Here is a 127738-nt window from a genome sequence, read left to right as displayed (position 1 = left end):
TGTATACCTGGGAAGTCAAATCCATATAACATTGAATGTTACACAGCAGGCCTTTCACATAGGCTTCCCAAGGGGCTCAGCTGGTAAATCTGCCTGCAATTCAGGAGACCCGGGTTTGATCCCCAGGTCGGGAAGATCCCCTGGAGAAGGAAATGGCAACCCAATCCAGTATTCTTGTCTGGAGAATTCCATGGCCAGAGAAGCCAGGAAGGCTACAGTCCATGGGGTCACAAAGAGTCAGACACGACTGTGACTAACTTTCACTTTCATATCTTTCACACAGTTTATGTCACTGAGTTTCATCAGACACTTGAAAAAGCTAGTGTTTGAAATGTATATCCTTGCAGTTTGGTAAATAAGCACAGTTCTTAAACTGCTAACTTACTGAGTTGTATTTTCATAAACAAACAATCTTTAGAGGTGTAGCATTTAAAAGTAGGTTAAATATGGATGTGAGAATTGTTACAAAAGGTTTTGGATGATCGAATCACTAGTGTCAGCCCTACCGATTACTGAAGACACTGGTTATCCAGCTGCCCCCAAGCAGCAAAGGCTTGGACAAGGCTGTCAGAGCGGCTGAGACAAAAGAGGTCTCTGTTAGTAGTAGATGAGCAGCCAAGATGTACAGGAACTGTACGGAGGGTGGGAGAGTCCAAGGGAGGTTCTGCCAAGTATGGCCTGACAGTTCTTTTTTTAAACTTGCCAATACAGGACATGCTAAGTTAAAACATCTTAACTGTTGCTTAGTTACTGCAACACAGAAAAATCCCAAGTGCTAAACTTAATGGATACCTGGATCCCTTCTTGAATGCCCAAAGAAATCTTTACAAAAAAAGACCAAACTACAGGACTAACGATCAGGACTGAATCTTGGGCTGTTGATAGAAGGGGAATGAAGACGATTGACCTGAACTAAGAAAAGCCTATTTACAAACTTCACAAAACTTCTCATCTGAAAGGTGGTAGTAAGTCTTCACTTCTGGTGAGTCTAATAGAAATCTGATCAAATTCTAGAATGCAGCTGTTCATGATTCAGTGAGCAACACAATTGCTGGGGATTCATGCACAGAGCTTTTAGCCTTGAGCTCAGCCTGGCAGTGTGATTTGGTGCAATTGACTAGCTTCCTGTGCTGATTTACCTTATCTGTAATACAGATGATAATGCTCAAAGTACCCAAAGTACCACGAGGGAAAAATGGAACATTCTTCCCTCTAGCCAAATGATTCTATTTAGTGTATTAGCATAACTAAAAGATTATACATCTAATAATATATAGTATCTGTATAAATGCTTTTTTTAAAAGGTCAGATTGTCAGGACTTCTCCGGTAGTTCAATGGCTAAGACTCTGCTCCCATGCAGAGGGCTTGGGTTCGATCCCTGGTCAGGGAATTAGGTCTCACATGCCATAACTAAGAAAAAATAGAATTAAAAGTCGCTTAGTCATGTCTGACTCTTTGCGACCCCATGGACTATAGCCTACTAGGCTCCTCCGTCCATGGGATTTTCGAGGCAAGAATGCTGGAGTGGGTTGCCATTTCCTTCTTGAGGGGATGTTTCCGACCCAGGGATTGAACCCAGGTCTCCTGCATTGTAGGCAGATGCTTTACCGTCTGAGCCACCAGGGAAGTCAGGGAAATTAAAAGACCTTGGTAAAATCAGAATCAGTCAAGCTTGAAGGCTAAAATATACACAGTGTGATGGTATGTTTATTAAACACAAAGGATGCATTATAAGTGATCATACATGCCAGTTTGCCTGAGACAACTCTGGTTTATGTTGCCCAGGTGTAATTATTAATAGCACACTCCTTGCATTCTCAAAAGGGTCTGGATTTAAGGATAAATTATATAGTTATCTTGACTAATGGAATGCAAATGGAGATTTTCCATATTTGTTTCCTAAGATAAAAAATCATCCTAAAAAAAAACATGTTTCAGCATAGAATTAACCTTTCCTTCACATATATTATCTACAGTGCCACTTACACTGCATCTTATTAAAGTGAAGAACAATATCTCAGTCACTTAATTGCAGCCACAATTGTCTTCAAAAAATTCCCAACAAAAAGAGCACATTCTGATCCTAGACCAGGAAGCTGTGCCTTTTTAAAATAGAGATGCTAGATATTAAGAAGGAGAGATGGGAATAGGCTTCCTACTTTTCTGGGCATCTGTCCAAAGATTTCTGCCTCATAGCCTCAAATGTCTTCCCCCCCCACCGCCCCACCGCCCCGTTCTGGAAGCAATTTCCCTTAAAGCTCCAAGTTCTTTCCTAACTTAATCCTGTCACAAACTGGGTGACGCTGAAAACTATGTCCAGTTTCGGGGCTCTTTGCTGCATACAAACATCACCAAATCTCTGGCAGAATTGCATTTCATCTCCAGGCCTGGGCTGATATGAGTGCTTCTAATTCACAATGATAGTGGAGGGGACGGGACAGTGAAATTATTATCATAGGATACATTAATGGCAGGAAATAAATGATGAAAACTTGTTAAACCACTTTAGAAATATCTGAAGTAATAGTAACAGTTGGCAGGAGTAATAGTTTTCCATTTTTTGCTATTTGAGGCACATTGAATACCAAAACTGGTGGCTCTCCTGTAAGGATTCAGTGCTTCTCTTCATCAAGCTGTTAGTAGAATGTCTGCTGCCACAACCAAGTTCTCAAGTCTTCTCACATGGTTACATGGCAAAGTTCTTGGAGTTGAGGAAACCATTTCTCCTTGGTGGTGATGTACTGGTACACCAGCGGTGTGAATACTGATCTTCACCACCTGCAGCATCTCCCTAGCTTAGCATTCTGACAGCATTGTCATAAAAGCACATGTCCCCCGCTGTGGAAAAAATAAATTTTTCACATTGACCACAGTTTAGTTGACACATCTGTGCTTGGTGCATTATTCTGCCACAGTGGTGATGAAGTTAGAACTGGAAACAGCTCACTGAAAACATCTGTTTGAATAGAAAGTGAAACCTCAAAATACTTCAAGTTTGAATATCCATTTGCTGCTAGTACCTTTCATAACAAAGTACTTGGGGGTCACATCTGACTTATTGGTTAGAAAATTACTGCTCTCAAGCAACTCATACTCTGTATAATGAAAAGCATATTAGCATTTACCAGGGGGAGGGTTGGAAGGAGAGGCAATTGAGATGTGTACATGAAGGACTTGATAGAGTCTGATACTGTTCTATTGATAGGGGTGATGGCTATACATGAGCATTCATTCTATTTTATTTGGCTCCAAAGATACGTAATACTCTTTGGGATGTACAATTTATATGCTAAAGCATATGGAGCCTGAGCACCTAATACGGAAAGGAAACCCCAGTTTCACACAGACTGTCTTTGAGAAAGGTAGAAAGGCCAGAATTCAGATAATGTAACAGTAGCATATGGTCATACTTAGTGTCAATGTTTTATTTTTTCCTAATAACAAAATCTCAGTTGCTTTAGGAAACGGATGGTTGTCATTAAGAACACAAAAGCACAGGAATTCCCTGGTGGTCCAGTGGTTAGGTCGCTACTTTTCCATTGCAGAGGGCACAGGTTCGATCCCTGGTCGAGGAACTAAGATCCTGCATGCTGTAGTGTGGCAAAAAACCCTGCAAAAGCATAAAGAGTCTGTCCAGTGGTCCAGTCCAGTGAAAGTATAACAGGTACTTAAACCCAGCGTGAGGCAAGTGGAGAAGTGATTGTAAAGCATCTGATTATATAAGGCATTGGGTTAGGATAGTACAAAGAGAATCCTAGAATAAAGACAGTCCCCAAACACAGGAGGAGATGATTGGGAGGATATGTTCCATGGTGGTGGTAGGATAAATGGAGAAAAGTGAGGAAAACATAATTAGAGTGAGGATGAGGTGGTATTCGTACAGTGTAAAGAGCACAGGTTCTGGAACCTGACCAGTAATATACACCACTTACTGGTGGCTCAGTGGTAAAGTGGTAAAGAATCTGCCTGCCAGTGCAGGAGATGCAGGAGACCCAGGTTCAATTCTTGGGTCAGGAAGATCCCCTGAGGAAGGAAATGGCAACCCACTCCAGTATTCTTACCTGGGAAATCCCATGGACAGGGGAGCCTCAGTCAGTTCAGTTCAGTTGTTCAGTCGTGTCTGACTCTTTGCAGCCCCCTGGACTGCATCACGCCAGTGATGGAGTCACTTGTCCATCACCAACTCCCAGAACTCACTCAAACTCATGTCCATTGAGTCAGTGATGCCATCCAAGCATCTTATCCCCTGTCGACCCCTTCTCCTCCTGCCTTCAATCTTTCCCAGCATCAGGATCTTTTCCAAGGAGTCAGTTCTTCACATGAGGTGGCCAAAGTATTGGAGTTTCAGCTTCAGCATCAGTCCTTCTAATGAACATTCAGGACTGATTTCCTTTAGGATTGACTAGTTCGCTCTCCTTGCAGTCGAAGGGATTCTCTAGAGTCTACTCCAGCACCGCAGTTCAAAAGCATCAATTCTTCAGCACTCAAGCTTTATAGTCCAATTCTCACATCCATACATGACCACTGGAAAAACCATAGCTTTGACCAGACAGACCTTTGTCGGCAAAATAATGTCTCTGCTTTTTAATATGCTGTCTAGAGGAGCCTGGGGGGCTACAGTCCACAGGGTTGCAAAACAGTTGGACACAATTTAGTGACTACAACAAGATATATCACATTGGATGATAATAATTCCTGCCTCCACAGGGTTTTAAGAATTAAATGAAGTAATCCAGGTAAAGAACTTACTGCTTGATGTCATAGGCACTCAACAAATACGAACCTATCATGGAACCTGGAAGGCACTTCTTCTACGTGTTACAGTCTAGCAGAGGAAAGAGAAAAGTAAACAGGCCATTTTCATCCAGTGTGATGTTCCAGAAGCAGGAGGTGCAGATGACTCTGAGAAGACCCAGGGAGCACCTAAGAGGTAAACAGCTACCATATTTTGAGCACTACAGTCTCCTAAGGGCTTGAATTGCATTATCCCATTGAGTCCCAGGGTAAAATTCAGCTCTGTGAGTGCCCTCGGCTGCATTCTTTACCCTCTGTGATGCAGGTCTCCATTAGTGGTTCGAGGCATCTGGCACTTCAGGAAAAGGCCTGGCACATTCCTTGCTAGTTGAGAATGTGCCTTCCCATGCAGGGGATGCAGGTTCCATCCCTGGTGGGGAACTAGATCCCATGTGCCACGGGGCAATAAGCCATCTCAAGGCAACTGGAGAGGCCGACGCCCTGCAACCTGACTGAGCCTGTGCTCTACAACAAGAGAAATCCTACACACCACAGTGAAGACCCAGTGCAGCGAAAAAAAAAAAAAAAAATACAAGAGGGAGACAGTCCTTACCTCCAGCTCCTTTGTTCCAGCCACGTTTTCCTAATCACACCCATGTAAATATGTGGTCGTTGCTCAGTTGTGTCCGACTCTTTGAAATCCCATGAACTGTAGCCCGCCAGGCTCCTCTGTCCATGGGATTTCCCAGGCAAGAATACTGGAGTGAGTTGCTATTTCATTCTTCAGGGGATCTTCCCTAGCCAGGGGTTGAACCCAGGTCTCCCGCATTGCAAGCAGATTCTTTACTGTCTTTACTCAGTTTTAAAGCAGCCGACTTTGGGGTGGGCTAAGGAGTGTACGAGTGAGTTTCCGGTGGAATGAGAGGCAGGCAAGTACTCTGAGAGGAAGTGACTGAAACAGATTGAGTGTAGCTATTCTCCCACTGAGGAGCCTGTGTTCCCTACATTCCAGAGAATGGCCAGCCCCACCCTGGAACAGCTTTCCCAGCGTTACTCCCAGTGACGGCAGCAGCATACCTAGGAACACAGCTCACTTCATGGCTGCCCACAGCCACACCGTTCCTTCTTGCTGGGCTTTGAGAGTACACAAGACCTATTCATTACAGAGTCTTGGGCCACTCGGAACTCTGAACACCTCATTTTTAAACGGAGAACCCTGCTTTTCCAAGGCTCCTTTGCTCCAAATTACATGAGAGATTTTAGCCCATATACAGTGATGTCAACTACTACTTGGATCAGGGAATAGATAATAGGGTCATTTCTTGGAATGTGTGTGAGAGGATCTGAGCCTTGGATAAAGGGAATTGAAAAGACTTTGACCTAAGACGGAGGAAGACAGAACAGCCCTAACTTAAATGAGCAAAAATATATCAGCACCAAGAGTTTTTCATTCAACTGGTATTTTTTTTCATTCAACTGGTATTTTTATTAACCCCTGACTCTGCCAAGTGTTAGTAATTCAACAGTGAACTAGTCGGTTTCTGCTCTCACACAGCTCACAAGTTAGTGGAAGAGACAACTACTAAATAATATTAATTGCACTTGTGATAGGGGCTTCCCTTGTGGCTCAGCTGGTAAAGAATCCACCTGCAATGTGGGAGACTGGGTTCTATCCCTGGGCTGGGAATACCCCCTGGAGAAGGGAAAGGCTATCCACCCCAGTATTCTGGCCTGGAGAATTCCATGGACTGTATAGTCCATGGGTTCACAAAGAGTCAGACACAACTGAGCGACTTTCACTTTCACACTTGTGATAAATGATGGGGAGGAAAGTGTAACTTAATATGTCGAAGTCAAGTAAAGCTTGCCAGAGGAAACAACATTTGAACTGCCATCTGAAGGATAAGCAGGACTTTGGCAGAAGACAAATTGGGAGAAGGGTGACAGGAAGACAATGTAAGAGGGCCAAGTAGGGAACCCTTGTGTGCAGAAGGGAGGGCCAGGAGTGGGGGTACTTGCCTCCATGTGGATGGTGAAAGTGAAAGTTGCTCAGTCGTGTCCAACTCTTTGCGACCCCATGGACTACACAGTCCATGGAATTCTCCAGGCCAGAATACTGGAGTGGGTAGCCTTTCCCTTCTCCAGGGGATTTTCCCAACCCAGGAATTGAACCAGGGTCTCCTGCATTGCAGGTGGATTCTTTACCACCTGAGCTATGAGACAAGCCCCCATGTGGTAGAGGATGTGAAACGGAGCACACACAACATGGTGGAAGATGTGATTGCCTCTACTTCCTGCCCCCTGTTTTGTCTACTAGATTAAGTCAGCTGTGTTCCCACTGACAAATGCAGAGACTCCAATAAACTCAGTTTCAATTCTTTAGACTCTCTTGACCATCCAGGGTAACCATATCAGGGAGATCCTTTTCATAGAGATCTGGGTGTTCTGAGGTCCCATTAAACTAATATTTCCCCAGCCTGGTGTAAGAGGCAGTCTTCTTTTTATAATCTTAACATACTTCAAAGCGCCTGACTTTGCCACACTTGATAAGCCATTTAGTGGAAGAATCATTGCCGGCACTGTGCTGACTGGGGAATGGGCTGTCCATCCCTGGGTTTATTCCAGAGGAAAAATTAGAGAAATCCTTGATTGCATAATTTGGTCAGCTCACTTGGGAGCAACCCCAATTTTCCTATCTTGCCATAGATTTCTTTCTAACCCATTTCTCATACTATGCTTTACATTGACTATTTAATAAACTTTGTAATCCAAGCATTTCAGTTTGGTGTGTGATCTTTTACATTCCATTAATTCTGGGACAGCTTGTCTGGTAGTGTATTTAGAGGCTGTTATTAGATGAAGATAATTTTCCACATAACAGAGTGACATACACACACAGATTTTTTAAATTAGCTGATCTAATCAATGACATTGATAAACCTAGGCTAGACTGGGCTTCCTTGGTGACTCAGACAGTAAAGACCTGTGATGCAGAAGACCCAGGTTTGATCCCTGGGTTGAGAAGATCCCCTGGAGAAGGGAATGGCAACCCACTCCAGTATTCTTGCCTAGAGAATCTCGTGGACAGAGGAGCCTGGAGGGCTACCGTCCATGAAATCACAAAAAGTTGGACATGACTGAGTGACTAACACTTTCACTTTCAGGCTGGATTGATCAGGGGGAGGAAAAAGGAGATACAAATTACCAGTATCAGGAATGAGAGATGACATTTCTACACACTCTGCAGATTCCAAAAGAAGAATAAGGAAATATTAACAACTTTATGCCAGTAAGCGCTTCCCTCATAGTTCAGTTGGTAAAGAATCTGCCTGCAATGCAGGAGACCCTGGTTCAATCCCTGGGTCGGGAAGATCCACTGGAGAAGGGATAGGCTACCCACTCCAGTACTCTTGGGCTTCCCTTGTGGCTCAGCTGGTAAAGAATCCGCTCACAATGCGGGAGACCTGGGTTCGATCCCTGGGTTGGGAAGATCCCCTAGAGAAGGGAAAGGCCACCCACTCCATTATTCTAGCCTGGAGAGTTCCATGGACTGCACAGTCTGGGGTCACAAAGAGTCACACATGACTGAGCGACTTTCACTTTCACATGCCAATAAATTCAACAACTTAGATGAAAGTGACAAATTCCTTGGAAAACATAAAACTATCAATCCTCACTCAAGAAGAAATAATCCAAATAGCACTATCTTTTAAGGAAATTGAAGTTGTAATTTAAAACCTTCTCATTATGCGATTTCCCTGGTGGTCCAGGGGTTAAGAATCCACCTGCCAATGCAGGGGACACGGGTTTGATCCCTGGTCTGGGAGGATCCCACATGCCGAGGGGCAACCAGGCCCATGGTGTCACAACTACTGAAGCCCATGCACCTAGGGCCTGTGCTGAACAACAGAGGCTACGGCAATGAGGAGCCCACGCACCACAACTAGAGAGTGGCCCCCCACCCACAGCGGCTAGAGAAAGCCCGCACACAGCAAAGACCCCGCACAGCCAGAAATATAAAAACAACAACAGTAAAACCTTTCCATTATGGTACAGCCGCTTTGGAAAACAGCCTGGCAATTTCTTCAAAGGTTAAACACAGAGTCGCTATATGATCCAGTAATCCTATTCCTTAGGTATATACTCAAGAAAAATGAAAACATGTTCATACAAACACTCGTACACAAATGTTCATAGCAGCATTATTCATGATAGCCAAAATGTGGAAACAATCCAAATTCATCAACTGATAAACAGAATGTGGTATATGCATACCATAAAATATTCAGACCTAAAAAGGAATGAAATATTGACATACGCTATAACATAGATAAACCTTGAAAACATGCTAAATCAAGAAGCCAGTCACAAAAGACCACAATGAGTATGATTCCATTTATACGAAATGTCCAGAATTAGCAAAACCACAGCAGTAGACAGGTGATTGCCAGGGCCTGGGGACAGTGGGGAAAATTAGGGTGATTCCTAGTAGGTACAGAGTTTCTCTCTGGGGGAATGAAAATGTTATGGAATTTTGATTGTGGTAATGGATGCACAACTCTATAAATACAGTAAAATCCACAGAATTGTACCTTCTAAAAGGGTGAACTTTATGCTCTATGAATTATATCTTAGTAAAGCTATTATATATATATATATATATCAATCTATATAATTCACCATATTAAGGACTATAAAAGAAAAAGTCTAAATTGTATCAATAGATGCAGAAAATCACCTGGCAAAACCCAACATCAATTCTTGGTTAAAAGAAGAAAAAAAAACCTCCTAGCAGAGTAGGAATAGAAGGGAACTTCCTCAATCTGTTTTAGGGCATCTACAGATAACATCATACTAAATGATAAGAGACTGAAGGTTTTCCCTCTAATATCAGGAATAAGGGAAAGATGTCTGCTTTCATCACTTCTATTTAACACTGTTCTGGTTCAAGCCAGTATAATAAGGCAAGAAAAAGAAACAGAACACAATCAGATTGAAAAGGAAGTAGTAAAACTGTCTGTTCAGAGAGGACGTGGTTGTCAATGAAGAAAATCCTATGGAGTCTACAAAAATAGCTTCTAAAGTAATAATTGAGTTAGCATGACTGCTGGATACAAGTTACATATATAAAAAATCAACCAAATTTCATTATATTAGCAAACAATTGAAAACTGAAATAAAAAACATACCATTTTGGAACTTTTCTGGCAGTCCAATGCTAGGACCCAGCACTTTCATTGCCATATGCCTGAATTGAATCCCTGGTCAGGGAACTAAGATCCTGCAGCATGGCAAAAAAAAAAAAAAAAATCGTACCATTTATTCTAGTTCCAAAAATGTCAAATATATAGCAATGAAACTGACAGAAGTACAAGTCCTGCACACAGAAGACGATCAATACAAAACACAGCTAAGAAAAATTAAAGGAGACCTCAGCAAATGCATAGATACTCTACGGTCCAGAGGACAGCATTGCTAAGATGCCAGTTCTTCTTGAATTTACATATAAAGCTAGTCTACTCAAAATCCCAGCAGGTTTTTGTGTAAAAATTGACAAACTTATTCTAAATTTTATTTGAAAATGAAGAAGACCTAGAATAGCTAAAGGACTTTGGAAAAGACACAGTAATCAAGACAGTATAGTGTTGGCATGAAGATAGATCACTGGGGGAAAAATAGAGTGTGGAAATAGACTACACATATATGGTAAATTGATTTTTCAACAAACACTAAAGTGATTTAGTAGAGAAAGGACTATCTTAAGAGTGCTGAAATATTGGCTACCCAAGGGGGATAAATCTACTCTGATTTAAGTCTCACACCATGTACAAAAGTTAGCTTAACATTTACAGACTTAAACGTAAAACTATAAAACTTCTAGAAGAAAGTATAGGAGAAAATCTTTGTGACCATGGATTAGAATATCAAAAGCATGATCCTTAAAATAAAAAAAAAACTAATAAATTGTATTTCTTTAAATTAAGAATTTTAAAGTCTCAAAACTCAAAAATAAGAAAACAAAAACCCCATTGAAACAGTGCAAATACCAAGTCTCCTGTAAATGTGTTATCATACTTTCATGATTTAAAAAAGAAAGAGAATTAAAAACTAAAAAATTTTAAAAATTGAGCAAATAATTTGAACAGATAATTCATCAAAAAGATACATGGATGGCAAAAAAAAAAAGCATACTTTAAAACTCTCAACATCATTAGTCATTAGGGAAATCAAAGTTAAAATCACAAAGAGATACCCCTACACACCTATTAGAATATCCAAAATTAAAAAGACTGATCATACCAACTGTTGTCAATGATGCAGAGCAATTGAACCTCTCATATGCTACTGAGGAGAACGCAAAATGGTACAAACACTTGGAAAATAATTTGGCAACTTCTTTAAAAAAAATTAATATTTACCTACATTATGATCTATCCATTCTACTCCCAGGAGAAATGTAAGTAAATGTAAGACTGATAAACAAATGTTCACAGAAGCTTTATTTCTAATATTTCAAAACCAGAAACAATCCAAATGTCCATCAGGAGGTAAATACATAAAAAAATTGTGGTATATCTACTTAGCCTTTGATAAATTCAACAGAGGAGAATTACTGAGCAACTGATACACTCAAGAGCCTGGATGAAATTCAAAATAATGCTGAGTGAAAGAAGCCAAAAGAATAGTGCACACTGTATGATTCCAGTTATATACAGTTCTAAGGAATGGAAGCTAATCCATAGAGAAAGAGAGCAGTGATTGCCTGAGGACAAATAAATGGATTACAAAAAGATATAAGGAAAGGCCTTCCATCAGCAAGAAGATGACAATTTGTTGAAGGCTCAGATGAAAGTTAGCATTTTTTAGCAATAAAGTATTTTAAATTATAAAAAGATATAAGGAAACTTTGGGAGATTATGGATGTATTATTTGTTAACTTGATTATGGTATCATAGGTGTGTACATGTTAAAACTTATAACGTTACATACTTTAAATATATACAGTGTATGTTACCTCTCAATTACTTCAATAAAACTGTTTAAAAAGATCAGAGAATAGAGTTTGCCAAAATAAATGTAATACCTATTAAAAAAATAACAGCCAACATTTATTGAACATTTTGGACTTTCCTGTTGGCTCAGATGGTAAAGCATCTGCCTACAATGTGGGAGACCTGGGTTCAATCCCTGGGTTGGGAAGATCTCCTGGAGAAGGAAATGGCAACCCACTCCAGTATTCTTGCCTGGAAAATCCCATGGATGGAGGAACCTGGTAGGCTATAGTCCATGGGGTCACTAAGAGTCGGATATGACTGATCGACTTCACTTTCACTTCTCAATGAACATTTCAGAATGGTAAACATTATGCTAATTAAGAGTTACTAGTTCCCAGGAACTTTATCAAGGGAGGCAGTATTATTTCCATTAAGTAACTCACTCAAATTACATAAACCAGTGAGATGCTAAGCCAGAATTCAAACCCTTGACTTCACTACCTATAATCATACCCTCTGGATACCATGATTCCAATAGGCCTTCAAGGAATTTGCAGCCCAGTGGGAGGCAGATGGGCTTCCCAGGTGGCTCAGTGGTAAAGAATCCACCTGCCAATGCAGGAGATACAGGTTCAATCCCTGGGTTGGAAAGATTCCCCTGGAGGAGGAAATGGCAACCCACTCCAGTGTTCGTGCCTGGAAAATCCCATGGATGGAGGAACCTGGTAGGCTATAGTCCATGGGGTCACTAAGAGTCGGACATGACTGAGTGACTTCACTTTCACTTTTCATTGAACATTTCAGAATGGTAAACATTACACTAATTAAGAGTTACTAGTTCCCAGTAACTTTATAACTTCTCCAGGAGATTCCTACCTGGAGTATTCCATGGATAGAGGAGCCTGGCAGCCTACAGTCCATGAGGTCAGAGTTGGACACAACTGAGTGACTAAGCACGCACTTACAGAGAGAAAGATGCTACCACAGATACCAGCTCCCAACTACAACAGAGTCACCGACGGGGAAAGAAAGAGAAATTTTAGTAAAGCTGAAACTAAGCTCTTCCAAGGTTCCAAGCCAGACCACTGGCCCAATAACATGGGCAAGGCTCCAGATACAGAGTCCTGGTGCTTTTATAGGGCCACGGGAGAAGGGAGGGGCTGGTGGGAAGGGATGGGGAGCCTCTATGTAGACCAAAGGAGATTGGACCATACATACTTAGTTCAGTCAGGGCTCCTTCAGTTCTGCCCAAGTTAAAGTTAATCAGAAGCAACTGATCAAACATTGCCTTTTCCCATTTCAGGAATATTAAGATAGGTTTTTAATTAAAAGACCTAAGATTAGAACCTTGGGCGAATCCTTTCACTGCTTAGTATTCCCACTGCCTTATCTCTAAAGTGGGGAAGTTGAACCAGGTATTGCTGTGGTTCCTTCTAGGTCTCCCGTGCGCTGTCCCAGCCTGTTATTATGGTTTTCCCAGAGTATGAAGGTTCTGCTGGCCATCCAGGAAGTGTCTAGTAGGGTGACTTTACTTCTCTCGGCAGCTCTGCTGACTACAGGGAAATGTACAGAGATCACAAAGCAGCACCATAAATGACTAAAAAGGAAAATCATTAACTATAGATGCCTTTATAGTAATAGTCACTTTTCTGATTAAATAATAGAGGTTAATCATAGACATTTAAGCAAATACAGACTGCGAGGAAAGAGTTAACTCAGCAGGTCTGGTTGTCTACTCACTACCTGTCTTCAAGGGACCCATGATTAACCCTTACCCAACCACTGGGAATGTGGCCTTAGAGTGTTCCTTCTGTTAGTGATTGATGGGTGTGTTATATACACCTGGAGCAATGGACCATATCATTACCTGCTTGTCAGGTTGCTTTGCACAAACATAAAAATCGACGGTCTGCACCTGGTTTCATTGTTAGGGTCCTGAGTTTGCCTTGTCACGGTTGGTTGCATAACAGGATATACCTATGTGACCAGCTCCCCATAAAAACTTTGGACTCTGAGACTCACAAGGTTTCTAGGGGCAAAGACAGTTCACAGATGAGTCCATAGTCAACAGTGAGAGAAAGAGCACTCCTGTGTGACCTCAGACAATGAAGGACATTGGAAGCCTGGGTTAACTCTCTCCTGATCCCATTAATGCATATCTTCCTCCTGCTGCTTTTGCTCTGAACCTTTGCTATCATAAATCTCAGTGAGTATAACCTGCTACTAGGTCTCATGGGTCCTTCTGATGAATCACTGAAGGAAACACAATATATATATATATATATATATATATATATATATATATATATATATATAAATCAAAATCTCTCCACCTAAATATAACCATTGGGCTAACTTTAAAAACAGGTCTTACCAGTCAGAATGGCCATCATCAAAAAATCTACAAATTTTGGAGAGGGTGTGGAGAAAAGGGAATCCTCTTGCACTGTTGTGGGAATGTAAACTGATACAGCCACTATGGGGAACAGTATGGTGAGTCCTTAAAAACTAGAATTAAAACTACCATATGACTCAGCAATCCCACTAACTGGGCATAAACCCTGAGAAAACCATAACTGGAAAAGACACTTGTACATCAGTGTTCATGGCAGCACTACTTACAATAGCTAGGACATGGAGGCAACTTAGATGTCTATCGACAGATGAATGGATAAAGAAGCTGTGCACATATATGCAATGGAACATTACTCAGCCATAAAAAGGAACACATTTGAGTCAGTTTTATTTTTATTTATTTTTTTTTAAATTTTTTCTAATTTCCCCAGTTTATTTGAGAACAATTTTGTCTGACATACATTCATATGAATTTTAGATCAGTTATTTCAAAGTGCGCACAAATTATGTATATTTCCCTATAACCAGGCACTGACAAAAGAATACTTAATATATCAATATTTAAGTATTCCAACATAAAAGGACTTTTTCCAACTTAATACTTTTTCCCACACAAGGTGATCTATAATTGACATTCAGGCAATTATATGCATGTAGAAGCAGACACAGTCCCCAAACTGACCATCAGATAAACCAGCACACACTTCTCCTGGATATAATTACATTTCCAGAGGCAAAGGGGTTCAAATGGGAACAAATAAGTTGACTTCCTTATGAAATAAGCTACACAGACACAAACTAAGAAGGAGTGAAGGTGCTAAAGGTGAATCCCACAAATCTCCCTCCTTCCTGTCTTGAAAATGCACGCGTGGGCACTGTGAGTGTGTGACACTCGACCAGCGTCGCTGGATGCCAGGCCCTGGCATCGAGAGGTAGTGCAGGCAGGGGCCCGTCCGGAGGGAGAGGTAGTGCGGGTTCCTGGAGGGACGTCTTATTCACTTCATCATGTTCTACTGTGCTGCTCCACTATTTCCACTTTTCCACTGATTTTGTAACTGGGGCAAAGTGGGAGGTTTGTAACGGGCAAAGTCTAAGGAACTCTTACCCCATAAACTATCTGAGTCAAAGACTTTATTTACTCTTTTGCTAAACACAAAGACTGATTTCTATCTACAATTATTTTGTCAGGTGAGAAACAGCGAGTAAGCTGAAGGGAGGGCTGCGGCCTTGGCTCGGAAGGGACACTGTTGAGAGTTGACACATGGCCTCGGGGGACGAGCCTGGGCCACAGCGGGACGGCTTGGTCAGCGGACCTTCTCCAGGAAGGCCTGCAGCACCGCACGCGCTGCTGGTAGACGGTCTCAAAGTCCTCGTCGTTGCCATAATAGGGATCTTCAATGATAAGTTGTTTTTGTGGATCATAGCTCCCGAGTAGTTCGATTTTCGCTCTGCAGTTTTTAACTTGATTACTTTTTCTATTCAAATCTCTCAGATTGCTCTCATCCATACATAGTATATAATCAAAAGTGGCAAAGTCTTCTTTGGTAACCTGCCGGGCAACATGACTCATGCGGATACCATGCTTCTTCATGCAAGCCTGCCCCCGATAATCAGGAGGGTTTCCTAGTTCATACGTGGATGTTGCTGCACTGTCTATCCTCCAATTATCTGAAATGTTTTGATCAGTTACAAGTTTCCTGAAAACCGCTTCTGCGATGGGTGATCGACAGATGTTACCCAGACACACGAACAGCACCGACTTGGTCACCTCTCAGCCATCTTCCCCTTGAGTCAGTTTTAATGAGGTGGATGAATTACAGCCTGTTATACAGAGTGAAGTAAATCAGAAAGAGAAAAACAAGTATCATACATTAATGAATATATATGGAATCTATAAAAATGGTACTGATGAACCTCTTTGCAGGGCAGCAATAGAGATGCTGCAGATGGTGACTGCAGCCATGAAATTAAAAGATGCCTACTCCTTGGGAGAAAAGCTATGACCAACTTAGACAGCATATTAAAAAGCAGAGACATGACTTTGCCGACAAAGGTCTGTCTAGTCAAAGCTATGGTTTCTCCAGTAGTCGTGTGTGGATGTGAGAGTTGGACTATACAGAAAGCTGAGCGCCAAAGAATTGATGCTTTTGAACTGTGGTATTGGAGAAGACTCTTGAGAGTGCCTTGGACTGCAAGGAGATCCAAACGGTCCATCCTAAAGGAAATCAGTCCTGGGTGTTCATTGGAAGAACTGATGTTGAAGCTGAAACTCCAATACTTTGGCCATTGTATGTGCAGAACTGACCCATTTGAAAAGACCCTGATGCTGAGAAAGATTGAAGGCAGGAGAATGGGACAACAGAGGATGAGATGGTTGGATGGCATCACCAACTCCGATGGACATGAGTTTGAGTACGCTCTGGGAGTTGGTGATGGACAGGGAAGCCTGGCGTGCTGCAGTCCATGGGGCTGCAAAGAATCGGACACGACTGAGTGACTGACTGAACTGAATAGAGACGCAGACATAGAGAACAGACTTGTGGACACAGTGGGTGAAGTAGAGGGTGGGATGAATTGAGAGAGTAGCCAGTGGGAATTTGCTATATGGTGCAGTGAGCTCAAACTTGGTGCTCTGTGACAACTTAGCGGGTGGGAGGTGGGAGAGAGGTTCAAGAGGTAAGGGACATATGTATACCTATGGTGATTCATGTTGATGTATATCAGAAATCAACACAACATTGTAAAGCAATTATCCTCCAATTAAAAAACAAAACCAAACAGATTTTGACTGCTCGAAGATGACGCTGAGGGCAAGGAAGCAAGCCCCTCTTGCTCCAAAGCCAAAGCCAAAGCAAGGACTTTGAAGGCTAAGAAAGCAGTGTTGAAAGGTGCCCACAGCCACAAAAAAAATATCTGGACATAATCTACCTTCCTAAGGCCCAAAACACTGAAGCTCAGGAGAGAGTCCAAATATCCTTGGAAGAGCACCCCTAGGAGAAACAAGCTTGACCACTATGTCATCATCAAGTTCCCCCTCACCACCAAATCAACTGTGAAGAAAATAGGAGACAGCAACTCACTGGTGTTCACTGTGGATGTCAAGGTCAACAAGCACCACATGAAACAGGATGTGAAGTTGCTCTACGAAACTGACATGGCTAAGGTTAACACCTTGGTCAGGCCTAATGGAGAGAAGAAAGCATATGTTTGGCTCCTATGATGCTTTGGATGTAGCCTGCAAAACTGGGATCATCTAAACTGAGTCCAGCTGGCTAATTCCAAGTATAAAAGTTTTCAATATTAAAAAAAAAAAAACAGATTTTGACCAATTAAATAATCTTGTGAAAGTTTTTCTAAATTGTCAGAAGGCACAACTGTTAATTGATGATAAGTTGTATTATGAAGATTAAACTTTATGGAAGCCTCATGTTAAGATTTAAAAGAATAGCTTCGCTGTTTCAAATAATTACCAAGATTTATTGAACTTACTTTTGTGACATAATAATGGTTTCATCTTCACTGGTGGCTCAGACAGTAAACAATCTGCCTACAGTGTAGGAGACCCTTGGAGAAGATCCCTTGGAGAAGAAAATGGCAACCCACTCCAGTACTTTTGCTTGGAGAATTCCAAGGACGGAGGAGCCTAGAGGGTACAGGTGTGAGGTTGCAAAAAATCAGACATGACTGAGCAACTAACACTTTCACTTTTCAAACTCCACATTATTCAAGGGTCAACTGTACACACATATACACACATAGTTTTATTTTAAGGATTTGGCTCTGACAAGTCTGGAATTTGTAGGGCAGGCTGAAAATTCAGGGAAGTTTTGATGTTGTAGTATTGAATTTAAAATCTGTAGACTAGAAACACAGAGTTTCTCTGTTGTGGTCATGAAGCAGAATTTCTTTGGAAAACCTCAGTATTTGCTCTTCAGGATAAAGGCCCACCCGCATTATGAAGGTAGAAAAGTACCAATTTCAATGTTAACCACACATAAAATCAACTTTCATAGTTGTGATCTTTCCTTTTTGAAGAGGAAAGGGAGGGTGGATTCCCAAATGTGATCCACTATTACAAGACTAACCCTGAGATGTGCCTGCTCCCAAGTGGACGACCAGCCCCCGCACCCCAGTCACAAGCGTCTCCCCTTAGCCACAGCCATGCAAGTCTGGCTTTGGCCAGAAGAGGGCACTGCCACCTACTTGTGTGACTATCTGCTTGGGAACCAATAGGATGGAAGAGGTTTTGACATGACTTTCAATTAATTATTATTTTTTACAGTCCCTGAGTTAGCATAGCACAACCTTGATAGAATAAATGCCTGTAAACTTTTAGTTTCACTGTGAGACCAAAGCACCTCCCTGTCATCACTCAAACTTGAGGTTCAATAATGCAAGAGGATGTAGAATGTACATGTCCTTTGGCTTCCCTGGTGCCTTAGAACTGGTTCAGTTAGGCAGAGCCATACTAAACAGTGTTTTCAGATCAAGAAAACCCAGGCTGATGCAGAGAAAAGGAGGAAGCTAAGGCTTTTGGGGACTGAAAGGAAGAACTGGGAAGACCCCATGACTTAGTTGGTAAAGAATCCACCTGCACTGCAGGAGACCCAGATTCGATTTGATCCCCTGGTGGGGAAGACCCCCTGGAGAAGGAAATAGCAGCCCACTCCAGTATTCTTGCCTGGAGAATTCAATGAACAGAGGAGACTGGTGGGCTACAGTCCATGGGGTCGCAAAGAGTTAGACACGACTTAGCAACTAAACCATTGGGCCTCCAAGCAGGTAAGGAATCTTCTGGTAAGATACAGAGGAGGAAGCCTTGGGAGGTTACTCTCTGTGTCTGGGTTTGAGAGAATAATACTACAGGCCCCTCTGGCAAAACCACTCGGCCTAGCAGAGCAGTTAATCTAATCTCTGGATTTTTAATTGGAAATGAAAATTCACATAAGTATAGTTGTTCTTTAGTTCTTGTTAATAATTAAAAGCCTCCTTCCCCTGCTTCCATGCTAATGACAGCTTCCATCCATGCAACTTGAGAGTTTGCAGAGAGGGCTTTCCCACCCACAGCAAGGAACAGAGCAGGTACTGATTATTCCCACTTTACAGCTGAGGAAACACAGAGGGTGAATGGTTTGCTCTGGCTCCCCTATAATTTAAGCCTGGGAGGGGCCCCCTGCCTGGGGCCTGATCTTGGTCCTGTGCTCTGTCCCCTATCAAAAATACATTCCTAACCCTCAGCACTGCTGTTTCCAAGGTCTATTAAAAGCTGAATGTATGCAAACCCCATGACCCAGCAATTCCACTTGTAGGAATGCATACAGCAGAAACGCATGCACACAGGCACTGAAAGTATGTGCAATGCTGTTCATCGCAGAATAACGTCAACTGGCCCCAAGAGAAACTGACCCCAAGTCCAACCAACACAGAATGGGTAAGTAGACTATGGTATATTTCTATCGTGAATTCCACATGGTAATGAGAATACATGAACGAGATTTATGCAAAATGTAAAAAACTTCACAAATTATATAAAGTTCAAAACAGCAAAATTAATGTAAACTTCGAAAGGTTGGGGCTTCCCTGTTAGCTCAGATGGTAAAGAATCTTCCTGCAATGCAGGAGACCTGGGTTTGATTCCATGGACAGAGGAGCCTGGTGGGCTACAGTCCACGGGGTTGCAAAGAGTCGGACACATTAGTGGTTATACCACTACTAGTAACTGGGATGGGGACACAGGGGTCTACTGGGGTGCCGATAATGTTCTACTTCTGGGCCCAGGTAGTAGTTATCTGAGTGGGACAGGTGTGTCAATTTGCACAAATTCACCAAGCTTTATATAAAAAGTTAAATAACTTTTCCAGGAGCAACTTTACTACTGCTCAAATGTGGCTCATCCCTGATTAAAGCAGACTTGCTTGTTGCTCTATTCCAACAGTGACCACATCACCATTCCCCAGAGAGTTCTCGAAGAGTTGAGAGAGCAGGTCAACATCTGCCTTTGCGTTTGTGCGTGCAAAAATACATTTCAGGAGGGCTGCCACACAGGAAGTTCATCCCCAGCCTCCACTACTACAAACATATGTTCATTCTGGGTGTCCAGAAAGTAAAAAAAGAAGGAGACACGCAAGCAGAGTAAGTCAAACACAGCAAACGTCTCCAAGTGGCAAAGCTTCCTTGCCTGTCTCAGTTCTAACACTAGCACTACCTTGCAGGAAAAACAAAACAAGAAATCTAACCCCTGCACCCCAAAGATGCAGATGGCACCTCTAGACAAGAGAGTCTCAAAACACAAAACACAGGGCAGCAAACTGAAGCTGTTCAAAATTCCATGGCAGGGCCTGGTGAAGTCATAAATGGAACCAGATTTCCTGTTTCCCAGAGTACAGCCTGCTTCTCATCAGCCCTTATTGCTTCTAACAGGATGAGGGGGCTTGAAAATCTTAAAGGACAAAAGTACAACAACATGTTAGATCATGGATTGGTTACCTTCATCCATGGGCCATGGACATTTGGTCTAGGGCTACACACACACCCTGGGTCTAGGAACACACACACACACACACACACACCCTGGCTCCCTCTGCTGCTTTGGAGAGTTTCTCATACCACTTCAGCTGCTTCTGTCTCCTACATCAGTGATTTACTGCTGTTCTGGACTCTCACTCCATCCCGGAATGTAAGAGTGGAAATCTTAAAAACCACTTTGATACCTCCTCCAGCTTGATTGCCTTTGGAGAAGCTGGCCTTCTTTTTCCCTCCCAATGGTCAGAGGGACACTAGCTGTACTTTTTGCACCTTTCCATGATGTGGTGGGCCTCCCTGGTGGCTTAGATGGTAAAGAATCCACCTGCAACACGGCAGACCCAGGTTCGATCCCCGGGTCGGGAAGATCCCCTGGAGAAGGGAATGGCAACCCACTCCAGTACTCTTATCTGGCAACTTCCATGAACAGAGGAGCCTGGTGGGCTACAGTTCATGGGGTCGCAAAGAGTTGGACACAACTGACCGACCAACACTTGCACTTTGATGAGGTGGGGTTTTCAGGACTCTGGAAGTTGGGCCATAAGGTGTCCTGCGACTACAACAGCAAAACAATAGGGCGAGAGCAGAGGTCAGGACTGAGCCTGGTGGTGCTCCTCCAGGGTCTAAATGAGTCCCAGAGGAGCAGAGATACCCCAGGGTATGAATAGTTGGAGCCAGGAGTTTTCTGGCAGTGGCAACACTCAAAGTCAGTACATGGCACAACAACATGGACCTAAAGGAATTCACTGCAGCATTGTCGTCACAGAGAAAAATGAGAAGCAAGCAAAGCATCCAATGGCACAATGTGTTAAATTATGCTATCGTTACATACAATGGGTTATCATGCAGCCATGAAAAAGAACGAGGCAGCTCTATGTTAACTAACACAGAAAATGGTCTACACTCTAATGTTAAATGATAAAGGCAAGCTGGAGACAACTACATAAAGCATGATTCCATTTATATATTTTAAAAATCCTGTATGCTCACCCACACAGTCTCCCACATGCTAGTATTGGTAAATGATCTAGAAGAATGCACGTTTACCAGGTTACATCTAGGAAAGGGAATTGAAGTAGGTGAGGGGGAGCTTTCCAAATTTGGCATTTCTGTTTTTATTATTCATGCTTACCAGTAGCTCTTTAGGGGCTTCCCTGGTGGCTCAGAGGTCAAAGCATCTGCCTGCAACGTGGGAGACCCCGGTTCAATCCCTGGGTCAGGAAGATCCCCTGGAGAAGGAAATGGCAACCCACTCCAGTATTCTTACCTGGAGAATCCCATGGACGGAGGAGCCTGGTAGGCTACAGTCCACGGGGTCGCAAAGAGTTGGACACACGACTTCATTCACTCACTTACTCAATAGCTCTTTAGTGATTAAAAATAATAATAATCTAGAAAGCCAGGGCGGGGACTTCCTTGGTGGTCCAGTGGTGAAGAATCTGCCTTGCAATGCAGGGCACATGGGTTCGATCCCTGGTCAGAAAACTAAGATCCTACATGCCACAGAGCAGCTAAGCCTGTGTGCCACATCTAGAGATTCTGTGCCCCAAAGAGAAAGATCCTGCATGACAACGAAGATTCCGTGTGATGCAACTAAGATCCCATGCAGCCAAATAAAAAATAAATACATAGCATCAATTTTAAAAAAATAATAAAGCCAAGGCTATAGGGGTGGGGTATGAAGGAGGCACATCTGGTGGGCGTGGTCAGCACAGTCAGGGCTTCTATGAGTCAGGATCAAGGACTGGGGAGTAGATTCACCCAGAATTTTGGCAGAGACTCCAAGCTCCTGGATATGCATACAGATTTTTCTCCTGTTTTTTCTCTTTGGGGTCATGTGCTTTTGGTTCTCTTTGGGTCACTTCCAGCCCAAGGCAGCCAGAGGAGAAGGGCCCCTCCCTAGGAAGTGCCCATTTGGCCTGAGGCCTTAGCAGAGAGGCCTCTTTTATTTAGTGCATATTTCCTCGGGGTTCTTTTACTGGGCCTTTGCCATCAGAGCACAAGCTCTCCAGGGGCCAAAGAAAAGGGACTCAGCACTTGGCCAACTTTTAGTCAAGACTACTGCTGTTCTCTTGGGGAGGTTTTCTTAAAATATAAGCCTCAAATGTAGACACACAAATTGAAATAAAGAATAAATGCTTTGTTACATTTACAAGTGGCCCATGCTGGGTAAAATGGAAATTTTCATCCATTTTGGAATGAGTGCAAATTGGTTAAGAGCCTTTCAAAGAGCAATTGGGCAATATCAAGAGTCTAAAATATTTTCACACTATTTTTTCCAGTAATAAAACTTCTGGGATTTCTTCTAATGAAATACAAAATGCCTCAAATAGAAAAATGCATAGGAAGATTGCTTTCATCATGTTTCCTTTATGTAATAGTTAAAACTTGGAAACAAACTAAATGGTCAACAATGGCAAGTGATTGGTAAAACATGTGTGCTCCATGGAACACTGCACAACAATCAAAATTTATAACAAAAATTTGCAATAATAAATTCAAATGTACTAGTGATGGCCTCGTAGCTTTTTTTTTTGGTACAAAAGTACTTTAGCACTTAAATAAAAGCTCATCATAAGAAAGAATAAACATGTTCTCACTCAGTCGTTTTGGGCTCTTTGTGACCCCATGGCCTATAAGGTCCATGGAATTCCCTAGGCCAGAATACTGGAGTGGGTAGCCTTTCCCTTCTCCAGGGGGTCTTCCCAACCCAGGGATCAAACCCAGGTTTCCCACATTGCAAGCAGATTCTTTACCAGCTGAGCCACAAGAGAAGCCCAAGAGTACTGGAGTGGGTAGCCTATCCCTTCTCCAGAGGATCTTCCTGACCCAGGAATTGAACCGGGGTCTCCAGCATTGCAGGGGGATTCTCTACCAACTGAGCTATATCCCAATCTAACTAAATCAGAAGCTCAGGAGATGGGGCCTGGACATAAGAATTTTAAGTTTTCCCAGATGACTCTACTTGAAGCCAAGGCTGACAGAGAACCACTGACTTTGGATCAAAATGAAACTGCCCACTTCAGTTGTGGCCCAGTCCAGCTCATCTGGTTAGAGTTCTACATGGGGTCCTGAATGGCCTATGTTTCCCAGGCCTTGTCCTGCATATAATGACTAGTAGGTTGGGTAGTGGCCCCAATAAGAGGCTAATCATAAATTTGAGATGAGGGCCAAATCACTTTCCATCTTACCAGAACCAGCAGCAGGTAGACTCATTAGGAAGCAGAGAATTAAGATCATCTCAGTAAGACACATGAGAGCTTGAATGAGGTCAGGTCAGCACTGGTAGGCATAGCAGATGTAGACCCTACACAGCTAGGCACCTGAGCAAAAGAGTTGGAACCAAGTTCCAGAATGTATGTCACCTGACGAGAAGGGGATACAGCCCTACAGAGCCACTGGCTGCCTGCCTGTTGGTGTCAACCTCCACAGTACTGCTAGCAGGGATAAAAGCAGAAAGCTTTAGAAGTTTTACCACTAGGAGATTCTGGTGTCTACAGGGCCACTTAGAAGAAGCTGTAACAGACAGTTTGCTGATGGGCCAAAAGAATCAAATAAAAATTGGATAGGAGAGAAAATTCAAGAAAGATAAGCAGCAAAAGGGGTCCATCAGCAGAATATAATGACCCCTTTATGCTATCCAGGCTCTTTGTTGCCTATAATTCCACTATAAGATTACTTCCACTTGAGTTATTAAGCATTTGCCCCTTCACTGTTGTCCTCTCCAAAAAATGCAGACTCCTAAAAGGAATGATACTTTGATTTAGCAACAACTTTAATGGAATTAGCTCGTGATTTATTCAGCCAATCTGAATTCCTATTCTGTGCTTCGTACTACACTGGGAACTGGGATACATTGGAAAGAAGACCTCACTAAGTGAGTTAGGGAAATTAAAATGGAGGTAGTCTTGTTCAGGTTTCAGAAGTAGAGGAGCAGGCCTCTGACCAACTTCTGACCTTGCCTGGACTACATGCCTGTCTGCAAGCACACCAATTGTTACCAACAAGTCAGGTGACACTTTAGATAAGAAAGGGAGTAGGTCTTGGAATTCTTAAGCCCCTGGAAGCATGGCCAGCCCCCTGGGGTCTAAGAAGTCTTATAATTCACAAGGTTAAATAAATAGCATTGTAACAGTTAACATTTTTGCACACAAACTGATGATGATATCAGTTTGCAGCCTGAGATTATAAGTGGCAGCCCCCAAAGTGGCAATCTGTAGTTTCACCCATGGGGTAGACACACTCCCTGGGACCCTTTCCCAACTGGGACTCCAGACTGCTGTTACTCAGTGCTACTCAAGTTTGGATGTAGGTGTCAGCTCAATCTGGTGATGTATACACTATTGCCTCTCTATTGTTTCTATTTATTTTCTTTTAATGACTGTATACTGAAATTAAGTCAAACAATCCCTTGTTAAATATTGAAATTGCTTATTGTGTGTGTAACAAGTGGTTTCTTTTGTTAACAAATCCTTCAAACCTAAAATGAAAGTAAAACTTTCAACAGAACACTAAGAAGACTCAGTTCAATACAGAAGTATCTACTAACCACGTCCTGTCACCTGACCAGGAGCTGGTGCTGAGGCAAGAGGAAACAGAAAACTGCACAACACTGTCATCTCCCTCAAGAAGCTTCTAGCCTTGCTTGGGGAAATCCAAGCACACAAAAATCCAAACAAGCAACTGCTTATTAAACTGCTAATATAATCAAGGGCCAACATGAAGGGTGGAGCTAAGTACCTTCATGTGAAAGAGCCTTTTCAGAAGCCCTCATGATTGTATCACACTAACTCTTTTCATTAGGGAGCCTGGAAAATGAACTATTACAGCCTCACTGTTTCCTTAACATTAATACGAGTGTGACTTTCTGGTTCTGGGGCCTCACCTTAGTTTCCGCCCTACACACTATAGATCTGGCTAGGCTGAGTACTACTGAAAGGGAGTTATTCATTACACATTTACAGGGTGCACAGGGTCCATCCACCTTCTCTGACTATGCCCCTGACTCTGGCCAGTTGCCATGTCTTAGTGGTGGGCTGAGTGGTTTCACATTTACTAAACACCCACAAGATACATGGTTTCTGTCTATCACAGTCATGCTCACAAGGTACCCTTGTGAGAAAAGCCTCACCAGCTGTTGGCTCTGGCTGTCACTGTGAAGGGAGAACTGTGACTGTCACCCAACCGGAATAAGGAAGCAAGATTTAGGAACAGAGGAATAGGTGTGCCTCAGAATCCAAGCATTGAGCAGGATCAGACAGGGAGATGTTGCCAAGTGTGAGGTGTGGAGCCTTTTACTGAAACTATCATTCATTAATTGTATTGTCCTGGAAACACATTCCAGGCCAGACATCCCTTGGAGCTAGGTCAAAAATCCAGAAGGAATGAGGAATATAAATTAGTGCAGGAACTGAATCAGCATCTACTCCACAGAAGGGGCATATTCATTGGCACCAAGAAATTGAAAAAGACTAGAGGAGGAACCGGAAATCAAATCTGGGATTGCTAAGGAAGAGCAGATACGAGAACCTCTCAGTCCAGGCACTGAGGTGACACGAGACTCAGAGGGGAGAAGAGCACAAGATGAAGACAGGGGCTGAAAACCAAGAAGCTGATGTCTTCAGACTAAGCAAAATACAGGAACACTTGCTGCCTCAGGTGGTGGGAGGACTAATTGGGAAGAAACTCGACGGAACTTTCTGAGAACATACAGAGATGAATGTACCATTATTGAAAGAAGTGTGGGTTCCATGGGCATACCTATTTGTCAAAAGCTGTTGAACTGCATACTTAGGATTTGTTCATTTCAGTGTATGTAACTTTTACCTAAAAAATTGTAAACAAATCAAACCCTAATTAGGTTTACTTCTAGCAGTGCTAGGAATTAGCAATTCTAAAACTACAACCTGTATATTCTTGGGCAAGAGGTAAATGGGAGACAGACTTCCAGCTTTGGGGGAAAGAAATTACAGATACAGAAAAGGCGTTTTTTGCATTGGAATTGGAGATATCAGTATAACTATATATCTATGTCTAATATCTCTCTGTATATACATATATATACACACACTATATTTCTAATATATATCTATGCCTCTATGTGTGTATATATAGGTAATAAAATCTATTTCTGTCTGCTAAAAGGGACTAAAAGAAATGATACAGTAGGAACAAGTAATTTAACTCCCAGATTTTGATTTCTAAATATCATTCCCCAATGAAGGAACCAGGGATCCTTGAGAATGACTTACTCCAGGGTTGAGGACAGGAAGAGTAAAGGATGAACCTGGAACTGAGCCAAAAAGTAAAGAAATACTCAAAGAATCATGTCAAAAGGATCAGAAGGCAACTGAATGGGGCTCCCATTGGCCCAATCTGATATAATCTCACATTGGAATAAATAATATTAAGGGACTTCCCTGGTAGTCCAGTGGTTAAGAACATGCCTTTCAATGCAGGGGATACAGGTTTGATAAATAAATAAATGGGGATTTCCCTGGTGGTCCAGTGGTTAAGAATCCACCCTGCAATGCAGGGACTGTGTGTCTGATCCTTGATCAGAGAACTAATCCCACATGCCATGGAGCAAACAAGTCCAGGCGCCACAACTAGATAGTCCATTCCCTCAATGAAAGATCCCAAGTGACATGACAAAGATCCCACGTGTAACAACTAAGACCAGCCAAACAAACAAACAAATAAAATAATAAATAAGTAAACAAACAAATAAATAAATGGAGGTAAAGGGAAACACTTCACCATAGCAGAACGCCAACATGACAAAGGTAAGGTAGCCAACAAGCATGATTGCTCAGTCGTGTCCAACTCTCTGTGACCCCATGGACTGCAGTGTGTCAGTCTCCTCTGTCCATGGAATTCTCCAGGCAAGAATACTGGAGTGGACTGCCATTCCCTCCTCCAGGGGATCTTCCCGACCCAGGGATCACACCTGCATCTCCTGTGTTTCCTGTATTGGCAGACAGATTCTTTACCACTGAGCCATATGGGAAGCCCCAAAGAAATACTCAAAGAGTCATGTTGAAAGGACTGAGAAGCCTGCTTAATGGGGCTCTCATTGAGGTAGAAAACTAATAGGTAAAAGTTTGACAAAAAGACAGAGTAATTTACAGAGTTGCAAAGTACGCTCCTCAATTACTTACTGATTACAAAGAGAAAAAAATAATAACTCCACAGGTCAGGTCAGTTCAGTTCAGTTCAGTTCAGTTTAGTTCAGTCGCTCAGTCATGTCCGACTCTTTGCGACCCCATGAATCGCAGCACACGCCAGGCCTCCCTGTCCATCACCAACTCCTGGAATTCACTCAAACTCATGCCCATCGAGTCGGTGATGTCATCCAGCCATCTCATCCTCTGTCGTCCCCTTCTCCTCCTGCCCCCAATCCCCCCCCAGCATCAGGGTCTTTTCCAATGAGTCAACTCTTCGAATGAGGTGGCCAAAGTACTGGAGTTTCAGCTTCAGCATCAGTCCTTCCAATGAACACCCAGGACTTATCTCCTTTAGGATGGACTGGTTGGATCTCCTTGCAGTCCAAGGGACTCTCAAGAGTCTTCCCCAACACCACAATTCAAAAGCATCAATTTTTCGGCACTCAGCTTTCTTCACAGTCCAACTCTTATATCCATGCATGACCACTGGAAAAACCATAGCCTTGACCAGACGGACCTTTGTTGGCAAAGGAATGTCTCTGCTTTTTAATATGCTATCTAGGTTGATCATAACTTTCCTTCCAAGGAGTAAGCATCTTTTAATTTCATGGCTGCAATCACCATCCACAGTGATTTTGGAGCCCAAAAAAATGAAGTCAGCCACTGTTTCCACTGTCTCCCCATCTATTTCCCATGAGGTGATGGGACCAGATGCCATGATCTTACTTTTCTGAATGTTAAGCTTTAAGCCAACTTTTTCACTCTCCTCTTTCACTTTCATCAAGAGGCTTTTTAGTTCCTCTTGACTTTCTGCCATAAGAGTGGTGTCATCTGCATATCTGAGGTTATTGATATTTCTCCCGGCAATCTTGATTCCAGCTTGTGCTTCTTCCAGCCCAGCGTTTCTCATGATGTACTCTGTAAATCAGAAACCAATTCTGTAATGCAGAAACCAACTCAGGTCATTAAACCATAACATTGCTATATTGGTATAAACCAATATTTAATATCATGTATCTGGGATTGGAATGCTGGGAGAAGGACACACCACTAATTCTGAGATATTCTTGTCAAAAATGTATAACCTGAATCTAATCATGAGGAAATATGAAACAAACCCAGATTGAAAGATGTTCTACAAAATAACTGGCTCATATTCTTTTTTAAAATGTTAAGGTCAAGACACAAAAAGAAAAGCTGAAGTAATGTTCCAGAATAAAGGAAAATAAATAGATTGACAACTAAATTTTGTACATTATCTTGGATGTAATCCTGGACTCAGGGGAGAAAAAAAAAAGTAAGGATATTTTGGGAACAATTGATGAAATAGATAATAGCGCTGCTGCTGCTGCTGATGCTAAGTCACTTCAGTCGTGTCTGACTCTGTGCGACCCCATAGACCGCAGCCCACCAGGCTCCTCCATCTCTGGGATTCTCCAGACAAGAACACTGGAGTGGGTTGCCATTTCCTTCTCCAGTGCACGCATGCATGCTAAGTTGCTGTAGTCGTGTCTGACTCTGTGTGACCCCATGGACAGCAGCCCACCAGCTTCCTCTGTCCTCAGGATTCTCCAAGGCAAGAATAGTGGAGTGGGTTGCCATTTCCTTCTCCAATAGTAGTACTGTTAGTGCTTAATTTCCTGATTGTATTCACTGAACTGTGCTCAGTAGGAGAATGTCTTGCTGGAAAATGCACACTGCAGTATTTAGGAGTAAAGGGACACCACGTCTCCAACTTGCTTTTTTAAATGGGGGGAGAGACAGCAAGAGAGAACATGAACTAGAGTGTAAATAAGACAAAATTGCAAACAAATGATCAAAGATTGTAGCTCCTGTACTCTTCTTGCAATTTTTCTGTAAAACTGGAATTTTATCAAAACAAAAATATCCTCTTAAGCAAGTGGTGCTGGGAAATTTGGACAGGTGCATGTAAATCAATGAAGCTAGAACACAATCTCATGCCATATACAAAAATAAATTCCAAATGGCTTAAAGACTTAAATACAAGACACCATAAAATGCCTAGAAGAGAACATAGGCAAAACATTCTCTGACATAAATCATACCAATGTTTTCTTAGGTCAGTCTCCCAAGGCAACAGAAATAAAAGCAAAAAAAAAAAAAAACCCAAAAAAAACCCCAAATGGGATCTAATTAAGCTTATAAGTTTTTGCACATCAAAGGAAACCATAAACAAAATGGAAAGACAACCTATGGAATGGGAGAAACTATTTGCAAATCATGCTGCTGATAAGGGTCTAATTTCCAAAATATAAAAACAGCTCATATAATTCAATAACAACAACAAAAAACAACCCAATCAAAAAATGGGCAGAAGACCTAAATAGAAATTTCTCCAAAAAAGACAGACAGATGACTAACAGGCACAGGAAAAGATGCTCATCATTGCTAATTATTAGAGAAAGGCAAATCAAAACTATGATGAGGTACCAGCTCACACTGGTCAGAATAGCCATCATTAAAAAGTCTGCAAATAATCAATTCTGAAGAGGATGTGGAGAAAAGAGAACCTTTTTACACCATTGGTGAGAAGGAAAATTGGTGCAGCCACTATGGAAAACACTATGCAGGTTCCTAAAAAAACTAAAAATAGAATTGCCATATGATCCAGCAGCTAGTGGAGGTGATGGAATTCCAGCTGAGCTATTTCAAATCATAAAAACTGATGCTGTTAAAGTGCTGAACTCAAGATGCCAACAAATCTGGAAAACTAAGCAGTGACCACAGGACTGGAAAATGTCAGTTTTCATTCCAGTCTCAAAGAAGGGCAATGCCAAAGAATGTTCAAATTACTACACAACTGCACTCATTTCACATGATAGCAAAGTAATGCTCAAAATTCTTCAAGCCAGGCTTCAACAGTATGCGAACTGAGAACTTCCAGATGTTCAAGCTGGATTTAGAAAAAGGCAGAGGAACCAGAGATCAAATTGCCAACATCTGTTGGATTATAAGGAGATCCAACCAGTCCATCCTAAAGGAGATCAGTCCTGGGTGTTCATTGGAAGGATTGATGCTGAAGCTGAAACTCCAGTACTTTGGCCACCTCATGCGAAGAGTTGACTCGTTGGAAAAGACCGTGATGCTGGGAGGGATTGGGGGCAGGAGGAGAAGGGGACGACAGAGGATGAGATGGCTAGATGGCATCACCGACTCGATGGACATGTGTTTGAGTAAACTCCGGGAGTTTGTGATGGACAAGGAGGCCTGGCGTGCTGCGATTCACGGGGTCGCAAAGAGTCGGATACGACTGAGCGACTGAACTGACTGACTGACTGACTGTTGGATCATAGAAAAAGCATGAGTATTCCAGAAAAAACATCTACTCTGCTTCATTGACTTTGCTAAAACCTCTGACTCTGCAGTTCACAACAAACTGAAAAATTCTTAGAGATGAGAATACCAGACCACTTTATCTGCCTCCTGAGAAATCTGTATGCAGGTCAAGAAGAAACAGTTAGAACAGGACATGGAACAACAGACTGGTTCCAAATGGCGAAAGGAGTACGTCAAGGCTGTATATTGTCACCCTGCTTATTTAACTTATATGCAGAGTACATCATGCAAAATGCCGGGCTGGATGAAGCACAAGCTTGAATCAAGATTGCAGTGAAAAATATCAATAACCTCAGATATGCAGATGACACACCTCTTATTGGCAGAAAGCGAAGAGGAACTAAAGAGCTTCCTTGATGAAAGAGAAAGAGGAGAGTGAAAAAGCTGGCTTAAAATGCAACATTCAAAAAACTAAGATCATGGCATCCGGTCCCATACTTACGACAAATAGATGGGGAAACAATGAAATGCTTTATTTTCTTGGGCTCCAAAATCACTGCAGATGGTGACTGCAGCCATGAAATTAAAAGACGCTTGCTCCTTGGAAGAAAAGCTATGACCAACCTAGATAGCGGAGAGGGAGGTGGGAGGGATTTCAGGATGTGGGACACATGTACACCCACGCTGGTTCATGTCAATATATGGTAAAACCCACTACAATATCGTAAAGTAAGTAGCCTCCAATTAAAATAAATAATTAAAAAAATTTTAAACAAAACAAAGGCAGAGACATTATTTTGCTGAGAAAGGTCTGTATAGTCAAAGGTATGTTTTTTTCAGTAGTCATGTACGGATGTGAGAGTTGGACCATAAATAAGGCTGAGGGCCAAAGAATTGACGCTTTTGAATTGTGGTGCTGGAGAAGACTCTTGAGAGTCCCTTGGACAGCAAGGAGATCAACCAGTCAATTCTAAAGGAAATCAACCCTGAATATTTATTGGAAGGACTGATGCTGAAGCTGACATTCCTATACTTTGGCCACTTGATGTGAAGAGCTGGCTCACTGGAAAAGACCCTGATGCTGGGAAAGACTGAAGGCAAAAGGAGAAGAGGGCAGCAGAGGATGAGATGGTTGAATGGCATCACTGGTTCAATGGATGTGAACTCGGGCAAACTCTGGGAGATGGTGAAGGACAGGGAGACCTGGCGTGCTATAGTCCATGGGGTCGCAAAGAAATGGACACAACTGGGCGAATGAACAACAATAACAGACTCACTTTCTGATGTATAGCAGAAATTAACACAGCAGAGCTTCCCTAGTGGCTCAGTGGTAAAGCATACACCTGTCAATGTAGTAGACACAGGTTCAATCCCTGGTCCAGGAAGATTCCATATGTCACAGAGCAACTAACCCTGTACACCACAACCACCGAGCCAGTGCCCTAGAGCCTGTGCTCTGCAACAAGAGAAGTCACTGTAATGAGAAGCCTGCGCACTACAACTAGAGAGTAGCCCTCACTCTCCACAACTAGAGAAAAGCCCACACAACAACGAAGACCCAGCACATCCAAAAATAAATAAATAATTTTTTAAAGTTTTTTAAAGAAATTAACTCAACATTGTAAATCAACACTATACTTCAATGAAAATTTTAAAATAAATAAATTAAATTTAAAAATCCTCCCCCAATTAAATGAAAGCAAACAAATCTATGGGTGTAGTCAGGAACCAGGCAACACTCTGGCACCAGGGGCCAGGAGACCTGTGTTTCCTGCTGGGACAGGAGCCAGCCCAAGGTATGGCCAGTCCAGGGCCTTCAGGAGGGGAAGGGTAGCCACCCTGTGGGGTAGGATTAGTTGGCTGAAACTCGTATTACGTAAATTCTGTCTGTGACTTGACCACAAACTAGGGTGCAGTTCCTGACAGAGCCCACCACGTCCTTCCAGCAGCCTACCAACTGTTTTTTTTTTTTTTTTTCTACCAACTGTTTTGTGTCAGATAATTCATAGATAACATGCAGCAAACAGAAAAATCATTGGTAAATGTATGAACTGTGCTCAGATTTCATCTCTTTTCATAAAACTATTTTCAAGCCTTCTGCTTTTGTTACAGCCCATCCAGAGACAGAAATGTGTTTGCATTTTTGCAAGGAGGGCTGAATTTTTAAAAATCTGATAAAAAGAGTTTAAAATTAAAAGAATTTAAGGTAAAATCAGTTAAGATTTTCCCATTTAGTAGGAGTAGTAATTAAGGCATAAACTTTCCCTAAGCAATTCCTTTCCAAAGAGAGGCATATGTTTAAACTGAATTCATTCATCTCTTTTCTGTGGCCATTATCCTGTCTGGCCTTCTGCCACAGCTCTAGAGCACAGTGATGTCTTTCTCTCTGTCATCTCTTTCTTTTTCTGGACAGAGATTCTGAGCATCTTTGAGATGCTAATTATATGATTTTCTCTGGTTTGCCCTCAAAAGCTTAACAGTCAGATTTTTTTCCCCACAAATTAATGCCCCACAAATCAAAGACAAATTAGCTGAAAATAAGATAGGCTTCTTCACACAAATCCTAGGTGGATATCAACTGCCTGTCCCATAGTAAGAGGTGGCCACTATGCAAATAGCCACAAATTCATTTCTTTTTATGGCTGAGTAATGCAGGTGACACCACACTTATGGCAGAAAGTGAAGAGTAACTAAAAAGCCTCTTGATGAAAGTGAAAGAGGAGAGTGAAAAAGTTGGCTTAAAGCTCAACATTCAGAAAACTAAGATCATGGCATCCGGTCCCATCACTTCATGGCAAATAGACGGGGAAACAGTAGAAACAGTGGCAGGCTTTATTTTTGGGGGCTCCAAAATCACTGCAGATCGCAACTGCAGCCATGAAATTAAAAGACGCTTACTCCTTGGAAGGAAAGTTATGAAAACCTAGACAGCATATTAAAAAGCAGAGACATTACTTTGCCAACAAAGGTCCATCTAGTCAAGGCTACGGTTTTCCCAGTAGTCATGTATGGATGAGAGAGTTGGACTATAAAGAAAGCTGAGCGACAAAAAATTGATGCTTTTGAACTGTGGTGTTGGAAAAGACTCTTGAGAGTCCCTTGGACTTCAAGGAGATCCAACCAGTCCATCCTAAAGGAGATTAGTCCTGGGTGTTCATTGGAAGGACTGATGTTGAAGCTGAAACTCCAATACTTTGGCCACCTGATGCAAAGAGCTGACTCATTTGAAAAGATCCTGATGCTGGGAAAGATTGAAGGTGGGAGAAGGGGATGACAGAGAATGAGATGATTGGATGGCATCACTGACTCACTGGACATGAGTTTGAATCAACTCCGGGAGCTGGTGATGGACAGGGTGGCCTGGGGTGCTGCCGTCCATGGGGTCACAAAGAGTCAGACACGACTGAGCAACTGAACTAAACTGAATATTCCATCATGTATACGTGCTCTGTCTTCTCTATCCATCCTCTGCTGATGGACATTTAGGTTGCTTCCATGTTCTGGCTATTGTAAATATTGCTGCAAAGAACACTGGGGTACATGTATCTTTTTGAATTATCATTTTCTCCGGGTATTTGCCCAGGTGGGAGATTTCTGGGTCATATGGTGGGTCTACTTTTAGTTTTTTGAGGAGTCTCCATAGACCTAGAGACTGTCACAGAGAGTGAAGTAAGCCAGAAAGAGAAAAATAAATATTGTACAATATCACTTATATGTGGAATTCAGAAAAATGATACAGACAAACTTAACTGCAAAGCAGAAATAGAGACACAGATGTAGAGAATGAACTTATGGATAGTAAGGGAGAAGGGGGCTATGATAAACTGGAAGATTGGGATTGACATACACACTACTATGTATTAGACAGATAACTAATGACAACCTACTGGATGGCACAGGGAACTCTACTCAGTGCTCTGTGGTGACCTAAATGGGGAGGAAATCTAAAAAAGAGGGGGTATATGTATATGTATGACTGATTCAATTTGCTGTACCACAGAAACTAACACAACACCACAAAGCAATAAGAATTGATTTAAAAGAAAAGAGAGAAAAATAGCCCTCTGCCAGCCCCCTTCAAAATGCATCTCACAACAAAAGTTCTTCCTAACCCTTAACTTGCACCTCCCAGGCTGTGCTGGGGAAGGGCCAAGAGTGGCTTCAGTGATGGGGAGTGGAACAAACTGGAATTCACCTTCCCTTTCCCTCTGCCCACCTGTGGCAAGTGTTTCTGACTCCCACCCCAGCTCAGGCAGGGCGCTGGCGGCCTGGGCAGCACCTGGCCTTCATTAGAGGAGGTGCTGGCCCACGAAGTCCTGGAACACACCGCTCATTAGACGGAGGCTGACTCATGGGGTGTGGAGGCTGTTGGGTCACATTCTTGCAACATAACAAGCAAACAGAGAACTGGCAGAGAAAATCTAGACTGGAGTCTGTAAAACTTTTTCAAGGCCAGTTCACAAAACACCCACAGGTCTGTGAGAATGAAGTAAAAGGTGAGCAGAGTCTGTCAGAACTGTAAAACATCAGATTAGCCCATGGCTGACCTGAAAGAAGAGGCTTCTAGAAAGACAAATACCTTTTGGGATATGAAGGCTCGGGCAGAGGAAGGGCCTGAAACCTTACTTATAAAAAGAGCAAAAGATCGAGAAGCGACCTCTCTTGGGGAAGACTTGGTAAATCTCTTACCAGCCTGTGGCCTCCAACTGTAACCACTTTTGGTCTTGAACCCCAACCTGGACAGAGTTTTCCAAAGCAGAATGTAGCCCTTCACGCCCCAAGTACCTGGCAGAGAGGAACGCTTTGAAACCGAGATTTGCTTCCAAAGCATACTTAGTTCAGACCTCTGAAACCGGAAGATGAAAATCCAGTACATCTGAGAAGCGGGTCTGCTGGAACCTGAAGGTTCACATAGATAAACTGAGGCAGACCTAATTTGTTTTCTTCATAGCTTAAAACCATTTCTTTCTGGCAATGACCTGAAGGGGGGACACATGGCCCTAACACCAGACTTGAGTGTTCATCCTTCCAAGGAAATATTTCTGATAGATGAAAGGGTAGGAGCAGATAGGCCTAGAATGCTGAGGTTAACACATTGATGTGATGGCCACACCCATCTCTCATGTGGACACCGCCTCCTCAATGGGACATTTTGAACCTGGCATTTAATAAGCTATGAGAAACATGAAACACATTTTCATTCTCATGATCAAAGGATGAGAGATGCTTTCTGACTTCTTTTTTTTTTTTTGGTCACTCCATGAGACTCGTGGGGTCTTAGTTCCTAGATCAGGGATTGAACCCAGGCCCTTGGCTATGAACGTGCTGAGTCCTAACCACTGGACCACCAGGAAATTCCTGCTTTCTGCCTCTTTGCCTTTGGCTAGTTTTCTCTCACTTTCCAAGCTGGGCTGAGGAAAAAGAAAGGTGAGGTCACTAGTTATTTGAATTTGATTTGAATTTCACTTTCTAGCTATATTTGATTTAAAATTTGTATTTAAATATACTTGGATTTCATTTTTAACATATATTTAAAGCCATTTTTAAAACTATAATTAAAAACACAAACATGCAGCCATGTTAGCTGCTGCTGCTGCTGCTGCTAAGTCACTTCAGTCGTGTCCGACTCTGTGTGACCCCAAAGACGGCAGCCCACCAGGCTCCCCCGTCCCTGGGATTCTCCAGGCAAGAACACTGGAGTGGGTTGCCATTTCCTTCTCCAGTGCATGAAAGTGAAAAGTGAAAGTGAAGTCGCTCAGTCTTGTCCGACTCTTAGCGAGCCCATGGACTGCAGCCTACCAGGCTCCTCTGTCCTTGGGATTTTCCAGCCAAGAGTACTGGAGTGGGGTGCCATTGCCTTCTCTGGCCATGTTAGCTACCAGATCCTAACCCAATGGAAAGCAATTTTGCTTACAGGTTTTTGAACAAATCTTGGGACAGTTTCTTGGGCCCTCCCTGCTTCTCTCTCCCTTCTCCCGCTCTCCTTCAGCTAACAAGGCTTTGCAGTATAATGTCAGGTCAGGTCAGGTCAGTCGCTCAGTCGTGTCCGACTCTTTGCAACCCCATGAATCGCAGCACGCCAGGCCTCCCTGTCCATCACAAACTCCCGGAGTTTAATCAAGTTCATGCCCATTGAGTCGGTGATGCCATCCAGTCATCTCATCCTCTGTCGTCCCCTTCTCCTCCTACCCTCTATCCCTCCCAGCATCAGGGTCTTTTCCAACGAGTCAACACTTTGCATGAGGTGGCCAAAGTATTGGAGTTTCATCTTCAGCATCAGTCCTTCCAATGAACACCCAGGACTGATCTCCTTTAGGATGGACTGGTTGGATCTCCTGGCAGTCCAAGGGACTCTCAAGAGTCTTCCCCAACACCACAGTTCAAAAGCATCAATTTACCGGCGCTCAGCTTTCTTCACAGTCCAACTCTCACAGCCATACATGACCACTGGAAAAACCATAGTCTTGACCACATGGACCTTTGTTGGCAAAGTAATGTCTCTGCTTTTTAATATGCTATCTAGGTTGGTCATAACTTTCCTTCCAAGAAGTAAGCGTCTTTTAATTTCATGGCTGCAATCACCATCTGCAGTGATTTTGGAGCCCAAAAAAATAAAGTCTGACACTGTTTCCACTGTCTCCCCATCTATTTCCCATGAGGTGATGGGACCAGATGCCATGATCTTACTTTTCTGAATGTTAAGCTTTAAGCCAACTTTTTCACTCTCCTCTTTCACTTTCATCAAGAGGCTTTTTAGTTCCTCTTGACTTTCTGCCATAAGAGTGGTGTCATCTGCATATCTGAGGTTATTGATATTTCTCCTGGCAATCTTGATTCCAGCTTGTGCTTCTTCCAGCCCAGCGTTTCTCATGATGTACTCTGCATATAAGTTAAATAAGCAGGGTGACAATATACAGCCTGGACGTACTCCTTTTCCTATTTGGAACCAGTCTGTTGTTCCATGTCCAGTTCTAACTGTTGCTTCCTGACCTGCATACAGGTTTCTCAAGAGGCAGGTCAGGTGGTCTGGTATTCCCATGTCTTTCAGAATTTTCCACAGTTTATTGTGATCCACACAGTCGAAGGCTTTGGCGTAGTCAATAAAGCAGAAATAGAGGTGTTTTTCTGGAACTCTCTTGCTTTTTCGATGATCCAGCGGATATTGGCAATTTGATCTCTGGTTCCTCTGCCTTTTCTAAAACCAGCTTGAACATCTGGAAGTTCTCGGTTCACGTATTGCTGAAGCCTGGCGTGGAGAATTTTGAGCATTATCTTACTAGCGTGTGAGATGAGTGCAATTGTGCGGTAGTTTGAGCATTCTTTGGCATTGCCTTTCTTTGGGACTGGAATGAAAACTGACCTTTTCCAGTCCTGTGGCCACTGCTGAGTTTTCCAAATTTGCTGGCACATTGAGTGCAGCACTTTCACAGCATCATCTTTCAGGATTTGAAATAGCTCAACTGGAATTCCATCACATCCACCAGCTTTGTTCGTAGTGATGCTTTCTAAGGCCCACTTGACTTCACATTCCAGGATATCTGGCTTTAGGTGAGTGATCACACCATTGTGATTATCTGGGTCATGAAGATCTTTTTTGTACAGTTCTTCTGTGTATTCTTGCCACCTCTTCTTAATATCTTCTGCTTCTGTTAGGTGCATACCATTTCTGTTCTTTATCGAACTCATTTTGCATGAAATGTTCCCTTGGTATCTCTAATTTTCTTGAAGAGATCTCTAGTCTTTCCCATTCTGTTGTTTTCCTCTATTTCTTTGCATTGATCACTGAGGAAGGCTTTCTTATCTCTCCTGGCTATTCTTTGGAACTCTGCATTCAAATGGGAATATCCTTCCTTTTCTCCTTTGCTTTTCACTTCTCTTCATTTCACAGCTATTTGTAAGGCCTCCTCAGACAACCATTTTGCCTTTTTGCATTTCTTTTCCATGGGGATGGTCTTGATCCCTGTCTCCTGTACAATGTCATGAACCTCCGTCTATAGTTCATCAGGCTGTCTATCAGATCTAGTCCCTTAAATCTATTTCTCACTTCCACTGTATAGTCATAAGGGATTTGATTTAGGTCATACCTGAATGGTCTAGTGGTTTTCCCTACTTTCTTCAGTTTATGTCTGAATTTGGCAATAAGGAGTTCATGATCTGAGCCACAATCAGCTCCCAGTCTTGTTTTTACTAACTGTATAGAGCTTCTCCATCTTTGGCTGCAAAGAATATAATCAATCTGATTTCGGTGTTGACCATCTGGTGATGTCCATGTGTAGAGTCTTCTCTTGTGTTGTTGGAAGAGGGTGTTTGCTATGACCAGTGCATACTGTTGACAAAACTCTATTAGCCTTTGCCCTGCTTCATTCCGTACTCCAAGACCAAATTTGCCTGTTACTCCAGGTGTTTCTTGACTTCCTACTTTTGTATTCCAGTCCCCTATAATGAAAAGGACATCTCTTTGGGTGTTAATTCTAAAAGGTCTTGTAGGTCTTCATAGAACTGTTCAACTTCAGCTTCTTCAGCATTACTGATTGGGGCATAGGCTTGGATTACCGTGATATTGAATGGTTTGCCTTGGAAACGAACAGAGATCATTCTGTCATTTTTGAGACTGCATCCAAGTACTGCATATTGGACTGTTTTGTTGACTATGAGGGCTACTCCATTTCTTCTAAGGGATTCCTGCCCACAGTAATAGATATAATGGTCATCTGAGTTAAATTCACCCATTCCAGTCCATTTTAGTTTGCTGATTCCTAGAATGTTGACATTCACTCATGCCATCTCCTGTTTGACCACTTCCAATTTGCCTTGATTCATGGAGCTAACATTCCAGGTTCCTATGCAATATTGCTCTTTACAGCATCGGACCTTGCTTCTATCACCAGTCCCATCCACAACTGGGTATTGTTTTTGCTTTGGCTCCATCCCTTCATTCTTTCTGGAGTTATTTCTCCACTGATCTCCAGCAGCATATTGGGCACCTACCGACCTGGGGAGTTCCTCTTTCAGTATCCTATCATTTTGCCTTCTCATACTGTTCATGGGGTTCTCAAGGCAAGAATACTGAAGTGGTTTGCCATTCCCTTCTCCAGTGGACCACATTCTGTCAGACCTCTCCACCATGACCTGACCGTCTTGGGTGGCCCCACACGGCATGGCTTAGTTTCATTGAGTTAGACAAGACTATGGTCCTGTGATTAGATTGGCTTGTTTTCTGTGATTATGCTTTTAGTGTGTCTGCCCTCTGATGCCCTCTCGCAACACCTACCATCTTAACTTGGGTTTCTCTTACCTTGGACGTGGGGTATCTCTCCAGCAAAGCACAGCCGCTGCTCCTTACCTTGGAAGAGTGGTATCTTTTCATGGCTGCCTCTCCTGACCTTGAACGTGGAGTAGCTTCGCGCAGTATAATGTACCTACAGTCAAATGCACAATTCTTAAGTATTTAGCTCATACTCCATATAATCACCACCCATCTCAAGATATAGACAACATCCAGCACTCTAGAATCCCTTTATGCCCTTTCTTTTTATTTTACTAATTAATTACTTTTGTTGTTGTTGAGATGGGTCTTCATTGCTGCACGTGGGCTTTCTCTAGTTGCAGCAAGCGGGGGCTACTCTCCAGTTTCGGTGTGCGAGCTTCTCACTGCAGTGGCTTCTCTTGTTGCGGAGCATGGGTTCTAGTTGCACGGGCTTCAGTAGTTGCATCAGGAGAGATCAATAATTGAGATGCACAGACTTAGTTGCTCTGTGAATGTGCAATCCTCCCGGACCAGGGATTGAACCCATGTCCCCTGCATTGGCAGGTGGATTACGATTCACTGCACCACCAGGGAAGTCCCCATGTATGCCCTTTCAGGTCACTGGCACCCTTCTCCCATCACTATCTGACTCTATCACCATGGATTAGTTAGTCGTGTGCCATCAATTAGGAAAGTAATGGATCTGCACGGGCCTTTTACTGTTCCTGTGATGCAGTTCTCCAAAACACAGCATGCAGTCACACCAGGCTCTGAAGCACCTATTTATTTGGTCCATGTTCTTGTCAGGCCTCAGGAGGCTTTCACAAGTGAATGTGCAACCTGCCATGTGGCTCTACTGCTTATAAAAGATGTTGGGTAGTTCATGTCTGACTTTTGCATCCAAAACAAGAAATTCAATAGTATTAATTATGGTTATGTGGAAATTTTTAAGTGTTCTGGTATTCCATTTTTCAAACTTCTGGATCAGTTTAAAGAACAGACAGGTGACTAGGCAAGCTGGTGTGTGTGTGTGTGTGTGTGTGTGTTTAGTATTTTATTTATTTGGTTGTGTTGGGTGTTAGTTTTGGCACATGGGCTACTCTAAGGCATGTGGGATCTCAGATCCATGACCAGGGATCGAACCCATGTCCCCTGGATTGCAAGGCAGATTTTAAACCACTGGACCATCAGGGAAGTCCCTTATTTTGTTTTTTTAAAAAAATATTTGTTTACTCTTTGTGACTAAAATAATATAAAAGTAAGTTAAATGCACAGAGGATTGCAATGGTTGTACCTAAATTAATTGTTCCAAATTTGGAATTCATCAAGATAGTCATTTTTCCTCATAGATTAACTTTATAAGAAGTGAATGCTAAATAAGTTTTAACTTAAAATGCATATAAAAATTATTTAAACATTTTTTTAATTAGAGTTTATATAAGATTTGTATGAAAAAGTTTTAATACTAAAAAGTTTGCAACCAGCATCCTAGGACATAATTTGTCTGGACATAGAGACTGAGCTGTTAAAGCAGCTGAATTTTCCTTTTTTTTTTTTAATAATTATTTTTATTTGGCTGCGCTGGGTCTGTGTTGCAGTATGTGGGATCTAGTTCCCTGGCCAGGGATCAAACCTGGGCCCCCTGCATTGGGAGCACAGAGACCCAGCCACCGGACCACAAGAGAAATCCCTGAATTTTCCTTCTTGACATGCAGTTTATCTCAGGTTTAGATTCTTCTGGACTGCCTTATTCTTTTCCTCTCCAGTTTGAAGCAATTTCGCTATCTGTGGTAGCAATGGAAACAAGGTAGTTAATGTTCTACTGCCTTCACCAGGAGAGCCCACAGTCCCTTTCCCTATAAACCTGGTTTTTAAAAGTTTGTTTGGAGACAGTGTGTACGTGTGTGTGCACATGCACGCACTCATGTGTGTGCCTATGTGTCCATGTGTGTTACTAACAGCATTAGAGATTGTTGTTCTTATTCTCTGTATGTATTTTTCTATTGTTAAAAAAATGAGGGGGACCTCCCTGATGGTCTAGTGGCTAAGACTCTATGCTGCCAACACAGGGGGCCTGGGTTCGATCCCTGGTCAGGGAACTAGATCCCACATGCTACCACTAAGAGCTGGCGCAGCTAAACCAATTTACAAGGAGAGAAGGGGGAGAGATCATTCTCAAAAGTCATTTCCTGAAATAAAGAGGGGAGGGAAGGCACGAGTGTGAGGGCAGTGAGTCATCAGAAGGCAGCCTGGAGGGAGCACGAGGCTACGGGCGTGAGCTGGGGGAGCCTTGCTCAGTCTTCCACAGGCCTCTCGGATCAGTGAGCTGAGCAGGGTATCGAGCCCTTCATATGTGAGAAGAGGGCATTGTGAGAGGTCCAGAGTGTACTCATGTACAGGGTGGTGGACAGTTGGAGGTTCAGGGGGTAGGCAGACAGACTGGTCCCAGGATTTTGGCTGGGGCCACTTCAGTTCAGTTCAGTTCAGTTCAGTCACTCAGTCGTGTACAACTCTTTGCGACCCCATGGACTGCAGCACGCCAGGCCTCCCTGTCCATCACCAACTCCTGAAGTTTATTCAAACTCATGTCCATTGAGTCAGTGATACCATCCAAGCATCTCATTCTCTGTCGTCCTCTTCTCCTCCCACCTTCAATCCTTCCCAGCATAAGGGTCTTTTCCTTCCAATGAGTCAGTTCTTTGCATCAGGTAGCCAAAGTATTGGAGTTTCAGTTTCAACATCAATCCTTTCAATGAATACTCAGGACTGATTTCCTTTAGGATGAATTGGTTGGATCTCCTTGCAGTCCATGGGACTTTCAAAAGTCTTCTCCAACACCACAGTTCAAAAGCATCAGTTCTTTGGCACTCAGCTTTCTTTATAGTCCAACTCTCACATCCATACATGACTACTGGAAAAACCATAGCCTTGACTAGATGGACCTTTGTTGGTAAAGTAATGTCTCTGCTTTTTAATATGTTGTCTAGGTTGGTCATAACGTTTCTTCCAAGGAGTAAAATGAGGCTCACAGGGTTTCTTGGACTGTGTGAATGTGGACTTAGGATAGACAGGGCCTTACCACTTGGTCAGATAACACACACCTCAGGCACCCTGCATAGGGATGTGAACTGGATTGTTGGAAAAGGCAGGACTTCCAAGAAGGGCAGTGGAAGAGGGCAGAAGGAGCAGAAGGGGGCAACTCTACAATCAGTGTAGCGGCCCCAGGCCCTGAGAAGAATCACAGGGCTCCCAACCTGGACCTGACTCAAGCAATTGCAGAGAAGGTGGTCAAGGGGCAACTAGGAGGCCCTATCCAGAAGGAAGACTGAGAAGAAGGTTTGGAAAGTGGTTGCAATGTCCATGGCCAGGCAACTAGGGCAAACCAATTCCACCCCCAGCTTAAACTGGAAATCATGACTCTAGCAGCTGACTCTGTGGGTAGTGGGTGAGTGGGAGGATGATATTCTAGATAAAGCCTAGACTGACAAGTCCCACTAGAGCTTTGAAGAAGAATTAGGAAAGCGGAACCACAAGATGCCTGGTTCCTCTTGTATAAAATTTAAAGTCTCACATCACTACTGACTTATTTTAAGTCTTACTGTGGTTAACTGCCCCATTATTTGCTCCCTTTGTTGTTTTCTATTTCTCAAGAATTAGGAATGCATTGCAAGGATGAAGACTGGTCAAGAAATCAGACTGCCTGCTTTCATTACTGTAGTTTCGTCACTTATTATCTGTGTGGTAGGGCAAGCTTTTAAAAGTCCCTGAGTTCCTACTCCTTCATCTGTAAAGTTGAACTACTGACAGAAAGAACACATAATATGATTAAATGAAATCATGCATTTAGGGACTTCCCTGGTGGTCCAGTGGTTAAAGACTCCACTCTTCAAATGCAGGGGTGGTGGGTTTGATCCCTGGTCAGGGAATTAGGATCCCACAGGCTGCATGGCAGGGCCCCCCAAAAGTATCAAGCATGTAAAGCCGCTGGCACAGGGTAAGGGTTCAATAAACATTTGCCAGTTGTGATGGTAAAGCTAGAAATAATAGTAGCACTAGGAATAATGATAGTGACAAACCAAGTGGCGGTCAGGTACATGTTCCAGGGATGGAAAAGTAGAAGTTGGGAATGCTGCCCTATAGGATTGGTGTCCGGAGAAATCAGAGAGGCAGAGCTTCCTACCGTGATTAATCTCTGGGCACCAGCCTAGGTTGGTTCCCTTAAGCCTGCCCACAGCTCTGGAAATCCTCCCTTCCTTCAGTCTCTACACTGAAACCGTGTTAGTGGATTCCCTCCCCTGCTGGGGCCCTGGCTGATCCAGTACTGATGGTGGTTGTGTATCTTTCATCAGTCTTTGGTGCTGGTCCTCAAACCAGCCCCTTCTTCCAACTTGCTCCCCAAGGGGCTTTGGGCACCAGCACTTTTCCAAGCACTCAAGTGTGACTTTCAATCATCTCTGGCTGGTTCTTCCCTCTCCCTGAGTCCCCACAATCCAATGTCCTGAGACTCTACATTCCTACCCCACAGAACACCTCATGTCCTCCCCCTCATCTCCTTTCCCATGGCTTCTCCTTTCCATTCAGATTCTCCTCACTGCCCACTTGGGCTAGGGAGAGAGCACCCTAACTAGACTCCTAGGCTCCAGGTTCCTCCTCCGCATCCTTCATTCAGCCTATGATTTGCTGTCAGATTAATCTTCCTAACTCTGGGGCTTTCAAAATTTTTTGGCCATGACTCACAGTAGGAAACATATTTTACTTTACTACCCAGTACACACATACAGAACACAAAAAGCACCATTGCACTCTGCTATTTTTTTTTTATCATGAGACTCATGGAATTGACTTTGTGACCCACTAACGGATCATATCCCACAGTTTGAAAGTACTGCCCCCACAACAGATTTAATCACATCACTACCCCAGTGAAAGCTGTCAACAGTCCCCATCATTGACTGAAGTTAGTACAAGTTGTTTAACCTGGCATTTAAAGGCTTCGATAGAATGACCGTGATTTGTCGGCCTAAGCATTTATGTCATTTTTACCTCTCTGAGCTTTAGTGATCTAATATAGAGAAGAGGAACAACAATATTTCCCCAGCATGAAGGCCAGAGGTAGACCAGATGATATGTTCAGTTTCCTCTTTAAGGGCTATGATTCTGGGAGTGTATGTGCCCACTATCCAGTCACCGAACATATCTCCTCTCTGGTCTTTGCACACTTCCTATACCTGTGTCATCATTTCCCATTGCTCCATTTAGCCATCTTCCTCCATCTCTCTCTATCCTATGTTGAAATCCTATCAAAGTTCAGCAAAGGCAAAGGACACGGGAATAAAAGGTTAGAAAATACTTAAGCAATTCAATTAGTATACTGAGGATGAAGCCACTAAGGCTGGTATGTTACACAGAGATGGAAAGATGAAACTATAGAGGTAGGGTAGGTGAGATCAGGCCAAACCAAGACCCTCAGGCTGAGATTTCATCTTAATTTAGAGGTCACGGGAGCCACTGAGAGTTTCTGAACAGGTGTGATATAGCTAAAGGTGAGGTTTAAGAAAACTGATCTACCTGGAGCTGGGGCAACAGAGGTTATTTCAGTAGTAAAACTGACATAGCCCAGATGAAGTTGGTCTCATGACAGGCCAGGTCATGGATGGGTCCTGTAAATTCAGGCAGGCAGCACCATGGAGGTTCAGCTATGGCTACAGATAAGCATTCTGGAGAGCAGATGGAATATGGTGACAAGTTATAAGAAGCAGACTCGAACAGAGGGACAAGAAGGTGCCTGGCTCCTGCCAACTCCGGCAACACAGTGCAGGGGCCCAGCCAGGGATGAGGACTCAGGGCTAGGGGGCTGGTCCTTGACAGGGCTGCTGAGAGCACTGCTTAGGAACCATACCCCTTACTCAGACCCTGTATAAGACAGTTTCTCTGCCAAGCAGTGTTGCATATTGGTCTATCTGACTCCCAAGCCTGAAGTCTGAATGACACCCAACTGCTTCCAAGGTCTCTGAAGACAAGAAGCAGATTCTCTCTCCTCCTGAGACCTGGCATAGTGCTTATTCAGAGTAAGCCTAGATAAATATTTGTTGAATCAAATTGAAAAGAGATTATCACTCCTATCACCCCACAGATAATCACTGCCTGTTTGTCTGCACTGGTGATTCTTGGTGTCCTGGCCCTTATACTGTTTAACTGAAAGAGCTCAAATACTAAAGCTCAGTGACTGATTATACTGATACTCTGAGTTCATTAATCTGGGCTTCCCTGGTGGCTCAGATGGTAAAGAATCTGCCTGCAATGAGGGAGACCAGGTTTGATTCCTGGGTCAAAAAGATTCCCTGGAAAAGGGAATGGCAACCCACTCCACTATTACTGCCTGGAGAATTCCATGGACAGAGGGTGAAGTCCATGGGGTTGTAATTTCCGAATGAGCTTTCCAGGTGGCTCAGTGGTAAAGAATCCACCTGCCAGTGCCGGAGATGCAGGAGACACAGGTTCAATTCCTGGGTAGGGAAGACCCCCTGGAAGAGGAAATGACAACCCACCCCAGTATTCTTGCCTGGGAAATCCCACAGACAGAGGAACCCCAACAGTCCATGGGATTGCAAAAGAGTCAGACATGACTTGGCAATTAAACAACACATTTCTAGATGAAAGGCTTCAGGTGTGGCTTCCACGACTGATGATGTGTGAACAGCCAATGGAGAAATGAGCATTAGTGTTGTCTTTCATCCCAAGGCATTGGGGTGGGCTGGGGGTGGGGTGGTCAGAGAGCGCTCAGCTCTACAGCAAAACCTGAACTGGACATCATTGTGAGATTTGTTTCCCCTCAGGCAGGGGAGAAACCTGTCTCCCTTCATGTGCCCTTTTCCAGATGTATCTTGCTCGACCCACTGCCCGAGGTGTTTAGGAGATGAGAGGAGCCACTCAAGGAGCAGCCGGGATTGGAGAAAGCTGAGGATGTGTGGGTACTGAGGGCTCTGTGTGGGCCCTGCGGGTCCTGTGTGGGGCCCCCAGCAGTTCTAGCAACCCTGGTGCAGGTGGGAGCAGCTAGCTGCGGTCCCTTGGGAGCAGCACACTCCTGTGGGTGAACAGGGGACACCGACGGCCAGGAAAAGGGTGTAGAATTGTTTTTCTTGGTAAACTCTCCATAAGCATGTATTGTTCATACTCCCTGGCTCCAAGTTATTCAGTCAATACATATTTTGGGATTTCCCTGGTGGTCCAGTGGCTAAGACTCCGACCTGGGTTGGGGAACTAGATCCCACACACTGCAACTAAGACCCTGCACAGCCAAATAAATTTACTCACTAAAAAATACTTATTTACTAAATGCCCCTCTGCCAACAGGAAAGCAGAGGGAAGTCAGGTTTATTCCACTTTTGAGGCTCCTGTGCTGTGCTGTGCTTAGTCGCTCAGTCGTGTCCAACTCTTTGCAACTCCGTGGTCTTGTAGCCCACCAGGCTCCTCTGTCCATGGGGATTCTCCAGGCAAGAATACTGGAATGAGTTGCCAAGCCCTCCTCCAGCAGATCTTCCCCAACTCAGGGATCAAACCCAGGTCTCCCACGTGGCAGGCGGATTCTTTACCAGCTGAGCTACCAGGGAAGCCCCTTTGAGGCTCCTATTTAAAAAATAAACAAATGGCTAAGGAAAATTTCAGAACCATACCATATCTTAATGTGTTTTTGAAATTAAAATTATATGATGAATACTATCTTTTTTCCTTCCTGTAACTACAATTTTGTGTCTGAATTCATAACCTCATTTGTAGGTAGGGCAGAAGTCCAAATTTGAGGCTCTTTATGAATATGAGCCCCTTTTTTTTTTGGGGGGGGGCAAGAATACTGGAGTGGGTTGCCATTCCCTTCGCCAGGAGATCTTCCCGCCCCAGGGATAGAACCCGAGTCTCCTGCATTGTAGGCAGAGGCTTTACCGTCTGAGCCACCAGGGAAGTTGGGCTCAAATGGTAAAACATCTGAGCATCTGCCTGCATTGGAGGTGACCCAGGTTCAATCCCTGGGTCAGGAAGATCCCCTGGAGAAGGGAATGGCAACCCACTCCAGTACTCTTGCCTGGAAAATCCCATGGATGGAGGAGCCTGGTGGGCTATAGTCCATGGGGCTGCAAAGAGTCGGACACGACTGAGCGATTTCACTTTCTTTCTTTCTATGAATATGAGGGCTTGATCTTTTGTCCCTAACTCCCCAGGCCTCCCCCTTTGTTCCCTACCAGGTCCTGATGCATAGAGGACTGAACCACAGCTCATTATTGCTTTGACTAACATCAGACTCTCCACTGCTTCCATTCGATGCAGAGGCTTCCTTTGATTCAAGTCCAGCCTGGAGCTTTGAGCTGTCCTGCGGGGCTCCACCCAGATGTAAGGCTCGGTCCTTGTCTGAAGCTGGTCTCCTGGGTCGTGAGAACCTTTACTGCCAACTCACCCAATAAACCATGCTACTTGGCTTGAGTTCTATCTATTATTTCCTCACAAGCACTGAAACTGTGAGGACGCCCTATTTCTAAATGCTTGGACACAATCATCTGCAGCAACAGGAAAAGCAGGGATTCTCCAGAGACTCTTTTGCTTGGACACATGACACATGCCTCTAAACCCACTTAGCCAGGAATAGGAGGTACCCTGGTGTCTAAACACAGAAGCACATGACTTGATGCCATTGTGATCAAATAAGGAAACACCAGCACCCTCTTTTTTAAAAAGCCAAAGGAACCTAACCCAAAACATTAACATGTCTACCCTGTAAGATTTTGGCGTTAGAGAACGATGGTCAGAAGGACTCATTTCTTTGGGATGACTGAGTCTGCCTCTTCTCCAGCTGTGCAAAACCCACCCTGGGGGCTCCTACAAGGCCAACTGACCTCCGAGTCAAAACTTTGTTGGATTTTCCTTGCTCCGATCTAAGAATCTCATATCTGTTTAGAGAGAATTAAGGAGCTGGCAATCAACCGGTAGAGTCCCCATATAAATGGGTTCTGTCTCTTCAAGAAGTGGGACGTGGAGCAACACGGTTAGAGAGAGCTGTCTAAAGTTCTCAGTAACCTGGAAATCATTGATATGTAAAAGTGCCTACCCTTCAGAAAAATCAGATAAGCAGATGAGAAAGAGCAGAAGGAATAACCCAGACTCTATAGTATCATTAAAGGAATAAAAGTATTTTTTCAAGCCCCATCTTAATTATAAAGAGGTACAAATATGATCATGTAGCTACCAGAACTGTGTTTTTTGGCAAACAGCTATGTAATTTTTGTTTCCTCACAGGCTATGGCAAAGGGAAAACATTTTTTTAAACTTTTTTTTTAGTTCCCAAGGGGGAAAAAAAAGACAAGTGGAAGAAACACTTTTCCCTATACTCGATCATACTTACATTTGTAAAACTAGTGTACTTCCATTTATTTTAGAAAGCTTCTGCACATTAGTGAAAGGCTAGAAGACAGAGCTGGTTACTGTGTGTCTTGGGTGTTATCTCTTGAAAGAAAAGTATAAAGGAAGTACCATATCCATTATTAATCACTGAGCTCTAGAAACCCTTAGTCACATGACTTTTAGTGTGTGTTTCGAAAAGAAATATTGACTGTTGCCTTCGTTTCTTTGACTTTAAGAGGGAAAATTCTGTATAGTTTTTATAGGAATTCTGGTGGATTTACCGTAACTAGCCCACCACTTCTCTGCCCACACCTTCACTCTTCACCACCTGCTTTTTATTTATTTGGCTGTGTCGGGTCTTAGTTGCGACAAAGGAGCTTTGATCTTCATTGCGACATGCAGGATCTTTTGGTAGTGGCATGCAAACTCTTAGTTGCTGTGTGTGGGATCTAGCTCCCTGATCCAGGTCCCCTGCATTGGGAGCGCAGAGTCTTAGTCCCTGGACCACCAGGGAAGTCCCTTCACCACCTTTATCATCAGTTAAAAATTATTTTCTCCACCCACTGCTATAAAAAACATTAGTCCTAATTACTCCTTCCTTCATGTCTAAGAAAAGGGGATGCCATTCAACCATTTAATCACTTTATTCAACATGTGTTCATTCAGTGCCTGGTGTTTTCCTGGTGACCTCATGAGTTGTAGCCTGCCAGCCTCCTCTGTTCGTGGAATTTTCCAGGCAAGAATACTGGAGTGGGTTGCCGTTTCCTCTTCCAGGGGATCTTACTGACCCAGGATCAAACCCGTATCTCTTGCATCTCCTGCATTGACAAGCAGATTCTTTACCACCGCGCCAGCGCCACCTAGAAAGCCTACAGAGGTAAATTACATTCTGTGATAATGAGATAACACTTTTCAAGTGTTATAGCCATGCTTTCTGGGAAACAAACTCACTCAGAAGGACAATGCAGATAGTGGAGTGCAGTTTATTACACCGGCGGGCCCAAGGCAGAGTCTCCTCTTAGCCAAGGACCCCGACCAGCATTTGTGAAAATCTTTTATACCCCATGTGTACGTGTCCAAACCCACCACCCCAAATCCCTTGAGGCTTACAAAGGAAGGGTAAATACAATCACAATAACCCCATCATTCACGTGTTATGTGTTCAAACAGTTAATAATCAATAAGCCCATGGTTACATTCCAACCAGTTAATAACTGATAAGCCTGTGGTTACATTTTGATAGATACTGTCCGGAGGCAGGGGTGATTAGTGTCTGTTTTCTCTTCTTCAAGATTCCCCTGCCCAGAGGGGGGTCTTATCCTCCCATTGTCATTCCCACAGGCGCTAAGCACAGAGTTCAAAGTCCACTGGAGACGTGGCCGTGCACGACCAGCACGGACAGGCCTGAGATGGAGTCCAGGCCCTATGAATTCCTTCTTCACAAGAAGACATCCTCCTTGATCTTATTTTGTCCCTTTTGCCTCCTTGTATCCCAGCTGCTTTCCTTTCTCCAACATCAATCTCATCCTGTTCACCTCCTTTCCTGTCAGCAACATGCTGTGATTCTTCCCTTTAACCTTGCCTCTAAGAGTCTTGACAGAATAGTTCTATATTCTTCACCTTCTTTTCAGCTGCCAAACCATGTAAGTTGGTTCCTGCTCACCCCACACTACTGAACTATCCTCTCAAGATTGGCAGTGAGGATTCCCCTCATTACGAATCCTTATGGCAGCTTCACTGTGGCCCTCAGCCTCTCCCAGTACCTAACACACCTGACTGTCTCCACCTGGCAACGTTCTTCCCTACGACAGTGCTCTCTCCTTACACGGCTGAGTGACTGGTGTTCCCAGGGTTCCATCCTCTGCCTTCTCTGTCTCCTGTCCAAGCTGGGAGATGCCATTCACTTTCCAGGCCTCTGTTTTCCATTGAATTCCAACCTAGAATATCTATACCAACAGGGACGACTAGCAGCTTTCATCTAAGGTACTGACTCTAACCAATTAGCAGTCGGTGCCTGGAGCACTGCTGTCTTGAGAAGGATGCTGAGGTAGCATGTGACCTCACCAAGAAAAAGTACAGTGATCAGTCATCAGCTCTGCTTCAGGTGGTGGTACACGTGCCAGGTATTTGCCATCCAGCTCCAAACCTTCCTGGATGAGATAATGAGATAACCTTTTCCTGTTCCCATTACCCCTGCTCTGGATAGTCCTGTGGGTCGCCTCCTTTCAGTCGCTCTCTTCTTCATCAGTCATCCAGCCCTTGTTTTATCCCCCCAAAGCAAACATCTATGTCTGCTTATTTATTATTTATTCATGCCTGTTTAGAAAGGCTCCCCCATCCTAGGATAAAACATATGGCATTACAGGCCATTTAGAATCTGACTATAGCACACCTACCACCATGAGCCCAGTACCTCCCAGATCAGACAGTATAGCATTGTGGTTCACTGCATAGACTTGAGACCAACCTGCCCTGGTTTCACACTTCAATTCTGCCATGGTTGTGTGACCCGGAGCTATTTGACTCTGTGTTTTTTGACTCTGTGTATCAGCAAAATGGGGAGAACAATCCTACCTAGCTCTTGGCACGTAATAAACCCATTAAACCTTGACTCCTATCATTGCTACCATGCCTGGCACACCTACCCTCAGTGACTTTGGTCGAGCCGTCTCCATTGACCCTGCTCCACCTTTTCCCACTCCCAGGAAGCATACATTGTTCCTTGCTCTGCCCTCCCCTAGAATATGTCATACTCCTCTACTCCAGCTGTTATCACGGTGTATAGGACTTAGTTGGGGTTTTTTGTTTGGCTGAGCACAGAGTGTAAGACCTTAGTTCCCCAGCCAGGGATGGAACCCGTGTGCTGTGCAGTGGGAGTGCAGAGTCTTAACCACCACGGGAGTCCCTGTATTTAGTTTATTATGTGTGTGCCTGACCCAGCGGTTGCGGGCTCCTGACCCAGTTGGGGGCTTCCCTTAAACAGGAAAGGTTCATGCGAGAAAGTTTAGAACTGGATGGGAGGCTGTCTTACTTACTTTCATTTTCCTCTTCTACCATGGTGTCTGGAAAATAGTAGACATGATTATGTATGAATGACAACATGATGAATGAAGGAAGAAATGAATTGGCAGAGGCCGAATGAGTACCAGATGGACTTCCCTGGTGGCTCAGACGGTAAAGCATCTGCCTACAATGTGGGAGAGCTGGGTTTCATCCCTGGGTCGGGAAGATCCCCTGGAGGAGGAAATGGCAACCCACTCCAGTACCCTTGCCTGGAAAATCCCATGGATGGAGGAGCCTGGTAGGCTACAGTTCATGGGGTCGCAAAGAGTCGGACACAACTGAGCGACTTCATTTTCTTTCTTTTCTAGTGATAATGATGACAGTGGAATCTGTGGTTCTCTACAAGGGAGATAATAAATAACAGTTAATCTACTGGAATCTTATACCAGTGCAGGTACATTTGACAGCTAATGATAACAAGAGGTTTGGAGAGCTCTGACTTACAACCTGGATTAGAAAGAAAAAGGCCTCCTCTGAAAAGTACTTATCACTTATCCCTGCCTCACACGCTGGGTATGATTCAGAATGTACTTTTCTAGGCAATAGATTTCCACGGTTTATAGTAAACAGCCTCTCAACTTACCTGTGTGCCTCTCAGCTTCTCTGTGAGATTTATGATCTTGGTTCTGCCCTTGTGGTTTCAGAGCACATGGCATGCCCTTCAAATGTGCCAAGAGGGGAATCTTCCTCCATATTCTATTTCCTACACAAAACAGATCTCCCAGTTCATTCCGTGGAGATCTTTACGCTTGCTGACCAGCAGATGCGACGAGAATGTGCACAGCATGGTGCCTGTGTGCAGACTGGACTGATCTCCTGCTGGGAGTCGGTCAGTCCTGTTCCACCCCACCCTGCCTCGGGGCTGGCAGTGTCCAGAGCTCTGCACCGAGAGAGCAGTAGCTCTGTGGAGGCGATGCTTATCTGAGGCGATGCTTATCTGGAGCTTTGACGTGCTTTCCAGCTGGTTTCCTCCTCTCCACTTCTCCTAACCTAACAGACCAGCAGGTTGGAGAAGGGAGTGTTTCAACTGCTCCAGTGTTAGCAACAGGCTGAGGGAAATCCATGTAAAGCAAACCTATGTGATTCTGCAGTGTGGGGAGAGGGGTTTGCATGATTTGGGTGTGTGTGTGTATGATTTGGGGAGGAAGAAGAGGATAGAATCCACCGAGGAGCACATCAGGAGCAGAATGACAGTCCTGGAGAATGCAGCAAGGTGGAGGCCAGTACTCATGAGTGATTGTTGGGGACAAAGATCAGAAAATTGTGGTTCTAAGGAAGCCTGGGCTGACAGTGGACAGGCCACCTAGTAGAGAAGGTATTACCCAATGCCAAGTTCCCAGAAAAGACTTCTGAAGAGCGGGATGTCTCCCAGGCCTCTGAGTTGTGGATGGGCAGTGTTAAGATTCAGTGTAGAAATCCTGGAACATGAGTAGCAGTAGCTATGGCAACAAAACTGAAAGCCAGCTTTCTCGGATTCAAGTTATTCTTTATTCTTTTTTTCAGGCCGTGCTACGTGGCTTGCAAGATCTCAGTTCCCCAAGCAGGGACTGAACCCAGGCCATGGTAGTGAAAGCCCAGAATCATAACCACTCCCTCAATTTTTTTTTTCCTCTTTTTTATTTTTTGGTTCAAATCTCAAGTAGCATGCACGCACACACAGATGACCCAGCCATCCACAAGTCACATGGACTTCAGTGAAGTCATGTGAGGGCCTGGGTTCTATATTAGGGGTCCTTGATGGCAAATGACAGAAACCAGCTTTAGCAAACCTACGAAAAAAAAAAAGATTTTTTTTTTAAAGGTGGGGTGTTAGCGGTGGCGGGCAAGAGTGACACATAAAACCCAAATGCAGAAATGAGACTTGGGCTCTGAAAAGGCCTGGAACCAGACATTTAAATATGTCAGAACTCTCTGTGAGTCTTGTCTCCTCTCTCCTTGAGGCTTCTTGATTCATCTCTTCAGCTTTCTCTGCTCTTCACTTCATGTGGCTCCCAAGTTCATATGGTAAAGATACAGCCACTGTACCTACTGACTGTCTCTCAGAGGCCCACATGCAAGCTCCCAGGTGAAAGAATCCAAACGCTCAGCTTGTTTCAAGAGTTTGCTCCTGATCCCATTGACTCCCACGGGGGCGAGAGGTGGTGCCAACATGGCTGCTGGGAGCCTCTTCTGCTCAGGTGGCGGGAGGGGGCTTCTGAGAGAAATGGTCGGGAGAAGACGCCAAGTAGGTGTCTGCCCTGACCCCTGTCCCTGCGGCTGCTCTCAGTGATGTTCCTGCTGGTCCCTCCTCAATGTTTACATCTCAGCTCAGTTATCACCTCCCTGGAGACAGGATCCCTGATCACATCAGCTGAAATAACGATCACCCTCTCCCCACTCCTTCCCATTCTCTCTCCGTTGTGAACTGAATTGTGTCCTCCAAATCCATGTGTTGAAGTTCTAACACCCTGTACCTCAGAATGTGACTGTATTTGGAGACAAGGTCTTTAAAGAGGTTAAGTTAAAATTAAGTCATTAGGGTGGGCCCTAATTCAACATACCAATGTCCTTATAAAAGTGAAGTTGCTCAGTTGTGTCCGACTCTTTACGACCCCATGGACTGTAGCCTACCATGTTCCTCCGTCCATGGGATTTTCCAGGCAAGGGTACTGGAGTGGGTAGCCATTTCCTTCTCCAGAGGATCTTCCCAACCCAGGGATTGAACCCAGGTCTCCCGCATTGTAGGCAGATGCTTTACTGTCTGAGCCACCAAGGAAGTCTGATGTCCTTATAAGAAGAGGAAATTTGGACAAAAATATGTATAGAGGAAAGACCATGTGCGGCCACAGGGAAAAAGTGGCCATTTGCAAGCCACGGACAGAGGCTGAGAAGAAACCAACCCTGCTGACACCTTGATTTCAGACTTCCAACCTCCTGAACTGTGAGAAAACACATCTGTGTAGTTGAAGCCACCCAGCCTGTAGAACTTTGTCTCAGTAGCCCTAGCAAGTGAATATATTCTCTATCCTTTTCCTAGTTTGATGCTTCCTCAAAGAGGCAGCTTAGAGAGACCTGGTCCTGGTGGTCCACTGGTTAAGAATTTAGCTTCCAGTGCAAGGGATAAGGGTTTGATCCCTGGTGGGGAAACTAAGATCCCACATGTCATGGAGCAAATAAGCCTGCACACTGCAACAAAAAGCTTGTGCAGCCAAAAAGAAACAAAAAGTAAAGAGGCAGTTCAGATAGTGGTTGATGCACAGACCCTCGTTCTGGCTTTCTCAAAAATAGTGGCAGCAGCTGTGACAGGGCCTGCTTGATGTTCCAGAAGCCTAGTTATCGAGAGAAGTGGCTATGGCAGGCATGGGGGTTTAGGTGGTAGCTGGGAAGAAGCCAGGCCTAGTGTCAGGCTCCAGGGCAGGCATCACTGAGATGGCCAGGGTGATGCAAGGCTGGAGAAGGCCCTTTCTACCTGCTGTGGTGCCAGGAGACCTTTTTTCTGGTGATACTGTCTTTCCCATCCAAGAAGGGGTGGGGTCTCCCTTCAAAGCAGGCTATGGCTTCCACTGTACTCCCGAGGAGCTCTAGTTAGAGTGTAACAGCAGTGAGCTTTCATGCCACTGATCCCATCTCACTTGTTGACCAGGCTTTGAAGAACCCCTGCAAGACTTGGATTTTGCAAAATGGTTGAGGCATATATTAGACCCCCATTAAATACCTCTAAAATTAAGGGAGTATGTGCAAACAACCAGGAATTGAAATAGCACACAGGCACAATCACTTCGTCCTGAATCTGGAAATTTCTCTGCTTCACAGGATGTATTTTGCTCCTCATAACACTAGTATCTCCTTCAGTCCCTCTGTCTGGCAGCCACATGTTCCACATAATTCCAAGTTCAGAATCCAGTTGTTGGCATGAGACAGATCAAATGTCCCAGTGCCCGACTACACTTCTCACCTGCCACTTGTATGTTAATACCCCCTGGACACTGATTTGCCAAACTTGCTATGGATTCCTCAGGGTCCGAATATGAAAACTGGAAAGATCTGTTTTCCCTTATCTGGCTTTCCTGCATTCTGTTGCCTATACTTACTATCAACATATTTTTGTTTATATCTCCTAAGAGCTTCATCTTTTGTCAGACATTCTTTCCGTATTTGGCCCCAGTGTCATGCTGGTTTCTGGGTAGTTTTTCATCATCTCTTTTCTGCCTTGTTTCAGCTCACTCACACTTTTTATTTGTCCACAATTTTCCTACTGTCCTCTCTACAGTCCTCTCCAATTCTACTTTTTTTTTTCTTTTCGGCTGGGCCACATGTCAGGTTGACCAGGGATCAAACTCTCACCCCATGCATTGCAAGCACAGAATCTTAACTACTAGACCTCCAGAGAAGTTCCCAGTTCTATTTTCCTATTAAAAATTGGTTCTGCTTTCTCCTCCACTTACTTTATTCTCTTTTCTCTACTCACCCTTGGAAATTCACTCTTTGCTCTCCTCTTCATCTGCTTCTGTCTCCTGGCATTCTCCAACAAAAGTTCCCCTCGTCCAGATGCCCTCTGGATCTTCTGGCATGCCACCAGCTTCCTCAAAGCTCCTCCTCTCCATCCTGGTGAGATGCCTCTCCCAGGGTCCTTGCTTTCACATCAAGGTCCTAAAAATCTCTGTTATCAGTAGAAATCAGCAAAACTATTGCTTGAGGGCTAATGCTGGGCTTTGCCCCTTATTTCAAATAGCATAGTGATTTGTATACAGAAGTTACTCAATGATGTTTTTATCAATGTTATTAGATTGCTTTATACACTTATCTTGGAAGAGTTTTATAGGCTTTGGGTTGGGTACTACTGAGCCATTACTGCATGTATACAAATTATAAATTCCCAGACACACCTGGATCATAGCAAAACCCTTCTGTTAGCTTAAGGGGCATGGATCTGACACCAAAGAGTATTGGATGGGGATGTGCAATTAAGGAAGTGAAATAAAAAAGATTTCTGAGCACATGATTAGCATAAGCAAGCCCACTAAGTAGCAAGGGCATGAGATTTATCTATCCCGGAAGATCACTGGAAAGAAAAACAAGAGAGTGACTCATCTCTTGTCTCCATAACAACCAGTTGGCCATCCCTTTTTCTTATTACCAGAGGTTAGCCCTTTAAGCAATGCCACTCCTTGCCCTGTGGCCTCATGACTCAAAGTCTTAAGATTTATAGCATATTCTGAAGAGGCCATTCCTATGGGTAACTCCTTTTGAATACTCATAGATGAGTCATTTACCATGAATGATTCTGTTGAGTAAACTGGTTGCCAGGTACCCTCTTCAGAGAAGGGGTCTGTTTTCATAAACAATCCCCAGCATACAGTGACTTCTATGTGTAAACCTAGAGGGGCCAGTAATGCAAGAACAATACCAACCACTAAGGCACTTTCAAATCTATCTTAGGTGATGTTCCCAACTCCATCAGGTGAATCCTTCACATGCACATTTCCCTCCTACAGTGAAAAACTTGTCTGGATGAAAGAATTTATCTTTACACAATTAATTATATAGTTATTTTAGAGAGGACAGGAATTATTTATGAACCAGATTATACCTTATTTCCTCCCTTGTTTACATAAGTCAGTCCCTGCAAGGATTCTCCGATCAGTGTTTGTCTAGATGAGTTGTAAAAGTCAGGATTTCTGGATTCTGTTCCTAAACATGGATGACCTTGGGTAACTATCACTTTCCCTGACAGTAAAATAGAGACAATAATACTTATCTACATCTTTCAATAAAAAGATAAGACAAAGTTAAAAGAGAGTATACATAATTTGACTTTCCTGTAAAAATGTACTAAAGAGTTGGCTGATAACTGCTTCATCATGGAGTTGTTTTGAGAATAGGTTTATTTATCTGAAATAAGTGGTCAGCTTTTAGTTCCCTGGAGAAAAGACATTTTAACATTTTTTTGTTTTTTATTTTTTGTATTTTACAAACATAGCAACCTATTAGGAAGCACACACAACCTACTGAATGCTTCATTCTTAAATTTTTTATCATTTTAAGAGGCATTAAATAGTTAACTACAAGGGGAAAGCATTGAAAGTAATCAAATCAAACAGCCTCAGGATTTCTCTCCAGGGCCCACACTATGAATTCATTTACTTAGCACATACTGAATGCCTGTTATATCCCTCTTGGATTCATCATTCATACAGCAAAGAACTGTGCAGTCAGGGAAGGAAGTAAAAGAAAGTCAGAGGGAACCAACAATAAACAGAAATAAACAGGGACTTCTCTGGTGGTCCAGTGGCTAAGACTCCATGCTGCCAATGCAGGGGGCCCAGGTTTGATCCCTGGTCAGGGAACTAGATCCCACATGTCACAACTAAGAGTTCGCATGTCTCAACTAAAGACACAATGCAGCCAAATAAATAAATATAAAAAACAAAAAATACAAAAGCACATAATAAGTGCTTGATGAATAGTAGCTGTTAATACTGGGCTGGCCAAAAAGTCCATTTGAATGATTTTGACCAATTCAACATTATCTGAAACTTTGGTTATACATACATATAAAATGAGATATATCTGTATATAATAAATATATATACATATATATGAAACAATTACCACAATAGTTTCCATAGCCATCACTTCACAGTTACTTTTGTGTGTGTGTGATGAGAATACTTAAGATCTACTCTCTTAGCAACTTCCAAGTATTGTTAACTACTTTTTTTTTTTTTAAGTTGCTCAGTCATGTCCAACTCTTTGGAACTCCATGGACTATACAGTTTGGAATTCTCCAGGCCAGAATACTGGGGTGGATAGCTTTTCCTTTCTCCGGGTGATCTTCCCAAACCAGGGACTGAATCCAGGTCTCCCACACTGCAGGCAGATTCTTTATCAGCTGAGCCACAAGGGAAGCCCTTGTTAACTATAGTATTGTTAACTGTAATCACCATTCCATACATTAGATCCCAGAATTTATTCATCTTGTAACTAAGTGGAAGTTTATGCTCTTTTACCATGATCTCCCCACTTCTCTCATCTCCTAACCTCTGGCAATGAAATTATGTTTCTACATTTCTGTTTCTATGAGCTTGACTTTTAGACTCCATATATAAGTGAGATTATTTCAGTATTCGTTTTTCTCTGATTTACTTCACTGAGCATGATGCCCTTAGGTTTCATTCATGCTGTCACAAATTTCCTTCCTGCCATTTTAATGACTGAATAATGTTTCACTGTGTGTGTTAACCACAAATTGGCACTTGCCATGGGCACTTGCCATCTACCACTATAAGAATTAAATCATGTGCTGCTGTGAGCTGCTGACCTCCAACACCCCGCTGAAGGAGTTCAAGGTGGAGAGCTGGAGTGAGGCACTCTGCTCCTGGAATCTGGCAGGACAGGTCTTCAGATAGTTATTCTCAGGAGCTGATTTTATGAGTCCAATTCGTGTACCTTCTCATATCTAGAAAAGCACTAAAATCCTTCATGGTGATGACTGTTTCTCATGACTAGCAGAAGCTTCATGAGACCAACAGAACCTTTCTAAAAAGATAAATGTGCTTGATTGCATGTATTCCCCCTTTCACCCAAATCATATATACTGTCCTTCTACCCATCTCTTTGGAACAGTTTCTCAGAACTATCTGAGGTGCTGTCTCCTGGGCTGCTGCCCTCATACTGCCCCAAATAAAACTTAACTTGCAACTCTCACGTTGTGCATTTTTTTTTAAGTCGACACGTGTATGTGTGTGTGTGTGTGTGTGTGAATTTGTTTAGATACAGACATAGTATATAGCTATAGATGGGCTTCCAGAGTGGCACTAGTGGTAAAGAACCTGCCCACCAATGCAGGAGATGTAAGACACTCGGGTTCGATCCCTGGATCAGGAAGATCCCCTGGAGGAGGACATGGCAATCCACTCCAGTATTCTTGCCTGGAGAATCCCATGGACAGAGGATCCCAGCAGGCTATGCTCCATAGGGTCGCAGAGTCAGGCGTGACTGAAGTGACTAAGCAGGGCACAGCGCATAGCCATAGAGAGAAAGCTCTCATTTTCCTTATTCCATTCATCCATCAGTGGACACTTAGGTTGTTTCCAGGTCTTAGCTATTATAAATAATTCTGCAATGAGCATGGGGGAGCAGATATCTCTTCAAGATAGTGATCTCATTTCCTTTGGATATGTACCCAGAAGTACGTACCATATGGGTCATATGGTAGTTCTGGTTTTCTTCAAAACTATTTCCACAATGGATGCACCAATTTATATTCCTACCAATGGTACACAAAGGTTCTCTTTTCTCTACATTCTCTCCAATACATATCTCTTGTCTTTGGACAGTAGCCATTCTAACAGGCATAAGGTGATATCTCCTTGTGCTTTTGATTTGCATTTCCCTGACGATTAGTGACATTGAGTACCTTTTCATGTACCTGTTGGCCATTTATATATCTTCTTTGGAAAAATTTGGTTCCTCTGCCCATTTTTTAAGATTTTTTTTTTTTTGCAATTGAGTTGTATAAATGAGTTCCTTATATATTTTGGATATTAGGCTCTTATTTTGATATATGATTTGCAAATATTTTTTCCAATTCTGTAGGCTGCCTTTTCATTTCGTTGATGGTTTCCTTTGCTGTGTAGAAGCTGTTTAGTCTGATGTAGGTCCCACTTGTTTACTTTAAGCTTTTAATGCTTGTGTTTTTGGTGTCATATCCAAATAATTATTGCTAAAATCAATGTCAAGGAGCTCTTTCTCTGTTTTCTTCTAGGAGCTTTATAGTTTCAGGTAATACATTGAGGTCTTTAATCCATCTTGAGTTCATTTTTAAATTGAATTATTGTTGATTTACACCATTTCAGGTGTACAGCAAAGTGACTCAGTCATACATATATATTATTTTTCAGATTCTTTTCCATTATAGGTATTACAAGATACTGAATATAGTTCCCTGTGCTACACAATAGGTTCTTGTCATTTGTCTATTATTTATATCTTATTTGTCTAGGAGTATGTATCTGTTAGGAGAAGGCAATGGCAACCCACTCCAGTACTCTTGCCAGGAGAATCCCAGGGACGGGGGAGCCTGGTGGGCTGCCGTCTGTGGGGGTTGCACAGAGTCGGACATGACTGAAGCGACTTAGCAGCAGCAGCATGTGTCTGTTAATCCCAAATTACTAATTTGTTCCTTCCTCTCACTACAGCATTGATAACCATAAATTTGTTTTTTATGTCTGTGTGTTAACTTTTGTGAGTGGCTATTTGAATTAAAAAACATATGTATCTAAGACATCCTTAGTCATTTCACTCAGCTATTACCCAGCGAAATGCTACAGACAAATACCACTTCTCCTGGAAACATCACTACTTGTAACAATCTTTCTTAGAGACATGTACTGTGCTTAGTTGTTGAGTCAGGTCAGACTCCTTGTGATCACATGGACTGCAGCCCAGGCTCCTCGGTCCATGGGGATTCTCCAGGCAAGAACACTGGTGTGGATTGCCATGCCCTCCTCCAGGGGATCTTCCCAACCCAGGGATCAAACCTGGGTCTCCTGCATTGCAGGCGGATTCTTTATTTTACTTTACTTTATTCTTACTTTACTCTGAGCCACCAGGGAAGCCCAAATACTGGAGTGGGTAACCTATCCCTTCTTCACGAGTCTTCCCCACCCAGGAATCAACCTGGGGCCTCCTGCATTGCAGGTGGATTCTTTACCAGCTGAGCTACCAGCGAAGCCCTTCTTAGAGCCATAGCTTTATTTTATTTTATTCCTACCTTTCTCAAAGCTACATTTGTATTTAACTCTCCCCTCCATCAAGACTCTTTCCAATCTTTGAGAAAATAGACTTCCTAGGAAGTGATTCACTATTTCATTCATTTACTAAACAAATTTAACCAGTTTACTGAGGACCTACCAAACACAGGGCAGATGTTGAGGAGGCAGTGGGAAGCAAACAGCAGAACAACCTAGGGCTCCTTGGTCTGAGAGGTGTGTACCCACGTCACAGTTCAGAAGGGGAATAAAAACAAGACATGGAGCTTCTCACCCAGCATTTCAGAAAACGTGACGGGACCCTCCCTGTCACTAAAAGCTTCGCAGACTGTCCCTATCTTGGTCTGAGGGCTCAGCAGGTGAATCTAATGAGAGGGCGGTGAACCCAATCTCTGGCGGCTGCGGAGGGGCCCGACTGGACGTTGAGGGGATGGAGGCCGCGGGTCCCACCCACCGCTGTCCTGGGTCGGGCGTCTCCTCTGCGTCCTGGGTCCGCAGCGCCAGGGCGCCCGGGTGTCCAGCGGGGCCAGGACTAGCCCAGCCTAGTTCGCACCGAGAGGCCGGGGGCGGCCGGGGTGTGGCCCCGCCCCGGGAGAGGCGTGCCGGGCCGGGCGTATTTGAGGCGCAGAGCCGGCCGCCGCCCTGGCAGGACCACGCCACCTCTGACCGAGCCTCCCCCGCGGCGCGAGAGCCAGTGCAGAGGCGTCGGGTAAGTGGTTGGGGCGCCGGGACCGGGGCGCACACCCGCCTGCTGCAAGGCCAGGGCCCCGGGCGCTGCTCGGTGCGCGGCCCCCTTTGCCGGCTGGGCGGGAGCCGGAGAAGGGGGCTCGGCTTCCCCGGGGAACCGCGCGTTCTGGGCCCAGGTTCCTTGGCTTCCAGCCCTCAAGAGAGGAGTCTGAGACTCAGGGAAAGTTAGCAACGAGTTACAAAGACTCACCTGAATTTCCTCGCGGCGGACGGGTGTGTCACCCTTTGCGGCGACTGGGAGGTTCAGCCCGGGCTTTGCGCCCGGCGCCCCGGGCGGCCCGTGATGCGCAGTGGACGCGCATCTTCCCAGCTGCCTGCTCCAGCTGGGTGGGGGGAACCAGGTGCCCCTACCTCGGTCCACGGTGGAGACTGCCCCGGCACTCTGTGGGCGGTTCCTCGACTGTTAGCTTGGCTGTGGGATGGGGATGAGTTCTGCTGCAGGCCAACAGCGTCCGGGGCTGCAGCCGCTCTCTGGATGCTGATCTCGCAGAAAATGGTGCTGCCCCAAGGCTGAGTGGGCATGTGTCCGGCTTGGCAAAGACCACACACCCTCAGTTTTTGCAAATCCCAGTCCAGATTTGAGCATTAGTGATCTCAGACCTGTGCTGGGGACATGTGGGGTGTGGCAGAATTAAATGTTGGTCCGAGTGTGCAGAGCCCTAGTTGAGGTGGGAAGAGGGTGCTTTTAAAACATGTTTGGGGATTTATTCTAAATTGTGAGTTGCTTATATCAAAGCACTAACATGCCTGCGCTTTGAAGAGTAGGAGCTCTGGGACACTGGGGTTGAGGTTGTGCCTTAGGCTTCATTTCCTGCCCTTAGCGATCCTGATTTCAGATACCTGGAATATTTGTAAAGTGACTCCTGGGAGTTGGGTTGCTGGACAATGAGGACGGGTTGACTTCAATGACCCAGTCTGTTTCTAGGATTCTGGAAAAGGAATGGAAGAGAGGCTTATTTCGTTCTGCAGAAAATGGTGGCAATAAGAATTGACCACTTGGCACAGAGCATGAGAAAAATGTTTCACCAACTTCCAAAATTCTGACTCATTTGCCCCAAGTTTACAAAGTTGATCTTTCATGCTAGGAGTGTTTCCATAAAAGTTCAATAATAAAATTCATTGTCCCACAAGAATGTCCTTTGCAGACATTGTCTTTGAATCCCTAGAGTCGTGTCATCCATCCCTTTGATGACTGTGCCTCACCCTTAATCTATGGGAAATCGAAGCTGCCTAAATTAATCATGTGGGGTTTTTTTTTTGCTTAAAATCAGCATTCTCTCCATATTCTGGGGAGAAGTTTGATGATGGGTCTTGAATGTTTTGAGCTTAGAAATACTAGGTGGATGCCTCATCAAGGTATGTAAGCAGCAGAGGAGGAGCACTGTTTGATAGATTGACCCCCAAAGCTCATTTTTTAAATGTAGTAGGTTAGTCTCGTTGTGTTGAGAGGTCTTTAGTCAATGATATTTTGCTATGCTACAAATATGCAGAAGAGCTTTATAAAAAGACTTTTTACTTATTGCTAGTGAGGTCAAAAGGCCCTTATTGGTCTCGCCTATGATTTAGATACTGTTTGCCTAGAACTCTCTTCAGTCAGACTCAAATTCTTATCCCTAATAGAGATCTATATTCATATAGTAAAATTTGAAGTGCTTATGTTACCTAAAATACCAGTTGGCTTGTGAACTTCTTGTACCTGAGACTCATGGTAACTGATCAAAAACTTAGCCTCCTTTTCCTGTTAGTTTGGGACAGAGGCTTCTGCTGAGGACAGCTAGTTAACATTTTGTGTCTGGTGCCTGAATGGATTCTTCTCATTAAATTCTGAGTGGTAAGCCTGCCAGGGCAGTAATTCCAGTTTGCCGCTGACTAAGTATCATGTGTTTTCTCTTGACTGATATTCCGCTTTTCCATATGGGGGGGGGGGGGGGGGAATCAGTAACTGAGAGGTACAAAGTAACTTTAACTTCCTTATGGCTGAGGAACTGTGATGAAAAAGAAATCCTAGGAAAGGACCAGTTTCCTTTATCCTAACTAGCATCTCTGAATTTGGCTTTGCAAATGAGCATTTCTCAAGCCTTGTTCCATGTTTCACTAAGACCAGGAAGTAGACAGCCTCTCCTGTGTTCTTTGGAGAGGAGTGTGGGCAGTGCTTGTGGTTCTGAGGAAATAGTTTATGATCTACTTCCCTTACAGCTTTTATAAAAGTTGGGGCCCTTTGTGGGCAGAAATTTCAGAAGTCCTCCTGGGAATCCAGGCAACTGAATTAATTGCTACATGGGTCTAGAATAACATAGTACAGTGGATAGCAACTCTTTATTAAAGGGCAAAGCTGCAATTAGCAGCAGATTAAAAGTGGCCTGCATTCTGACTCATGTTTAAATTCCTTGTTCCAAAGTGATACTGAACTAATTCCTGTAGGTTTTTCCAAATGTGAGGATTCAGATAGTATTTTTTAAATGCTTTTGCCTTTGATGTAGTGTTTCTTATCTGACTTCAAAATTCTCTGATTCTGGGAATGCCAGAGTTCACATACCTATAGTATCTGTACAGTGGGAAGTTTTTTTTTTCCCCCCACATTTGATTATCTCTTTATATAAGCTACTCATCTAAAAAGAAAGAAACTTTCCAGGCAAGTAGGAAGATGTTTATCTAAATAGATTTTTTAAAATTGTTTTTTGGTTCTCCTTTTAAGTTCTAAGGTTGCTAACCTTGATTTAAAAAGAACATTGGTTAGAAACCTTTCCATCAGAGATCTGATGGTTGGGAGTTGATATAATCAAAACAATGCATACCCAACTTTTAGGAAAGTAAGCTTTATCAGTTTAAATGTGGTTATAATTAGCTAAGTGACTGTGCAAAATGGCATTCTTGTATTCAGTATCACTGCACACTGAATGAGTCACCCAGCTAGTTTCTGACAAAAGCATGATCTCTTTTTTGTTTACGATTTCAGCATGTTTATGCAGTTCCGAATGAGTAAGCCACAGAATTAATTTCTAAATGAAGTAACTAATACTTTCCAAGGACTATACTTTAAAATGTCAAAGTGTGAGGTTTGCTACTAGTATAAAATCAGTCAGAATTAGGAGTCAGGCTGTTTGGACTCAGGTCCCTGCCTGCCAATGACAATGACTTTGGGCCACCATATTAACTCTCTGAGACTCAGTTTCCTCACCTTTGAAGTAAGGATACTAACTTTTCCCTGTCAATCTCATAAGATTATTATCAGAATCAAAATAAGAAAAGTATGTGAAAGTGCTTTATAAACTGAAAACATCACACAAATACAGGGTGTCATTCTTCTAATGGGCTTCTAATGTGTCCCAGCACAATCCAAACTGCCATCCTTGGTGTTACCTGAAACAGCAGAAATAGTGGAATCTGCCTTGTTTCTCCAGTTGTTTTGGTCTAGTTGGAAAATGGGGCTTCCCAGGTGGCTCGGATGGTAAAGGATCTGCTTGCAATACAGGAGACCCAGGTCCAATCCCTGGGTCAAAAGACCCATGAGAGAGGGAGACAGCAACCCCCTCAACTCCAATCCAAAATAAACTGAATATGTTTGAACAGAGACTTTGAAAAGAATAAATGTTACATTTGGGGCTAGCTGTCTTGCATGAGTTTCTGGTTGTGATCAGCCTTTAAACATATCTAAGTTTAATTGGATTTATATTAATAAGATGGGCTTCCCTGGCGGCTCAGCCTGTAATGTGGAAGACCTGGGTTTGATCCTTGTGTTGGGAAGAGCCCCTGGAGGAGGGAGTGGCAACCCACTCCAGTATTCTTGCCTGGAGAATCCCCATGGACAGAAGAGCCTGGTGGGCTACAGTCCATGGGGTCGCAAAGAGTCAGACATGACTGAACGACTAAGCACACATATTAATGACACTTTATGAGGCTAGTGGTACAGCTTTAGCTAGTTTTAACAACTGAAACTACCTTTCTGTTTTTTATTGACCTGAATGGGTACTTTTATGTGAGGATACATATCCTCATTAGCTCAGGCCAGTGGTTCTCAAACCAGGCACAACTTTGCCCTCCTCTTGCTTCCCCAGGGTTATTTGGAAACATCTTAAGACCTTCTAGGTTAGCACAATGCAGGGGCTGGGGGGGTGGGGGGTTGCTGTCATCTTGGGTGTTGAAGCCAGGGAAGCACATGATGCATAGAAGAGCCCCTCCCTATGAAGTATCCCACCTGAAATGTCAGTGACTCCGAGGTCAGGGGTAAGCCCCAGCACAATGGGGATATTTAAAATAAGTCAAAACACAAAGTTATTGCTGAGTCTTTACTATGTTGCTGTGTTGCTCAGGAATGGAAGAATTTGTGTAATCAAAGGAACTAAACTTTCTGCCCAGGGTGAAGTCCAAAATTGTTTCTTTCTGGCGTCCAAAGTGAGAAGCTTTATTTCTTGACTTAAGAAATATCCTTTCAAAGGATTTCACTGGCAGTCCAGTGGTTAAGGCCCTGTGCTTCCACTGCAGGGGGTACGGGTTCCATCCCTGGTTGGGAACTAAGATCCCACATGCCTCACGGCATAGCCAAAAATAAAAGAAAGAAAGAAAGAAATGTCCTTTCTTTCCCTTTTCTGTAAGAACTCTTAAAGCTGTTTTTAAAATTTTTATTGAATTTGTTACAATATTATTTTATGTTTTGGTTTTTTGGCCACCAGGCATGTGGGATCTTAGTTCCTCAACCAGGGATTGAACCTGCTCCCCCTGCATTGGAAGGGGAAGTCTTAACCACTGGATGGCCAGGCAAGCCACTGTAACAACCCTTAAGTTCCTCTTGTGGTAGCAGCATACTTCTCTAGGCAGTGGCAGTCTTTTGGGGAAGGAAGTACAGAGGAGCACCGACTTTCACATTAAAGAGTCGAATATTATATACTAAATGCAATGAAACAAGCCCTGGGAGAGTCACTGTGACTTCCCAATTAGATCACCTGCAGTTTCCAAATTGGAAGACAGGCACAGTAATAACCTGAGTGTATCCAAATTTAAAAAGAGACGTGCAAAAACAAAAAAATAATGGAAGGTAATATTGAACTGTATTATAAGTAACAGCAGAGTAAGATAAAATATCTGGTGTATAAATGAAGCATACATTAAGTTCTAGGAGGACTTTTTGTCTGTTTTTGTTTTACCAAAAACTCTAGTATTTTGCATCTTTAGGACCTATCAAGTAGCCACCATTTAATGGATCATTTCTTAGAATAATTGAATAACTTTAACAAGTAGGCAACTTACAGCTTCCCAGATGGTGCTGGTGGTAAAGAACCCACCAGCCAGTGCAGGAGATGTAAGAGATATGGGTTTGATCCCTGGGTCAGGAAGATCCCCTGGAGGAGGGCATGGCCTGGAGAATCCTATGGACAGAGGAGCCTGGTGGGCTAGGGTCCATAGGGTAGCAAAGAGTCCGACATGACTGAAGTGACTTAGCACACACATGTAGATAACTTAAGGAAAAAGATTCTGATTATTGAAGATCCAGGTAACTTTGACCATAGCACAGGTGATCCGCGGTGGAGAAAAGAACCCAGGCCTGAGGAGTCCCAAGCTGCCCTCCTCTCCTCACCGCCAGAGCACCAGCTCCGGGAGCAAGTGTCAAACATCTTGTTTGTTGGGAACTGGCACTGAGGGAGGAGCCAGCGAAGCAGGAATGATGGTCTCATGGCCACCCACTGAGGCAGCTTTGGGCAAGGCCAACTCTCTTTGGTAGCATACTACCCCAAAATATTTTCCTCCAAATTGTCTTTTTTTTTCAAAAAAAAAAACTTGATTTTTTATACTGCCAGATATTTTCATTTGGAATAACAAACACCTTAAAAAAAAATTACATCTTGTGCTCGCCTTTCTTCGCTATTGCTTCATATCCCCAGTCTCACCTTTCTTTCAAGGTTTAGCTCAACACTGTTCCTGTTAGAAGTCATCTTTTCAGTTGTGACTTGCCGTAGCACATAGTCTGGCTCACAGCGCCCATTACTTGTGACCCTTTCTGGCCTCTGACCCTTTGATGATAGATCTTGGCCAATTCCATCTTCAAACCCAGACCTGAGCCCGCCCAGTGCCTGGCGCAGAACAGGCACAAATTTGTGCAAATGAAGAAATAAGTCATCAGCAGCAGCTATGGCTTGGGCATTGGGGTGGGCAAGGCAGAGACTGTCTTTCAAACACTAGGAGGAAGAACCAATAGCCTCCTCCTAAAACCCAGAAGAGGGTGTGGGGCTGTCAGTGGGAACCAGAGGAGAGATGGGCAAGATTCATTTGATGAACACTTTTTATGAGGTGGTGGAAAAAAAGAGCACAGGAAGGAAGGTGAAGGAGAACCAAAGACAAACCAGGACTGCTTACATTTGTTACCTAGGAAACGGCAGAGTATTATACTCCTTGCTCTCCCACTTGCATTGTATGGACTGTTACTTCCAGGATTCAGCCACAAGCTAGTGTGATTAGAGTTCAGTTATGAGTTAAATAGGGCCTGGTGATTCAGGTGGAGAGCATCCTCACCCTTTGAGACATTTTTATGGTTCCCCGCTATTGATTTTGGCATATTTGGAGAACAGACTTGTTTGTGTTAGGAGAATGCCTGTATATTGACTTGACCTGCACAATGAGCTGTTTGAAATCAGTGAAATCTTTTAGGATCAAATGATAACCCCTATGTTTTTTTTTCTCCTTTCAGGAAAATGGCAGACGGTTTTTCGGTAAGTGTTTTATGTCTGTTTACCTACCTTAATATATATACATTCATGCAGGATGAGGGTTTTATTTTTTGTTGTTTGTTTTTTAACCACTCAAGTTCCCTGCTTAACTCTCCCACCACGTGGCTTCCTCTGGCCTCATCTGTCCAATAAGGGCTTGTTAGGTGGAGTCTTGTTTTTCCAGCAACAGGTTTGGGAAGAAGGCCAGGCAGAGAGAGAGGCCTCACTAACAGTAACTCCTTTACCAAAGGCCTAGGACAGAAGCTGGTGGATTCTGCCGGCAGGAACTGAGAAGCCAACTGAGCAAAGGGCAGTGTGGTTCATTTTGAGCAACCTCATTTTTTTTTTTTTTAATCCTAAAGTGCCCTCAACTCCTTCTCCCTTCCCAAATGCTGGAGTAAGAAGCAGCCAAAACAAATTCCTATTAGTATGCTTATGTATTCCCAAATTCCTTAATGGAATGACTCACGTCACCTACAGCCACAACGAGCTCTGCTCAGGTTTGTTTTCTAAATCCCGTTTGCTTTCCATCATCATGGAGCCCTCTGATTCTCTCCCCCTCCCCCAGGCCACATGGGCTCCCTTCACAGCCTCACTGTGTTGCCCCAACACCAGATCTAGGGTTGTGTTCCCGATGCATCAAAGACAATCGTGGCAGATCATATTCAGTCAACGTAGAAGTCTTTACTGGGCATCTTCCGTGTACCACCTGGCAGTGTGCTGTAGAAAACAGGCAGGGAGAAAGCAGTCTCTCCCTGGAGAGAAAGGACACAATCCAACACTGACACAGAGTCTTGCAGTCTGTAAAGGGCCGTCACAAATGCTGCCTCACTTGTTTGTCACCACAATCATATGAAATAGAGATTATCCCCATTTTACAAGCAGACACTAAGTCCTATACAGGTGACATGATGGCTCCGAAACTGGAGCTCTTGATGGATAACACTGGATTTCTTGATGGATAGCACTGGATTTTAAACCACATCATCTGACTCCACATCGCAGGCTCCTCCCTGTGTACCAGGCAGCCTCTCTGGTACTAGCCTGGATGCCACCAAGTGGTAACTTCCCTGGTGTACCCGAAGTGCAGTAGACATGCCGCAAAGGGAAGGCCAACGCAACCAGGGCCAGCTCGGTGGAAGGTTTTGCAGCCAAAGAGTATACTGAGTTTTGTGACTATTTTTTTTTTCATGTCAGTTAGAAAGTATGTGCTTTTACATAGAGGATGGCTAGCTCCTGACTTTAGCAAATTACAAAAAGGCAACCCTCAATGATCTGAGATGATGGGAGGCAAGAGTAAAGTGATAAAGCATGTATAATCCCATAGTTGAATTTTAAGTCTTAGGAACTCAAAACTAAAAGGTAGGAAAAACATTATTGATATGAATTTCATATCTTCACCAAATCCCTCTAATTCTTAGATCACATATTCCTGAAAATACTGTTGTGATTGTTTTTCATCCTATAATTTTTTTAATGTCTTTTTTTTTCAGCTTAATGATGCCTTATCTGGGCCTGGAAAACCAAACCCTCAAGGTTGGCCTGGTTCATGGGGAAACCAGCCTGCTGGGGCAGGGGGCTACCCAGGAGCGGCCTATCCTGGGGCCTACCCTGGACAAGGACCTCCTGGGGCCTACCCTGGACAAGGACCTCCTGGGGCCTACCCTGGACAGGGACCTCCTGGGGCCTACCCTGGACAGGGACCTCCTGGGGCCTACCCTGGACAGGGACCTCCTGGGGCCTACCCTGGACAGGGACCTCCTGGGGCCTACCCTGGCCCAACAGCACCTGCTTACCCTGGACCAACTGCACCGGGTGCCTACCCTGGACCTGGGGCCTACCCGCCTCCCGCACAGCCAAGTGCCCCTGGAGCCTACCCTGCTGCCAGCCCCTATGGCGTCCCTTCTGGACCCCTGGTAAGATGGAGTGAATCATTTAGTAAGCTACAGTGTGTTCAGGACCAAGTTAATAAAGAACATGGCTGGGACTCCCTAGCAGTCCAGTGGCTAAGACTCCATGCTCCCAGTGCAGGGGGCCTGGGTTTGACCCCTGATCAGGGAACTAGATCCCACATGCCAAAACTAAGACCCAGCACAGCCAAATCAATAAATATTTTTAAAAAAAAGAAAGAGAAAATGGCAATTGTCTGGAGCGGTAGTGTCATCACTTTGTAGTGCTCTGACTGGAAGCTGGCTCTGGGCACTGACCTGCAGAGGGCTTTGGGAGACCTGAAGCTTGAAACTCACTACTTAGAGCCATTTTTCAAGGACCAGGCACAGTGTATGTTGGTTCAATTGAAAAGTTAGTTTCCCGTGTTTAGTTATGTACTGTTAGTTTAAAGAGAAGCTAATGTGTGTTTTGAAGGCATCTGTAAGGCAGGTTTAATATAAATCAAGTTAAGATCATAGTAATGGTTGTTATTATTACTGATAAACACTGGATATATAACATGTGCCAGCTGTGTGCTTCTACATGGATGCTCTCATTCAACTCCATACGCACTCTGTAAGACACTGTTATTATTGCCACTTTACAAATAAGGAAATAGGGCAATAAAGGGTTATACAGCCTTCCCATGGTCATAGAGGGGAAACTTGGGGCAACCACAGTAATCTGGTGTTTAAAAACCTTCTAAAGATAATTTTGTGATCTAAGGATTGAATTTTCATTTATATTAAAATTCATTTTAATAAATGAATTCTAACCATAAGACCCAACTCTGGGAGCTCCAGACACATCTCCAAACAGTCTAGCTGTGAGAAAAGATACATATCTGAGAAAAGCGTTCAATAGCAGTGTGAGATCAGCCCCTTTCAGGAGTGTGATGGAGCAGGGAGTATTTGCTCTGCTTATTGGTCAGCTTAGAGGAGAGCAGAGGGACAGCATTGGGTGCATGAGAGCCGATACACAGGATCTGGACCACACACAGGTAGTCAGTTGAGACAGGAATATGGAAATTTTGGAAGGAAGAGGCAGTGGGAAAGAGATTGAAGAGGAGGAACCCCAGAATCTAGTGGTTAAGTATTGTTGTTTTTGTTCAGTCACTAACTCAAGTCTGACTCTTTGTGACCCCATGGACTGCAGCACACCAGGCTTCCCTTGTCCTTCTCTATCTCTTGGGATTTTCTCAAACTCATGTTCATTGAGTCCTTGATGCCATCCAACCATCTCATCCCTTGTCGCCCCCTTCTCCTCCTGCCCTCAATCTTTCCCAGCATCAGGGTCTTTTCTAATGAGTAGGCTGTTCACATCAGGTGGCCAAAGTACTGGAATGTCAGCTTCAGTATCAGTCCTTCCAATGAATATTCAGGGTTGATTTCCTTTAGGATTCACTGGTTTGGTCTCCTTGCTGTCCCAGGGACTCTCAAGAGTCTTCTCCAGCACCAAAAATTCAAAAGCATCAATTCTTTGCTGCTCAGCTTTCTTTATGGTCCAACTCTCACATCCATATATCACTGCTGCAAAACCCACAGCTTTGACTATACAGACCTTTGGAATCAAAGTGATGTCTCTGCTTTTTAATACGCTGTCTAGGTTTGTCATAGCTTTTCTTCCAAAGAGCAAGGGTCTTCTAATTTTGTGACTGCAGTCACTGTCTGCAGTGATTTTGGAGTCCAAGAAAATAAAATATGCCACTGTTTCTCACTTTTTCCTCATCTATTTGCCATGAAGTGATGGGACCAGATGCTATGATTTAGTTTTTTTGATTGTTGAGTTTTAGCCAGCTTTTTCACTTTCCTCTTTCATCCTTATCAAGAGGCTCTTTAGTTCCTCTTCACTCTCTGCCATTAGAGTGGTATCATCTGTGGATCTGAGGTTGTTATTTCTCCTAACAATCTTCATTCAGTCCAGCATTTCACATGATGTACTCTGCACAGAAGTTAAATAAGCAGGGTCACAATATGCAGCGTTGACATACTCCTCTTGCAATTTTGAACCAGTTGTTTTGCAATTTTGAACCAGTTGTTTTGCAATTTTGAACCAGTTCATTGTTCCATGTCCAGTTCTAACCATTGCTTCTTGACCTAAATACAGATTGCTCAGAAGGCAGGTAAGGTGGCCTGGTATTCCCATCTCTTAAGAATTTTCCACAGTTTGTTGTGATCCACAGTCAAAGGCTTTCACACAGTCAAATAAAGCAGAAGTGGACATTTTTCTGGAATTCTCTTACATTTTCTATGATTCACAGATATTGGCAATTTGATTTCTTGTTCCTCTTTTCTAAATTCAGCTTCTACATCTGGAAGTTCTTAGTTCACATACTGTTGAAGCCTCGCTTGAAGGATTTTGAGCATTTCCTTGCTAGCATGTGAAAAGAGTACAACTGTATGGTAGTTTGAACATTCTTTGACATTACCTGTCTTTGGAATTGGGATGAAAACTTTCCTTTTCCAGTCCTGTGGTCATTGCTTAGTTTTCCAAATTTGCTGACATATTGAGTGCAGCACTTTAACAGTGGCAAAGAATCCGCCTGCCAATTCAGGAGACACGGGTTCGATCCCTGGGTGGGGAAGGTCCCCTGGAGAAGGAAATGGTAATCCACTCCAGTATTCTTGCCTAAGAAATCCCATGGAGAGAGGAGCGTGGCAGGTTACAGAGTCAGATGTGACTTTGTGACTAAACACCACCAACAAAGAGTCAAGGAACGACTCTGGCTTTTCAAGACTGGACAAGGAGAATGCCAGCCAAGGGTCAGCCCAAACCAGGAACTCAGGAAGGGGGTCAGATCGTGGAGGGGCAGGGGACACCACTGCAGTTCACACTGGTTGGATTTGTGGCACCAGTAGCAAAGCCAGATGGGAAGAAGCACAGGACTAATACAGATCAGATCAGAGCTAGAGAGAGAAAGACTTGGGCAATGGTTGAACCCAGGGGAAAACAATCTTAAAGGAAAAAGAGAAGAAGCCAAGATAGAGCAGTGGAAATATTTATAACACCTTGAACGTAGACGGTCAGTAAATATTTGTTGAATGAACTGGGGAAGGTATTAACTGGAAAGTTCCCATTCGACAAACATTGAGTACTTGCCACCTTTAAAGCACCACATAGGGCCTGTGTGAATTAAACATAAGAACACCTCAGAGGCCTAGAAGGTGCCACGGTGTTTGCCTGCAGGGAGCAGAACCACTAGGACGAACATGTCATATGGCAAGGATCTTAAGAGTGGTATAGAAATGTTAATGTTGATTGCAAGGTCTAGCTTAAGCCTTTCCGATGACTTATAGATTAGGATGGTCCTTATCATGAGAGATACAGTCTCCAGAAGGAAACATGTTCTGTCTTTGGCACTAATTAACTGATGGCCTTTTTCTTGATTATTGTGGTTATAGTTGTATAGGGAGCCATCTCTCTTCCGGCCCTGGACAAGGTGGCCTGAGAGTCTAAAAAGATGGCTTAAAGTAGGGTTACATGTTATTCACATATATTAATAGTGGTTAAACTCTAGCAATGTCTTTTTCTTTCTTCCCTCAAGAAAACATGACTCTTTTTTGGGGGTGGGTGGGTAGCTGCATGGCATGTGGGATCTTAGTTTACTGGCTGGGGTGAACTAGGGTGAACTCACACCCCCTGCAGCAAAAGCATGGCATCTTAACCACTGGGCTGCCAGGGAAGTCCCCCGGAACATGATTCTTTATTGATATATGGGTATTTTTTTATTCCCAGAATGTGCCTTATGACCTGCCTTTTCCTGGAGGAATCATGCCTCGCATGCTGATAACAATCCTGGGTACAGTAAAGCCCAATGCGAACAGGTAAAGAGCAAAATTAGCAAGTCTAACATATTGATTGATTGGTTTTTGGAATAAAGGGTGATCTGTTTTAAATTTTAATAGAATTTTAAAAATTACATTTAGAATCTCGGCTATACCATAGTTTGTGATTTTCCCATAAATCAATACACAGTCTCACCAAGAGGACAAATCCCTTGCTAAGTCTTGTGTTTTTCCCAGAACCAGAATAAAAATTTGTGAGGACAAAGAGGAAGAGCAGAAAAACCCGTTCTGTTGGTTCTTCCTAGCAGGGAAAGCCTTAGAATTAAAGGAAAGTAGACCCTTTGTGATGTAATGTTTGGATATCCCTCCACCTCTGAGCCACAAGATTGTCTAAAAAACAAAGCCCATCAAAAATTAGGGTCAAAAAGAAAAAGATGCCTAGTTGATCTGAGAGCTTAAATATTATACCTCCTGTCCTCATAGTGGTGCAATCTCCCTGTAGCTGTGAAAGTTATGATGCACTCTCAGATTTGTGAGCTTGGTTGCCATTTCCGTGTTCATACTGTTGGCCTGGTCTACAGATGATAAGTGACAAGATGGGGAACCCCAGTGTTCTGAGTGGACACTATTTACTTATTTTTGCTTTTATTTCTGAGTGGACACTATTTACTTAAAAGGTTTGAAAAAACTTTACAAGTTAAAGTTTTAACTTGTCCAATTAATTGATCAAAATAAACCAGTCTTCACCATTGGTACTGCTTTGGTTGAGGTGAACTAGAAGGGGCTAAGATTTTGAGCTCTCTTTGGAAAATCCATGCTGATTTACAGCTGCGTTGGGAGACCAGACTCTGGTTATCACCACTGGTTATATTTACATATAATACAAGCAGGCTAAGGTTATCCTGAAGCTTTTCAGTCTGTCTGTCCTTGAGGTTGGTGGTACCATTAAAACTCCTACAGCCATTAATTAATCTGTTTCTGGGTCTTATAGACAATGCACAAAAGGTACAAATTCAAGCTGTGTACACAGGTTTATTTAATTCTGTAAACAGCCTCTGTGAGTGCCTGTCACTTTGATCCTGGTGAATCAGTGAGAGCAACCTCCTCTGTTACCAGGAGGTGGACAGGTTCTGAACAGATCATTTGACATTCAGCCAACCAGTTCACTCCACCTCCAGCCAGCCTCCTCTGGCTCTACGTGGTAGTCACTACCTTAAGTTAGTTCTTCCTTCCACATAGCCTAGACAGCTTCTCTCAGCACAGTACTTCCCTACACAGTAAAACTGGTCTCACAGCAAGTTACAAAACATATACTCATATATCTTCTGTCTGTGTCCTCATCCACCTTTCCTCCCAAAATAACACAGGACCCACAGCCCTGATCCTGTGCAGGCAGCACTCATAATTGGGTAATATCGGCTCTCCTGAGGCAGCTGCTGTCAAGCAGAACCACAATGGCATCTTTGCTTTATTTAGGACTAGCACACTAGAAAGGTTGGGCTTCTCAGGTGGCTCAGTGGTAAATAATCTGCCTGCCAAGCAGGAGACACAGGTTCTAATCCTGAGTCAAGATCTCCTGGAGGAGGAAATGGCTACCTACTCCAGTATTCTTGCCTGGGAAATCCCATGGACAGAGGAGCCTGGCAGGCTACAGTCCATGGGGTCCCAAAGAGTTGGACACGACTTAGGAACTACATCACCACCACCACCACCATCACCACTAGAAAGGTTAGAGACTGTGGCAGGTTAAAACCAATTTTGGTTGAAATGATTAAAGTGGTAGTAAACTGAGAAATGGATTGCTTTGGGCTGCAAAATCTATGTGAGGAATCACATGAAAGGAAAAAAAAATCCTTAAAGTGGTAGAGATGACAATTACCTTTTCACTGCTGAGAAAGTACAAGCATTGCATATTAAGTAAAATACAAGTTCTATTGCCATTTGACTATATTGATTGTTTCCCTATGAGTTTATTTATTTATTTTTTTTCCCCTGTGAATTTAATTGTTGATAGTTGGATGTATCTGTTACTGGGTGAATGAAAACACCCAAAGAATCATTGTTAATAGGTCTAGAATGCAGACCTCGCTTTAAGACAAGAGCTGCTTTTTTTTTTTAACGGAACCAGCTGCTTCTGATATTAGTGCTCTAGGGAGCACACTTTTGAGAAACGGTGTGGAAAGGGTAGTGCTTTAACAGCCAGAGAGCTTGTATTTGTATTAACATCCAAGGAGACAGAACAGGATAGAAAGTTTATCCAGCACTTCCATTAATCCCACTGCACATCACAGAATGTTTAACACATTTATTATTATGACTTCACAACTCAGCAACAGGATACTGAACATTAACTATGTTATCTCATTCTTGCTGTTTTAGGATTAGGTTTTCCAGTTAACTATGAGGAAGCCAGGGATTTGATAGCACTTTATGTGTCTAGTTTACTTTTAACAGGGGTTGAAAGTAACCTGTCAGGGCAAGAAAGAGGTAGCTGTATTTCCATAATGTCAGGTATAAAGTGCCCTCAAAGTGGCACCAAACCTCTGCAGGGAAACCTTGACCACGTTTATATGTAGAGATAGTAAAAAGGGAAATACAGGTGAATAAGATATAACCAAAGACAACAAGGCTAAAACCTTAACACATATTGTCTTGTTTACTGTGGTAGTATGTCGAGTATAGTAGTGGCCCTTATCTGAGGTTTTGCTTTCCACAGCCTCGGTTACCCAAGGTCAATCACAGTCTGAAAATATTAAATGGAAAATTCCAGAAATAAATAATTCATAAGTTTTAAGTTGCCCACATTGTACACAGACAGCATGGCTGTCCAGCCCCATCCTGCCCAGGCTGTGAAACCACCCTTTTCTACTGTACATCTGGTCTATTAGTTATCAGATCCACTGTCATGGTACCCTGGTGCTTGTGTCCACATAACCCTTATTTTACCTAATAATGGCCCCAAAAGCAAGAGTAGTGATGCTGGCAATTCACATATGCCAAAGAGAAGCTATAAAGGGCTCTCTTAAAGTGAAAAGGGGACAGTGCTCAATTTAATAAGGAAAGAAAACAATTATACACTGGGGTTGCTAAGATCTACAGTAAGTACAGATCTTTTGTCCATGAAATTGTGAGAAAGGAAAAAGAAACTCATGCTTTTTTTTTTTTTTTTTTGGTCATACCTCAAACTGTAGAAGTTATGGCCCCAGTGCATAAATGTTCAGTTCAGATGGAAAAGGTATTTCGATACTATTCATGGTTTCAGCCATCCATTGGGGGTCTTGGAACACACATCCCATGCATGAGGTAGATCTACTGTACTTTGCCCAGTATACTTTCCAGTTTGAACCCATTCTATGGTTTATTTGCTTTCTGTTTAGAAAAGTGTCCTGTACTTTATAAATGATTTGCTCTTTAGAAAAGTATATGTTCTTCACTTGATACAAATGTACAACTTGAATCATTTTACTAACTGTGACTTTTGATTTAAAACAGACTTGCTTTAGATTTCAAGAGAGGGAATGATATCGCCTTCCACTTTAACCCACGTTTCAACGAGGACAACAGGAAAGTCATTGTTTGCAATTCAAACCTGAATAATAACTGGGGAAAGGAAGAAAGACAAATGGTTTTCCCATTTGAAAGTGGTAAACCTTTCAAAGTAAGTTATTGCTATTATATATTGATAATGTCTATTTCTCATGGGGAATCAAGCTTAAACCACAACACATTGGAAATTAATTTTCATCAGTTGTTCTGGGACACCTGACCAGTACATCTGCTCCCCATCCCAGGGGAATGGTCTCAGAAATAGTGGCACATTCCTCAACTCCATTTAGGCACCTCACCATTGTCCTTGTTACCAGCCCTCTGAGTTTAAGATTTTCTGGAAATGAGAAACATAGCATCTTTAATTTAAAAGGCAGAAAATCTCTTTTTTTGGCCATAATGTGAGGCATGTAGGGCAAATCTGCTCCCCCTGCAGTGGAAGCAAGGAGTCTTAACTACTTGCCAGGGAAGTCCCCTAGAAAGTCTTTATGATATAACTGGGCTGAGAGTTAATTCCTTAAAACCATAAGGTTAGCATGGCAATCAAAACTAAATTTTTTAAACTCTAAAATTAATTCATGCTTGTTTATGAAAAGAAAAATTTATAGATTTTTTTTAAACTAAAAAGTTCTCCATCCTTTACCCCTCCCCCATCCTCACAAATGTTACAAACGAGTATCTTTCCAGTGTTTTCTTGTGACAAGCAACACATTTTTTATTTTCAAGCATGGCTTCAACAAATATTAGGTCCACAGTGTTGGGTTAGGGTTGACTATACAGTGGGCAATAAAACAGCTGGACCATCCGCTCCTCAGGGGCAGAACCAACAGGGTCTGTATTCTACATCTGGTGGACATTTCCCTTCTCAGAACACTGTCACCTAATAACACTTCATTGCTTAGAGATGCAGTAATTCAACCAGTACCCTACTGATGAAAATTTGGAGTATGGAAATATTACAAACAGATAAAACCTCGAAAGCTTTATTTATTTTACTAAAATACTGTGATAACTAGTCCTAATACATCTTTGCTTCCTAGAAGAGTAATTTTACTAAAAAAAAAAAAATATGTTTAAGATTTAGATGAAGATATTGCCAAAGTGCTGCTTCCAAAATGTTAGAATTAATGCATCCTCTAACTACTGGGAGATTATGTTTCTCTTACTCTTGCCAAAACTGGTTATTATACATCTTCATAACATTCACTTCTCTAAACAGAGAATTCCTACTTTAGCATTTTTGTTTTTACTTTCAGTGTTTGAGACCATACAAAAGCTTTAAGTTTTTATGTAGAGGAATGATTAATCTTTTCCTCTGTGGCTTCAATTATATACCCTTTTAACAACTTATCATTTTGTTCCATTTAAATCTTTGAATAATTTGGAGTTTTTTTTTTTCTGGAAGGTTACCTTTTCTGACTTTAATTCGTTCTACAAAGGATCAGAAAGATGAAATTTTTGACATCCAGTGCTTAGGCTAGACTGGTTTTAAAAGGAATGGGCATTTCTAACAGTTTTGTGTATGTGTCATTTCAGATACAAGTGCTGGTTGAACCTGACCATTTCAAGGTTGCAGTCAATGATGCTCACTTGTTGCAGTATAATCATCGGGTGAAAAATTTTGGGGAAATCAGTACGCTGAGAATTTCTGGTGACATAACTCTCACCAGTGCTTCGCACACTATGATATAATCTTAAATGGGCAGATACTTTTTTAAAGAAATGAATTTGAACGTAAACCTTACACATTTAAAAGTTTCATGTTAAGTATGAGTGAAAAATTTTACCTTTATTCATCAATGTCCTTCTTGTAAATCACTGATTTAATAAATATTCTAAGAGTTACTTGTCTTTACATGTAATTTAATTGGGGCAATTTATTGTTAAGTCCATTGTACAATGGACTTAAAGGAAAAAGAAATATGTGGTAATGTTAATACTGCATTAGAGCCTCCCAGTTTTCAATATTTGAAACTATATTTTTAAAAAGAAATCAGGAGTAAATATTACCACAAAATTAACCTCTCTCTTCTAGAGTTTGATAAAAACCAATGGATACTACAAAAAAAATCATTCTCCTATTGTCTTACTTAAGGAAACATAATATATTCAGGAAATAAGAAAAGCAAAGTTTACATACATATGAACTTTTGGACTTCTTTTAACTATTTTATCTTTCTAAACTATACTTCACACTATCAGATCAGTAATTTATACCAACATCAATCTTCCTGTGGGGTCTTTTGGTTTTATGAAATCTCCAGATTTGTAGAAGGAAAAAAGTAGGTTTTTATTTGAAAATTCCATTGTCAATACTCTATCAACCATGCCTTTCTGCCCTTCTTCATTACCAGGAAGGTCAAAGATTAATATAATTTCAAAACTTGGATATGCTCAGACCACTTCATTTTATAAAAAACCAAAATATTATTTGATCTGTTACTGTTTCTCCAGTACCATCTTCTCAAATAATCTATTGGCACAGGTTGTGTTCCCCAGGAGGCAAAGAGATCAGAATGCAGGAGGTTTATGAGGAAGTATATGCCCTTTTTCTCAACAGCTGTGAAGACAAGAAAGTACCCAACTGGGCAGAGAGAAGTGGTGCATCCATGCCTCAGTCTACCCTACAGGGATTCTGAGCTGGGATGATCCTTTAGAGTTGTCAAGAGGGGGACAGGCCTTCATATTTTCACTTCATCCCATTTCGTTTTTCATTTTTGAAAAAGCTCTGGTTCTACCCAGTTTTCTTTCATTTTATCTTTAAAGGTTTTCTTAATACCTCACAATTCTAGAATCCAGTAGCCCAAGGGCAAATTGATGGCTGCCTACCTGACTCATTCCCTGCTACCTAATAGTCCTGGTTTTACCCAGGTGTAATCCCAGGTAAAGCAGGGGATCCTGATTAAGTAAATCCCAAATGAGATGTGGATGGAGATGTGGCATTAGCTGGCCTAACCAAACTAAAAGGAAGGACATAGCTCTGATTACCACTAGCAGCCATCTTATCACCCCAAAGGACCCAGCATTAGAGATGCTGACACCGAGGATGCCAGAATGAACAGATGTTGGACCTTGATGTATCATTGAGCCATTGACTATAAAGTGCCTGAAATCACCATGACAATATTATAATAATGAACTTCCTTATTGTTAAGCCAATTGGAGTTCATTGCATTGTTACTTAACAGCCAAAAGTTTTCTAAGTGATTCAACAGTACATCTTATTAAACCTAAAAAAAAAAAAAAAAAAATCACGTTTACTGACTGACATTGTTTTATTCTCATCTGCTTTATCAATGGCAACCCACTCCAGTATTCTTGCCTGGAAAATCTCATGGGCAGAGGAGCCTGGCAGTCCACAGGGTCACAAAGAGTTAGACACAACTGAGCATGCACACACTGACTTTATCCTTGAGGGCAAGTATTATCTTATTGTTATGTTACATATTGCTTTATGTATGTTCTAAGTCTTGGGTTGCTCTGTACTCATCTCTTTTACTTGTTCACGGCCCTGGACCCTTAGAAAACTCCCAACTTTGATAATACTATCTTTTCTACAAGCCCAACACAACTTCCTCTGACAACAAAAGTGGATGTGCTTTTCCTTTCTTGTTTGGAAGGCCCTCATCTTAAAGAATTATTCATAAAGTTGCTGCTTGTTTGGTGAATACCTCCAACACTCACCTCATTTGCAAACAGAAATAACTGGCCCTAGGTCTGATGGCAAGCTTTCACTACTATGAGTCATCTTAGTGCTCTGTTGTACTGATGGCCCTGTCTTCTACAATCCTATAGTCAAGAGTTTTATAAAGGAGAAAGTATTTCAAATATACTGATGGATATCTAAAGAAACTCAACATATGAAAATGCAATATGCAAGCTATTCAATATCAACAAATTTAAGAGTTCAAACTAAGTATAAAAGAATGCAAATATTTGTTAAAGTTTAACATTATATTTCAATTAAAATGAAGAATGTTAGTAAGCCCTGAGTAGGTATACTTAACTTTTAAGCTTATACATTTTAAACAAGAGAGGCAAGGCAAGTACATTTTTATTCTGCATTGGTTAATATACAACATATCCCCACTTCCCTTGAGAAACAGTATCATATCTAAAACACTTGGATGAACACTGAATATTAAAATATTACACAATCATTCCTCAGAATCCTGAGGTAGGGGTGGCTGGATTGGTCCCAGGATCACCCCCTCCCCTCACACACACAGATACCAAAATTCAAGGATGCTTAAATCTCTAACAGTAGGCCCTCAGTATCCACAGGTTCTGCATCCACCTAAGGAGGGCCAACAGTCTACAAGTGGCTTGAACAGCAGTGAACACAAACACTCTTCAACTTTTCAGTATTCTAAGAATATAGCACAGATAACATGAAGAAAAATGTCTGGATTTATTTTTAAATTTAAAATTCTTCTGGTTGTTCTCCACTGAGAGGCCTCAGAGGTGAAAAGGAAATCAGGTTACCACCAAAGGAAATGTGTCTGGTCTGTTCTTGATGTCTTCTCTCCATCTGAGTGAATGTATTACTGCAGTTTAGGCCTGGCTAGAGAAGAAATTTAGAGAAGCCACTAAAGTAACTATCAAGAGTTTTATCAAGTGAGTGTTCAATCTTTCAAATTTTCAGTGGATTAATTAATAATATAAATGACATTTTTTGTACACAATGATAAAATTCTTAGTAACATAATGTTATGCTACCCTCCATGGATCTAATTTCAAAATATAGTTTTTTTTTTAATTGAAAAGTATATTAGGAATATATACCTTATATCTGGAACCTAGAAAAATGGTACTGATGAACCTATTTGCAAGGCAGGAACAGAGATGCAGACATAGAGAACAGACTTCTGGATGCAGTGGGGGAAGGAGAGGGTGGGACAAATTGAGAAGTACTGAAACATAGATTATCATATATAAAACAGCTAGCTAGTGGGAAGTTGCTGCATAACACAGGGAGCTCAACCTGATGTTCTGTGACAACCTAGAGGGGTGGGGTGGGGTGGAAGGTGAGGGGGAGCTTCAAGTGGGAAAGCACATATGTATACTTATGGCTGATTCACACTTTTGTGTGGCAGAAACCAACACAACATTGGAAAGCAATTATCCTCCAGTTAAAAATAAATTTAAAAAAAAATAAAAAATTTTAAAAAGGAATACATGCCTTAAAAAGTGACAGACTTCAGTAACACATGCAGGATGAATAAAACTGAGGCCACTTATGCAGATTCCACACATCCTAGTACACATGATTGTAATTAACAGGTCTTTTACTGGTGTGATCCTGCCAGGATCCTTCTCTTTGTTCTCCCTCAAGCCCTACTTCAGGTTTAAATGACGCACAGAGCTAGTAATAATGTGGGTCTAAAGGTATACCTATTTAAAAAATCCTAGAATATAAATTCTAGTATTTATGGGAATGGAAAATAACTCACAGGGAGACTAAGTTATAAGATACTAAGATTTATCAACAATAAAATGTATAACTGTGAAGCAATTTTATTACTAATATATCAAAAACAGAATATTATGATTAACTTCTAGACTTACTTATAATATCATATATTATCAGAACCAATCATTCAGAGTTCAGAACTGGGAACAAGATTAAATCAGGTTTCTATAAACTGGCCTCATGCTGAAATCCCTGTCCTTTAAGTGTCAGCCTCTGAGTAAAGGAGGCTAAGGCCAAGAATGAACAGTGCACGTCACAGTAATCATTCTGCTCCTGAGATACAGCGAGCCCAGAAGGCTGACTACGGAGAAGGCAGCTTTAAAACATAGTAAGAGTCAACATAGTCAGAGGTCCTTAAGGAATTAGTGGCTTTAGAAAGCCAAGCCTTTGTCAGGCTTCATGAGATTAACAAAAACTGTTGCTGTTTTATCCTACATTTGCCTTAATGAATTTTTTATATTCTGAGATTCAAGATTAGCAAAAAAGCCCATTCCCTGACTCATTTTAACAATTGTTCCTGGAAAATTTCAAGGTAAGGCTGTAAACCAGAGTTGCTGACCCTGGCTACATGAATTGCCTGGTGAACGTCCAAAACCAGATCACTGAAATAAAAATATCCAGGAGTAGGGCTGAAAACCAATGCTGCAAACACTCAGTAGGCAAGAGAGCACTCTTCCATTTATGTCCTACTATTCAGTGCCAGCATCCATGAATACGAATCAGACAGCTCTGCCCAAAGAGAAACTTATAGTTAATAAGGGAAATAGATTCCTGAAAGCATCATGTTTTAGGAATACAGTATTGTTTATTCATATTATACCCTTAAAAAGAGATTAAATGTGTGTACTGCATATATTGTACGCCTGTGTCTACAGAGAAACATGCAAGAGATGAGAGCTTTTACAGGAAGGCTTCACAGGCAAATGTTTGAACTAGACTTAGAGGCAAGAGGTCACTAAAAAGTAAAGGTTGGGGGGCTTCCAAATAAAATAACAGGACATAAAAATAGCAATCTAAAAGAATTACAATGAAAATAAGCATTGATGACTGAAGGTAGGATAGACATTTTCTTCTCAACCGTATACTTCAAAAGGGTATAACTCTTGCCTTATCTTTTTCTTGCATCACTGAGAAATACTGAGCATACTACATATTCAAGTATTCAACCAACTTGTCACAACAAACTTGATACATAAACCATATAGAGAATTAAATGTTCAGTTTAATACTAACGCATACTATAAAGTATATGAAAAAAATTTTTCCCATTTGGAGAAAAAAATGAACAAAAAAGGACTTCAGAGTAAACACTGACAAGATGTACATTTTAAACTGTGCATATAAACTGAAAAATAACACTCATTTTATAAAACAAATCTAGAATACAAAGAACTTTTCAAATAAATTGAAAACTTACTGAATCAAGAAGATGGCATTCAGTAGTGAGACTTTTATTATCACATAATACTGAAAAAAAAAAAAAAAGAATAATTTTTAACTTTTTAAAGAATATTCTTGCAGTTAAGGGTTGTTAGAAACGGACAAAGACTTAAAAGATATGAAAACTTCCAAATATCAAAGGCGAAGAAAAATGTGGGCCATCTTATGCTGTAATATCTTTTTAAATGTAGTTAAATTTCTTTGTAAAATTCTCATCCTTAATTTTAGTATAATAAAAGTCTTCTCTAAATAAATCTCATGCTTGTAATTTAAAGGTACCCAAAAGATGCTGTAAGAACATAGTGGGAGTGCGTTAAGTGTCTGCCCAATGTTACAAAGTTTACTTCACCTCAGGCCCCAACCAGAACAGCACCATACGGTAACAGGTAAAAACAGGAGGTGAAACCATCACACATTACATTATAACATAAATACAAGAGCCATTTCCTATTGAAGAACAATTACAACAAAGTAGGTTAGAAAAGGCATTAGGACAGAAAAAGAGGATGTTTTTAAAGAAAGGTTTGAGGCTCTTTGATGGAAAAGAAGAGGACTAAAAAAAGTTTCAGGGAATTTTTCTAATTCTGAGCCTTCACAAACAACAAAGGACCCCAGATAGTTAGGTCTAATGAAAAGTGCTCCTGCCATCCAACGTGGATTAGTATCTGTTGTTGATTTTAATCAAAATCAAAATCAACCTATTGATTTTTAATCAAAAGAGTCTGGGGTGGAGAGTAGGATACCACAACACGAACTAATTCTCATTAGATATTTACAGCAAGTATCCAATTTCTCAACCTTCATTCTTGGAAACTATATCCAGAAGTGTTTACAATAATCTATACTTTAGGACAAGTTCATTTATTTAACGAAACCTTATTTAAATACATTAAAAAGACCTCACCTGACTGAGAAGTTTTCGTTTCTTCTTCCCATGAGATGTTATTTTGTGATTGTATATTTTTTTCAGGGCTAATCATCAAAACATCCTGTGTTGTAACTGAATTTAGTTCCATTCCTTCCACAACATCTGAAATTTCTTCCTTTTTGTTGGTATTAATATCATCTGCTACTTTGCTAGCATGGAGAGCCAAATTCATTCTTTCACTAGATAAACAACCAATCTCAAAGTTTATCTTATTTATACCCTGGAAGTAAAAATGGTTTTTATATTTAATTATCCAAAATCAAAATAAACATAAAAAGTCTTGTCACTATTTAAAACAATAATAGAGGGATGACATTCTGAGCACAAGCTAAAGAACGCTATAAATCCATCCTTCTATCTTGCTTCTTGAACAATGAGATCAGATAATATTACAGCAATAGTATAACTGAAGTACAGTTTCTCAGCAAGTACCAATATCACAGTTCAGAGATTGACAGACATTCTATATAAAGGGCCAGATGTATGATGGACTCTTGAACAATAAAGGTTTGAACTGCAAGGGTCCACTTAGAATCTTTTCAGTGGTAAATACCATAGGATCTGCAGTTGTTGAATCCACAGATGTGAAACTACTAACATGGAAGAACCAAGTATAAAGAGTGGGCCAACATAAGTTTCATGTGGATTTTCAACTGTGCAGAGGGATGGCACACCCCTCCTGCTGTCATTCAAGTGTGTGCGCGCTCAATTGTGTCCGACTCTTTGTGACCCCAAGGACTGCAGCCTGCCAGGCTCCTCTGTCTATGGAATTCTCTAGGCAAGAATACTGGAGTTCGGTTGCCATTTCCTGCTCCAAAGAATCTTCTCGACCAAGGGCTAGAACCCAAGTCTCCAGATTCTTTACCACTACACCACCTGGAAAGATCTCTGTTGTTCAAGAGTCAACTATAAATATTTTAGGCTTTGTAAGCCAAACAGTCTCTGCCACAAACACTGAACACTCTATCACTGTGTTTTGAAAGCAGCCAAATACATAAATGAATGACAGTGGCTGTAGTACAATAAAACTTTATTTACAAAAATAATCTTGATGTAAGTTGAAATACAAATTGGCACTATGGTCTCAAACAAGCCAAAGGTCTTTGAAATAAGAACTATCATTTCATATGACTAATTAAGATTTCCAATGGAAATTTTGGGGGTTGCTTATGGAGTTACTATATATATATTGATACAAATAGAGAACATCCTAGGCTACCTAATGCATCAGAACAGGACTTACATGGTTTATTTCAATTAAATCTTGTAAACCAAGACACTTAGCATCTTCTCCTGTGCTGTTTCTGAAAAAGAAAAAAGAACCACTGTACTCAGAAAATTAAACATATTGCTGTCTTGATTTGTTTTGAGACTATCCTTTATGGGTCAGAGATGGACCCTCATCTAAGATCAGGCCTGATCCAAATAGATTAGTTTTGGATGATAGCTACTATAGGATGGCCTTAGAAACCAAATGCATTTTCCCCAGAACACTTGCAAGTCTTTGACCATGCTGGTCAGTCTACTGGAAATCTTTTGAACCTCAGCCAAATCCAGAGCCACATACTAGGGAAGGGTAAGTTAAAGCTTACTTTTAGGGGATGGAAACAACATGCAAGTGTTGTAAATCTGGAGTTGGCTAAATTTACTTGTTAGCTACAGCAAGATACATTCAAATCCTGAAGTTCTTAACTCACATTTTATTAGAAACATCTGTCTCAATCTCTTGGAGTCATTTTTTTTTTAAAGTATACTCTATTTTTCTGGTTTTCAGCTTCACTTTGCCTTGATTGTACAAAGTTGTTTGTAAAAAGGCTCTTTTGAGACTATTTTTAGAAATTAAAAAGTAAAGAGAAGTCCTAAACAGCACTTGTAATATCACTTAAATACAATTTTGGATCTTCTTAGTACAAGATAATGAACTGCAGGATAAGAAATGACAATAAATTGGTATCTTATAATCTACAGATTTTTAAAGCATCTGAAGTATTTTAACTACCACAAATGCTAAATATACTTTGGCTTATATTAAAAACTAGAAATCTTATAACTTGTTCCATGAAATACTTATGAAGAGAAACTTTCATTTGTTTCCTCTATTTCAAGTTATAGGGTGTTCTCAAGGTGAATTTGGGTAACTTACTTTCCAAATTTTCTCATTTTTCAAAAATGGGGATTTAGTACCTCACCTGGTTGTTTTGAGGACTGAATGAGATAATATATGATAGGAACCTAGAACCATGTCCAGCCCATAATAATTTTTTTTTCAATTGGAACTAATTCCTTTATTAAATAAGCTTCATTTGGGAGCTGACTGCCACAGACCTCAGGAGGAAATACATCTTGCTTTTGCAGAGATCAACATAGTTCAGCAATGCCCAAGCTCCTCTTTCAGAGAGGTGAACCTCAGCTTAGAGGAAGGGCTGAAGAGGCTTCCACCTGAAGGTGACATGGAGAAGATGTAGTAATCATATGGGAGCCAGTTCAGAAGCAAACCGAGTGCATGGCCACCTGCTGCTTCCCTGTGCCCTGCCAGGAGAGCGCTGTGAAGCAGCGGCATCCGGGTTCCCAAGCGGGCACCAGCAACACCTCCAAGGCAGACCTGAGGAACCTGAGGATGAGGTTCCAAAAGAAGTCCCTGCAGAGGCTGAGTCTGATCAGGAATAAAAGTAGACGGGGGTGGAGGCGTGGTGTGTGTGTGTTCAGTTGTGTCTGACTCTGCAACCCCATGGACTGTAGCCCAACAGGCTCCCCTGTCTGTGGAATTTTCAAGGCAAAAATACCGGAGTGGGTTGCCATTTCCTCCTCCACATAATAATTGTTCAGTACATATTAGCTCCCTCTGGTCTGCTCTGCCATCTGTCAAGTCAGGATTCCCAAGGTACTTTCCATAAAGGCTGGTACAAAAGTGCCTACCTCCTAATGACCCTGCAGGGAGGTAACAGCACTATTTTATACATGATGAAACTGAAGTTGAGTTAAACTTGACCTGAAGTTTCATAGTATGTCACATGACTGATTTTGAGCTCAGATGTGTCAAGCACCAAAACTACATACAAAACAACACTATACTATTTAGCACCAAAGAACACTATATTGTTTCTTGTCTTTTCAGTTCTGCAGAATTTATTTTATCCATAAAGATATGACCAAATCTGAAATCTGAAGCCTTAATTTCCTCATTTATAAAATAGAAATATTGCCTATATGTTACCAGGTCACTGTGAAATTTAAAAATACATGTGTTCCATACTTAACAGGTTAACAACTGGAAATGGTATTTAATGTCTACATTCTGTTAAACTCAGTAATAACACATTAAAGAAATACCTGTTTCCAGGAATATTTGAAATCAAAGTCTTATCAACAGGTTCACTTTTGGCACCCTGAGGATCAGGATTCTCTGGTGATGTAGTTTGTCTTACAAGGCCCATCTCAGCCCTGGTCTCAGACACAGTTTTGCTGACTGACTTAGGTGTTTTAAGTCTTTGAGAAAGGCATTCAGAAGAAAGTCCTAGAAGATGAAAGAAATCATCTCAACACCAAAAAGCTTTTTCATTCATTTTTCACTATAGTTAGAGAGACAGTGCCAATTCTTCCTACTCCCCTACCGACTAGCCTCTTTCTCCTAGAAAATAATGTTTATTAGTCAAATGCCTGAGACTTTCAGTTAAAGATGATACTGAACACACACACTAAAGGCTTCCTCTTAACATTTCACTAATATAAACAGTAAAGAGATAATCTTCAAAGGGAGAACACTACAAGGACAAAGCATCCTCTTTTTTTAAGGTCAGTGACTTTTAAAATTTGAAATATAATTTTCAAGGACAGACGAAACTAAAGAAGAGACAACAAAACTTAGGAAATTCTGGAAGTGCAATATAGATGGATGAGTCGTATATTACCTAGTAAACCTGAGAAAATAATCCTAAGCCACCAGTCAGGAAAGATGTGAATCAGCCCAGTTTATACCACAGTACCCCTCAAAAAGAATTGGTGGTGTCAAGAATCGCTAGGAGCAGAGGTAAAAACAGGAAGATTGGTTCAAAGTCAGTTTAAAAAACAATTAAGAGTCCAGACTCCTTTCCTCATTATGCACAGCTGGGCAGCTGTGAACAATCCCCTCCCACCATGAAGATAAAAAAAAAACTAGAGGCTTATTTCCCCAAAAAAGTTGAAATAGAGGGTCTCTGGTTTAGGATTTACAATCGAAAGATGAGTACTATGTGGAAAAGGGGGGATGAAATGAGTATTTTTAAAACTGTTGATACACTCAGTTTCCCTCCCTCCATGTAGCTCCTGAAAAGACTGGCAGCCAGAATTACACCCTCCAGGCAGCAGGTTGGAAAGATCTCTGGAGAAACTGACTGCTGCTGTCACTTCAGTCGTGTCCGACTCTGTGTGACCCCATAGACGTCAGCTCCCCCATTCCTGGGATTCTCCAGGCAAGAAAACTGGAGTGGGTTGCCATTTCCTTCTCCAACGCATGAAAGTGAAAAGTGAAAGTGAAGTCACTCAGTCGTATCCAACTCTTAGCGACCCCATGGACCGCAGCCTACCAGGCTCCTCCGTCCATGGGATTTTCCAGGCAAGAGTACTGGAGTGGCGTGCCATTGCCTTCTCTGGGAGAATCTGACTAGCCCATGAGAAAAGACTTAAGTACAGCATAACAATGCAGCTAAATCATCCCACAGTAAAGACCCTACCACCCACACGCTGCCGTGCAGAGCCCTGCTCACAGCCATGAGCAGGCAGTGAACCACCATTAGACACCCAAGGGAAGCCTCCGATACAAGAGACAGAAACCAAAACCAAACAGATAAGAGTATTTTGGAACAAATATTGACTTTCCAGGAGAAGAATACATAGAAGTTATCATTAATGTCTACAGAAAGATAAGACAGCACACTTAAGAAACAAGCACAGAATGTTATAAAACAGAACATCCAAAGAACGAGAAAGAGCTCTTAGGAAATAAAAACATCGTCAACAGGAAAGTTGAAGAAACTCAGGAAGTAGAAGAAAATGAAAAGTACAGGAAAGAATGATAGTCTATTACTAGGAGATATGTGCTTCTGGAAGAAAGATCAGAGAGAACCAAGGAAAGTATATCAAAGAAATAATTCAAGAAAAAAACTACACTTTATTTATAAAAGGCCATAAATAATATCCAAAGATTCCTCTAAGCACTGGAAGTGGTGGCCTTGAGGATATAACAAATAGGGGCTTCTTGGGGGACTTCTGTTTATAACAAACCTCATATAACCTATGTGTTCTATAATTAAAACTCAATTTCAAAAAGACAAATTTTGGTCAAAAACCTTGATCTCTCTAGTCATAAGTGCCAAGATGGGACATGAAAAATCATACAGCAGTGAACCCATGATCCTGGAAACTACTAGGCTCCTTGGAAAGCAACTAGCAAGGAGTCATGTCATTAGCAGTGAGGCAATTCCTGGGCATCCAGGGAGCGCAGCTGCTTAGAGTAAAGGAAACACATCAAAACCACATTCTAGGTGTGATACCTAAATTGATTGGGAGGTTATAAAATACTTGGTGATAAATTTACATTTTAAAGTAAATATTAGATAGCAACTCAAATTTATTGTCAGAAATCTTCCTAGTGGACACAGTTAGATAATAGAAAAAAAAATCCCTCCTGCTAATTAGTTAGTATTTAAAGAGGACTTGGTCTGTCTCTCCTTGGAAATAAACATCTAGCACTTAAAGCATTAAAAGAAGTGTCTACCAAGATTTAAAGAACAGATTACTTCAACTGTGACCTCTCATTTATGGCTTACATTTAATTTCAATCTAAGTAAATAAACTCAATCTAATAAAGATAGCCTATGAAAAACAGGTACTGAAAAACACAACCAGTTAGAAAATCGTAAGAAATAATGACTTCCTAAAGTATTAAGAGCTGGTTACATGGCAGTATTTTAAAATCAGGGAATTGGTACTTTCATTACATTTCAGAAACATTGGAGGAAAATTTTCACTCCAAATGATAATGAAACCAAACTTACCTTCCATAAGCTATTTCTCAGAAATCACAGTGAAAACACATAAATCTTCACATGAAACCTGTTTTTCAACTCTTACACAAGCGTCCATCCAACCCAAGTATTTCCCTTAAGTAGTCTCAGCAGAAAAAACTAACCTGAGAATGATTTAATGGGACTTTCAATTCTGAAAAATCCAGCATCAAACACTATTTTATCCACTTCCTTTGGCATTACAGAGGCTGCTGCCTCAGCCTGTTCCTCCTGCTTAATTCTCTCTCTCATTGCGTTTTTTATGGCAGCGAGGCGATTTCTAGCAGCAATTCTTCCACCGTCATCCTGTTTGGGTTTACTTGCTATACCTGAGACAACTTTTTTCTGTAAAGAGAAATTATAACATTTATTAAAGCTACTCATTACCATCTAAAGAATCTGCCTCCAAGGCAGAAGATCCAGGTTCGACCCCTGGGTTGGGAATATCTTCTGGAGAAAGGAATGGCTACCACTCCAGTATTCTTGCTTGGAGAATTCCATGGACAGAGGAGCCTGGCAGGCTAGTCCATGGGGTCACGAAAAGTTGGACATGACTGAGTGATTAATACTTTCACACTTACATTATTATTTTATAAGAAAAACAAATAAAGTATATGTAAAATATTTAACATGTTCAATATGTACTTATCAAGCTCCTAGTATGTGCTAACATGCTGGGATCAAAAGTTAAGGGACCAAGTTTCTGCTCTGAAGGAGCTCTCAGCCTCACAGTGGAAGAGCTAGATAAAGACACTGACAATAAATGTCATGTTAAAACTAAATTCAGAGGGCTGAATTTATGAATTAATCAACCTTCAGAGGCACCAAGAAAGGCTTCCAGGAAGTCACACCTGAGCTGAAATCAGAGACAGGTGAGCTATGAGATGGCGTAAGGGGAGGGCTAGGCAGAGAGAAGGGCATGTTTGCAAAAATCAGAGGTGAAAAAGCAACAGAGGAGGTGGCATGAAGTGAGCACAGCTAATCAGAATCCTTCACATGTGGCCACTCACACAGAGGACAAAAGAACAGAGATTGCTTATGAGTTTTAAGCAGGTGGTTAGCATTATCAAATCTGCCTTTTAGAAAGGTCACTCACTCTGTGTCCAGCCTGGAGAACGGACTGGAGGGTTACAAGCCAGTTAGGAAGGAGACTACTGCAGTGATACTGGAAAAAGATGCTAGTAGTTAAGGTTAAGGAGGGGAAAAAATGGAGAAAAGTAAACAGATTCAAGAGATGTTTAAGAGGAAGAATTGAGAGGGCTTAGCAATCTTTTAGACATGCAAGGGTGAAATGGTGAAAAACAGAATGGATCACAGAAGATAACCAGGTTTCCATCTTGGAACCCTGGAGGGATGGTAACACCATTCTCTGGAACAGGGAAACATCAATGTGTGTGCAGATGATTTCAGTTTGGGATATATAGCTTATATATATCTTAATACTTTAAGTATTACTGTGTCAGCAGTAAGTGTAGTTTGAAATATAGATTTGGGAATCATTGCAGGGTGGGCACAACTGCACATGAAGAAAGTGGAAGGAGGGAAGAGAGTTGGAGTAGAAACTTGAGTATCACAAACACTTAAGGGACAAGTGGAAACAGAAACTTGCAAACATGACTGAAGAATGGATATAGAGGTAGGAGGAAGATCAGTAGAAAATAATTTCAAGAAAGAGGAAGTAGACTGTATTTAATAATGCAGAGGGACTAGATTTTATAATTAAGTGTCTAATGACTGCAGAACTAGTGGGTCAATAACCCTGGTTATAACTGTTCTAGAGGCCTGGAGATGGTGAAGCTGAATGGCAGTGTGCGGGAGTGGTAAATGGGAATGAAAATAGTAAAGACAGAGTACAGAGAACTTTGTGACTGGGAAGAAAGAAATGGGAATGAGAAAGGGAAGGTACAGATAACTAGAGGGAGATGTGGACCTCATAGGTTTAGCTGTTTTTGTTTTTTCTAACATAAACAAAGATAAGACACCTAAACATATCTAAAAACAGATGGAAAAAAGAGGGAAAGGTAGAAAGCAAGGCTAAGTGATGGAATGAGAAGTCAATAAATAGGAATCAGAAGGGAACGGTATCAAAGTATAGGTAAAAGATAAATCTTATTTGTTCCATAGCTTAACAGTAGCTTATAAGTAAAGCAGGAGGAGAGAGACACCTGGTGATAAATTGCAGAATTACAAGGCTCTGCTATATTGCCGTATTGCTACAGCCATGATTTGCCTCTCTGGTGATACTGATGTTTCCAGGACTAAGTACTCAATAAGAAATATCCACAGTGGCTTCAAAATATTCAAGCATCCTTCATTGTTCAGTAGATTTAAAACTCATTTATTTAATTTTGTCACTGTCCTTAGAGTCCTTGTCATAACAATTAGCAAAATAATTTTATTAAAAGCTTTCTTTAATACTCTAACCTCTTAAATTCCTAAGGAGTCAAAACAGTTTTTTATCTAGATTACATAGCATAATAAAGTACCAACCTAGAAGTCTAATTTTATAACCACAGGCATTTTCCTAAAATCTAAAAGGAAAACTGGAGGTTTAAGAAGTGCTCATCTGAACCAATGAGTTTAAAACATTACTAGAAGGCTTCCCTCGGAGAAAGCAATGGCAACCCACTCCAGTATTCTTGCCTGGAGAATCCCAGGGACGGGGGAGCCTGGTGGGCTGCCGTCTATGGGGTCGCACAGAGTCGGACACGACTGAAGCGACTTAGCAGCAGCAGCAGGTTTCCCTGGGGCTCAGTGATAAAGAATCCGCCTGCCAAGGGAGGAGACACAGGTTCGACCTCTGATCCAGGAAGATCCCAAACGCCATGGAGCAACTACGCTTGTGCGCCACAACTACTGAGCCTGTGCTCTAGAGCCTGGAAGCCACCACTACTGAGACCATGTGCTGTAACTATTGAAGCCCACCCACATACCCTAGAGCCTGTGCGCCGCAACAGGAGAAACCTTCACACTGCAACTAGAGTAGTGCCCCACTCACCACAACTAGAGAAAAGTTCACACAGCAATGAAGACCCAATACAGCCAAATAAATAAACGTTACTAGGGAAAAAATCTACAAATATTTAACATTGGGATCTATCATGATAAAGTGAATTTCACAGAGAAAAGTAATAGGAAATGTTACAAAATAAAATGTAGGGAAAAAGACAGACATTCTAAAGAGTCATTGCTCCTCTTTTCTATTTAATATTCTTTCATTTTGAAATATATCTCTCAAAAGAGACACACAATCCAGTGTACTGGATAAAAACAGGGATTCTGGAATGAGCAAGTCTGGCCTGAAACCTAGCTCCACCCTGGGCAAGTAACTTAATCTATTCTGGGCCTCACATCCCAGATAACAGTACCACCTCAATAGGACTGTTGAGGATTAAATGAGTTAAAACATGTTAAGTACCTGGAACAACATCTGGCACATATTAAGCATTATATAAATAATTTACTTCTACTATGTATAAACACAATTTAAAGAATAAAACACACACACACATACCCACTATTGAGCACCTCAGAAGCTCTTGGGGTGCCCCAATTCCATCACAGCCCCTATCATTGCTCCTTCCAGAAATAATCATCATGAATTTTGTGTTGTTCATTTCCTTATTCTTTCTTCAAAGACAATCATGACATTGTAAGCAATATATGAAACTTATTTTATAAAATGATAAAAAAAAATCTGAAGCTAAATGTTTTTGAAGCTGGAAAATAAAAATTCTTTAGAGTAGAAGAGTCTATATTAGAAACCCACAGACTTACCCGAAAAACTTTTTTGCTTGTATTGTTATTGTTTTGCCATTCAGATTCCTCAAGTTTGGTCAGATTGCTAAATTTTTGGTTTACATCTTCTATCTGTTAATAAATAAAGCACAAGTTTATCAGATCAATGAAAAACCACATTAAAATTACAAACTAATAAATCAAAGCTTCAAAAAAATCGAGAATGGCAACATAAAATTAGACTAAGTCATTCTCAATTCAGTATTCAAGTAAAAAACTCTTATGGTAGAATTTTTTATTGTTCTTTTTTGTCTTATAAACCTCTAAAATCTACACAATGGATGTCATATATGAATAACTCTCCTAAATTACTTTTTGATCACTAAAATGCTAAGAGAGATATCCTAAATGTTTTTATTTCCTAAATTACACAATCTGAACACAATCTTTCTCTCTCTTTTTTACAGTTTATTTATCCATTCTTTTACTGAAGGACATCTTGGCTGCTTCCAAGTTTTGGCAATTATGAATAAAGATGTTATAAACATCTGTGTACATGTTTTTGTGTAGACATATGTTTTCAATCATTTGGGTAAACACCAAGAACTGTGATTGCTGGATTACATGATAAGAGCATATCTAGTTCTTTGAGAAACTGCCAAACTGTCTTCTAAAGTAGCTGTACCATTTTGCATTCCCACCAGCAATGAATTAGAGTTCCTGATGCCTGCCATGCTCACCAGCATTTGGTGCTGTCAGTGGTTTGGATTTTTGCCATTCTAATAGGCGTGCAAGTGGCACCTCATAGTAGTTTTAATTGGCAATTCCTTAGTGATCTACGACGTTGAGCTTTATCTTTTCAAATGATTACTTGCCATCTGTATAACTTCTTTGGCAAGGTGTCTGCTCAGGTCTTTTCTCCACTTGAAAACCATTTTAAAGGTGGTTTTAAGGGTTCTTTGTATATTTTGATATTTGTATCAAATATCAGATATATCATTTGCAAATTATTTTTCTTCTAGTCTGTGGTTTGCCTTCTCATTCTCTTCATACAATCTCACTTTAAAAAATTCAAAGTAATATCCCCATCCTTTTGATATTTCCAATCTCTTCCAAAGAGGTACCCACTGTCAACAGTTTGGTAAGTTTGCTTCAAGTACCCTTACTATGTATTTATATTCATAAGTACTCTCAACCTCTCTCTCTCAAAAAAAGATTTAAATGTCAAAATGACTCAGGGTTACCTTTATGATTACTGATTTTCAACAAGGTGCCACTGCAGTTCAATGAGGAAAAGACAGTCTTTTCAAGAAACAGTACTGGGAAAATTTTATATCCTCAGGAAAAAAGATGAATTTAGACTTTTACCTACACCATACACACACCAGAAATTCCAAATGGCTCACAGACCTAGCTATAAGAGCTAAAACTATAACACTTTCAGAAAAAAACCTAAGAGAAAAACTTTGTGATTTGTGGTTAAGTAAAAAGAGTTCTTAGATATGATCCCAACATAAAAGAAAATTGATAAATTGAACTTCATCAAAATTAAAAATATCTGCACTTCAAAAGAAATTTTTTAGAAAATTACAAGACAAGCCACAAATTGAGAGAAAATATTTACAAATAATACTTATGATAAAGGACTTGTGCCCATGATATATTGAAAACACTTACCACTCCATAATAAAGGCAAACCAATGTAAAAATGGGCAAAATATTTCACCAGATATTTTGCCCCCAAAATTATGAACAGCTAATAAGCACATGAAAAGATGCTTAACATCATTATCGTTAGGGAAACACGAATCAAAACTATTACATGACGAGATACTTCTCACCCACTAGGATGGTTATTCTAAAAATGACAGACAATAACAAGTATGAATATGGTAAAAAAGGAACACACCAACTGCTGGTAAGAAAAATGCTGTAATCACTTTGGGAAATAGTGTGGCAGTTTCTTTAAAAGTTAAACATAAATTTACTATATGATCCAGCAATATTCCACATATCTACCCGAGAGAAATAAAAACATAAATCCCCACAATATATGAATATTCATAGATGACTTCATAATCACCAAAGAGTGGAAACAATCTAAACATCCATTAGTTGGTTAAAGTTCAGATACAATCTACAACATGGATGAACCTCAAAAACACCATGCTAAGTGAAAAAAGTCACATACAAAAGATCACGTACTGTATTAGTCTACTTAATATGAAATATTCACAAGAGGCAAATCTACAAAGACAGCAAGGTTAGTGGTTGCTTGGGGACTAGGAGTGGGAACGTGGATTGATTTGCAGATAGGCAGAGAACCTTTCTTTGGTGATAAAAGTATTCTTGGGAATTCCCTGGTGGTCCAATGGTTAGGACCCAGTGCTTTCACTGCTGGGGACTGGGTTCAATCCCTGTATAGGGGTCTAAGATCCCACATGCTAAATGGTAAGGCCAAATAAAAAATGTTTAAATAATAAAAATGTTCTAAATTTGGATCATGGTGATATTTGTACAACTCTGTAAATTTATTGAAAATCATTGAACTGAACACTTGAAATGGGCTAATTTTATGATATGTAGATTATACTTCAATATAACTCAAAAAAAAAAAAAAAAAAAAAGTCCCAAAAGCCAATTGGTTGAAGAGGCTCCCAATGGTCAAAGCTAAGAAATGAGCATCAGTAAAGATGGTAACTATAAACAATGAAAACACATCCAATATCTTTAAATCTATAAATTAATAACAATACTAGGAAATGCAAAATTAATTGATCATCATTGAAGTATACTAGTGAACCAACTCATCAATGTGAAAACTGTCAAATATATAAAAACTGGTCACAAAGTAATGCTTACAGTGTGACTACATAAACACTATTCACAGGACTCCCCTGGAGGTCCAGCAGTTAGGACTTCGCCTTCCAATGCAGGGGGTGTGGGTTTGATCCCTGGTCTGGGAGCTTAGATTCCACATACCTCATAGCCAAAAGACCAAAACATAAAACAGAAGCAATACTTTAATAAATTCAAAAAAGACTTTAAAAACGGCCCACATTAAAAAAAAAAAAATCTTAGAAAAAAAAAGAACAAAATACTATTCACATCTGAGTCATATAGTTATTGAAACAATTATGTTCCTTTACTCATTTTTTCTCCAGACTTGTGTTTTAATATTTATTATTTATTTATTTGGCTGCACTGCCTCTCAGCTGCAGCACACAGGATCTTCGCTGCAGCAAGCAGATTTTTAGCTGTGGCATGCAAACACCTAGTTGCAGCATGAGAGATGCAGCTCCCCAACCAGGGACCGAACCTGGGCCCCCTGCATTGGAGCACAGAGTCCCAGCCACTGGACCACCAGGAAGTCCTCTTGTTTTGCTTTTTACTTGCTTAGTTGTTCATGTATGATATTTATCATTGATTCATTCTAAACTCTGCACAGTAAGTATAAATCTCCTCTTAATGCAATTTAAAAAACAAATCAGGTATTTTACTCAGTTTCACTTTCCAGAATCAGGTATGGCAGAGCCTGAGACCCCCTGCTCTGCTTGGAACTGCTACTTCCTAAGCTTGCTGCACACATTGTTGGCTTCCCCCGGCCTCAATTCTCTTGGTCTCTTTCTGGGGATCAAACTCATCTTCTCCCCCATTCTTGGTTCACTCTCTCATTTTTGTGAGATACTTGCTCATTTCAGTTCAGTTCAGTTCAGTCACTCAGTCGTGTCCAACTCTTTGCGACCCCATGAATCACAGCACGCCAGGCCTCCCTGTCCATCACCAACTCCTGGAGTTTACTCAAACCCATGCCCATCGAGTCGGTGATGCCATCCAACCATCTCATCCTCTGTCGTCCCCTTCTCCTCCTGCCCTCAATCTTTCCCAGAATCAGGGTCTTTTCCAATGAGTCAACTCTTCGCATGAGGTGGCCAAAGTATTGGAGTTTCAGCTTCAGCATCAGTCCTTCCAATGAACACCCAGGACTGATCTCCTTTAGGATGGACTGGTTGGATCTCCTTGCAGTCCAAGGGACTCTCAAGAGTCTTCTCCAATACCACAGTTCAAGGCATCAATTTTTCGGTGCTCAGCTTTCTTTATAGTCCAACTCTCACATCCATACATGACCACATTCTCATTTAGCTTCCTGAAAAAGAGTGCTTCGGAGGTAGTATCTGAGACTGTTGTGCTTGGAGAATGCCCATCCACTTGATTGGTTGGCTACAGAACTCCAGGTTGGAAAATTATCTCCTTTAGAATTTTGAGGGCATTGTTTTCCCAGTTTTATATGTTGCAGTTGAGAAATCCAAGGCTATTCTGATCTTTGACCCTTTATATGAAACTTGTTTTCTCTCTGGAAGCTTCTAGAGTTTTCTCTTCACAAGAGTTATACAGTTACACTTAATGAAGTACGCTGGTGTGGGTCTATTCTGATTCACAGTGTCAGGCACTCAGTAGGCGCCTTTAATCTGGAATTCATGTCTTCCAGTTCCACTTTATTGATTTCCCATTTTTTCTGTACTCTTTTTCTGGAATCCCTATTATTTGGATACTATACTTCCTAGATTGGTCCACTTCCTCCATCCAAATACCTTTCTTATGTTTTTCTTGGCTTCTTTCTTTCAGGTTTGAGGCTTTCTTGAAATGTTTAATAGTTGTTGGCCGTAGGTTCTTGAAATGGTGTTTTATATACTTATTTCTAAGACATGCCCAAGAAGCTAGAAACTATCATCTCCTCCCATGCCTTTACTAATCTTCCTAGTGATTCCTTCTCTCATAGCACTTTTTACATTAGATTGGAATTCCTCTGGGGCAGAAAATGTGCCTTATTTTATCAACTCCTAGTACAATGTCTAGCACACAAAGGAACTCAGTAACTGCTAGATGAACTCAACTGCTAAAGACTAGATTTCATTCTCTCACATGCAGAATCATTATAGATTATTCAACAGTTGAATATAACTCAATTTCCAACCCAAATAGAAAACACTGATTATATGAGGGAGGAAGAAATCAGTCATCACATTTTGACAGCACTTTACAGTCTATAAAGGTACTAACATCTCATTTACTAGGTTGGTGCAAAAGTGTGGCTTCAGACTGTGAATTTTAAATCATTATAACTAGCTCAAACCCATCTTTATTAATCAAAATAGGAACCATTACAATCAACACATTTTTGCCAACAAGAAATAAGTTTGCTTATTCCTGTAGCATAAAAATATGTGCTTTGGGATTTGATGAACACTTGGAACGCATTTTTTGTATCCTGCTGATTGTGAAAGTGTCTTCCCTGCAAAAACTTGTCGAGATGCTTGAAGAAGTAGTAGTTGGTTGGCAAGAGGTTGGGTGAATATGGTTGTTGTTGTTTAGTTGCTAGGTCACATCCCACTCTCTGCAACCCCATGGACTGCAGAACACCAGGCTTCTCTGTCTTTCACCATCTCTCTGAGCTTGCTCAAACTCATGTTGAGTCGGTGATGCCATCCAACCATCTCCATCCTCTATTCTCCCCTTCTCCTCCTGCCTTCAATCTTTTCCAGCATCAGGGTCTTTTCTAATAAGTCAGCTCTTTGGCCACCTTTCTAACAAGGTGGCCAAAGTATTGGAGTTTCAGCTTCAGCATCAGTCCTTCCAATGAATATTCAGTGTTGATTTCCTTTAGAATTGACTGGTTTGATCTTCTTCCTGTTCAAGGGACTCTCAAAAGTCTTCTCTAGTACCATAATTTGAAATTCTTCAACATTCAGCCTTCTTTATGGTTCAACTCTCACATCCGTAGATGACTACAAAGTCAGGCAAATGTGGTGGATGAGGCAAAACTCCATAGTCCAATTCGTTCAACTTTTGAAGCACTGGTTGTGCAATGTATGGTCGGGCATTGTTGTGGAGAAGAACTGGGCCCTTTCTGTTGACCAATGACAGCTGCAGGCATTGCAGTTTTTGGTGCATCTCATCAATTTGCTGAGCATACTTCTCAGATGTAATGGTTTCACCAGGATTCAGAAAGCTGTAGTGGATCAGACCAGCAGCAGACCACCAAACAGTGACCATGTGCGAGTTTGGCTTTGGGAAGTGCTTTGGAACTTCTTGGTCCAACCACTGAGCTGGTCATCACCAGTTGTATAAAATCCACTTTTGGTTGCATGTCACAGTCTGGTTGAGAAATGGTTCATCATTGCATAGGATTCTAAGAGAACACAACACTTCAAAATGATGACATTTTTTACTTGTGGTCAGCTATTGAGGTACCCACTTACTGAGCTTTTTCACCTTTCCAATATGCTTCAAATGCCAAACAACCAGAGAATGGTCATCATTGAGTTCTTTAGCAACTTCTCCTGTAGTTGTAAGAGAATCAGCTTTGATGATTGCTCTCATTTGGTTCATGTCAACTTCCAATGGCTGGCCACTGTGCTCCTCATCTTCAAGGCTCTGTCTCCTTTGTAAAACTTCTTGAACCACCACTGCACTGTACATTCATTAGTAGTTCCTGGGGCCAAACGCATTGTTGATGTTGCAAGTTGTCTCCACTGCTTTATGACCCATTTTGAATTTGAATAAAAAATAAATCACTTAAATTCACTTTTTGTCAAACATCATCTCCATAGTCAAAAATAAATATAAAATAAACAGCAAGTAATAAGTCAGGAAAAAACATAAAGTGAGAAATCTGCATTAAAAATGATGTATATTTAAAAAAAAATGATGTATAACTCACTCATATTTATTAAGAATATATTCCGATATCAAACAGCAAATTTCAACAACGGAAAAACCACGTTTGCACCAACCCAATAATATTACAGGTACATAAGAAGCTACTTTTCTTTTTTCTTAACTTTATTTATTTTTGGCTGTGCTGGATCCTCGTTGCCACACAGGTTTTTCTCTAGTTGTGGCAAGCAGAGGCTACTCTCTAGTTGTGGTGTGCAGGCTTCTCATTGCAGTGGCTTCTCTTGTTGAGGTTCATGGGCTCTAAGGCAGAACAGCTTCAGAAGTTGGGGCACGTGGGCTCAGTAGTTGGGGCTCCCAGGCCCTAGAGCACAGGCTCAATAGTTGTGGCACATGGGCTTAGTTGCTCCAAGGCATGTGGGATCTCCCAGCTCAGGGATTGAATCCGTGTCTCCTACACTGGCAGGTGGATACTTAACCACTGAGCCACCAGGTTAGTCCTAGAAGCTACTACTAACCCTTTTATATTACTGTTAGGGGCTTCTCCAGTGGCTCAGTGGTAAAAAAAAATCTGCCTGCAATGCAGGAGCTGTAGGAGACTCAGGTTTGATTCTTGGGTCAACAAGATCCTCCAGAGGAGGAAATGGCAACCCACTCCAGTATTCTTGCCTGGGAAATACCATGGACAGAGGAGCCTGGCAGGCTACAGTTCATGGGGTTGCAAAGAGTCAGACATGACTTAGCAACTGAGCACATATTACTGTTAACTCATAAAAAAAAAAAGAAAGACTCAAAGTTAATATATTCAAAATATTTGACCACACACCTGAAAATTAACCATATCCCAAAATCCATCCAGATCTGTACAAGTAGTCTCCTTTTCACCACGTTTATATTCACAATTGTCCACAAGTCCTTCAAATTGTTTAAACCTTTCTTTCATAAGGAGTCTTGTTTGACCAACTGCTGTGCGAATAAGATCTTTAGCTAGAGGAAATACAAGGTTTTTAAAAGTTAAAGGACAAAACAAGATCTTTATTGCAATCCAACCAGCTGAGAAGGTGACCTCATTCCAAATATCCTACAGTTAAAAAATCAAATTCTTACTTTATAGCAAAACAAAAAGTATCTACTATAAAGCTTTGTCATACAAATACAGAGCATTTACTATCTGTTTCAATTCCTGCTAAAAATTAGCAATATACATTCTCATACTCTACAGCCACACAGCAAAGCGTTCTACCTCTCCTTGTATTTTATAAGAATTCAGCCTTAAACAACTTACATCAATATCTTAAACAACATCAATATCGAAGGACTTTGAGCTGGCAGCACACAAATGACTTTTTTTTCCAAACAGCTTTCCTGAATAGGCAAGATTATGGAATTTTTCCGAAAATTTGATCCATATTGATTTGAGTAATCTTCATTCAAAAAAATTTTTTGTATAATTAAGCAATATCAGACATAGTTGCCATTCATGGAATCACAGTAAAAAACATTTAATAATAAAATTGGCAAATGTCTAACTCTTAGGAATGATAGTCAATAATCTAACTACTTACATCTTTTACATTAGGTACCATTTTAGCACAGAGATATTAGTGAACATACATGTCATATGAAAAATTCTTGCTATTTTGAATAACAATGAAACTATAAAGTTGGACAACACTAGATTTTTATATTTCAGGTAAATGCAACCATATTAAAATAAACAAAGCTAAGACATTAAAAAAATATAAGTGTTCCCTCACCATCATCTGGAATGTCCAAGTCAAGTTTTCTGTCCCACTCAAGGCAGTATGAAGTTAACTTTTCAGTTTCTGACCGGAGAATATTTCTACAATGATGACATACATTAGCATTATGACACTTACACAACATTGATTTCCCAGAGCTGATGCTTAGCTGTTTTATGAACTGCAATATATTAAAATCCATGAATACACATTGATATTCTATGTCCATCCTTCTACACCTAAAACTTAAGTGGATGGTTAATGCTAAGAGCCCATTTTTCAAGCTAATATTTCCAGTTATTTCTGTTCTTATTTTCAAATGCTGAGAAGAAAGAATTAGACATTCCTTAGTTCTGCTCTTAGTTATTTTCCATGGAACTATGACCAACCCAATTGCCAAGAGTGAATAAGATGAAGCTAAAAGCTGTTAAGTCTCAAATTACAGTGATAAGGCCTTACAGATTCTACTTGGCTTTGCTTATCCAAAGACAGTGGCATTCTCAAGTGGGGTCAGTTTTTCCTACCAGGCAGCATTTGGCACTCTCTAGAATCATTTTTGATAATCATGAACTAGAGGAGTGCTGCTGGCCAGGGATGCTACAAAACAACCTATAATGCAGAAGACCCCACAACAGGAATTAGGCAGCATAAAATGTCAATAGCGCCAACGTTAAGAAACCCTGGCTTAAGGTAAATTTAGTATGCTTCTTTACAAAAATATCTGAGCAGGAAAACTGAGAAGAGTTTTTCTTAGAAGACAAACTTAGCTGTTTAAATAAATGGCAACAGAGAACAGCTTAATTAATGAGAGAGGAGACCTGACTTAGATCTGACATTATTTAGTTGGGTAAATTGCTTATCATCTCAATGTTTCAGCTGAACAACACAGTAGACTAGTTAACCTCTAAAAGACCTTACAATACCAAAACATTATACTCTAAAAACAACTGAAGTGGTTCCCAAACATATAAAAAGATACTTATTCATGAGAGAAAGAATGACTATTAAAACAAGAGGAAAGGGAGTTGCCTGGTGTCTCAGTGCTTAAGACTCTGATGGTTTGATCCCTGGTCAGGGAACTAAGATCTCATGCCAAAAAAAGGAAAATAAATAAAAAATAAATAAAACTAGAGTAAGATAATATTTTTATTTATTTGATTGGTAAAGTTCAAAAATTGTTAATATTGTATTGGAAATGGTATGGGAATTTTCTTGCTATATTCATCGAAAAATTGTAGAATAATTTTCTGTATAATGTGGAATATAAAGGCCTTTCTCAAAATGCATGCCTCTGATATGTTTCCAAGGCATTTAGGTGACATGTTTAAGTTCCCCAAACAGGAACTTAATTTTCAATTCAGAGTTAGAGAAACATAATCCTATCTCATGAGTTGATGGGCCACTGAGCCTCCTATCCATTTTTTTTTTTAAAAATAAACTGTAATTTGGTTCTTTGGGGGGTGGGGAGGTATGAGAAAGTAGGAACTCTCATACCATGCTGGAGGGAATGCAAACTGAGGTCCTCATATATTTGCACATGAGAGAACTGAAATATATACAAGGTTGTTCTTTGCAGCCTTGATTATAATAGTACTAGATTGAACCCAATGTAAATAATCAGCAACAGGGACTTATTTAGTAAATTATGGTATATCCGCATTATTGGATACTATGTGACCTTTAGAAAACACACACTCAAAAAAAAAAAAAAAAAAAAAGGAAAACACACACTCTAAGTAACATGAGAAAGCTCTTTAAGTACTAAAATGGAATGTCTGTTACAGTTAACATTACATGAAACAAAACAGCATGCTATTGTTTATATTACAAAAAAGAAAAAATGTTTGTTATTCTACATATGCATTATCTAACTCTGGAAGTATTCACAAGAAATGAACAACACTTGCTTCTATGGAAGGTTCGAACTATCACCTGTGAGACAGATTTGGGAAAAAGACTTCTCACTTGTATCTTTTACTACCTTTTGAACTGGGAACTAGTTAGTGAAAAAAAAATTATTAAAATTTAAAAGATAAATGAAAATCACCGGAATTCAGTTTCCCCCAATTCATCTATTACATTCAGGCTAAAAACAGTTTAATCTTGGTTTTAATTGTCTACACGTGAATACAAAATTCTTATACTTGGAACAAATGGACAAACCTGAAATATGGCACATCATGTTGTGGCTGAGATAACTGATCTTCATTTACTTCAAGTGATGGGACTTCTTCTTTTACTGAAAGGCTATTTGAACTTTCATTAGTAGTTTCATTTTTATTTGAGACATGTTCTATAGATTAAAGAAAATATTACATATAAATTTCAAAGCAGCCACTCACAAAATGATGTTCCCCATAAGACAAATCTGTTTAAATCTTACAATTTTTTCAATGTGAATTTTCAAATTTTATCTCTTACTTAAAGATTCCATTCACCACATATCTCTAAAGTGCCTCCCAATATTCATCTCTTCAAACTCACATTTATTTTCTCAGTCTGTACTCCTCATTCCAACTCTCTCTCTCTCCAGATATTTTCCCTTATGTCTTCCCATCTTTCCTGACCCTGAGATCACATTCCTGGGCTATATGTTGAAAAAGGCTAATAAACCTGATAAATCACAATTCAGAAAAGCAAGTAAAAAATTAATTAAAATTCAATACCTTTACTCCAAACTGTTAGAGAACCCAAAGGACACTGTGATTTACTTGAATCTTGAGGTACTGTTTTGGCAGAGAAAGTTTTACATTTTTGTGCCAAGATTTCTTTTGTTGCTTCAGTCTTATCACTAAAAACAATAGTAAAAATATACTTCTTAAAACATGACCCTCATATGAAAAGATTTCAAAATGATGTTGCTTTTTAAAAATCTGGGATTAAATAGAAATATATTTCTAATTTTTTTAAATGTGTCTATTCTGGACACATTTAAACACCTATAGTGGGAACGTCTGTCTTTACTAATTATGAGATCCAAAGATTACAAAGATCTCTTCATGGAACATAAGCACTCTATAGTTTTGCATGCTGCTGAGCAGTTTCTAGTAAATTTGGTGCCAGCCAGTCTTTGCAAAACAACCATGCTGTTTCTATTAAAGATTCCAGCTGATTTTCCCTCACTTTGCAAGTTAATTATTTTTGTCTTTACAGGTAATTTTTCTAAAGTAACAGTCAGCAAAAAGACAAAAAACCCCAAACCATTTCTGAGCTACAGTATTACAGTTTCTTTCTTCTAAATATTTATTTCTAAGTCTTTATAAAAAGATCACTTATTAAAAGCAAAAAAACCCCACAAAGAGTACCATGAAAATACTGATAAAAACAATGTATAGGAAATGGTAAAACTGTCTAGTACATTACTGCATCCTTTTGAAGAATTTTTTTAAAAGACCAAATTTTCATGATTTATAATATAAATACATATACATAATTTACTAACTAAACATTAACCTTTAAAAAGCACAGGACAAATCTAAGAAAGGTGCTTGTTAACCATCTTAGCAAAGAATTCATTATTAACTTTAAATTCTTACACTTCTGTGTTTAACGGGGTCCAGGTATAACTGGGTGTCAAGAAAGCATTGGCACTTCTGGGAGTCATAGGTGTTACTTGATAGGTCCTCAGACCATCTAGTGGCTGAAATATAAAATCTTTAGGTGCAAAGGAATTCTTCCCTTTCATTTTTGCACTGTTTGTCTTAGATAAATTTTCCATTTTTGATAAGACTCCATCTGTATTCATTCCATTTGTTGCCCTGGTTTGTGAATCCAAAGTATTTTCTTCATTATCAACTTTAAAAGAAATGACCTAGATGGAAGGAAACAGAATAGAGTGAGAATTTCTCTCCTGGGGATATATTCAAGCCAATTTTTATAGGTCTGAAAATATTAGAGTTGAGATATGTGTCCCATGTACGTAATTTAAGAAAGAAAAATAAATACAGTTAAATGTAAATATGAAATCAGTAGACCAGCTAACTATGATCCAGACAGAGAGAACCAATCCTCATTAAAAGACTAAATAATAGATTTTAGGTATTATGGCAAATTAAAATATACGAAAACTAAGGTGGAAAAATTACCCAACTAACAAATACCCACTTTTTATTTAAATTATGTTGATAATTACAATGATTTGAGAATCAGAAATCCAGTGTTTATTGGATGACTATTATTGTCAAGGAACAAATCCTCTTTTACAATAACCTTGGTTATAAATAAACTTATCCTATGAAAAAAATATCTTTCAATGTGACATAGTGAGATTAACCAAATATAATGTGATGCTTATTTTCTTTGTCAATTTAATTATTTGATTTTTTGTAAAAATAACCTGATACTAGTTTTAGGCATGCAACATAATGATTTGATATTTGTATGTATTGCAAAGTGATCTAGACAATAAGTCTATGAACATCTGTCACCACACATAGTTACAATTTCTTTTCTTATGATGAGAATTTTATGACCTATCCTCTTAGCAGCTTTCAAATATACAACACAGTATTATTAACCATAGTCACCATGTTATTACATTCCCAGACCGTACTTACAAACTGGAAGTTTGTAACTTTTGACAACCTTTACACATTTCACCCACCCGTACAAACAAAATTTTTAGAGGATTTTACATTTCTGATTTTTAATTTTCAGTTAAGAATCTAGCCACACTTTTTTTTAATTTTTAAATTTTTAACTGGAGTATAATTACTTTACAATGTTGTATTAGTTTCTGCTGTACAACATAGCCACATTTCTTATACTTCGGTATAACTTTCTTTTTTAAGGTTAAGGAACTATAGCATTGATTATAAACCGAGGCATTGGGACCTCAAAATGGTGACTCTTTTCTGAAGACCCTATAAGGTACTATGCTAGACACTGTCAGAAACATTAGAGTATTTCGTTCTTAAAACTACTCTTTTGTAGGTATTATGTACCGGAGATGGGAAAACAAATTCATAGCTTGCCCAAGGTTATATAGCTAATAGGACAATATTCAGACTCAGGCCTAAGTGAATCCAAAGTCAATACATTTCACCCTACTCTATCCTCTCTTAGCGAGTTCCCACATGAAGGTTTCTGTCAGCTGTGTTTCTATCACTTTTCTCTATTTCCTGTTAACCAAATTATGCTTTCTCTAACTATAAAACTCTGAGGATAAGGCACCTGAAAAACGAGTAAAACCTCCTGACGCTTCTTTATGGTTGAAGAAGTTTTAAGACACAAGGCAAGTCAACTTCTTGAAGCAGTTCTATATGCTTAATTTCCATTTTATGAAAGTAGCAATGAGATTTTCAAAGTATCTAGAGATAAATAGATGTTTATACTCTACCTTGTCAAGTTTTGTTCCTATCTTTTTGGCAGGTTTTCCTTGATTTGGTGCCTTTCTGTCTGCTTCATTACCTAAAATAAAAGTGAAATAAGACACCCATTTTGACTAGATAAAAAAATGCTGCATTAAAAGTACAAGTTAAAAAAAAAAAGTACTAGGTAATTTGGGAAAGGAAAAAAGGCTTAATAGAAATGTACAGCTTAAAGGAGGTTATGATAAAAAATCATATTAGAAAATAGGATAAAAAGAGATGAAATATCCTGTTTCAAGTATAGGCCATCTGTTTTCAAAACAAAACAAAAGGTGTTAAGGTATTTTACCTTTTGCCTCTAAATATAAAATACATATTTATTACAGAAAATTAGAAAAAATTGTAAAAAGCACAAAAACAAAAATTTTACTAAAGTTTACATTACTCAGTGGTAATCACTGTTGACACTGCAGAATATGATTTTCCAAAGTTCACATTCACATACATATTTCATTATAGAATTTCGATCATACTGTTCAGGATTCTAACTGTTTCTCTTTGCCCACTTAATATCATTAACCATGTCATTAAGTGCTTTTTCATATCTTGTTCTTTTTTTTTTTTTTCTAATTTCCCCAGTTTATTTGAGAACAATTTTGTCTGACATACATTCATATGAATTTTAGATCAGTTATTTCAAAGTGCACACAAATTATGTATATTTCCCTACAACCAGGCACTGACAAAAGAATGCTTAATATATCAATATTTAAGTATTCCAACATAAAAGGACTTTTTCCAACTTAATACTTTTTCCCACACAAGGTGATCTATAATTGGCATTCAGGCAATTATATGCATGTAGAAGCAGACACAGTCCCCAAACTGACCATAAGATAAACCAGCACACACTTCTCCTGGATATAATTACATTTCCAGAGGCAAAGGGGTTCAAATGGGAACAAATAAGTTGACTTCCTTATGAAATAAGCTACACAGACAAAAACTAAGAAGGAGTGAAGGTGCTAAAGGTGAATCCCACAAATCTCCCTCGATCTTATCTTGAAAATACACGCGTGGGCACTGTGAGCGCGTGACACTCGACCAGCGTCGCTGGATGCCAGGCCCTGGCATCAAGAGGTAGTACAGGCAGGGGCCCGTCAGGAGGGAGAGGTAGTGCGGGTTCCTGGAGGGACGTCTTATTCACTTCATCATGTTCTACTGTGCTGCTCCACTATTTCCACTTTTCCACTGTTTTTGTAACTGGGGCAAAGTGGGAGGTTTGTAACTGGGGCAAAGTCTAAGGAACTCTTACCCCATAAACTATCTGAATCAAAGATTTTTTATTTACTCTTTTGCTAAACACAAAGACTGATTTCCATCTACAATTATTTTGTCAGGTGAGAAACAGCGAGTAAGCTGAAGGGAGGGCTGTGGCCTTGGCTCGGAAGGGACACTGTTGACAGTTGACACATGGCCTGGGGGGACAAGCCTGGGCCACAGCGGGACGGCCTGGTCAGCGGACCTTCTCCAGGAAGGCCTGCAGCACCGCACGCGCTGCTGGTAGACGGTCTCAAAGTCCGCGTCGTTGCCATAATAGGGATCTTCAATGATAAGTTGTTTTTGTGGATCATAGCTCCCGAGTAGTTCGATTTTCGCTCTGCAGTTTTTAACTTGATTACTTTTTCTATTCAAATCTCTCAGATTGCTCTCATCCATACATAGTATATAATCAAAAGTGGCAAAGTCTTCTTTGGTAACCTGCCGGGCAACATGACTCATGCGGATACCATGCTTCTTCATGCAAGCCTGCCCCCGATAATCAGGAGGGTTTCCTAGTTCATACGTGGATGTTGCTGCACTGTCTATCCTCCAATTATCTGAAATGTTTTGATCAGTTACAAGTTTTCTGAAAACTGCTTCTGCGATGGGTGATCGACAGATGTTACCCAGACACACGAACAGCACCAACTTGGTCACCTGCTCAGCCATCTTCCCCCATACCTTGTTCTTAAATGATTACACTGCAATCCACCAAATGATGGACTGTAATTTATTGGGGCCATTAATTTTTCACTTTGAATCACTGCTTACACCAATTCAGCATTTCAACATTTGAGCACCCACTGTGTGCTAACAGGATTATCAGGGCACAAAACCTGCCTTCAGGAGTTAGAATCTCCCATTTCCTCCTGTCCTACTCAAAGAGGTATATAACGATCTTAAAAACTGAACACAAAACCCTCAAGGATCAAAACATAATCCTAGTTCAGTCACTGATCAAGAAATTGTTCTTACCATTAATAGCCCTTGTCTCTGGCTTTCTTGCTGCTGTAGACGGGATTTCTTTGACAATCTGCTTTGCTGCTTGAGTAGATGATCGAGTCATTCTCACTGGCAGCATTACAGGTTGTACAGCTGTGGGAAAAAAAATAAAACCGAATGCTTTTGGTGGTTTTAAATTATTGTGGCAATATCAGAACTTACAAAAATTGCTAATTATTTCTACCTTTTTTCTCTTTGTCCAACACTTTCTTTTCAGAAGTCTGTCTTTGACCAGGTCGGCTTGCTCGAACATCAATCCCATTATCACTCTATTTAAAAGATAAGGTATTAATTAGGTGATTTAATTGCATAATGAACCAAACCACATTTTTAAGGTGTAAACTGACACCTCATTTGAAATATGATACTGTAAACGAACCAGCAAAATATCCACTACCCTAAATGAGATGAAGAAAAAAGTTTTCCATTACATAAATTTCCTAACAAACTTTTTCAGAATCCCAGAATTTAGAAAAACTGTTAAAAAAAATAACTGACTATAATCTTCTGAGACTCCTTAAACACAACAGGTATCTTTTTATCTAGAAAATTCCTCCCCTGGAAGAAAGCTCTTCCCCACAACTCACTCTTCTACTTCTTGAAAAACTGCATTTAAACTGCCACCATCTCAGTGAGGCATGATCGAAATTCTACCCTACACCTACTTCAAAACTCTCCATCTCCATTCTTTCTTTTCTCTCATCTCCCCCATAATACTTCTGACCATCTGACACACCTCATGGTTCTTTTTTTTTTTTTAACACTATGTCTTATATAAAGTCCTTGAAAACAGGAAATTTTGATTGTTTTATTCACTATTATATCCTAGAGCCTAGAGGAACGTGACAGTCACTCAGATTCAGTAACTACATGAAACAGCTTCCTCACCTGACAAAGAAGCACACTATTTTTCTCCTTGCCCACTTGACTTGACTTTAGTAATTCTCATAGTAACTTTATCCATAACAGTGTTTTGAAGACCCATAAATTTATAAAACTCACCCTATGTGCTTTATATTTCTATCTGTGCTTCATGGTGACATGGAATATATAATAAAAGCCCAGTAAATAAACAAAAAAGAATGTGTCACAGAGTTTAGTATAGCTCTCATAAAGGATGTCTGTGCAAAATATTTTAAGTGACTGTTTCCTTGGCACATAGCCAAATCTGCTCTGTCACCATACAGTAGCATTTATTCTGGTACTATTAACTCTGATAAAATACTCACTATTGCTTAAAGCTGATATTAAAAATAAATTTACTTACTTAGAAAAAAAGTACAATTTGTCATTTTAGTAACAGTGACCTACTAAACTACTAACTGTACCTTAGTCAGCTCCATTTGGTCTCTGGCCTTTGACCTTGTAATCCGTACAGAAGATGGAACCGCCTTAAAACAGTCAAAAGGAGATAAAGTTTAAAAAATATATTAAATAAACTGCAAAATGTACTTCTATGTCTCATGAAATAAAGCTCCCATTTTATTTATTTATTTTTGAGCAGCTGCACAGCATGCCATGTGGGATCTTAGTTCCCTGACCAGGGATCAAACCCTCACCTCCTGAATTGGAAGCTCGGGGTCTTAATCCCTGGACTGCCAGCGAAGTCCAAAGTTCTCATTTTAAAGTTATAAATAAAAAATATTTAATTTTAAATTTATATTTTTATATTAATCATTTATGGCTAAAAGATACTTGCTAACTTACTGGTTTTCTTTTTTTAACTTTTGTGTGTTTTTTTGGCCATGCTGCACAGCTTGCGGGAACTTAGCTCCCTGAAAAGGGATTGTATCCTAGCCCCAGCAGTGAAAGCACCAAGTTCTAACCACTGGACTGCCAGGGAACTCCCTAAATTACTATTTTTTCTGGTTCTGGTTTGATTTAAAATATGTTTAATAGCTTCAAAACTTACTCATATTTTTCAATGAGGAAAGAAGAAATTTCAAAGCATATTTTCAAAGTTATTAGGATCCTCATTTGTATGATTAGCTGGACATATTTGGAATGGGGTAGATGAACAAACTGGGAAGATTCCCTGGAGTAGGAAATGGCAACTTGCTCCAGTGTTCTTGTCTGGGAAATTCCATGGACAGAGGAGCCTGGCGGATGACAATCCATGGGGTCACAAAGAGTCGCACACAGCTGAGCGATAGCACACAGACGAACAAACTTGAGTATTAGGATCTTTTTTTTTCCGTTTATGAAAAGAAACTGTACAGCTTACTTCCCCTAGCTTTGACAATCTGCCTTCAAATCTCATGATTACACAGCTGTTCATTGTCAGTAAGAAAATGGAGACCTGATCAAAAAATGTGGGAAAAAATTGAGAAGATTGATTGAAAAATTATAAGGTATTTATCAACTCTATAAAATTTCTTAAGAAGCATAATCAGACTTCTCTAGATGAGAAGTCATTTTTCTTCTCCAAATCTCAATGAAAACCTAGTGCTAAAGAAATTAGGCTTTTCTTAACAGTACTTAAAGGGATTAAAATTCAGCAATGGCTATTGCCTGAACAAAATGAAGAACAATTATTGACTCCTCACTGAATCATACTATTTAACACAATGATAGGTCTCTTGTTCCTCTTACACATATTTATCATATTTTAAAATTTGTTTACAGTATAGATCAATGAATGCTGCTGCTGCTGCTGCTAAGTCACGTGTCTGACTATGTGCGACCCCATAGACAGCAGCCCACCAGGCTTCCCTGTCCCTGGGATTCTCCAGGCAAGACTACTGGAGTGGGTTGCCATTGCCTTCTCCTATGCAGACTCTTAGCGACCCCATGGACTGCAGCCTACCAGGCTCCTCCGTCCATGGGATTTTCCAGGCAAGAGTACTGGAGTGGGGTGCCATTTCCTTCTGCGAGACCAATGAATGGCATCCTATATATTCTTGAAAAGACAGCTTAAGTCTAATCCCTTCCAAGATGTCTTCTCTGATGTTCCTCCAATGCAAACAGTCTCTCCTTCCTCTAATATATAGAATATATTTATCTATATCTTTCCACTTGAACTACATTCTATTAATTTTGGTATCTTCTACATTACCCTAAGATCATACAGAGTAAATAATCAAAGATCTGTCAAATGAATTATTGAGATTCATGAGGCCTAAAAAAGAAACTGTATCTTCGCGATTTATATTATTCAATTCTTACTTAAATCAGGAATGAGTATATAGTCAATGAGATCATTTATATGTATCTTTAAATTGCAAAGCACCAGACTACCTAATCTACAGTCCAACTGATCTGTTCAAATTTTATCTTTTTTTAAGTTTTAAATTTACTTGTTAATTGGAGGAAATTGCTTTAAAATGTTGTTGGTTTCTGCCATATAACAATGATAATTATATATATATACATATACATATATATGTATCTCCTCTCCCTCATGCGGCTCCCTTCTCTGCCCCCACGCCATGCCCTCCAGGCCATCACAGAGCGCCTGGCTGGGCTCCCTGGGTTATATACAGCAACTTCCCACCAGCTATCTGCTTTCACGTGATAGTGTATTTATGTCAGTGCTACTTTCTCAATTCATCTCACCCTCTCCTTCCCCGCTGTGTCCACAAGTCTGTTCTCTACATCTGTGTCTCCAATCCTTCCCAGGAAATGGGTTCATTAGTACCATTTTTCTAGATTCCATATAAATGCATTAATATATTTGTTTTCTCTTTCTGACTTACTTCATTCTGTATAACAGGCTCTTGTTACCTCACTACCACTGACTCAAATCCACCCCTTTTTATGGCTGAGTAATATTTCATTGTATATACATGTACCACATTTTCTTTATCCATTCATCTGTCAATGGACATCTAAGTTGCTTCCTGGCTATTGCAAATAGTGCTGCAATGAACACTGGGGTATATGTCAAACTTCATCCTTGACTTATTAATCATTCTCTTTACATCACCCTTCCCTTTAGCATTTATTCTCTTGTCATCTGATCAGTCCTTTTCAACCTATCACTGCCCACCTGAAGCTGTTCTCTAGACCTCACTCAGATAATTGTACATATTCTTACTGAGTGGTTTCATTTAGTCCTACAACTTAATATCACATTAAGTTAACTTAACTCCTAATATCACATCCTAAATCCACATCTTAGCATGAGTCTCTAGCCTGATTTCCAAATAGGATTTTTTAAAAAGGTTATTAATATTCACCCACTTAAGCTTGTTCCTTTTCTTGCCTTCCTCATCTCTTTTAGCAGCAGCGAAGTTTGTAATATTATTTTTTTCCCATACATTCTTTCTGTAAAATGTATTTTTAATTGGAAGGTAACTGCTGTACATTGATGTGTTGGTTTCTGCCATACAACATGAATCAGCTATACGTATATGTATATCCCCTTCCTCTCGAGCCTCCCCCAACCCCACCCTCCTGTCCACCCCCTAGTACATCACAGAGCACCAGGCTGAGCTCCCTGTGTTACACAGCAACTTCCTACTAGCTATCTATTTTATACATGGTAATGTATATGTTTCAATGCTCCTCTCTCAATTCATCCCCCCTTTTCTTCCCTTGCTGTGTCCACAAGTCTGTTCTCTACATCTGCATCTCTATTCCTGCCCTGAAAATAGGTTCATCTGTATCATTTTTCTAGCAATCCCCCTATTGGGCATATACCCTGAGAAAACTGTAATTCAGAAAGGCACATGTACCCCAGTATTCACTGAAGCACTTAATTACAACAGCCAGGACATGAAAGCAACCTAGATGTCCATCGACAGATGAATGGATTAAGAAGTTATGGTACCTATATACGATGAAATATTACTCAATCATAAAATAAACATGAATTTGAGTTAGTTGAACTGAGGTGGACAAACCTAGAGCCTTTTATAAAACTTGTATTATTGCTCAAACTATTATCTTCAGAACAATCACCTTTAACTCTTCAACTTCCTTTACCTCTCACTACTTACTTGAGATCACCAGTCCTGTCAAATTTATCTCTTAAGATGTCTTACATGACACGTTAGAAAGGCCATTATCAAAAAGACAAAAAATAATAAGCGTTGGTGAGGATATGGAGAAAAGGGAGCCCTACTACACTGTTGTTAATGTAAATTGGTGCAGCCTCTATGGAAAATAGTATGGAAGACCCTCAAAAAATTAAAACTAGAACTACCATATGATCCAGCATTTCCAATTCTGGGGTACTTTGAAAACAATGACTCAAAAAGATATATGTACCCCCATGTACACTGCAGCATTATTTATAATAGCTAAGTGTCCATCAATGGATGAGTGAATAAAGAAACTAATAGTCCATTTGTGTGTGTTTTTAATATTATTCAGCCATGAAAAAAGAAGGAAATGTTGCCTTTTGTGACAACATGAATGGACATTGAGGGCATTATGCTAGGTGAAATAAGTCAGACAAAGACAAATACTATATGATCTTACTTACATTTGGAAGTTTAAACAAATAAGCCAGAGAAAGACAAATACCATATGACCTTACTTATATTTGGAAGTTTAAACAAATAATAATAAAAAACCCAACCTCCTAAAGAACAGACTGGTGGGGGACTTCCCTGAGGGTCCAGTGGCTAAGACTCTGTGTTCCCAATGCAGGGGGCCCAGGTGTGATCCCTGGTCGGGGAACTAGATCTAGCATGCCACAGGTAAGAGTTGGAATGCTACAACTAAAGATCCCACACGCCACAACAAAGATGTTGTGCCATAACAACCCTGCATGTGCCATAACTAAAGACCCAGTGCAGCCAAATAAATTAATTAAACTAAACTGAAAAAAAAAAAAAAAAGAAGAGACTGGTGGTTGCCAGAGGTGCAGGTTGGACAAAAAGGGTGAATGTAGTCAGAAAGTACAAACTTCCAGTTTTAAAGATAAGTCAGTCCTGGGAATATAGTATTCAGCATGGTGACTACAGTTAATAATACTATACTGTATGTTTGAACATTGTCAAGAGTAGACCTTAAATGTTCTCATCACGAGAAAAAAAATTTTGTAACTATGTGTGGTGATAGATGTTAACTAGACTAATTACGGTGGTCATCTTATAATGTATACAAATAATGACTCATTATGATGCACACCTGAGATTTATGTCAATTATAGCTCCGAAAAAATGATGTCTTAAACCTATTTCTTCTTTTTAAACCAACGGCCCAGTCCACTTACCTCATTTCACCTAGTCTATGTATAGAGAATAGTCATAATATATGATTCACCACTGGTCTTTCCATCTTTAAAAGCTTGCCTTTCTAGACTATAACCCTCAAGGCAAGGTAATCTTCCTGAATATTAGTTTGATAACAGTACTATCTCATTTATAAGCCTCCCTTAACTCTGCATATCCTATAAGATAAATGCCAAATACTCTGGCACAGCATTCACTCTTTAGCCTGACTCTACCAGGTTTTTTCCAATCTCTCCCCTGGTTTTATCCAATCTCAACCTACCAGCAGTTACATCAAGAGACTCTGTTTTCATCTTCAGAGTTACTATTATGTCATTTCCACCCCTATCAACTAGGGGACTCAGGGAAATGATTATTTTAGTCATCTAATCTCTTAAAGAAAATACCAGTTAAAAGCAACTATTTCTCTGTATCAAGTTAGGATACTAACCTTTTTTGGCTCAGCTTTCATAGCATTCTGGTTTGAGAAAAGAAAACAAGGCATATCAGGTCTATAAAGACCCACTTTAAATACTCCTCGTTTAGCTTTCTCTCTCTGCTCTTTCAATTTTTGAAGTTGTTTTTCTTCTTTGTATTTTTGGAGCATCTGTTTTCGTTGATCAAAGACAACAGTTTTTGTTGACTCTAAGTAGGAAAAAGAAAAAACAGTATATAAAATATTTCAGATAGAAAATTAGGCAAATATCTTAACTTCTAACTTCAACTGTTGCTAAGAAGTGCTTTTAGTAACTTCTTGTTAATTCCTTAGCACTTCAATTTATCTCCACCTGTTTTAAAATTCCTATTTCTTTTGACTTCACTTGCTCAAATATCTAATTGCTTGCTATGTACTAGGGATGTATTACTTCACTTTTAAATTAATTAACTTCTGTGATAGCCAGACTCCAAGCTGATGCCCAGTGATTCTCACCTCCTGGTAGTCATGCCTTTTGTCATCCCCTGCCATCTGAATAGGGCTGACCTGTGTAACCAAGAAAGTACTGTGGAAATGATGGAGAAAACTCCATGAATATGCAGGTTAGATCCTGGGTTGGAAAGATCCCCTGAAGGAGGGCATGGCAACCCACTCTAGCATTTCTTGCCTGGAGAATCCCCATGGATAGAGGAGTCTTGAGAGCTACAGTCCACAGGGTCACAAATAGACACAACTGAAGCAACTTAGCACATACGCATATACTCTGAGATCACTTGCTCTGGGGGGAAGCCAGTGGCCACGTGGAACCGTCGTAAGGAGACTCAGGAAGCCCGATAGAGATTTCCAGGTGACAAAGAACTAAGGCCTCTGCCAAAAGCCAGCACCAACTTGCTGGTCACATGAATGAGTCACTTTAGAAGTGAATCCTTTATAACAATCAAACAGTATGGTAGAGGCAGATCTCCAGTCTCAGTCAAGCCCTCAGATGCACCTCGGATAACATCATGACTGCAGTCTCCAGAACCATCTAGCCAAGCTGCACTCCAGACCCACAAAAATTATGTAAATTAATAAACATTTATTGTTTTAAGCCACTGAATTTTGGGATAACTAATACTATTTCTTTCTTTTGCTATTTGGGCTCCCTGTCAGTTTCTTTAGCTCAATTTAGGTTTTCTACATAAATCTTATGTTTCTTTAAACTATGAAGCATTTTACAATACAATGCTTATTATATTGTTGAAACATTTTTATATGAAAAATATAAGTGGCTACCATGTGTGAGCCATTTTTAGGTAGGAAGAATAAGTAAGAAAATGTCTGCCCTTGAGGGGCTCAAGGGAACACAGTTTCAGTTTAGCATGAAATAAAAAGGAGAATGCACATAATAAAGAATCAGTACAACAGCTATCTGGACAGATCAGGAAATGCTTCCCTAAGATAGCATACCTAAAAAAGGTTCAGAGGAATAAGTAAGTGTTTGTCCCCTGGGTAAGGATTAAAAATAATCCATACATAACTGCATAACTGAGTAAATTTACTACAAAAAGGTATATACTTAAAATGAGGGAAATTTATAGTATATAAATTGGACCTTGATAAAATTGTTAAATAAAAGAAAACCCCAGGCAGAGTACAGAATATGCAAAAGCACAGATGATCAAGTGGTCAGTCATCAACAAACCCCTTTATCTTCGACTTCGACTTCTCTGAAGGTTCCCCATAGCTCTTGATTGAACTGAAACCTGGCTCTCCCCTGAAGTCACTGCTTCCCTAGTTGTCCTCTCAAGAGGTTGACTGTTTTTTCTCCCACACTAGAGTATCACTACACCTAAAGAGGAGAGATGACCTCATTGTTGGTTCCTGATTAGTTCTTTTTCATTTAAAGATCCCAGCTTTATGTTGCGCGTCATCAGATCTAACTACCCAGTATCTTAAGCTGTTTCCATGTTTGTTTCTCCTTCCTTGAAGGCTTTAGCTCGTGGCTCACTGTCATTGTCTCCATCACTACTCTTGCACAAATCTTGAAAACTCATCCAGTACCCTAGCTTCTCAGTTCTTAGGTGTTCTTTCTTCCACTGTATCTCAGGTACCCATTCCCAAGATCACACCCAGACTAGTATTTCAACCTTTCTCGTGTCATGGCACACATAAAATAACATTCACAGACCACACTGCTTGTGGTCAAATGCAACTAACCAGCCAAAGAGAGAGAGGTCTGATCAATCCAGGCCCTGCCAGAGACTTCAAGGGCTCAGAGGACCAATTTCCTGTCACACCTGTATTCATTCATGAGATAACTAGGCACTTGAGATCTCTTTATTACCGATGAATACTGTATGTCCTTCATAAGCCCAATTTTAAGAAATCCACTCTCTGATTACCATATCTTATCTTTCCAACAATTCTTTGGCTCCACCAGGACGCACGCTCCTGATCTACGATCATATTTTCACTGTCTTTCACCTTCCTCACATCAAGTGTTTTCATATCCAATTTAGAGCCCATGATTTATCATCACAATCACTACTTCAACTTTTTGGCCCCTCTCTCACTCTGGCAAAATCCCAATTCCAATTAAACGCCTCTCTATGTCTACTTCCCACCTGCAATGCACAAATGAATATGGCTGGAACAGCACACAAAATGCATCCTACTTCTTTCTTTCCTTTCACAGTTGACTCTCCATATTCCTGGCTTCCACATCCACAGATTCATCCAACTGCATATGGAAAATATTCAGGAAAAAAAATTCCAGGGGATTTCCTAGCAGTCCAGTGGTTAAGAATCTGTCCTGCAATACAGGGGATGCAGGTTTAAACCTTGGTCAGGGAACTAGAGCCCACATGACACATCTAAGATCCCATATGCCGCAAGGAAGATTGAAGATTGAGTGCCACAAGTAAGATCCGGCACTGCCAAACAAATAAATATTTAAAAAACCAAAATACCATGTATAAGTTGGCAACACCTGAATTTACATATCTAGCTCAGACTTCTCCTCTGAACTCATCTTAGATATCCAACTACCTTTTCAAAATCTTCTCTTTTACATCTAATAAGCATTTTCAGTTTAACACATGCAAAACTGAACTCTCAATCTTACCACTCCCTCAGTCTTTCACAATTTAGTAAATGGCCACTTCATATTTTTAGGTGCTCAGGCCAAAAACTTTGGAATCATCTTGATTCCTCTTTCTTACTTACCTACATTTATTTATTTATTTAACTTTTTGGCCACTCAGCATGTGGGATCTTAGTTCCCTTACCAGGGATTGAACCCTCACCCCCTGCAGTGGAAGAGTGGTGTTTGAATCATTGAACCTCCTCCCTTGACCTCTCTTTCTTTATCAAGTCCTACACTGAATCCATTAAGAAATCATATTGGTTCAACCTTCAAAATACATTCAGAATTCAACCAACTATTTTTGCGGCTACCACTCTGGCTTCCCTGATGGCTCAGACGGTAAAGAATCTGCCTGCAATGCAGGAGAATTCAACCAACTATTTTTGCGGCTACCACTCTGGCTTCCCTGATGGCTCAGACAGTGAAGAATCTGCCTGCAATGCAGGAGACCCAGGTTCAATCCCTGGGTCAGGAAGATACCTGGAGAAGGAAATGGCAACCCACTCCAGTATTCTTGCTTGGAGAATTCCATGGACAGAGGAGCCTAGTGGGCTATAGTCCACGGGGTCGCCAAGAGCTAGACATGACTGAGCGACTAACACTTTCACCACTGTGGTCAACCATGAACTAAATTATTGCAACAGTCTTCAAGCTGGTCTCTCTGAGGCTATGCTTGCCATCCCACAATCTATTCTCAACACAGTAGCCAAAGAGATGCCTTTAAATCGTAAATCAGAGAAACACTTATTAATCCATTAAACATTTCATATTTCAGGGTAAAAGCCAATGTCCTTATAATGATGGCCCTCAGGGCTCTCTGGGAACTTGCTTGCTTTCTCCAGCCATGCTTCCCTATTCACTTTCTCTGGAACACACCTGGCCCACTCCTACCTCTAGGCCTTTGGATATGAGGAATAAAAGACACTTGAATAGCACACTGACAAAGTTAAATTTCATTTGAAAGATTCTGGCTGAGGAATGAAGTGTTTGAGAGGGTCCAAGTAGAAGCAAGGAGACAACTCGAAGGTAATAACATCACCTCTTCTCACAGAAAATATCAGCTCTTTCTTCAAAGTCCATCTTATTCAGTTCTATGACCCAGTTTTCATTTCCTCTGAATTCCTAACAGATGTTATTCTTTACTCTATGCCCCTCAAAGACCAACCCACTTCCTTTGATCTTCAAACATAAACCATCACTTCATCTCAAAAACAAAAACAAAAATGCTACAACATATTAATCCAACTCCTTTTCTCACTTTCTTTTAGAATCACAAAAATGACAAATCTAGAAGAAATAGTTTTAACCTACCCCTCCCTTTTACAGAAGCAATCAAGCTTGCTTGATTGTGTGTGTCAAACATTACACTGGTTCTGGAAAAATTATAAAAACTGAAGCAGTTAACACTTAGAACAACGTGACATCTCATTTCTCTATAAACTTTCTAAGACTTTATCACTCTCTGCCATTTCTTCAAACTTCATTTTTGCTTTGTTTCACTGCAATCTAGCTCCTAGTACCTGCTATATAAACACAGCTACATAGGAGTCCAATGACTCATTCTGAAAATGCATGCCACTTTCCAGTTCTCTTCCTTCCATTCTATAGTATCACTTGCCTTCTAAGACACTCATTTTTATTATCTTTATGTTTTGCTGAGATCATTCCTTTCTTTTTTAACTGGTTCTTCCCCTCCTAAATACCCCAAATCCTTCTAGGTAAACTACAGGGATGAATTCTGTGATTTAGTATCCTTACTTTGTGAATACTTCAATCAAGCATATCCATATTCTTTTTTAGTTGCAGCATGCAAATTATCATAATCAGTTATATTTTTATATTACCCTTATCAACTTATCTTGTTAACATTTATCTTACCTAAGCTCTAGAAGAAATTAGGATTCCGACAAGGCCATAAAGGTAAAAAATGTTATAATACTCCATAGGTGAATGGCATTAGCCTAGATAGGGATGTTCAGTCTTTGCTTGAAATAGGCAGTACTTGATTATGGAAAACAGAGTTATTTAGAATGGTATTTCAAAACTCCATTCTTCTGGTCAGGGTTTTTTTTAACCTCAGGTATTAAACCACTCTTCTGAGGTAATAATACTCTCAGATATTTCTCTTCAAAGCACTTGAAATTACAATCAATCTTTACTTACTTGGCTTGATAATGGCCTTTTCTGGAACAAGCTCTTGAAATGTCTCATCTAATTCAAGAAGACTTCTACTTTCCAAGGTTGGAATGTTGACATCTTTCAAACCAAAATGTCTATTTCGTTCATATTCCTTATGTCTGTTTTCTTTCTGAGACAGTGATTTTCTATGAGCAATTTTAGTTCTAATCATGTCAGTACTTAAATCCTTTCTGTGCCGACTGGCAAAATGTGATGAAGACATCCTGTCAGGAAAAACAGAGAAAGACCAACTTACATGGAATTTCATTTTATATTTTAAAAATGTAAGATTCCAGTTCACTTCCTGTACCACTTCAGAGCTTTCGGAAATAAAAATGTTAAAATACAAAATGGAATAAACATGTGACTTAAGAGTGGGAAGAAAGTTATCAAAAGAGAAGATACTACAACCTGTTTTGGGGTTCTGAATAGGAACTTGTCTGACAGGTGAAATGAAATCTAGGAAGCCAAGGTCTGGAATATAAAAAAGAGGTTCTAGGCTTACCATAGAGAACATTGCAAAATGTATGCAGTAAAGGTGAAAACAGGGAAAAGTAAGTGAAGGACAGTATACAGAATAGTTGCCTTAACCTTCCCCTGATGATGAGTGCAGGCAGCCTGGCACTTTTTCTCAACCCAGAAGACAAAAAAAAAAAAAACAACACAAGATGCCTATTATATAGTAGAGAAGATAAATAGGCAGTCAAATATGAGATTGAGAAAAAAGCGTTTTCAGAAGTACCATAATGATGTAGAAGGATAACCATGTGCTTGCTTTGGTGAGACAGAATAAAATTCTTTTAGCCATGTAAGAAGTCGTATAGTTTATTTGGCATATACTCTTTTCTTAGAAAGATCCCTGAGAATGTATTGAAGCAAAACAAGAGAGAACAAGAAAGATGATGTCATGGGTTCTAAGAAACTGTGGATCCAACTGAAAGTGAAGTCACTCAGTCGTGTCCCACTTTTTGCGACCCCATCAACTGCAGCCTACCAGGCTCCAACTGAGGAATAGAATAAAGGAAACTGGAAAATCTAAGGGCCTCACCTAAACAGCTAGTGGAGAGAACAACTAAGCCAAACTGGAGAAAAAGGACCAATTCTCCAACTTGCCAACTTAAAAGAAAACGGGGGGGGGGGGGGGGGGGGCAGGTGGGGGAGGGAAGGATGGAAGGATGGAAAGTCTGTCACTAGGAATTTTAAAAATATATAAGCACACAATGCTCTTCAACAACTAGAATAACTAAGAAAGTACCCTAGAAAACTGCACATAAAAATCTGCATAAAAAGTGAGGCAAATTAAAATTCAAGCAATCAATAGAGTATAAAATATGAGAATTCATCTGACCTGAATGACTCATTAGAAAACACCCTGATGCTGGGAAAGATGGAAGGCAGGAGGAAAAGGGAACGATAGAAGATGAGATGGTTGGACAGTATCACCAACTTGATGGACATGAGTTTGAGCAAGCTCTGGGAGTTGGTGATAGACAGGAAAGCCTTGCAAGATGCAGTCCATGGGGTCACAAAGAGTCCGAAACGACTGAGCGACTGAACTGAATGCTAAAAACATTCTCCTTTAAGGGTCCAGAGGAAGTGATAAAGAACTGTGCTTTTTATTAAGAACACTCCTCTACTATGTGATTTATCACTTCTCACAAATACTATAGAACACTTGCTCTCCTTGCTGCACAGCAGGCCAATGAAGGGGAGATGAAGTGTAGAGGCAAGGACTTTATTTCGGAGAGCTGACCAAGAAGATAGTACACTAATGTCTAGGGTTCTGAACAAAGGCATTTTAGTTTAAGAGTCAAGCAGAGGGGTAGGATTCTCTGAGGCAGGCCATTATGCATGATTATAACAAAAGCAACGGAAAAGCAAGTCAAAGAAACAGTTCCAACCTGGAGTCAAAATTGGCTTTTCCTGCAACAATATTAAGCAGCTATTAAAGAAAAAATAAAAACTATGCATTAGTTAATTAAAATACGGCATAGCACTGTACTGTACACAGCAAAGCGAGAAAGGACTAACACTGACGGCATATTTTATTATCATCTAAATCCTAAAAGGTAGTATAACTACCCTTATACAGATGAGGTAAATTAACTGCCCATATAAGCACTGTTAAAAGGTAGTGGAGCTGAAATCCCCAGCCCCGCAGCCCGGCTCTTCACACACATTTAAGTTCTCTACCCTTGACTGGAGTTTCTTCGAGCCTGAAAGTCTAGAATGCCTTATTTAGTCTTGCTTGCCCAGGGATTGTCAACCGAAGCGTTTTTAGTTGTCACATAATCTGTAAGGAGCTACTGGAATAAAGTTGGGGCCAAATGCCAATTACGCCCCGGCGGTGAAATGCTGCTGCTACACAGATCTTGGCAACAATTATTTACTCTTCCGGAGGACGGCGTTAGCAACTTCCGGAAGGAGAGGTATTTCGGTCCTAAAAGAAGTCTCCCCCAAGCGAAGTTCATAGCTTTGCCGCCAGTCCTCGGACCCTTTTATACCGTCTAGAAAGACGCGAACGGTGTCCTCCTCCAGCTCCCCAGCAACCACCTACCTGAGGCAGTTTCTAGCGTTAAACCTCAACCAAACTAAAAGGAACTCTCTGGGCCCGGAAGACCACCGCCGCCTCCGAAGAAGGAACGTCTACCACAAGAATCGAAAAAATTCAAACTTCCCGCACACAGCCGCTGATTGGAGGTATTTTAACCAACACTTCCGGTAAAAGTGCCCGCCTCTTCCCTTCGACGAGGCTCGCTATTGGCTCGCTCCTTGCCATATTTGAACTGATTGAAAGGTGAACAGACCATTCAAAGGGTAGGTGTAAGCGGACTCTTTGGGCGTGTCCGCGATGCTACGTTAATGAAGGGCGGAGCGGTGGGAGGGCTGGGCCGGCTAGGAGCGGGAGTAGCCGGCGGTTGACCGTGGCCTAAGGTTGAGT

General features: G+C 41.0%; 4 protein-coding genes across 6 annotated transcripts; 1 reads left to right on the top strand and 3 right to left on the bottom strand.

Moving 5' to 3' along the window:
* Positions 1-14687: 14687 nt before the first annotated feature.
* LOC133066814 (low molecular weight phosphotyrosine protein phosphatase-like) lies at positions 14688-52379 on the bottom strand. Its single transcript, XM_061158230.1, has 2 exons — positions 52350-52379; positions 14688-15853 (listed from the first exon to the last, which is right to left on the bottom strand). Exons 1-2 carry the CDS (start codon positions 52377-52379, stop codon positions 15221-15223), a joined length of 663 nt encoding a protein of 220 aa, XP_061014213.1. The 3' UTR covers positions 14688-15220.
* Positions 52380-63096: 10717 nt separating this feature from the next.
* Positions 63097-81069, top strand: LGALS3 (galectin 3). The gene is made up of 6 exons (XM_061157004.1): positions 63097-63228; positions 69946-69967; positions 71458-71880; positions 75629-75717; positions 79171-79336; positions 80761-81069. The coding sequence occupies exons 2-6, from the start codon at positions 69950-69952 to the stop codon at positions 80914-80916; spliced, it is 852 nt and encodes a 283-aa protein (XP_061012987.1). The 5' UTR covers positions 63097-63228; positions 69946-69949; the 3' UTR covers positions 80917-81069.
* A 2192-nt stretch (positions 81070-83261) lies between these two features.
* On the bottom strand, positions 83262-127500 carry DLGAP5 (DLG associated protein 5). 3 transcript variants are annotated; one of them, XM_061157001.1, is made up of 19 exons: positions 127355-127500; positions 124783-125021; positions 119508-119701; positions 114224-114286; positions 113080-113164; positions 112869-112988; positions 110600-110670; positions 108798-109072; positions 107928-108052; positions 107425-107554; positions 105277-105362; positions 104346-104506; positions 96884-96976; positions 93232-93451; positions 90396-90579; positions 88309-88369; positions 87042-87285; positions 86115-86164; positions 83262-83788 (listed from the first exon to the last, which is right to left on the bottom strand). In XM_061157001.1, exons 2-19 carry the CDS (start codon positions 125018-125020, stop codon positions 83648-83650), a joined length of 2541 nt encoding a protein of 846 aa, XP_061012984.1. In that variant the 5' UTR covers position 125021; positions 127355-127500; the 3' UTR covers positions 83262-83647. The 3 variants fall into 3 exon arrangements, with proteins under 3 accessions (XP_061012984.1, XP_061012986.1, XP_061012985.1); XM_061157003.1 differs by having other exon boundaries at positions 83647-83784; XM_061157002.1 differs by lacking the exon at positions 83262-83788 and adding an exon at positions 83811-85426.
* On the bottom strand, positions 111381-112587 carry LOC133066191 (low molecular weight phosphotyrosine protein phosphatase-like). The gene has a single exon (XM_061157005.1). It carries the CDS (start codon positions 112560-112562, stop codon positions 111918-111920), a length of 645 nt encoding a protein of 214 aa, XP_061012988.1. The 5' UTR covers positions 112563-112587; the 3' UTR covers positions 111381-111917.
* Positions 127501-127738: the final 238 nt, after the last annotated feature.

This window comes from Dama dama, chromosome 12 (genome assembly GCF_033118175.1).
Source record: "Dama dama isolate Ldn47 chromosome 12, ASM3311817v1, whole genome shotgun sequence".
NCBI lineage: Eukaryota > Metazoa > Chordata > Mammalia > Artiodactyla > Cervidae > Dama > Dama dama.
Note: the sequence above shows the minus strand (reverse complement) of the source record. Positions and strands in the feature narration are given on the sequence as shown.

Coding starts and splice junctions, on each gene's coding strand:
- LOC133066814 (XM_061158230.1), bottom strand. CDS start 52,379: ATGGAGACGGCTCGACCAAAGTCACTGAGG. Junction 15,854..52,349: donor CTCGACCAAAGTCACTGAGG/GTAGGTGTGCCA, acceptor GATGGCTGAGAG/GTGACCAAGTCGGTGCTGTT.
- LGALS3 (XM_061157004.1), top strand. Junction 71,881..75,628: donor GCGTCCCTTCTGGACCCCTG/GTAAGATGGAGT, acceptor TTTTATTCCCAG/AATGTGCCTTATGACCTGCC. Junction 79,337..80,760: donor AAAGTGGTAAACCTTTCAAA/GTAAGTTATTGC, acceptor GTGTCATTTCAG/ATACAAGTGCTGGTTGAACC.
- LOC133066191 (XM_061157005.1), bottom strand. CDS start 112,562: ATGGCTGAGCAGGTGACCAAGTTGGTGCTGTTCGTGTGTCTGGGTAAC.
- DLGAP5 (XM_061157001.1), bottom strand. CDS start 125,020: ATGTCTTCATCACATTTTGCCAGTCGGCACAGAAAGGATTTAAGTACT. Junction 119,702..124,782: donor AAAGGCCATTATCAAGCCAA/GTAAGTAAAGAT, acceptor TTTCCTACTTAG/AGTCAACAAAAACTGTTGTC. Junction 90,580..93,231: donor TCCCATTAAATCATTCTCAG/GTTAGTTTTTTC, acceptor TTCATCTTCTAG/GACTTTCTTCTGAATGCCTT.